Source organism: Scyliorhinus torazame, chromosome 6, assembly GCF_047496885.1.
Source record: "Scyliorhinus torazame isolate Kashiwa2021f chromosome 6, sScyTor2.1, whole genome shotgun sequence".
Lineage (NCBI taxonomy): Eukaryota > Metazoa > Chordata > Chondrichthyes > Carcharhiniformes > Scyliorhinidae > Scyliorhinus > Scyliorhinus torazame.
In genome coordinates this window covers 226,364,324-226,508,502 of record NC_092712.1, presented here as the reverse complement: position 1 = coordinate 226,508,502, position 144,179 = coordinate 226,364,324, and positions in this window count along the sequence as shown.

Below are 144,179 nucleotides of genomic sequence, written 5' to 3'. Positions count from 1 at the left end.
GAGATCGCGTTTCATGATTTTCCTGCCCCACGCTGGCGACGTCAGAAGATTCACGGCCACAGTGGGCAGGAGCCTCATTTAAATGGATTATAATACATTTTTATATTATCAATATGAAACCCCATCACATGGTTCTCCCCTCACTAAAGATTCATACAATCTGTCAGTGCCAACCTGTACCAGGACAGTGCAGGGGGCAGTACCAGGGATGGGTCCTTGTGGGAGGCCCATGGTGGGGGTTGCAGTTTTGTGTAGTGGAGGGGCATAATGGACAGTGAGGGGTGGGGGGGGGGGGGGGGGGGAACCTGCAGGCTCAGAGGTTGAGCTGCCACTGACGAGGGAATGTCTGATTCCTCCATGATGGTAGGGGAGAAACCCGCTGATTATACTGGGGGGATGATTGTCGAGGGAGGGGGGGGTCACTGGTGATTGCCTGGGGTGGGAGGGGAGCTCCCGATGATTGGGGGGGGATTGCAAGAGTAAAAATTCAGTTCAGATCAAGGCATCCTTTAAAGTTGGTGCCCCAATCTCTGAACTCTGCTGGCTCTTTCAGGTCCTGTCACACCCAGGCTTTGCTTTCTTCCAGACCCTTCCATCAGGCAGAAGACACAGAAGTCTGAAGACCCGCACATCCAGACATAGGAACAGCTTCTTCCCCACAGCTACTAGACTCCTCAACGACTCTGCCCCGGACTGATCTGTTCCCTGTAAGAACACTATTCACGATGCCCTATGCTGCTTTTGCTCTTGTATTGCTTGTTTGGCCCCTTGTTCCACACTGTAACCAATCACTACTTGTTGATGTCCCATTTGTCGATGTACTCTGTCAATTATTCTTTTTGTCTACTGTGTACGTTCCCTTGGGCGCAGAAAAATACTTTTCACTGTACTTTGGTACATGTGACAAATCAATCAGAAATTGATGGCATAACGGGCAGCACCTTAGCACAAGTGGATAGCACTGTGGCTTCACAGCTCCAGGGTTCCAGGTTCAATCCCCCGCTGGGTCACTGTCTGTGCGGAGTCTGCACGTTCTCCCTGGGTCTGTGTAGGTTTCCTCTGGGTGCTCCGGTTTCCTCCCATGGTCCAAAGATGTGCAGGTTAGGTGGATTGGCCATGCTAAATTGCACTAAGTGTCCAAAAAGGTTAGGAGGGGTTATTGGGATAGGGTGAAAGTGAGGGTGTAAGTGGGTCGGTGCAGACTCGCTGGGCCAAATGGCCTCCTTCTGCACTGTAAGTTCAATGTTCTATAAACCCCGCCCATATATTTTTTTCTTTAAAGAGGCTCAAGGTCTGGAGTGAAAACTGATCTGAGCAACTAGAGAGAGACACACTAGTTTTCAGTCAGAGCGTGACACTTCGAAAAAATATGTGGCGATTCAGCCCACTATGAGAAATGATTTGCATGACTATGAAAAAAGATGGTGAATTGTAAGACTGCGTTGCTCTTGCAGAGAGCTGGCACAAACGAGACAGGCTGAATGGCCTTTATCTGTGTTGTAAATATTCTGTAGGATTTTAACCAGAAATAAACTATACCTAAATAAGTCGAAATAGTAGTATTTTTCATTCTGTCAAACCGCATAGTCAACGGTTAATGATGTGTGGACAAAACACATTTCATCGAATCACACAGCGCAGAAGGAGGCCATTCAGCCCACCAAGTCTACACTGACCTTTGAAAAAGAACCCTACCTAGATCCATGCCCCACACATCCCCATAACCCCACCTAATGTTCTGTACACTAAGGGGCAATTTAGCATAGCTAATTTAAGTAACCTGCACATCTTTGGACTGTGGGAGGAAACCGGAGCACCCAACCCTCGCAGACATAGGGAGAAAGTGCAATCTCCACACAGACAATCACCCAAGGCCAGAATTGAATCCGGGTCCCTGGCGCTGTGAGACAGCAGTGCTAACCACTGTGCCACCATGGTGCCTATCAGCTGTGATGCTTCATTTTTATTTGGTGGGAAAGTCACTGAAAAAAACCATGGAAGGATTGATTCTTTATTTTTAATATGACAACAAAGCCAGATGGCTATAATTCCAATATATTACTAAGGAACTCATATATTTCCATGATGCATAAAACTGATCAAGTATAAAATATCAGGGCATGTTTCATTTAGCATACTGACTATTCTTGGTTCAGTATCTTCTTTTGCTTTTCAATGATGTTCAAATTTTAGCTCAATTAAATAATGAATGAGTTAAAGGTGCATAGCTGCAAACTTAAAGATTGTCGACATTTTTGTAAATCAAATTAACTTCAGATCCAAACCAAGGCTTTACAAAGACATTAAAAAAGTGTATTAAAAATAAAAGACCAACGAAAAGGTATAAACCACTGTACTCTTGCTTTCTCCTTTCTTATTAACTTTCTCCTTTTGTAACATCGTTGACTTCCTGCCAGGGCATAATTCCAAGGTGATGAGTGGTCCTTACACAATTCAGTCACACCAGTGAGTGTCAGCGGGGCATTTATCGTGCAGGATGAGTGAGCCTCTGGTTTAATGATAATCCTTGGTGAGATTCTCCGTTTGAGAGACTGTGTTGACGCTGGGACTGAATTGTGGGTGTTCTACGGTCACAATGAGGGCACCGGTCCTGGAGCCATTCAGCACATGCTAATAGGCCAGCACCGGTGCCACATGGAATTAGTGCAATTCCAACGCACGCCAGCATGTGATTCGCTGGGGTCGGAATTGGCACTCGGTCTACCAAGCTGCAGCCGCACATGAGGCAGTTCAGAGGAGGTTCATTAGGCTGATTCCAGAGCTGAGGGGTTTGTCTTTTAAAGAAAGATTGAACAGTTTAGGCCTATACTCCCTGGAGTTTAGGAGAATGAGGGAAGATCAAATTGCGATATATGCGATGATAAAAGGTACATATAAAGTAGGCATGGAGCATTTTAGAACGAGAGATCATAGTCTCAGGATAAGGCGTAGCAAATTTAAAGCAGATGCGGGAATCTATTTCTCTCAAAGGGTTGTGAATCTGTGTTATTTGCTACTCCAGATTCTGTCTATTCTGTCTTCACCTTCCAGCTCTTGGTCAGTAACCCTGTAGCTAACAGCACCTCAAGCATAGATCTGGTGTTCTTGATTAATAAGGGGATCAAGGGTTATGGGGAGAAGGCAGGAGAACGGGGATGAGGAACATATTCAACATGATCCAATAATGGAGCAGACTTGATGGACCGAATGGCCTTATTCTGCTCCTGTATCTTATGAACTTATGGTCGTATGTACCACAGCTCTGCACAAAACTACCCCTGTACTTTTGTCATGAGTGGAAAATGCTTTCTGTTCAGAGTGCTGATTTACACTGGCTCTACGAAAGCAGGTTACCCAAACTCGCTGCCCAGGAGGGAAAAAACAGTTTGGACCAATATTTTTATCTCCAAGCTTTTACTGGTGTCCCATTTCAGAGTCACAGAATTGCTAGGGCGCTCAAGGAGGCCATTTGGCCCATCGTGTCTGCAACGGCTCTCCAAACAAGCATCATGGCTCGGTGCCATCCTCCTGCCTTTTTCCTGTACCCCTGAGCATGCTTTCTAATCAAGTAATCATCTAATACCTTCTTGAATGCCTCAGTTGAACCTGCCTGCTCCACGCTTCCAGGTGGTGCATTGCAGACCCGAACCACTCGCTGTGGGACAAAGTTTTTGCTCACATCACATTTGCCTCCTTTGCAAATCACTTTAAAATTGTGCCCTCTCGTTCTTGACCCTTTTGCAAAGGGGAACAGTTTCTCCCCATCTACTCTGTCCAGATCCCTCATGATTTTATGGTATATAAGACCAGTTCGAACCAGTATTCTTATTTCACCCGTTTGCTGCTTTTTCCTTTGGAAACAGGTGGATTTGGATAGTACTCAAACATTACATCGTACCTGATTTTATTTTCCACTGACTTCAGTGCTGAGCATAATCAGGTAGGGTGTAAAACTGCTAGATAAACCCAAACTCACCTTTTCCCATCAGATGGGTGAGGTTAAAACTAACCCCTCATGGCTGATTTACTCCCAGTTTCAAATCAGCCTGAAATCTATTGGTATGAAGCTATAACTTACACGTGCTTGTGGCAGGATGTTCAGAGTGCAAATGCATATGGTAGTTTGGAACATTTGTTGAAATATTTCACTCACTGTACCTCGGATTGCAATCCATTAGCAATTTAATGAACAATCTTAACTCCCTTACTGACATATTTCCAAGCATATTCTCACTTTACCTACTCTTTTATTTAAACCAGAACTGATTGGAATCTGCAGTTTGGGTGTAAACACCATATCATTTTTGGGGGTTTGACTTCATTAAAGTGATCTCCGTGATATCCACTCAGAGACTTCATAGAATCATGGAATCATAGAATGTACAAGTGCAGAAGGAGGCCATTCGGCCCATCGAGTCCTCACCGGCCGTTTGAAAGAGCACCCCACCCAAGCCCACACCTCCACCCTATTCCCATAACCCAGTGACCCCCACCTAACCTTTTTTGGACACGGAAGGGCAAGTTAGCATGGCCAATCCACCTAACCTGCATATCTTTGGACTGTGGGAAGAAACCGGAGCACCCGGAGGAAACCCACGCAGACACGGAGAGAACGTGCAGACTCCGCACAGACAGTGACCCAAGCCGGGAATCGAACCTGGGACCCTGGAGCTGCGAAGCAACAGTGCTAACCACTGTGCTACCGTGCTGCCCCACTTCTTGGATTGGCCTTTGTCTACAAGCCAAATCGCACCACAGCAAAGTGGAAACTGCTTTATTGCTGTGCTAAAGTTGGTGCATAAATATTGTCTTAAATCATCTGACTGCTTATGTCGTGTTGGGTGTCCTGATACACAAATGAGCCAACACGGCTGTAGATGGTACAACTTGATTTCATTATGTTAACTAACAGATGCAACTAACTATAGACTTGGGTACGTTCGTTACCAGCTAACCTATGGATCTAGCCCTATCACTAATGTTGGTGAGGCACTCAGCACATGGTCTATGTCTGAGTGTCACGCTACAAGCTCTGTGTCCCGAGCTGTCTCCTACCAGAATGAGCGGGAACTCTTGTGTTCCCTCTTTTATAGTGCGTGTGCTCTTACTAATGATTGGCTGCGATGCTGTGTGTGTGCTGGTTGGTCCAAATGCCTAACCATCAGTGCGTTTGTGATTGCACCATGACATGCTGATCTGGATATCATGACATCCCCCCTTTTCACAAGAAATATGTGCCTGCATGATAATAAATAAGATTGTGTACTGGGTGCAACTAAATATGTGTGTGTGAGTTTAACTACAAAATGTACAGGAGGCTAACTATATACATAGGAAGATGTCAGGTGCAACATAAGAACAAAAGTGTACCAAGAACGGAATAAATGCAAATTCTCGAACACCGAACGATAATAGAAACATGTCAACAGTACTGTAAACCAGTTCAGTAAGTCCAATGGAACAAAAGAAACCAAAACAGGCTCATAAGTTCAGTCTCTCAGGAGGGCGATGAATTCGGGTTGACCAGATGATAATATCGTCTACGTAGACGCGTACCCCTTTGATGCCCTCCATCATCTGTTCCATGATGCGATGGAACACTTCGGAAGCAGAAATGATGCCGAATAGCATTCTATTATAGCAGAACCTGCCAAATGGAGTGTTGAAAGTGCAGAGCTTCCGGCTGGACGGATCCAGTTGAATCTGCCAAAAGCCCTTTGAGGCATCAAGCTTGGTAAATATTTTTGCCCGAGCCATTTCGCTCGTGACCTCTTCCCACTTAGGTATAGGGTGGTGCTCCCTCATGATGTTGGAATTCAAGTCTTTCGGGTCAATGCAGATCCGGAGCTCGCCGGATGGCTTCTTCACACACACCATGGAGCTGACCCATGGCGTTGGTTCCGTGACCCGGGAAAGCACTCCTTGGTCCTGAAAGTCCTGCAGCTGTTGCTTGAGGTGGTCCTTGAGGGGTGCTGGGACACTACGAGGGGCGTGAATGACTGGGTGGCATCCGGTTTGAGACGTATTTTGTACGTGTAGGGCAGTGTGCCCATGCCCTCGAAAACCTCCTGGTTGTGCGCAAGGAGTGAGTGGAGCTGCGCCCTAAAGTCTACATCTGGAAAGTCAGATGTGCCATCAGGAGACAAAGTGTGGACTCGCCGAACGAGGTGGAGAATCTTGCACGCCTGTGCGCCTAACAGAGAGTCCTTCGAGGATCCTACGATCTCAAATGACAGCTTGGCCGTGCGCGAGTTGTGGGTGACTTCCAGCTGGCAGGACCCCGTGGCCGGGATGGCGTTCCCATTGTAATCCACCAATTGACAGTGGGAAGGTAGAATGGGTGGTTTGACCTTTAATGCCTGGAAAGCTGACCATGCGAGCAGATTGGCGGAGGCACCAGTGTCCAGGCGAAATATGATTTGGGATCGGTTGACTATAAGGGTGGCACACCACTCATCGTCTGGATCAATGGTGTGGACTGGCAGCTGCTGGTGGTGCCTACTTGGGGACAGCCTGTTCTTATGGATGACCGCAACGCGGAAGGGCTCGCTGTCGTCGGTGTCGCCGGTCTGCAAGGTGTCTGGAGGTAAGCCAGTGAATGTAGGCTGAATGGCCCGCACGGTCCTGCGAGACTGGCGGAATTGTTGCGAGTTGGCAGGTTGAGGTGCTCGACAACAGGCACAATGGTGGCCCAACCTGCCACAGCGTAGGCACTGTCGGGTTCTAGCAGGACATTGCCGCTTTAAATGTGCAGATCCACAGTTGCTGCACGTCGTGACGTCATTACGTTTGTAACCTTCATTGCGCCACTGCGCATGCGCGGTGCTGCGTAGTGTGCGCCGCGTTCCACTGCCTCAGCATCCCCTCTTTTGGCGCGTACAAGCGCGGGAGGCCTTGGAAAGCGCGCGAAATGGCTGCCCTCATCCGGGCCGCGGGCAGGGAGGTACTCAATCGACTGGACCCGCTCCGCCTCGGGGGCTCCGTGCCGCGCCGTTTCGGCCGCCTGGATATGGGAGTACCGGCTGGTCGGGTTTTCATGGAGGACACAGGTCTCGATTGCAGTCGCCAGGGTGAGTTGTTTCACTTTAAGGAGCTGCTGGCGTAGGGTATCTGACACAACCCCAAAAACTATCTGATCCCTTATCATGGAGTCGGAGGTGGCCCCATAGCCGCAGGATTGCGCAAGGATGCGGAGGTGTGTTAGGTATGATTGAAAAGGTTCGTCCTTACCCTGCAGGCGCTGCTGAAATAGGTACCGTTCGAAGCTCTCATTTACTTCCACGCTGAAGTGTTCATCGAACTTGAGCAGCACCGTTTTGTATTTTTTTTTGTCCTCGCCTTCCGCAAATGCCAGGGAGTTAAAGATGTGGATGGCGTGTTGCCCTGCCGTGGAGAGGAGAAGGGCTATCTTCCTGGTGTCCGATGCATTCTCCCTGTCTGTGGCCTCGAGGAATAGCTGGAAGCGCTGTTTGAAAAACGTCCAGTTTACACCTAGATTGCCAGCAATTCGGAGCGGCTGCGGCGGGCTGATGCTTTCCATGGATCAGGATGGCGGATTGCTGAGACTTCCGGTTGCGGTGATGCCTTGCTAGCCGCACGTTTCGGCGGCTCCAGCTCCGACGGACCTTCGGGCTCTTTTAAGAGCCCCAACGGGGAATTTTTTGACGACGCAACCCGGTGTGGGGTGTGTGAGAAGGGAGTCCCCCCCCCCCCCCCCCCCCAACGAAGGAGGAAAAAACCGGCGGCGGCGGCTGCAGCGCGAGGAATCGTCGACCAAAGGGTCAGAAAGAGAGAAGCACAAGATGGCGGCGGCGAAAGCGCAGGCGACATGGTGGCCTGAGCAGGATGAAATTTTGAGATGGTGCGTGGAGCTGCTGAAGAGGGAGGTGCTGACCCCGATGCTACAGGCAATTGAGGGGCTCAAGGAGACACTAAAGACCCAGGAGGCAGAGCTCCGCGTGGTGGAGCAGAAGGTGACAGATAATGAGGACGAGATCCTGGGCCTGGCGGTTAAGACACAGACGCACGAGGCACTTCATAAAAAGTGTACTGAAAGGATTGAGGCCCTAGAAAACGGAGCGCGAAGGAAGAACCTTCGGATACTGGGTCTCCCTGAGGGTGTGGAAGGAGTGGACTGTGGAGCTTATGCAAGTACGATGCTGAGCTCACTGATGGGTGCTGAGGCCCCTACGGGCCCCTTGAAGGTGGAGTGGGCACATCGGATCCCGGCGAGAAGACCAAAAGCGGGAGAACCACCCAGGGCGATAATCGTGCGATTTCACCGCCTTAAGGATAGAGAAGAGGTCCTGAGATGGGCTAAAAAGGTGCGGAGTAGCAGATGGGAGAATGCAGTGGTACGGGTGTACCAGGATTGGAGTGCGGAGGTGGCGAGAAGGAGGGCGAGCTTTAACCGAGCCAAAGAGGGGCTGCATAAAAGGAAGGTGAAGTTCGGGATGCTGCAGCTGGCAAGACTATGGGTCACGTATCAGGAGAGACACCATTATTTCGAGACGGCGGAGGAAGCATGGACCTTTATCAAAGAGGAGAAATTGGATCGGAACTGAGGGACTGATGCTGCAGGAAATGTTATTGTTAATGTTATGGTTGAAGTTAATTGAGAAGTAAATTGGGAAGGGGGGAGACATGGGGAAATGTGGGCGCCGGTGAGGGGGGAAAGACGGGACATAGTTGGAGAATGGGGAAGGGGAGGGGGAGGGGAAAGGGAGCTGCGCCATAAGAGGCGGGTCAGGTAAAGGGATGTTCCCGCGCCAGAAATAATAAGGCGGGAAGACAGGCGCAAGGCGGATGGGAATTTCCCACACGGGGGGGTCGAGGAGTGAGCAGGAGTAGCCGGGGTCAGTTGAAGTCAGCTGACTTACGGAAGTAATATGGGGGGAGCAATCACGCTAGAAAGAGATCTAGCGGGGGGGGGGGGGGGGGTGACAACTGGGTTGCTGCTGCGGAAACCCAAAAGGAAATGGCTAAAGAGTGGGTGGACGGGGATGGTGTGCGACGCTGGGAGAGCGAGTGGGAGCGCGGAGGCGGGATATGGGACTGGCCTAGAGAAGGTAATGGCTAGTCGACACGGGAGGGGGGCAGGTAGCCCCCTAGTGAGGCTGATCACGTGGAACGTGAGAGGCCTGAACGGACCGATAAAAAGGGCCTGAGTGCTCGCGCATTTGAAAGGACTAAGGGCAGACGTGGTTATGCTCCAAGAGACGCACCTAAAGGTGGCGGACCAAGTTAGGTCAAGGAAAGGATGGGTGGGACAGGTGTTCCACTCAGGACTAGACGCAAAGAACAGAGGGGTGGCCATTTTGGTGGGGAAACGGGTAGCATTTGAAGCAAAGAACATCGTAGCAGATAGCGGAGGTAGATATGTAATGGTGAGTGGCAGGCTGGAGGGAATGGAGGTCGTGTTGGTTAATGTGTATGCCCCAAACTGGGACGATGCGGGATTTATGAGACGGATGCTGGGGCGTATACCGGACCTGGAGGTAGGAAGCTTGATTTTAGGAGGGGACTTTAATACGGTGCTGGACCCGGGGCTAGTTAGATCCAGCTCAAGGACCGGAAGAAGGCCGGCAGCGGCCAAGGTACTTAAGGGGTTTATGGACCAAATGGGGGGAGTGGATCCATGGCGATTTCTTAGACCTAGGGCTAGGGAGTTCTCCTTCTTCTCCCATGTCCATAAAGTGTACTCCCGGATAGATTTTTTTGTTTTGGGAAGGTCGTTGATCTCTAGGGTGGAAGAAGCTGTGTACTCAGCCATAGCGGTTTCGGACCATGCCCCACATTGGGTGGACCTGGAATTAGGAGAGGAAAGGGAGCAGAGAACACTCTGGCGATTAGATGTGGGATTGATGGCGGATGAGGGAGTGTGTGCAAGAGTGCGGGGGTGTATTGAGAGATACCTGGAGGTCAATGACGACGGCGAGGTCCCTGTGGGAGTGGTATGGGAAGCACTAAAAGCGGTGGTCAGAGGAGAGCTGATCTCCATTGGGGCCCACAAAAGGAAAACAGAGGCCAAGGAAAGGGAAAGATTACTGGGGGAGATTTTAAGGGTGGATAGGGAATTTGCAGAGACCCCGGAGGAGGAACTGTACAGGGAGAGGAGACGACTCCAGACGGAGTTTGACCTTCTGACCACCAGAAAGGCGGAGGTGCTGTGGAGGAAGGCACAGGGGAGGAGGTATGAATATGGGGAAAAGGCTAGTCGCCTGTTGGCTCATCAATTGCGAAAGAGGACAGCAGCGAGGGAGATAGGAGGAATTAGAGACGAAAGGGGAGACACGGTGCAAAGGGCAGGAAAGATAAATGAGGTGTTCAAGACCTTTTATGAGGGACTGTATAGGTCTCAACCCCCAGAGGGAGAGGAGGGGATGCGGCAGTTCCTGGACCAATTGTGGTTCCCGAAAGTGGAGGAGCAGGAGGTGGTAGGCCTGGGGGCACCGATTGGGGTGGACGAGGTTATTAAGGGACTGGGAAGCATGCAAGCAGGGAAGGCCCCGGGACCAGACGGGTTCCCGGTGGAATATTACAGAAAATATGTGGACTTGTTGGCCCCGTTGATGGTGAGGACGTTCAATGAGGCCAGGGAAGGGGGGACTCTACCCCCGACGATGTCGGAGGCGACGATATCGCTAATTTTGAAGAGGGATAAAGATCCGTTGCAGTGCGGGTCCTATAGACCTATTTCATTATTGAACGTGGACGCCAAATTGTTGGCAAAGGTACTGGCATCGAGGATAGAGGACTGTGTCCCGGGGGTGGTGCACGAAGACCAGACAGGGTTCGTAAAAGGGAGACAACTGAATGTTAACGTGCGACGACTATTAGGGGTGATAATGATGCCCCCAGTGGAGGGGGAGGCAGAGATAGTGGCAGCAATGGATGCAGAGAAGGCATTTGATAGGGTGGAGTGGGAGTATTTATGGGAAGTGTTAAGGAGGTTTGGGTTCGGGAACGGGTTTATTAGCTGGGTTAGACTTCTTTATGGGGCTCCAACGGCAAGTGTAGTTACGGGTCGACAAAGATCGGAGTATTTCCGACTATATAGGGGAACAAGACAGGGATGCCCGCTGTCTCCATTGTAGTTCGCGTTGGCAATTGAACCTCTGGCCATGGCGTTGAGAGACTCCAGGAAATGGAGAGGGGTGACTAGAGGGGGAGAAGAACGCCGAGTCTCGTTATACGCAGATGACCTATTGTTATACGTGTCGGACTCAGCGGGGGGGATGATAGAGGTTATGTGAATTTTGAGGGGGTTCGGGGATTTCTCGGGGTATAGGCTAAACACGGGGAAGAGTGAATTATTTGTGATACATCCAGGGGACCAGAGTAGAGAGATAGAAGGCTTGCCTCTAAGGAAAGTGGAAAGAAACTTCCGATACCTGGGGATTCAGATCGCTAGGAGCTGGGGAACCTTGCACAGACTTAATCTGACACGGCTGGTAGAACAAATGGAGGAGGACTTCAAGAGGTGGGACATACAGCCTCTGTCGCTGGCGGGCAGGGTGCAAGCAATTAAGATGATGGTCCTCCCGAGGTTCTTATTTGTATTTCAATGTCTCCCTATACTAATCACTAAGACCTTTTTTAATAAAATAGACAGGAGCATCACGAGCTTCGTGTGGGCAGGGAAAGTTCCGAGAGTAAGGAGGGGGTTCCTTCAGCGTAGTAGGGACAGAGGAGGATTGGCACTACCGAACTTGGGCGATTACTATTGGGCCGCCAATGTGGCAATGATACGTAAATGGATGATGGAGGGTGAGGGAGCGGCGTGGAAAAGACTGGAGAGAAAGTCCTGTAAAGGGACGAGTTTAGAGGCGCTGGTGACGGCGCCGCTACCGTTCTCACCTAAAAAGTTTACCACGAACCCGGTGGTAGCGGCAACATTGAATATCTGGGGACAGTGGAGGCGACAGAGAGGGGTGCGGGGAGCCCTGGTGGGGTCCCCAATCAGGAACAACCATAGGTTCGCCCCAGGAAGAATGGATGGAGGATTTCAGAGCTGGCACCAGTTGGGAATTAGGAGGGTGGGAGATTTATTTATAGATGGGACTTTTGCAAGCTTGGGAGCATTGGAGGAAAAGTATAAGTTGCCCCGGGGAAATTTCTTGAGATATATGCAGGTGAGGGCGTTTACTAGACAACAGGTGAGGGAATTTCCGTTGCTCCCGACACAGGGGATTCAGGACAGAGTGCTTTCAGGGGTGTGGGTAGGAGAGGGCAAGGTGTCAGAGATATACCGAGAGATGAGTGAAGAGGGGGAGGAGTCGGTGGGCGAGCTAAAAGGAAAGTGGGAAGAAGAACCAGGGGAGGAGATAGAGGAGGGTATGTGGGCTGATGCCCTAAGCAGGGTAAATTCCTCTTCCTCATGCGCCAGGCTTAGCCTGATTCAATTTAAGGTGCTACATAGAGCACACACAACGGGAGCAAGATTGAGCAGGTTCTTTGGAGTGGAGGACAGATGTGGAAGGTGTGGCGGGAGCCCGGCAAACCACGCACATGTTTTGGGCGTGCCCGGCACTGGAAGGGTATTGGAAGGGAGTGACGGGAGTGATTTCGAAGGTGGTGAAGGCCCGGGTCAAACCAGGCTGGGGGTTAGCTCTATTTGGAGTTGCGGATGAGCCGGGAGTGCAGGAGGCGAAAGAGGCCGACGTTGTGGCCTTTGCGTCCCTAGTAGCCCGGCGCAGGATCCTACTCATGTGGAAGGAGGCGAAACCCCCCGGACTGGAGGCCTGGGTAAATGATATGGCGGGGTTCATTAAATTGGAGCAGATAAAGTTTGCCCTGAGAGGGTCGGCTCAAGGGTTCACCAGGCGGTGGCAGCCATTTCTCGACTACCTAGGGGAACGTTAGAGGGAAGACAGATGACCAGCAGCAGCAACCCAGGGGGGAGGGGGAAGGGGGGGGGGGTGGGGGGGTTTAGTTTAGTTTATTTCAAAAGATAATGGGGTTTTGTTATTTGTGTATTGTTAAAAATTTCTTTATTGTTACGTTTGCTTTGTAAGAGGGGGAAAATTGTTGTCTGGAAAAAATTTTCAATAAAATATATTTTTTAAAAAAGGATGGCGGATTGCTGAAATGGTGCAGGTAGGTCTCACAGTCGCTGGTCTGCGTTCACTCGTGGTATCATGTCGTGTTGGGTGTCCTGACACACAAATGAGCCAACACGGCTGTAGATGGTACAACTTATTTTATTATGTTAACTAACAGATGCAACTAACTATAGACTTGGGTACATTCGCTACCAGCTAACCTATGGACCTAGCCCTATCACTAATGTTGGTGAGGCACTCAGCACATGGTCTATGTCTGAGTGTCATGCTACAAGCTCTGTGTCCCGAGCTGTCTCCTACCAGAATGAGTGGGAACTCTCATGTTCCCCCTTTTATAGTGCGTGTGCTCTAACTAGTGATTGGCTGCAATGTTGTGTGTGTGCTGGTTGGTCCAAATGCCTGTCCAATCATGGTGTGATTGCACCATGATATGCTGATCTGGATATCATGACAGCTTATGCACACAGTAATTTGCTTCAGAGTATGTACTTGTGAGATTCGTTTTCTTTAATCTTGAGCTGGGGTTTGAAATGAAAAAAAAATTGCAACTGGTAAAAATGTTCAAAACTGAGACACAGGTAATTTATTGAGCCCACGCAGTCCTGTATTGTCATGTCCCTGAGTTTGCACCTCATTTTCTGGTATGCCTGATACTACTCCTAGCAAGCTCTCCTGCATTCTTCATTGAACCAGGTTTGATACCCTGGCTTAATGGCAATGGTAGAGTGAGGGGTATGCGAGTCCATGTGGTTCCAGATTGTGCCTGAAAACAATTCTGCTGCTGCTGAAGGCCCACAGTTTATCACAGATGCCCACCTTTGAGCTGCTAGATCTTCCTCAATCTATTCCATTTTAATGCTGTGGTGCTGCCACACAAAATGATGGATATCAATATAATAAAGGCAAAATACTGTTGGAAATCTGAACTAAAAACAGGTAGTGGTAGAAGTATAGAGGAGGTCCAGCAGCACCTCTGGCAAGAGAAATAGAATAACATTTTGCATTGAATATGACTTCTTCAGGACTGACGGATGGTATCTTCAGTGTGAAGACGGAACTGCTTCTCCACAAGAACGGTGCCATGGTCAATCCTCCCCATGGACAAGAGTATCTGCAACAGATATATTGGTGAGGGAGAGATCAAGTAGGTTTTCCCCTCTTGTTGGTTCCCTGCTGCAGGCCCAGTCCGGAAGATATCTCCTTCAGTAAGGTGCTGCTGAACAACTCTTGGTGATGGACATTGAAGTTCCCCATCCATATTCTGTTCCCTTGCTACCCACAGTATTTCTTCCGATTGTTGTTCAACGTGGAGGAGTATTGATTCATCAGGCTTCTTTATCCATGTTTGATCTGATGCCATGAGACTTCATGGGGTCCAGAGTCAATGTTGAGAACTGACAGAGCATTTTCCTCCTGACTGTATACTGGTGGGTCTGTTCTGCTGGGCAGGCCATATCCAGGAAGTACATAGGTTGTGAAGTATGACAGTTGCTTGCCCAATCCACGAATTTCAGAGGGTAGTTAAGAGTTAACCCGGTGTCACACATAAATCAGAACAGAAAGAGACAGCAGATTTTCTTCCCTAAAGAGGCATTAGTGAACCGTTTTTATGGAAATCCAATTGTATTTTGTTCACCATTACTAGCTTTTAATCCCTGATTTATTAATTAATTGAATTTAAATTCCACCAGCTGCCGTGGTGGGATTTGAACCCATGTGCCTACTACAGCTTGGGCCTCAAGATCACTAGTCCGGTAACATTACCACTACACCAGCGTACCCTGAGGCTAAGTAAGCATGGAAGGAGAAAGGAATAAAAGGGTATGCTGATAGGCTTAGATGAAAAAGGATGTGCCAAGCGTAAATGCAGGCATAGAGCGGCTGGACTGAATGGTCTGTGTTGAGCAATTGCATCTGTGTAACTTGAGATAATTTGTTCATATTGATTCAACATAAAAAGAAAATAAAATGAACATTGTTTAAACTGTCTTCCAGAATAAGTCTGACATGTAAAAACAAAAATGTGACTATCTTAGTGAGAATAAAAAGTGTTTATATTTCTTGACAGTTTTACAATGTTGAATACTCCACGTACATCTAATTTTCCTTTTTTTAAATTGAAATTGTTTGGAAACAAATGCTGCTCAAGTTATTGTTGGCTCTGTGCTTTCTGTTAGGATGGTTTGAATGTCCTTGTTGAAACCATGAATAGTGGAACACCTCCACAAACTACAGCTGCTCAATCCTTGTTGTGACTCTCTTGAAAATGTGACCAGCGGCCTTCAACTAACCTCAAGCTGGAGATTGTCTTCAATTTGGCTCAGATCCAGTAATACTGACGCACTTACGTTTTTCTGCCAATAATAAAATCAAACCAGTTTTTAAAAAATATTCCTACTAGGCTAAATTCTGTACACACAGCTGTATTTTCAGATGATACCCAATATAGTATAATTGATGTTTGAAAATGAAAGATATTTTTAATGACTGAATGTTATAAAATTATATGAGAAAAGCAGGTTGGTGTGGTACTGGAGTATTATATTCAGCTGGAGAGTCCTACTTTAAATTCCAGTCTCGAATGCCGTTCTCATCAAGTTTCTAGAAAAGAGATAAGCTTGCTGGTCTTGGTCAAACTGTCTGGGCTAGTAGGAAAAAGGTACACTAACCCGATTGCTCCAGCTTCTAACAGGTTCGACCAAAGCATCGCATCAATATATCTGCAAAAATAACTGCTGTATTATCACAATCCCCCAAACTTGGACATGAATATAGATGAGGACGTTAGATACCAGAGAGGAAATTCCTGAAAATATTTTAATAAAAACTTGAATAACAACAGGAACGTACTATATATAACCCCCAGACCACTGAAGAAATGTTATTTGGTACTATGGTAGGTAGGAGAGTGATAGTGATCCGGCCTACCTCACAGGCAAGCTTCTAAGAAGGTAACCTCCTGTACAAATTAGAAATTGAGCAATAAAATGCAAGCCAACGTCAAATAGATTTGATTGCATGCATCGTCATTTAAATATAAGAAAGAACAGTAACATTAAGCATGATTGTAAAGTTATGCTTTCATTTTTGTTAATTGAAATCACTCAGTTGACAACCCTAGTGATCAATTTGTAAATTTGAGGAGATATTGCATACTAAGGTATATAAAAACAAGATTCCAAAACAAAGTTCAAAGTAAGTTAATAGGTTGATGAACTATCTAAGTTAGCTTTCAAACTAAAATGTATATGGTGCAGAACTTGTTGCTCTGGAGCTACTGAGGGCTGCTGCCACTTTGTTGGGGCATAGTGTACCACTGGGCACTTCCTGCATGGCCCATGTAGCATTCTCTTACTAAAAGAATATATGCAGAACCATCACTTGCGTGTGCTGGAAGACCAAGACTGCATGGTATACTAATGTCACTCAGTCCTACTGACTGTTGAGGCACAAATCAAGCCAATTAATTTGTCAGTCACTCAACAAACAAGCGTTCCTCAAAGGCCAGGAAGTTCCTTCGGCATATTGTCTGGAAGTATCCTTGAGTGTTTTTGGCAGCATTCTGGTGGGCTGCAGTGTAGTTGCATCCTCACAGGGGTGATAGTGAAGCATGTTACCTATCCGCACAAAGGCTGCAACACATAGGGAGTCATCAGTTGTGGTGCCTCTGGGTTTGCAGCATGACATGGAGATGGAGCAGAGGCTGCGATGAGAGCAGGTTCTGCATCAGCCCCTCTGCCAAATTGCAGCCAGACTCCTCCATGCTCCTTGACAGTGATATAAGTGTGCCCAGGTCAGGCAGTCAATGCATACAGCAGCTCAATGCGCATGCCCATCAGTGTTCTTTTGTATGTAGCCCCATTGAAGTCCTCATTTGAGACCTGTGCAACAGAGCTCCTGTATGACCTCACCCTCTGGGAAGCTGGTGGATGAACCACCCTTTACCACTGACCTGGTTGTTGCTCACCCATACTCGGCGCGGCTCCCAACTCTGTATTTGTTTGAAAGGTATGTGTGGTGCCAGTGCCAGAGCTGGTGGATGCAACTGTGAGATCTAATAATCAGTCCTCTTCATTAGTGCTGTTGCTTTTTCTCTTCCTCTGGAGCTGCGATGCCTGGATATGTGGCAATTCTTGGGTGTGAGAAAAAAGAAAATCAGAAAGAAAGGATTGGTGTGAGGTGAGCGACAAAGGAAGCGGGCCATAGAATCACAGAGTCCCTACAGTGCAGAAGGAGGCCATTTGACCCATTGAGTCCACACCGACCCTCCAAAAGAACACCCTAGGCCCACGCCCCACACACCCCTGTGGTGTACTTTATGCTGTTAATTTTAGGATGGTTGGCATAGTGTTCACAAAGACCACAAATAGCTTTTAAATTGAACAAAGCTATACATTTATTAACACTACTTAGTTGGATTCGACACTTACTCCTATTTAATACACAGTTGAAAAAAAACATATAATCTACACTCTACTACTAATCTCTACACTATTACATTAACTTTGAACTGCTCTCATTCACACTATCTTTCCTTCAGTCTGTCCTCTAGCTTTCTCCTCAACCTTTCACCCACAAGGCTTAGCATCAATGCCTTATATAGTTGTATATCTAGCTCCCTCTAGTGGTTGATTTAGACATTACAATAACCCTTACAGTTCCTTACATTTATGATAATGTCACAACCTCAACACCATCTCTGTAATCCAGTAACCCCACCTAACCTTTTGGGCACTAAGGGGCAATTTAGCATGGCCAAACCACTTAATCTGCACATCTTTGGACTGTGGGAGGAAACCGGAGCACCCGGAGGAAACCCAGGCAGAAATGGGGAGAAAGTGCAAACTCCGCATAGACAGTCACCCAAGGCTGGAATTGAACCCGGGTCCCTGGCGCTGTGATGCAGCAATGCTAACCACTGTGCCACCCCAAACCTTACTTAGGTTACACTGGTTTTTACACCTGTTATGAGAAAGTCTTAAGTAAAGCCGTGTAAAAACCAGGGTGCCGTGTAAAAACCAGGGTAAGTAGATCGCAAACAGCTCAGTCTCCATGGTTCAGACCAACTTGACGCCGCTATTTTTGGAACCATGGAGCAATCCGGGCAGGGTAAAACTGACAATCGGAACGTTAAACTTGCTGCGAATGGTCCTCGGATGTGTGTAAGCACCATGGATGTGAGCCCACTATGGTCACGCCATCTGCAGCTTGCTTGTCATGCAACGTGAGGGTCAGGTGAGAGTTGAGAATGGGAATAAGACAGGAACATACTGTCATTCACAATGTTCTCAGCAATGCTAAATCTAATGGTATCTGTCACAACCGTCCCCATGACTCAGAAAGCCGTCTTCCCCAGAGGGCAAGGGAATTCCTGTCCCTTGCCAAATCTGCTCTGTTCCCTTCCATTATGTACCACCGTATCCTGCAGGAATCAGTGATTGGGATACTGTTTGTAGTGAGGTGCCTTGCATAGCCGACTAGCTGGAGTTATGTGGAGACAGCAAGAGGTGAGTGTGAGGCTGGCGGCATTAGTAGATGTGTGAGGGAGACATGGAGTATCTGGATTTCAGATGTGAGTCCTGATGGCCAGGGAATGTTGCTGGGTGAGTCACTGAACAACATGAAAAATTGGTGAAACTTTGTAGATGAGATGTCATGCGAAGATGAATTCATTGACCTTGAGGTCATTAGACGTCTTGTAACATTGTAGTATTGAGGTAGCAGGCGGGCTGCAGAAGGACTTGGACAGGCTAGGAGAGTGGGCAAAAAAGTGGCAGATGAAATACAATGTAGAAAAGTGTGAGGTTATGCACTTTGGAAGGAGAAATGGAGGCATAGACTTTTCTAAATGGGGAGATGCTTAGGAAATCAGAAGCACGGGGACTTCCGGTGGCGCCCTCGAGGAAGCAGGTCACAGGTCGGATCGCTCCCGCCCGCGATGGGCAAACAGACCTTTTCCAAAGGACTTTTTCGGGACCTGGCGACCTGAATCAGTGGAGGGGACAATAGGGAAGAGGCTTTCCCCCTGGGGTATGGACAGCTGGTCCAGAAGTGGTCGAGTGGAGCGGCAGGGCTCGAAGCGGCAGCAACGGGGACCCCAGACCGGGCGGCGAAGCATGGCGGACGGCAGGGACCAGGGAGCGGAGGCCCACGGGCCAAGAGAGCAACAGATGGAGTTCTTCAGGAATTGCTTCGCCGAACTGAGGAGGGACACACTGGACCCGATGAGAGCGGTAATGGACCGAATGGTTGAGGCGCAGGTGGTTCAGGAGAAGGCGCTCAGGGCGCTCAGCCAGGCGGTCACGGTAACGGAGCTGGAGCACGAGGTGGAGGAGCTGAACTCCCGCCAGAGGAGGATGCAGGAGCAGCTTGAAGAGCTGGGGAACAGAGCCAGGAGGCAGAACTTGAGGATCGTTGGCCTCCCCGAGGGCTGTGAGGGATCGGATGCGGGTGCATACGTGATGGGTATGCTCGAGGCGCTGATGGGACCGGAGGCCTTCCCTCGACCCCTGGAGTTGGATGGGGCGCATAGAGCCCCCGCAAGGAAGCCCAGGACGGGCGACCACCTGAGGGCCTTGGTGGTTCGCTTTCACCGGCTGGCTGACCGGAAACGTGTGCTGCGATGGGCCAAGGCGGAGAGGAGCAGCAGATGGGAGAACTGCGAGGTGCGCATCTACCAGGACTTGGGAACGGAGCTGGCCAAGAGGCGTGCAGGATCCATCAAGGTAAAGGCAGCCCTCTACAAAAAGGAGGTGAGGTTTGGAATGCTGTATCCTGCGAAACTTTGGGTTACATTTGAGGAACTTCATCACTACTTCGAGACACCAGAACAGGTTTGGGCTTTCATTAAAGATAAGAAGCTGGGCTTGAACTAACGGGCACTTAGTTTCTTCAGTGCTGTACAGTGGTGGTGGTCTGCTAACCTAACTTGCTCTGACTAGGAGTGGACTTTTATTAAAAGAAGAAGCTGGACTTGAACTAAAGGACTCTGGGCTCTCAGAGCTTTTGTGTGGCGGCGGTTTGTTAAATTATCCTGTACTGTAATGTTTTATCCAAGATTGTTTTCAGCCTGGACAGAGAGCGGGGGCTGGAGGGTGCACTGCTTAGGGTGTTCTGGGGAGATTGCAACGAGGGCCGGGGGGGGGGGGGGGGGGGGGGGGGGGGGGCGCCTGCAAAGGGGGCCCTGCACTTGGTATCTTTCGGCAGGAGATCGGGCCTCTGATAGGGGGATGGGCTAGGGCCTGGTTAAGGGACTTGAAACGGCAAGGGGAGATACAATCAGGTTAATGGGTTCTTGGTGGGTGGGGGGAGGGCTCGAGCACTCGGGCGGGAAACAGTCAGACGCCAAGGGCAGGGGTCAGCGTAGCTAGCGTAGGTCAGGGGGCACCAGGGAGAGTAGGAGGAGGGGTGGGCTAGGGCCAAGTGCAGGGCTGACCTGGCAGGCCTCGGGGGGGGGGGGGGGGGGCAGGGGAGGTCGGGGAGGAGGGGGGGGGCAGCTGAGAAGTAGAGCAGAGGAGACTTAAGTGGGGCAAGGGGGGGTGACCAGGGATCCCCCCGGGGGAGAAAGATGCTTGCAGACTCAGGGAACAGGAAACCGACAGCAGCAGCACCCGGGGATACAAGACCAGGGATGTACTTCTGAGGCTATATAAGGCTCTGGTCAGACCCCATTTGGAGTATTGTGAGCAGTTTTGGACCCCGTATCTAAGGAAGGATGTGCTGGCCTTGGAAAGGGTCCAGAGGAGGTTCACAAGATTGATCCCTGGAATGAAGAACTTGTCGTATGAGGAATGGTTGAAGACTCTGGGTCTGTACTCGTTGGAGTTTAGAAGGTTGAGGAGGAATCTTATTGAAAGGATACTGCGAGGCCTGGATGGAGTGGATGTGGAGAGGATGTTTCCACTTGTAGGAAAAACTAGAAGCAAAGGACACAATCTCAGACTAAAGGGACGATCCTTTAAAACAGAGATGAGGAGGAATTTCTTCAGCCAGAGGGTAATGAATCTGTGGAACTCTTTGCCGCAGAAGGCTGTGGAGGCCAAATCACTGAGTGCCTTTAAGACAGAGATAGATAGGTTTTTGATCAATAAGGGTTCAGGGGTTATGACGAGAAGGCAGGAGAATGGGGAATAGAAAAATATCAGCCATGATTGAATGGCGGAGCAGACTCGATGGGCCGAGTGGCCTAATTCTGCTCCTATGTCTTATGGTGTTATGTTGCCAGGTCCTTGGTTTAGAGGCTGGGAATTGACTTCCTCGACCATCAGCTCACAACTCCCTTTTGAATGTAGTCCTTGAGAGCCAACCAGAGAACTACGGCATTTCTCCCCCAGCCAACGGCCACCACTAATGACTCCAGCACCATTTCTATCATCGTGGAACACTCTCCCTGACCTGATGCGCAATTTTATATCATTTAGTTCCACAAATTGTATTCTCTGCATCTTTCCTTTAAGAGGGACAGCCTGTCTTTAAAAAGAACAGGTGGATCACACCATGTGGTGGGTATCTGCAGTGCGCTGTTTGGCCCCTGCTGAGTGCAGAGGCAGTTGACAACACAGAAAAGATGGAAGGAGCATCCATCCACTCAACTTCATGTTACAATTATCCATATGAGGTTGGTGCACCAAATATATAGGTTGCCCATCTGGATCGGAATCAGTGTTGGCAGGTTACAAATCAACCTGGGACACACCAATTACTAGCCCATAGGGTACAGATAACCTAAGCGCATGCCATAAAAACTGGACACTTGTACAGTCGCTGTGTTTTCCTAATAATTAAATTGCTCAGTCATCATATGAAAATCTATGAGATGGATACTAGACATCTAAAGACATCAACCTTGATAGTCACATCTCCACAACAGGTGGGAGAGGATCACGGGTGAATTATATTTTTTAATGGTGAATGAGTACTCAATTGCTGTGAATGAGCCTGTACCTATTTTTAACCCTGGTGGGTTTCATGCTGTGCAAATGTCCTGCCCTTGAAAAGTGGAACACGTCATTAATGTATATAAATCAGGCTCCCACATGGCAACTGGGAACCTGATTTAAAATTTACCAGTTCCCTTGCAGATTTCCCTGAGCCTGGGAAACCTGACAGTGAATGTGAGAGGGGGGCAACGGGCTCAAGAATGCCTCTTACAGCACTGCTTGTGGGTTAGGAGGAGAACAAGTGCTCTCGCTGAATCCTCAAACAAGCCTTTGACTTCACTCTGCAAGGCATGATCTTTCTCTTTCACCAGCCGCCATCGACCTTTCTATTCCCTCCAAGTCTCAATCTCTCTCATTCCATCCTGCCATTGGCAAACTGCCCGCCCCCCCAGAATCCCTCCCTTCGTTCGCCTTGATTGACGGCGACCATTCCTAAAGGTCACTGTCTGCAGTCTTCTGCCGCTGGTTCCCTTCCAGCAGTCAGTCAGCCTGTCAATTCGTTGGGCTGCAGCATAGGGAACAAAGGAATAGTTATAATGAACTCCTGCTAGTAAATTTAGCAGGCTGTTTGCTCTCTGTACCACCCACCCACCCAACTCCTCTCCCCAGCCCACCACACACCGCATGCGCCCCCCCCTCGGCCCCCCGCCCCCCCCCCCCCCCCCACCCCGCTTTGTCTCAGTAAGTTTTGGAATTATCATGTCCTTATGATTGTCAAAACTACAAATTCACAATGTCTGCCCTTGAAAGTAGGTGATGGAAAATTATTTTAATTATGAACTACAGCATTTACTTGAAGGAGATGGTTAATTATCCCTTTTTTGAACATGATTTTTGTCCTGTGGTTACAGTTTTCTGTTTGATTCTGAAATTATCCTCCCTTAGCAGAATAGACATTTTTAGTGTTATTTTGTTTCTCATAATCCAAATGTTTTAATCCTGATTTTCGAGGGAGCTGCAAATTAAAGCAGAAAAGATTAGTAGCCAGTTATATTATTTGTAACATAATTTGTCAATAAAACCAATGATTTAAAATGTGGGCTATTTTACCAAATATAAACACTTCAATACTGGTTGCAAATCAATGTTTGTGATAGGCTAAAAATAGAATTTAGCATATGTATGTCTGGAGAATTGGAGTTGACGATTAACTAATGGGAGGAGCATGATTGCCGACTCTAGCAAAGATCAACCTCAGCTACACAATCAATATGTTGGTATCTCATAACAAAGCAGAACACCAATAGCTGTGCTGGTGTTGTCATAACTGCCGAGACATAGAAACAAATGTTATTTCAGATATCCATTGCTAATTTGGATCTTTAGTACTCGTCTACATATGAACAAAGATGCACAGCGTCTCCATATAACTAGAGATCTTAAAATCAGTCTTTAATGGTTTTCACTGATAATTTCCCCATCTTCCAGAGGCAGTGAATTAGTATGAACATAAATTTCCAGTTGTTTTCTCATTAAAAATCAGGAACAGAGGAGTGCACGCATCAGATGCACAATGTCAGGATACATATTGAAAATCTTTGATAATGATTACAGCTATGCCATCAACAAAACAGATCAGCTGCAAAGTGTTCACAATATACTGTTCATAGCGCATGTAAAACTATAGCACGATTTAATGGAAAGGTTTCTAAGTGTGGTAGTGAGCGGGAACCTCTGCGAGCTTCATGACACTCGACCCGGCAAGGCCATAACCAGTATCAAACTTTAATTGGTCCACTTAATGAGGCCCTATGGGCTTCATGCTGCAAATGATGATCCCGCCGACTGATTCGGTGGGACCGCGTCTGCCGGCTCCCCGCCAACAAGAGGGAGCAGTACGGAAACCGATCCTGCAGAGCAAACCCCACACAGCTCAAGATATGCCACCGAGGAGACCAGCCCCACGATTCAGGGGTGCTGACCTGGCCAGATTGTTGGACGCAGTCGAATGCAGACAGGATATCCTGTTCCCCTGAGGGGCACAAAGGGTCAGCCGCAGGGCAGCCAGTGTCACCTGGGAAGGGATGGCAGCGGCCATCAACTCAGGAAGCATCACCAGGACGACCGACACATGCTTCCATAAGAAGATCAACGACCTCCACCGGGACGCACAGGTGAGTTGGCACCGGCCCCCTGACACCACCACCTCCCCCCTGATGACCAGTAGCCTGGCACCCACCCCAGCTAGCACCATACCATGCCCTGGCCCACCCATGTCCAGCAGTGCCACCCACACTGTCCCCATCTGCCCCCCCCCCCCTCCCCCATTTCCCTCTTTTAAACTATGTTTTCCCTCAGAGACATCCATCAAGGATTTGCTGACAGGTTTTGCGCCTTCACCCTTCAGGATTTCTTTGTCTTCACAGTTGCTTTAACTATTGATTCCCAGACTGTATTAAACTTTTGATTTACCTTTGAAGTCTGCTTTACCACTTCAAATCTGTTTACTTGAAGTGTCTCTTTAATTCAGAACACTTTGGGTTGAATTCAATGGAAAGGTTTAATTTGTGATGGGTTTTTCAGGGAGTTTCTTCAGCTCTACTGACAAATTCCCCTCTGCTTTCCAATGACACTTTGTCACTTTTGTGGGCCCTGGGGAGTTCCTTACCAGTTTAGGCCACACTTAGAATTATTTCCATCACTGGGGTGCCCCGAACTCTAAGTAAGCTATGGGTCCCCCCTCCCCCCACCCATGGACAATGTCACCCCCCACACTCACCCCCCCCCCCCCCCCAAGTGAGGACACCCCGCTATGGGGTCCCTGGGGCCTCCCGTCTTCAGTCCCCCAAGTCCCCTTACAGCACCCCCCCTCCAGGACCCCCACCCATCACCCCCTAACTTCCCAGAGGCCCCTACTTACCTGCCCTTTACAGGACCACCCTTCAAACACCGCCGCCACCCTCCTTTCATGGGCATGGCCTCCCACAAACCTTGACCCTTGCAGTGCCACCTTGGCACCTGGGCACCCTTGCACTGCCACCGTGGCAGTGCTTCTGCCAGCTTGGTAGTGCCACCCAGGCACCTTGGCAGTGTAAATGTGACAGTGCCAAGGTGACAGCTGGGCAGTGCCAAAGTGCCCAATTTATAGAAGAAGGGCCAGAGGGTCCTCTGCACTATCCCTGACAGCCCAGGGGCCTCCAATGTCTCGGGAGACCCCGTGGGTGCCATTCCGCCTGGTCCATGTTCTTGTGAACTAGTCCTGTTCGGTGCTTGCCTGCAGCCTCCCTGGGGAGGCCAGTACATCCTGTGTAAGTAGGCCTTACATAGGTTGAAGGCTTACTATAGCAAGCGCCGTTTAGTCACGCCCCTTTTGGGTGGAGTTCCGATTCCGATGCCTCGCGAGACTTGGGTATATCCCACAAAGCATGAAGGCATCCGGGAGGCCCGCGGGAGGCTTCACCCGGGATCTACTTGCCGCGTTGTGCTCTCACTAGAGTGCAACCCGGCCTCTGAATCGTGCCCTGTGTCTGCTTTTCTCTTGAACTCCTGCAGAAACAAAAATGGATGAAACTGGATGGACCACCCATCACCGACCCAGGAACCAGAAACGACAACGGCAAACCCAGCCCTGTCGACCCTGCAACGTCCTCTTTTTCAAAAATTCATTTACGAGATGTGGGCATCGCTGGCTGGGCCAGCATTTATTCCCAAGCCCTAGTTGCCCTTCAGAAGGTGGGGATGAGCTGCCTTTGCGAACTGCTGCAGTTCCAGAGGTGTAGATACACCCACAGTGCAATTAGGGAGGAAGTTCCAGGATTTTGTCCCAGTGGCAGTGAAGGAACGGCGATATATTTCCAAGTCAGGATGGTGAGTGACTTGGAGGGGAACCTCCCGATGATGGGGTTCCCAGGTATCTGCTGCTCTTGTCCTTCTAGGAGGTAGTGGTCTGGGTTTGGAAGTTACTCTCCAAGGAACCTTGGTGAGTTACTGCAGTAGATGGTTACGTGTGATTGGTTGATGCACGATGTTGCTCTTATTAGCCTTAGTTATATTAGCTCTAATTCTGTCACCTTTGCTCACGAGTCACCAGGTATCTTTCTGATACCGCCACGTGGTTCAAGCTCTAGTTATGATTAATAAGGCAGCACACCGCGTAGTAAGATTGAAATCAACGGTCATTTATTATGTACAGCAATAAATACTTACACAATAATCCTACTTTCTATATCACTACCTACCGCTACTGGCCAATACTTAACTTTTGGGAATGGCCCACCAGGTCAGGGAAACAAATGGCTTATCGAATTGGGTCTGGCCTACGGGATTCAAAAGGCTGATACAGGTCGATGGCTAGGAATCTCTATCGGGTAGCGATCGCTGAAGTCAAACTTACGGTTGCTGGTCGATGGTTCTTGCGAAGGTTGCGAGCAGGAGAAGCAGGGAGAGAAGAAGGGAAGGGTTGATCTGAACTTGGCCCCTATCTTTATAGGGCCCAGGGTCTTCCCGCTTCTCGGGGCGGATCTTGACCCTGAGTCCCAAGTGATTGGACTTGTTCCCAATCACTGGGTTCGATATGCTCCAATAATGGGGCGATTCTTTGATTGGGAGGTGGTTGTTCACCTGCCTTTGTCTCAGCCACTGTTGGCGCCGAGAGGTCTGGCCCGGGATTCAATTGCTAATATGTTTCAATTGTTCCTGGGGATAGCCGATTAAACTGCAGATGTCTGGGTTGATGTGCTGCTAATGGTCGCAGGTATCGATCTGGGCCGACTTCCCCAGAGCCGAATATGCTATTCTGTCTGCTGCTGTCTGTTTGTGCCCTGTTGGCTGCTTTTCCCATCAGCCTTTTCGGTTAGCCATTTTATATCGGGTTTTGGCCAAATTAATCGGGAATCAGCCATTTTAGGTAGCTACATTCCCTACTTGTGATCCTAACGCGAAGCGTGAAGGATCACCTAAATTTTGTCCTTTCCGTTCCCTGACCGGGGGGGGGGGGGGGGGGGGGGGGCACCTCCTACATGGCCACTACTCCGACCCTAGCTATGCACAAAAATTTACCTAAACAATTCTTAAGGGCGCTATGTCAGGCAGGGGCATGCATCTATAAAATAAAAACTTGGAACCTCTAATTTTACCTAAATACACTCATCAAGTATTGCATCATCCTATCTTTCTAAAATATACAACAACAATCATAACATTCAATATACTCTTTCTTGGCTTGGCAGTCAAGCTCAGGATCATACATTTTTTTGTTAATGGGGTTTTGTCCATTTTTTTATTTACAGAAAAACACAAGTGCATGTTTTTGTATTATTGTTTTATAGGTCGCGGGTGTCGGGGGTCTGGTCATACCCGAATATAGGGGATCTGATCCGATATACCGGCGTTCGAGGGCGGTACGCTCTCCTTCTCCATTTGCGGAGGCGCATAGTCTGCACTACACAGCAGAGTATCGCCAACGCTAACAGTGCTTCAATCACGTAAGACAGGGAGTACCAAGTTATGAACCTGGCACACCAGGAAGATGCAGTGTCGCTGGTGACTGGGCTTTGGGTACTGCGAGGCAGTGAAATATTAACGGCAGGGGGGTTTGGAGTAATGGGGTCCGCGTTCCCGCGCAACCAAATGTCCAAAAGGAAGATTTTGATCGCGATGAAAGAAGTCCTCATGGCTGTCCTCTTTCTTTTTCTTTCTCTGTGTTCTCTGTTTTCTCTGGTCCTGGAGCTTCTGGAGTTCTGTAAAACAAGCATAGTATCTGTGACTACCTTGGTATAATATCCGGTATGTTAGTGTGTCTGTCCTTTTTGGGGCCAATTATACCCTTTTAATTGGTCACTCTGTGTGACTCCCTCATTTTTTTTTTCAAAACAAATTTTAGGACACGGCACACTTCCCAGTGAGGGACCAGTGCTGATTTACCATCCCAATGTTCTAGGATGTAAATAGCATATGGCTGCAACCTAAAGGTCGGGGGGAAAAAAAAAAACTTTTTTGAAATGAAATGTCAAATGAGGTGCGTATGGGCCGCGACGGGTAAGATTTGGATGGAGTCCCCGGGTAGGACGGCTACCAATGCCGTATCTGCCCTACCCGAGCGTGTTTGACCAACGGGGGGGTCCCCAGGCAGGGCGGGTCTCATGCCGTTTCTCCACTGCCTGAGCAACCGACAAGAACGGGCAAAAATGTAGTCATCATGGTGAGGTTGCTGCTGTGATTCTACCCTCAAATCAGAACGGGCGTCTGACGAGAAGCTAGTTCCTCTGAACGAGCGTGTGGTCTGCTGACCAGGTATCTGCAGATAAGCTAGTTCAATTGAACAAGCGTCTGGTCTGTTGACCAGGTATCTGTGGACAAGTTGGTACCGCTGAACAAGCGTCTGGCCGCGGTGGGTGTCTGTGGGAAAGAGCTCAGAGGTTTCAGGTGAATGGGTGTGTGACAGTGAGAAACATTCTCCTGTCGGACGAACAACACTTAAACAAACGTACAAACAACATAAAACATCCTGCAGGTTCCATCAGGAAGGACAACACTTCTCCCAAGTGTCTCCTTTAAATCATCATGTGGACACCTCAGTTCTCTGTTGCAAACAGGGTCGCAAAGGGGTTGGCGGCTTGGGGGTCCGACTCAAGGTCGCCCCCTTCTCCCGGGTGCCAAACTCTGGAGTGAATTGAGGCTGAAAGGGCTGTGTGGTGTGAGTTGGGGTTGCTTTCGTCGTTGCGGACGAGTCTGTAGGAATTGTCGCGGTGCCAATGAGTTTCGTCGAGTTGTGTGGGGACAAAGTCGGGGTCGTCCGTGTGGTTCGGTGGTCAGTGGTGGGATTTGTTTAGAAAAGTGATCATTAAGGGATCACTAGAGTCGAAATCGGAGTCGCTGGGTGTGGGTCCAGTTGTATGGGGATAGTAGGGAGGCGTGCTGTGGCTATCGTCCGAGTCACAGGCGCTGTCTCTGCTACTGCAGTCTGTGGGCGTTCCGGGGCAGAGTGTAGATGTTGGGGGTGGAGTCGGGGCGGGTCCGTGTCTGGGCTGGACGTGGCGGGGGTTGGTCTGGTTACGTTGGCTGTGGGCGGGATGTGGTCTGCTGCGTCAAGCATGACGTGGTGGGCGTGGTTTGACTAGGCTCCATAAGCCTTTAACTGGTTTATATGAAATCACGCAGTCTTACCATTTGGGTATTTGATTTTATATACCGATGGGCTTACTTTATCCGTAATGGAGTACGGACCTGAGTATTTTGGAGACAGAAATGTGCTGGGGTTATACACAGACAACATCACTTGTTGTCCTATACCATACTCCGTTGCATGTACTGCCTTATCAAAACAGGCCTTGCTCTGTTTTCTTTTGGTGCCCAGTTTAACAGCGGCTGCTAACTGAGCCGTTTTTACATTCGCAACTAATTGCTCAACGGCTTTCTCGTGGGTGAGGGCCGTAACCTCAGGGCTGGTCAGGTCTAAACCTAACAAGTACTCTGTCCCTTTCATGGGGCGTCCGGTTATGAGGGTGTGTGGGGTGTAACCTGTGGAGGTGGAAACAGTGTTACGCAAAAACATCAGCGCAAAAGGGAGGACTGAGTCCCAAGTGGTGTTGTTCTGCTGGACCATTTTTCGGAGGGTGGTTTTTAGGGTCCGATTCATGCGCTCCACTATACCACTCGACTGTGGGTGGTAGGCAATGTGGAATTCTTGGGTTATGCCAAAATGGGTTATCGTGAGGACGTTCCGCATGACCCGTCCCGTAAAGTGAGGACCTTGGTCCGATTCAATACTGCGGGGGAGTCCCCATCTTGTAAAGATGTGGTGTGTTAGGATCTTGGCTGTGGTTTTCGCGGTGTTGGTGCGGGCTGGAAATGCTTCCACCCACTTTGTAAAAGTGTCTATGACCACTGGAACATATTTATAGCCATTCCTGCAAGGGGGCAATGGACCTATAAAATCGATCTGGAGGTTAGTCCAGGGGCCGTTAACGGGTCGGGTGTGGCTGAGTTGTGCCTTTTTTACATATCTATCTGGGTTGTTCTGTGCGCAGATGAGGCAATTCTCAATGTAATGGGATACATCTTCCTTGAGACTTGGCCACCAACAAAGCTGTTTGAGGTGGGCTGTGGTGGGATCGATTCCCTGGTGTCCATGACCATCATGGAATAAACAGATTAATTGGTTCCTATCCTGCTTAGGAACGACATAAAGGGTGTCTTTTAACACCACACCGTCATGTGTGGTTATCGTATTTCTGTACCTCTCATATGAGGCTGGAAACTTCCCTTTCACGATGTCAGTGAGAGCGCTATCCTGCTTCTGGGCCTCTACTAGATCTTCGATCCTAGTCTGCGTGACCTGAACTGTACTCACTGGCGCACTCACTGGGGCGCTTTCGGGGGGCTTCCAAAAATACCCATGCCTGGATCCTGCCTTAGCCAGTGCGTTGGCTTTTACATTTCCAGGGGGGGAGGAACGATGGTGGCTGCGGACTTTTATAATGCCAAAAGTCCTGTCCTTGGCTTTTTGCAAAATATGGCGCAGTAATGGGGCTGAGGGGAGGGGTTTCCCATCCACGGAAACAAATCCTCTTGTTTCCCAGAGGGGCAGAAATTCTGTGAGGCTGTTGCAGACGTATAGGCTGTCTGAATATATGTCTGCTGGGCTGGGGAAGGAATCTGGGTGCTCTACAATGTAGGCAATGGCCGCAAGCTCTGCCGCCTGCGGGCCTAAGTGTCCGGGTAATTTTAATGCGATTTCCTCGAGGGCGCGTCCCTGTGCGTCCTCCACATAAATCCCGCAACCTGTTATGCGTTGCCCATCCAGGACTGTGGAAGATCCATCATGTCCGGGTGAGGGGGGCTCTGAGACGGAGTGGCTAGTTTTCTGGGGGGTGTTTTAGCTATAAAGGGGCCTGTATTATGGTGGGGCGAGATGATTTCACACTCATGAGGGGTTCCGGGGTACTGTAAATTGTCCGCTAAGTATGTGTGTGTTTTGGTCCAACAAAGAACAAAGAAATGTACAGCACAGGAACAGGCCCTTCGGCCCTCCAAGCCCGTGCCGACCATACTGCCCGACTAAACGACAATCTTCTACACTTCCTGGGTCCGTATCCTTCTATTCCCATCCTATTCATATATTTGTCAAGATGCCCCTTAAATGTCCCTATTGTCGCTGCTTCCACTACCTCCTCCGGTAGCGAGTTCCAGGCACCCACTACCCTCTGCGTAAAAAACTTGCCTCGTACATCTACTCTAAACCTTGCCCCTCTCACCTTAAACCTATGCCCCCTAGTAATTGACCCCTCTACCCTGGGGAAAAGCCTCTGACTATCCACTCTGTCTATGCCCCTCATAATTTTGTATACCTCTATCAGGTCGCCCCTCAACCTCCTTCGTTCCAGTGAGAACAAACCGAGTTTATTCAATCGCTCCTCATAGCTTATGCCCTCCATACCAGGCAACATTCTGGTAAATCTCTTCTGCACCCTCTCTAAAGCCTCCACATCCTTCTGGTAGTGTGGCGACCAGAATTGAACACTATACTCCAAGTGTGGCCTAACTAAGGTTCTATACAGCTGCAACATGACTTGCCAATTCTTATACTCAATGCCCCGGCCAATGAAGGCAAGCATGCCGTATGCCTTCTTGACTACCTTCTCCACCTGTGTTGCCCCTTTCAATGACCTGTGGACCTGTACTCCTAGATCTCTTTGACTTTCAATACTCTTGAGGGTTCTACCATTCACTGTATATTCCCTACCTGCATTAGCCCTTCCAAAATGCATTACCTCACATTTGTCCGGATTAAACTCCATCTGCCATCTCTCCGCCCAAGTCTCCAGACAATCTAAATCCTGCTGTATCCTCAGACAGTCCTCATCGCTATCCGCAATTCCACCAACCTTTGTGTCGTCTGCAAACTTACTAATCAGACCAGTTACATTTTCCTCCAAATCATTTATATATACTACAAACAGCAAAGGTCCCAACACTGATCCCTGTGGAACACCACTGGTCACAGCCCTCCAATTAGAAAAGCATCCCTCCATTGCTACCCTCTGCCTTCTATGGCCTAGCCAGTTCTGTATCCACCTTGCCAGTTCACCCCTGATCCCGTGTGACTTCACCTTTTGTACTAGTCTACCATGAGGGACCTTGTCAAAGGCCTTACTGAAGTCCATATAGACAACATCTACTGCCCTACCTGCATCAATCATCTTAGTGACCTCCTCGAAAAACTCTATCAAGTTAGTGAGACACGACCTCCCCTTCACAAAACCGTGCTGCCTCTCACTAATACGTCCATTTGCTTCCAAATGGGAGTAGATCCTGTCTCGAAGAATTCTCTCCAGTAATTTCCCTACCACTGAAGTAAGGCTCACCGGCCTGTAGTTCCCGGGATTATCCTTGCTACCCTTCTTAAACAGAGGAACAACATTGGCTATTCTCCAGTCCTCCGGGACATCCCCTGAAGACAGCGAGGATCCAAAGATTTCTGTCAAGGCCTCAGCAATTTCCTCTCCAGCCTCCTTCAGTATTCTGGGGTAGATCCCATCAGGCCCTGGGGACTTATCTACCTTAATATTTTTTAAGACACCCAACACCTCGTCTTTTTGGATCACAATGTGACCCAGGCTATCTACACCCCCTTCTCCAGACTCAACATCTACCAATTCCTTCTCTTTGGTGAATACTGATGCAAAGTATTCATTTAGTACCTCGCCCATTTCCTCTGGCTCCGCACATAGATTCCCTTGCCTATCCTTCAGTGGGCCAACCCTTTCCCTGGCTACCCTCTTGCTTTTTATGTACGTGTAAAAAGCCTTGGGATTTTCCTTAACCCTATTTGCCAATGACTTTTCATGACCCCTTCTAGCCCTCCTGACTCCTTGCTTAAGTTCCTTCCTACTTTCCTTATATGCCACACAGGCTTTGTCTGTTCCCAGCCTTTTAGCCCTGACAAATGCCTCCTTTTTCTTTTTGACGAGGCCTACAATATCACTCGTCATCCAAGGTTCCCGAAAATTGCCGTATTTATCTTTCTTCCTCACAGGAACATGCCTGTCCTGTATTCCTTTCAACTGACACTTGAAAGCCTCCCACATGTCATTTGTTGATTTGCCCTCAAACATCCGCCCCCAATCTATGTTCTTCAGTTCTCGCCTAATATTGTTATAATTAGCCTTCCCCCAATTTAGCACATTCATCCTCGGACCACTCTTATCCTTGTCCACCAGTACTTTAAAACTTACTGAATTGTGGTCACTGTTACCAAAATGCTCCCCTACTGAAACATCTACCACCTGGCCGGGCTCATTCCCCAATACCAGGTCCAGTACCGCCCCTTCCCTAGTTGGACTGTTTACATATTGTTTTAAGAAGCCCTCCTGGATGCTCCTTACAAACTCCGCCCCGTCTAAGCCCCTGGCACTAAGTGAGTCCCAGTCAATATTGGGGAAGTTGAAGTCTCCCATCACCACAACCCTGTTGTTTTTACTCTTTTCCAAAATCTGTCTACCTATCTGCTCCTCTATCTCCCGCTGGCTGTTGGGAGGCCTGTAGTATACCCCCAACATTGTGACTGCACCCTTCTTATTCCTGATCTCTACCCATATAGCCTCACTGCCCTCTGAGGTGTCCTCTCGCAGTATAGCTGTGATATTCTCCCGAACAAGTAGCGCAACTCCGCCTCCCCTTTTACATCCCCCTCTATCCCGCCTGAAACATCTAAATCCTGGAACGTTTAGCTGCCAATCCTGCCCTTCCCTCAACCAGGTCTCTGTAATGGCAACAACATCATAGTTCCAAGTAGTAATCCAAGCTCTAAGTTCATCTGCCTTACCCGTAATGCTCCTTGCATTAAAACATATGCACTTCAGGCCACCAGACCCGCTGTGTTCAGCAACTTCTCCCCGTCTGCTCTGCCTCAGAGCCACACTGTCCCTATTCCCTAGTTCTCCCTCAATGCTCTCACCTTCTGACCTATTGCTCCCGTGCCCACCCCCCTGCCATACTAGTTTAAACCCTCCCGTGTGACACTAGCAAACCTCGCGGCCAGGATATTTATGCCTCTCCGGTTTAGATGCAACCCGTCCATCTTATACAGGTCACACCTGCCCCGGAAGAGCTCCCAGTGGTCCAGATAACGGAAACCCTCCCTCCTACACCAGCTGTTTAGCCACGTGTTTGTCTGCTCTATCTTCCTATTTCTAGCCTCACTGGCACGTGGCACAGGGAGTAATCCCGAGATTACAACCCTCGAGGTCCTGTCTTTTAACTTTCTGCCTAGCTCCCTGAACTCCTGCTGCAGGACCTCATGCCCCTTCCTGCCTATGTCGTTAGTACCAATATGTACAACGACCTCTGCCTGTTTGCCCTTCCCCTTCAGGATTCCCTCTACACAGTCCGTTTGACTGTGATGTCCAGTCCTTGTAAGAGAAGGGTCCACCTAGCAGCGCGTATTTGGCTGATGGTACCGTCTTTAAGTCGTCCATCCAGTAAAAGTTGGGTGGGGGTGTGCTCGATCAAAATGGTGACGGGGTTCAGTCCAGTAATGTATGAAAAGTACTGGACTGCCCAGAAAACTGCGAGCAGGTGCCTCTCACAGGCTGAAAATCCCTGCTCCACAGCATCTAAAATTCGGGAGGCATAAGGTCTTAGCTGGTCGTGCCGTTCCTGTAGGAGCACGGCTGAAAGGGTGCGGTCTGTGGTCGCTACCTCTATTGCGTAAGGGGAAAGCGGGTCTGGAACTTGTAGTGCGGGGGCGGCTATGAGTGCCTGTTTTAATGATTCCACAGCATCCGTATGCTGCGGAAGCCACTCCCAGGGGGCTCCTTTCTTGAGGAGGTCTGAGAGGGGCGCTGCCTTGCTGGCGAAACCGTCGATGTGGTTTCGGCAGTAGCCAACCAGTCCTAAAAACGACCGGAGGGCTGAAACGTTCTGGGGAAGGGGCAATTTAGCGATCGAGTCAATTCTTTTGTGCTCGATCTCGCGTTTGCCGTGTGTGATAATAGTACCCAAATATACCACTTTTTCTTCCAATATCTGGGCCTTTTTGGGGTTTACTTTACAGCCAATGGAATGTAACAATTCCAGGAGTTCGGACAAAAGCTCAATGTGCTCTTCCTTAGTGTCTGTCTGCAGTAGTAGATCATCTACATACTGTACCAGACATTCGGGGCGAGAACATTTCGCTAGTCCATTTGCCTGCTGTCGGTGGAAAATGGAGTTGTGGAATCCTTGTGGCAGGCATGTCCACGTGTACTGCTGCGCTCTGAAAGTGAAGGCAAATTTGTACTGGCACGCCTTTGCCAATGGAATGGACCAGAATCCATTACTGACGTCCAAAACCGTGTAATATCGGGCATGGAGTCCCTGTTTGAGCATGGTCTCGGGACTTGTTGCTACAGTGGGGGCTGCTGCGGGGGTGACTTTATTGAGTTCCCGATAATCAATGGTCAAGCGCCATGATCTGTCGGGTTTCCTTACTGGCCAAATCGGGGCATTATTAGTTGAGGCTACCAATCTTAGGACCCCCTGCTCTAATAAGCTTTCTATAACCTTTAGGATTTCTCTCTCTGCTTCTAGGGGGAATCCGTACTGTTTTGGGGGGTCTAGGGTCCGGTCCTGTTACTTGTACGGAGCCAGTCATCCGTCCACAGTCGTGCTTGTGGGTCGCGAATGCTGCCCTGTTCTTTTGCAGGACTGCCCTAACCTGCCGGTCCGTGCTGAGTGTGGTGGGGTTGAACCAAAACTCGCCTACTGCGCTAATTTTGTTCATACAGTCCCCAGTGTTGAGCGTTGCGGGGGCTCTAGTAGATTTCACCATCTTCCAGACACACTGGTTGACTGGATCGAAAGAGAGGTGGTGGGAATTCATGAAGCCGATTCCCAAAATGTGTTCTACTGTTTGGGGCAGGTCGACTAAGACTACGAGGTGTTTTGTGTTAATGGTTCCGATTTGGATGGGTACAGGGGCTGTGATGTGTCCCTGCTGTGAGTGGCCTGTGAAGCCGCTGAGGGTGATAGTGGCTGTAGTGGGCCACGTGTCCTTACCAAGGGTGGAGGAATTTAAGGTGGTGCGGGACCCTCCTGTGTCCCAAAGAAACTCGATCGGCTGTCCCCTAATTTTCGCTGCGACTACGGGTCGTCCTGACCTATCCCAAAGGTCATTTCTTCTGCGGGCAGGCGAATCATCCCCGCCCGTGCTGCCCGGCCCGCACCGCCACCTGCAAAGGGTGCGGCAAGAAGGGCCACTTTGTGGGGGTCTGCCAGGCCCGTGCCGTGGCCGCGGTCTCCAGCGACTCTGGACCGCCGCGGCAACCCCCCCTTCAGGTTCCGACCGGCCAGCGCTCACCGCCACCCCCCTATCCTAGGGCCACGTGCGACCCACGGGCGTGCCATCTAACCCCCCGGCCACCACGCTGGACGGGTAGGTGCCGCCATTTTGTCCATCCCTGCCGCCATCTTGTCCATCACCGGCCACCATGTGCGACCCATGGGAGACGCCATCTTGGATGGGGCCCCATGCCCCCAGCACGGCCGACTACACGCTGCCCGATCAGAACTCGCAACTGTTTCATCTGGCCTCGGTGACACTGGACCAAAGTCGACCTTGGACACTCGCAACAGCAACAACGATGGTCTTCATCAACGGCCAGGAGACGTCTTGCCTGATAGACTCTGGGAGCACGGAAAGCTTTGTTCACCCCGACACGGTAAGGCGCTGTTCACTTGTACCCACCCTGTAAACCAAAGGATCTCCCTGGCCTCCGGGCCACACTCGGTGGAGATAAAGGGGTTCTGCCTAGCGAACCTCACTGTCCAAGGCAGGAGATTCAACAATTTCCGCCTTTATGTCCTGCCACACCTCTGCGCGGCTACCCTCCTGGGGTTAGACTTCCAATGTAACTTGCAAAGCCTGACCTTTAAATTTGGCGGCCCTATACCCCCCCTTACTGTCTGCGTCCTCGCGACCCTTAAGGTCGACATGCCTTCCCTGTTTGCGAACCTCACCCCGGATTGCTAATCCGTCGCCACCAGGAGCAGGCGGTACAGTGCCCAGGACCGGACCTTCATCGGATCAGAGGTCCAAAAGCTGCTGAGGGAAGGGGTCATCGAAGCGAGCAACAGTCCCTGGAGAGCTCAAGTAGTGGTGGTAAAGACCGGGGAGAAACATAGGATGGTCATTGACGACAGTCAGACCATCAACAGGTTTACGCAGCTGGACACGTACCCTCTCCTCCGTATAGCCGACCTGGTAAACAAGATCGCGCAATACAAGGTCTTCTCCACGGTGGATCTCAAATCCGCCTACCACCAGCTACCCCTCCGTAATAGTGACCGCAAGTACACTGCCTTCGAAGCAGATGGGCGGCTCTATCAATTTTTAAGAGTTCCCTCTGGTGTCTCGGTCTTCCAGCGAGAGATGGACCGAATGGTTGACCGGTATGGCTTACGCGCAACGTTCCCGTATCTGGATAACGTCACCATCTGTGGCCATGACCAGCAGGACCACGACACCAACCTCCGAAAATTTCTCCAGGCCGCGAAAATCCTTAACTTAATGTACAATAAGGATAAGTGCGTATTTAGCACCGACCGTCTAGCCATTCTAGGCTACGTAGTGCGAAATGGAGTTATAGGCCCCGACCCTGATCGCATGCGCCCCCTTATGGAGTTCCCCCTCCCTCACTGCCCCAAGGCCCTGAAGCGCTGCCTCGGGTTTTTCAGTTATTACGCCCAGTGGGTCCCTAACTACGCAGACAAAGCCCGACTCATAATCCAGTCCACAACCTTCCCCCTGTCGACGGAGGCCCGCCAGGCCTTCAGCCGCATCAAAGCAGACATTGCAAAGGCCACAATGCGCGCCATCGACGAGTCCCTCCCCTTCCAGGTCGAGAGCGATGCGTCCGATGTAGCTCTGGCGGCCACTCTCAACCAAACGGGCAGGCCCGTGGCCTTCTTCTCCCGTACCCTCCGTGCTTCCGAAATTCGCCATTCCTCGGTCGAAAAAGAGGCACAAGCCATAGTTGAAGCTGTGAGACATTGGAGGCATTACCTGGCTGGCAGGAGATTCACTCTCCTCACGGACCAACGGTCGGTTGCTTTCATGTTCGATAATGCACAGCGGGGCAAGATTAAAAACGACAAGATCTTGCGGTGGAGGAGAGAACTCTCCACCTTCAAGTACGAGATCTTGTACTGTCCGGGGAAGCTAAATGAGCCTCCTGATGCCCTGTCCCGCGGCACATGTGCCACCGCACAAGTGAACCGCCTCCGAGCCCTCCACGAGGACGTCTGCCACCCGGGGGTCACTCGTTTCTTCCATTTCATCAAGACCCGCAACCTGCCCTACTCCATCGAGGAGGCCAGGACAGTCACCAGGGACTGCCAAATCTGCGCGGAGTGCAAACCGCACTTCTACCGGCCAGAGAGGGCGCACCTGATAAAGGCTTCCCGTCCCTTTGAGCACCTCAGCATGGATTTAAAAGGCCCCCTCCCCTCCACGTATTTCCTGAACGTGATTGACGAGTACTCCCGGTTCCCATTCGCCATCCCCTGCCCAGACATGACCGTAACCACCGTCATCAAGGCCCCCCAGGGTATCTTTACACTGTTCGGTTTCCCTGCGTACATACACAGTGATCGGGGGTCCTCCTTTATAAGCGACGAACTGCGTCAATTCCTGCTGAGCAGGGGCATTGCCTCAAGCAGGACGCCCAGTTACAACCCCAGGGGAAACGGACAGGTGGAGAGAGAGAACGGAACGGTCTGGAAGACTGTTCTACTGGCCCTACGGTCCAGGAATCTCCCAGCCTCCCGCTGGCAAGAAGTTCTCCCGGTGGCCCTCCACACCATCCGGTCGCTGCTCTGTACAACTACCAATCAGACACCTCAGGAACGTCTCCTTGTTTTCCCCAGGAAGTCCTCCTCCGGGACCTCGCTCCCAACCTGGCTAGCGACACCCGGACCCATCCTGCTTCGGAAGCACGTGCGGGCGCACAAGTCGGACCCGTTGGTCGAGAGGGTCCACCTGCTGCACGCTAACCCCTAGTACGCCTACATGGCGTTCCCTGACGGCTGGCAAGATACGGTCTCCCTACGGGACCTGGCGCCCACCGGAACCCCAGGCGCACCCAAACCATTACCCCCCCCCCCCCCCCCCATCCCCCCCCCCCCCCACAGTACCTCACTGGAGGGTCAGTACTCCCTACTCCCGCCGCTCCTGCCTAGGCCCGTCCACCCACCGACGCCCCCTACAGGCGCCCCCGCCCCCACCCCCGTGTGTCAACCCTTTGCCCCAACAGCGCCGCCTAGGGGTGACGAAGCTGCTAGGGAGGCCGAAACCACGCTCCCGGAGTCGCAACCACCTGGACCCCCACCAGAATCACCACCAAAGCCCAGATGATCCAGAAGGACGACCAGGCCACCCGATCGACTGATTGCTTCGCTGTGACTTTAACCGTGAACGAACACTTTGTAAATATTCTCGTCAGCCCTGTAAGGAGGTATCACGGTACCTCCATAGCTGATCATACCATGCGAAAGGCGACTGTTACCACTGGCCACCAGCCCCGCCGGACTCTTTTTTAACAGGGGGTGAATGTGGTATTATCAGGTATTGCGATATCTAAGAGGCTAATGACCATTGGTTAAACCTAGGAGTTTACGATTGGATGTTGATACGTAGCTCCGCCCTGACAGGCGGAGTATAAGAACCGGTGCCGTCCCAGCAGCCTTCACTTTCTGTACCGAAGCTGCTGGGGCACAAGTTCTAGTCGATTAAAGCCTTCAGTTATGAAATCACTTCATCTTGAGTGTAATTGATCGTGCATCACACTGATCCAGGCAAGTGGAGAGTATTCCAATACACTCCTGACTTGTGCCTTATAGATGGTGGACAGGCTTTGGGGGGGGGGGGTCAGTTAGGTGAGTCACTCGCTGTAGGATTCCTAACCTTTGACCTGCCCTGGTGGCCGCAGTATTAATATGGCTAGTCCAGTTCAGTTTCTTATCAATGGTAACCCTCAGGATGTTGATTGTGGGGGATTCAGCGATGGTAATGCCATTGAATGTCAAGGGGCGATGGTTAGATCCTCTCTTGTAGGAGACGGTTATTGCCCGGCACTTGTGTGGCACAAATGTAAATCAAATATAAAACTCAATTAAGGTTTCAGGATTAATTGCCTGGCACTTGTGTGACGCAAATGTAACTTGCCATTTGTCAACAAGTCTGGTTATTTTCCAGATCTTGCTGCATTTGGACATGGACTGCTTCATTATCTGAGGAGTCACGCATGACACTGAACATTCATCTGCAAACATCGCCACTTTTGTCCTTATGATGGAAGGAGGGTCATTGATGAAGCAGCTGAAGATGGTTAGGCCTATGACACCCTGAGGAACTCCTGCAGTGATGTCCTGGAGCTGAGATGATTGACCTCCAACCACCACAACCATCTTCCTTTGTGTCAGTATGACTCCTTGTTAACACCTGGGGGCTAGTGCCAAAGTTGGGAGAGCTGCCTAACTGACTAGTCAAGCAACAGCCTGACACAGAAATGCTCACAGAATCATACCTTACAGATAAGGGGGGGTGATTCTTCCAAAAGGTTTCTAAGTGTGGTAGCGAGTGGGAACTGCCAGGGGCTTCCCACCGCTCAGCCCGGCGAGACCGTCACCACAATACAGCGTTAATTAGTCCACTTAATGAGGCCCCATGGTCTTCACGCCAAAAATGAAGGCTTGCCAGCCGATTCACCGGGGCCATGCTCGCCAGCCCCCCCCGCTAACAAGGTAGATCAGCACATAAACTGCTCTTGCACAGCCAACCCCACTCAGCCCGCCGCCATGGCGCTGTGACAACCGGCCCCATGATTTGGGGATGCAGACCTGGGGAGGCTCCTAGAGGCAGTCAAGGTTAAGAGAGATGTCCTGTTCCCCTGAGAGTCCCAGAAAGTCATCCACAGGTCAGCCAGTGCCGCCTTAGAGGAAGTGGCAGCGGATGTCTGCTCGGACAGCATCACAAGGAGGACTGGCACCCAGTGCTGCAAGAAGGTCAATGACCTACACCAGGCCGTACGGGTGAGTTGGCACCGGACGCCCCTCCCCCCCCACCACGAGACTGCACCTGGCGCTGCCCCCACCCAGCTCCGTGCCATGCCCTGGCACACCCATGCTGCCCACAAAGCCCACTCCCCAAACCCCTCGACGAAACCTTCTTCTCTCCCCCCAAACCAAGCCCCCTGCCAAACCACCCATCCCCCAGAACCTCCCCCATCCCGCCGCACTGAACCACACATGTGGCTATCGATGCCCTCTCTATGTCTCTGCAGAAGAAGTTGGCCCACAACCGTAGAGAGAAGGCCCAGACTGATGGTGAGGTGCTGGACATCAGAATCTTCACCACCTTCGAAGAACGGGTCTGGAGGTTACGGGGGTGGTCGAGGACAGAGCGGAGGTCGGCGCATGGCATAGAGGTGGAGGTCCACCAGGCCCCACCCAGATGGGTTATCACATGTGAGTTGTTATTGCTATACTGAATGACCCATTCCTCCCACTGACCATATCGCCATTCTCCCGCTGGACCTCCAACCAATGACGCCAGCCAATCCGGGGTTGTTCCCCCCCCACCTCCCAGGAAAATACCTCGGAGGAGAGCTCCGAGGATGCCACCATAGATACGTCACAGCTGTCATCCCCACTCTCCACCAATGCAGAGACACGCACATCGATGGGCAACATTAGTGCTCAGGCTTCTGGGGCACAATCTAGTGAGCACCACACCGTTGCAGGTGTACATCAGATGAAGGCAGGAACACCCAGGCAAGACAGCAGTTGGAGGCCTGCTGGATCTCAGGACCCAGCTGGGTCCCAGTCAGATGCTGAACCTCTGGAATACGTTTACCCGGAGCTGTTGCAGACGTGAGGGTGCAGCCGTAACATTCAGAGGGGGATGTCAGCGACACTCCAACAGATCCATAGCCTATTGGAGGAGTTCCAGATGCTACAGGCACAGGAGATGGCACCGACAAAGCATGGCACTGAGGCCAACACTGCTAGGGTGGCGACCACAGTGGAGAGCCTGCTGCACGAAATCAGCAACATAAGTGGAGGTGTTCAAGGCATGGTGTAGTCAGTGACGGCCATGGCCTCGGGCCTCGGTAGGCTGTGTGACTCTCTGGGGGACAGAACCCAGCACCAGGTGGACTTTGATGAGGTGCTGCGGGACATGTCCCAGTCTCAGATGGGAATAGCCAATATGCTGTGGCGCTTCTCACAGTCACAGGTGGGCATTGCCGCAGCACTGCAGAGCATGTCCCAGTCACTGAGGAGCATCACCGAGGGGGTCAACACCGTGGTGCAGACATTGGGGAGCCACCAGGGTCGGCAGAGCCAGATGATCGAGGGGCAGCTGTGTTACATCAATCCAGCACCCTGGAGTGATGTAACACAGACACTGGGAGGGTGGGAAATAGAAGAGGGCTAGCGTTGACAGAGCAGGCCATGTCTTATGTGAAGCGAGCAAGTATGAGGGCCTCCCTGGCCCTCTGGGCTTGCCGGACCCTCGCCACTGCCGCATTCCATGCAGACCCCAGCTGATCCTCCTGTTCTTCTCCAGGATCGTCCTCCAACCGCGGCTTGCCTGGCGCCTCCTCATCGTCCTCCTCCTCGGACATGGCCAATTGTTCCTCATGCACCACCTCCAGCACATCGCCCTGCTGCTGTGCCAGGTTGTGGTGGACACAACAGACCGCCATGAAGCAGGCCACCCTCTGGGAGCTGTACTGCAGGGCACCACCGGAGCGGTCGAGGCATCAGAACCACATTTTGAGCAGTCCGATGCACCTCTCAATGATAGCCTGGGTGGCCACACTGTCTGCTTGTTGAGGTAGCATGCACTGTCCGTCATTTACTTGAAAGACCAGCAACGCTTGTACACCCTGGGCTGTTGGGGACCTCCCCCTGTGGGTCTCACCCTGGTCTGATGGACAGCCTGGTCCTCAGGGTGTGGGGCAAGACCCTTCACTTGGGCCACCACCTCTGTTGACACTGCTGCTGCCGCCATCTCTGACGCCTGTCTACCCGGCCTACCAGTAGCACCACTAGGGCAAGTTCTGCAGGGTCCAAAATATCGGCCATACTGTTATATCTGTAAGGAATGGGGAGAGGGTGTGAGACTTTCAAACAGCGGCAACTTCCACCGTGGGACCCTCCATCCCGCCTCTGTCACAGCTGGAACTCCCTGCCCATGCACACCTGGAGGGAGTGGAATCCCCACTCACCGGACCCCAGACCCTGTACCTCTGATACCCGCACATAACATTCCCTGGGCCGGCGCTGGTCCCCACCCCTTTACACTCACCCACCCTCCAACCATGAACATGTTCCCGCGGCTGGCGTCCATCCACTGGGTTTTCGGGTTTTGGCTGCTGCGTCAGCGCTGTTGCCTCCGTCAGTGTTCAGGCATATTGTCCAGACATCGCGGTCTGATTGGAATACTAGGCAATAACGGCCACATGCTAACTAGCATACCTACCCACGGGAACCCACTTGGGATGTCTGAAGTGCTCACTTAACCACGATTGCCAATTCCCTATTAGCAATAGCCTTGAGCCGCACGGCCAGAGGCCTCTGTGGTCAGTGGAAGTTATGGCAGGTTGACGACGCAGAAAGACAGGGACTAGGGTTGCCCTCAGAAGGGGCCACCTCCCCCGGCTCCGAACCTTCCCCCTACAACCAGCTCCGTCGCTCCCTCCCCCAAGCTCCAGTACCCACCCCATGGTGACCAGCCAAGAGTGGATCCCCTCCTCCGGTTGCTTCCTCAACCCCCTCCGAGCACACGGCAGCAGGCCCAGTGCCCCTGGGCTCTGTGGGTGAAGATGGCCTCTCATCTCCTCGGCTCCCCGCAGCAGCCCTTCTGCTAGGTTCATGTTTTTAAAAAGGAATACTAATGGGCGCCAGCGTGACCACTTGTTGGGGAGGCCACTGGATCACGGGAAGCAATTGGATATGGGGTGGCTCCTGTTAATTGTATGGAAATAGGGCTTAAGTGGTGTTAATTGGTTTCTTGCCACACTACGGCGAGATCCCGATTTTGCCTATGGGAGCGGGGCGTTTGCATCTCAAACGGTTTGCCGCCCAGCGCGGTTCTTGTTTTTGGCCTCTCGCTCGAGCGCAACGTGGCCACTGAATCGTGCCCAATGTCCCAGACACAACAATCACGACCCCTGGGTATGTCCCGCCCCACCGACAGGACAGACCCAGCAGAGGTGGCGGCACAGTGGTATACAGTCCAGAGGGAGTTGCCCTGGGCATCCTCAACATTGACTCCGGACCCCATGAAGTCTCACGGCTTCAGGTCAAACATGGGCAAGGAAACCACCTGCTGATTACCACGTAGCATCCACCATCAGCTGATGAATCAGTGATCTTTCACGTTGAAAACTACTTGGAGGAAACACTGAGAGTGGCAAAGGCTCAGAATACACTCTGGGTGGGGGACCTCAGTGTCCATCACTAGGAGTGACTCGGTAGTACCACAGACCAAGCTGGCTGGGTCTATACTGTGACTGCAGCAGGTGGTGAAAGAACCAACAAGAGGGAAAAACATTCTTGAACCAACAAGAGGCCAAAAACAAGAACCGCGCTGGGCGGCAAACCGTTTGAGATGCAAACGCCCCGCTCCCATAGGCAAAATCGGGATCTCGCCGTAGTGTGGCAAGAAACCAATTAACCTCATCAACCTGCCTGCTCTAGATGCATCTGTCCATGACAGTTACAGTAGAAGTGACCACTGCACTCACAGCGCTGAGGACCCGGGCTCGATCCAGGCCCTGGGTCACTGTGCGTGTGGAGTTTGTACATTCTCCCCGTGTATGCGTGGGTGTCACCCCTACAACCCAAAGATGTGTAGTGTAGGTGGATTGGGCACACCAAATTGCCCCTTAATTGAAAAAAAATAATTGGGAACTCTAAATTTATTTAAAAAAAAGAAGTGTCACCGCACAGACCTTGTGCAGAGAAAGTCCAGTCTTCACATTGAGGCCACGCTCTATCGTGTTGTGTGGCACTACCGCTGTGTTAAATGGGATAGACTTCGAATAGATCAAGCAACTCAAGACTGGGCATCCATGAGTCGCTGTGGGCCAGCAGCAGCAGCAGAATTGTATTCAATCACAATTTGCAACCTCATGGCCCGACATATCCCCCACTCTACCATTACCACCAAGCCAGGCATCAATCCTGGTTCAATGAATAGTGCAGGAGGGCATGCCAGGAGCAACACCAGGCATACTGAAAAATGAGGTGTCAACCTGGTGAAGTTACAACACAGGACTACTTGTGTGCCAAACAGCAGAAGCAGCAAGTAATAGACAGAGCTAAGTGATTCCACAACGAACGGGTCAGATCTAAGTTCTGTAATCCTGCCACATCCAGCCGTGAGTGGTGGTGGACAATTAAACAACTCACTGGAGGAGAAGGCTCCACAAATATCCCCATCCTCAATGATGGAGGAGCCCAGCACGTTTGTGCAAAAGATAAAGCTGAAGCATTCACAACAATCTTCAGCCAAAAGTGCCGAGTGGATGATCCATCTCGATCTCCTCCGGAGGTCCCCAGCATCACAGATGTCAGTCTTCAGCCATTCACTCCAAGTGATATCAAGAAATGGCTGAAGGCACTGGATACTACAAAGGCTATGGGCCCTGACAATATTCCGGGTACAGTACTAAAGACCTGTGCTCCAGGACTTGCCAAACCCCTAATAAGCTGTTCCAATACGATTACAACACTGGCATCTACTTGTTAATGTGGCAAATTTCCCAGGTATGTCCTGTGCACAAGAAACAGGACAAATCCAACAGGCCAATTACCACCCTATCAGTCTAACTCTCCATCATCAGCAAAGATGGAAGGAGTCATCAACAGTGCTATCAAGCGACACTTACTGAACAATAACCTGCTCACGGATGCTCGGTTTGGCTTTCGTCAGGGTCACGCATCAAATGACATTTGCACCACACAAATGCCAGGCAATGACCGTCTCAAACAAGAGAGGATTTAACATTCATCCTGTGACATTCAGTGGCATTACCATGGCTAAATCTCCCACAATCAACATCCTGGGGGTTACCATTGACCAGAAACTGAATTGTGGCTACCAGAGCAGGTCAGAGGCTAGGAATCCTACGGGGAGTAACTCACCTCCTGACCCCGCAAAGCCTGTCCGCCATCTACAAAGCACAATTCAGGGGTGTAATGGAATACTCACTGTAGTGATATGCATCACTGTATATACATAAGGGGTTAATGTAAATACACTACAACTAAGTAACCACTAGAGGGAGCACCAGAGATGTATATAATGGACAGACAGGAAGTCAGGGGGCACTCTTCACAGGAACGGCAGCTGGTGAGCAGGACACAGACAGGCAGCTCAGATGTAACATAGTATAAGCGCTGGAGAGAGAACAAACTCACACAATAAAGCACCTACTTCAACTGTAAGACTACGAGCTTTATTCAGACACACGGAACAATACACTCACCACTTGCCTGGATGAGCGCAGCTTCAACAGCATTCAAGAAGCTCAAAACCATCTAGGACAAAGCAACCCGCTTGATTGCTCTTCCTTCCACAAACATTCAATCCCATCACCACCAATGTACAGTGGCAGCCGTGTGTAATATCTACAAGATGCACTGCAGGAACTCTCCAATGTTCCTCAGGCAGCACTTTCCAAATCCATGACAATTAGAGGGACAAGAGCAGATACCTGGGAACCCCACCACCTGGAGGTTCCCCTCCAAGTCACTCACCATCCTGACTTGGAAATATATCACCATTCCTTCACTGCCACTGGGGCAAAATCCTGGAACTTCCTCCCTAGCAGCACTGTGGGTGTACCTACACCTCAGGGACTGCAGCGGTTCAAGAAATCAGCTCACCCCCACCTTCTGAAGGGCAACTATGGACAGGCAATAAATGCTGGCCACATACCCAAAATAATTTTTTTTAAAATACCTTGTTCTGGTTCTTATTTCTCTCTTAACTTCAGTCTTCCTTAGACATCCTTTGTGTTCCAATTCCCTGGTCATCTGAACTATTTTTTTTTTTTGGTAAGACTGCCTCTTTGTATCTCCTTTGTTCTGTCCAGCTTTCCTTTTCCTGGCAGAGTTGAGAGATGTTCACTCCCCGGTGTCCTATCTGCAACTGCAAACAAATTCAACTGAAACAAAATTCAAAAAGCCTTTCTACATTAAAAAGCCTTTCTACCTTAGCTCCCAGTTGCTAAGCTACGACTACGTTATTGCAAACTTGCTTATTTTTCATGTCATAACCCCATCTAAGCACAATAGAAGCACAGTTTGAACTGAGTCAAACCCCCACACACAAGCAACTTGGTCCAACAGGAATTTATCATATTGGATTTACACTTCTTTACACAGAAACATTAAATTAAACCCTCTTACAACTCTAACTTATTTCTAATATTTACTAATACAAACATAAACCTCTTGAAATTACCATTGTTTTCCTGATATCTGTAAGTCAAACATTGGACTTTCTGTTTCTGCCTATCCCCTTTGAGCCACTGAGATAGCCAGTCATTTCTTTCTACAATAATCAATTGACACCTCAACTCATGATAGAGGGAGGGATTTTCCAGCCTTTCTCGCCAGCGGGGTATTCCGCTGTGGGTTTCCAGACGACGAGGGGGGGAGGTGGATTCAATGGGGAATTCTACACACAGCGGCAGGACCAGAAGTTCCTGCTGCAAGCCAACGGTAGGCCGCCTCAGGTGATGAGGACACGGGGAGTAGGGGGAGGTCTGGGGGAGGGGAGCGGGGGGGGGGGGGGGGGTTCAAAACCCCCCCCAAGAGAATATGAAACTTTTGAAACCAAAAATATTAATATTCAGCAAATTAATTTCCTATTTAAGTCAGATATACTGTTTTATAAGGATGGAAATGATAGATGATGTATTGCATGCATTTTACTGGTAAGGTGGATTTTTAATAGTTCCTTCATGAATGTGCATGTTGCAACCTAGGCCAGCATTTATTGCCCGTCGCTAATTGTCCTTGAGAAGGTGGTGGTGAGCTGCTTTCTTGAACCGCTGCAGGCCCTGTGGTGTAGGTGCGGCCACATAGCTGCTAGCAAGCTAGTTCCAGGAATCTGACCCAGCTACAGTGGAGGAATGCCGCTATATTTCCAAGTTCGGATGGTGAGTGATTTGGAGTGGAGCTTCCAGGTGGTGGTGTACCCATGTGTCTGCTGCCCTTGTCCTTCTTGATGACAATCTTTGTGGGTTTGGAAGGTGCTGCCCAAGGAGCTGTGGGGAGTTGTTGCAGTTCATCTTGTAGATGGCACACATGGCTGCCACTGCTCATTGGTGCTGGAGGGAGTATATGTTTGCTGAAGGGATGCCAATCAAGCAGGCTGCTTTGTCCTGGATGGCGTTGAGCATGTTGAGTGTTGTTGGAACTGCACTCATTCCGGCTACTGGAGAGTGTTCAATCACACTCCTGACCTGTGCCTTGCAGGTGGGAGACAGACTTTGCGGAGTCAGGGGGTGAGTTACTCGACATGGGCTTCTGTGATGAATATAAGAATTTCAGATATAATGGGCGGGATTGAGCAGACAAAAGTTAAAGTCCGCTTTTATGTGCTTTTGGGGGGCTGTTTTGTATTGGCCTTATTGGCGAGATCGTGGCCTGACTTAATGCCAAAAATGAGCCGCCAAGTGAATCTCGCCATTCCAGGCCCCTCTCCGTCTGATTCGTTCTCTCATGTCTCAGCTGCTCACCGCTAACAAAGGGGAGCTGCTTTTAAATGGAGATACCCAGTGAACACACGAGCATGGCAGTGCGCAGATCTGCTTTGCGCTTTGGCGATGCTGACCTGATCAGGCTTTTTGACGGCATCGATAAAGGGCGGGACACCCTGTTCCATTGAGGGGGTCAGAGTTTGGCACTCGCAGGGTGCCCAGGTGCCAGGCGAGTGCGAAGATACTGCCCTGCCCTGTCCCCAACCATCTGGCAGGCTTCAATGGTCTCTGAGACCCCAGAGTGGCCATCACACCCGGTCTCTGCTTGTAGAGACCAGCAGTAGTCGCCGCCTCGTTAAGGGCTCATCGGTATGGCCAGTGACTCGCAGGTGCCGGGAGAATGCTGCCTCAGATAGATCGTAATTATTTAAATTAGCCTAATTGCTGATTTAAATATGATTATCTGGATCATGCTCAGTGAGAGCATGATTCTGATTACACTGGGCACCACGGGTCAGGTGACTCACATCAGTTTTGCGCCCAGCACGAAGCCCAATTTGGGCTTCTTCCGCGATGCATGCGCTGCACCTAGATTGGTGCGGGGCCAACGCAGCAGGAAAATCACACACATTTGGATTCTCCGCCGGTGGGATGCTCCATTTTTCCGGCAGCCTGGAGGTTTCCTGATGGCGTGGGGCTACCCCATAATGGAAAACCCCATTGACCAGCTGGTGTAACGGAGCATCTCGCCGGCATGTTGAAACTGAAATGTGGCGCGGTGGGGCAGAGAATCCAGCCCATTGTATTTGGCCTTAGTAAGATGATGCAGTTAATGGGAGGATTCAGGGGTTGAAGCAGTCAGATGTTGAGTTTCAGAGTTTCAGTTCTGCTTAGATCTGTCTGTGAACAGACTAGCTTTTTCTCTCAAAGCAGTTCAATTTTAAAAAATTTGACTGTGAAGAGAACAGCAGTTCCTGAAAAGGCTGGCAGGTTCAACAATAGTTGACACAGGCAAGAATCTACAAGTTGTTTCCAGGAGGATCTCTTTCTCAAGCTGGTTTATCCAAGACATCTCTTTACAGCAAGTATTCCTGGGTTGGCTAACTGAATTTAAAAGTGAAATTTGACCTGTGATGGGCTTTGCTTGAGTGGGGATAAAAGATAGCCATTAGGATTTAAAGTGTTTCATTGTTATTGTTAAGCGTTGTTTAACTGGTCATTGTGAGCTATGTTGTTTATGATGTTAAAATTAGTGATACCGTGCTAGTAATAAAGTTTGCTTTGATATATCATATCCCTAAGGTGCATGGAATCACTCCTGGAGTGAAGAACCCTTTCCTCACATTCTTAAAAAACTAATTAAAATATTGAGGTTTCTGTCCAGTATTCTAGCAACTGTTGGTGTTTGGTCTGGGATAGTAATAATTCCTCGCCTCTGATCTGCTCTTATAGCCACAGTATTTACACAGCTAGTCCAGTTTCTGGTCGATGGTAGCCCTCAGGATGTTGATAGTAGGGAATTCAGTGTGTTATTGCCATTGAATGTCAATGGGAGATGATTAGATACTCTCTTCTTGGAGATGGCCACTGCCTGGCACTTGTATGGCACTAATGCTACATGCAATTTGTCAATCCAAGCTTGGATATTGTTCAGGTCTTTCTGCATTTGGACATGGACTGCTTAAGTACCTGAGTAACCATGAATGGTGCTGAACATTGTGCAATCATTCGTGGACATCCTCACTTCTGACCTTATGTTGGTAGGAAGTTCATTGATGAAGCAGCAGAAGATGAATGGGCTTATGACGCTACCCTGTGGAATCTCTGTAGAGATATCCGGGAACTGAGACGATTGACCGGTAAAAAATCACAACCATCTTCGTTTGTGCCAGGTATCACTTCAACCAGCAGAGCATTTTCCCCCTGATTCCCATTGACTCCAGTTTTGCTGGGGCTCATTTGACGCTACACTTGGCCAAATGTGGCTTTGGTGTCAAGGACAGTTACTCTCACCTCTGTCTGTCCTTTTATAACCATAATATTTAATTACTAAGTAAATAAAACATCAAGCCAGAATTCAAGTTTAATTACTGCTTTATTATAAAAGTTTGAGATTTGGATGTGCTTGTCAGTTCGATGCGTGAGCTAGAAATTCTGCAGTATATTAAGACTTCCTTGTCTGTAACAAAAACTGATGTCTGCAGTGTTACATTCAGTTAATGCATTGATATGTACACTATTATTATCAGAAATTCTCCCAGGGCATTGATGTCACTTTTAAGCTCAGAGTATAAGGGCACATAATAATGCTTTAGAATGTATATGATTAAGGGGAAGTACACTGTTGTCATGTTCTATGTGATTAATGTAGAAATTGTTATATATTATGTTTTATATTTGCAGCAGTAATGTTATTAAACTCCCTAGTTTAAAATACACACAGGCAGTGTATCTACCAAAGCTGTAATTAAAGAGTCGTAAAAGGAAAGGTAATGATTAATTCCAACCACTTACTTGATTAAAGATAAAAGGCTAATGAAATAGTGCTTTGATTGCTGGAGATTCCCTGGTGTATAGAGAATTTATGAGGGAGTACTGTTTAGTCCTAGCTATGCAGGTCATGGAACTTAGTGGGATACAGATGATGTAATTCATTTTTAAAAAATAAACATTTTATTGAGGTATTTTTGGTATTATAACAACAACAAAATAAACATTGTACATGAAACTATAAACATAGTGCAAAAGCCGTCTCCCTCCCTTACAGGTCCCACCTTTAATAACCCCCTACTCTAAGCTAAACTAATTCCCCCCCTTCTGCTGACGATTAATTTTCCGCGAAGAAGTTGACGAATGGTTGTCATCTCCGGGCGAACCCTAACAGTGACCCTCTCAAGGCGAACTTGATTTTCTCCAAACAGAGAAAGCTAGCCATGTCCAATAGCCAGGTCTCCCACTTCGGGGGCTTTGAGAACCTCCAAGCCAATAGTATCCGTCTCCGGGCTACTAGGGAAGCAAAGGCCAGAACGTCTGCCTCTTTCTCCTCCTGGATTCCCGGGTCTTCCGACACCCCGGAAATCGCCACCTCTGGACTCAGTGCCATCCTTGTTTTTAACACCGTCGACATGACATCTGCAAACCCCTGCCCAAATCCCTGAAGCTTGGGACATGCACAGAACATGTGGACATGATTTGCTGGTCCTACCGCACATTTTGCACACCTGTCTTCCACCCCAAAGAATCTGCTCATCTGGGCCGCTGTCATATGAGCCCGGTGAACGACCTTGAATTGTACCAGGTTGAGCCTGCCGCACGTTGCGGATGCGTTGACTCTACTCAACGCGTCCGCCCGTAGACCATCCTCTATCTCTCCTCCCACCTCCTCCTCTCACTTGCACTTCAGCTCCTTGGTCTGCGTCTCCTCTGACCCCATAAGTTCCTTGTAAATGTCAGAGACACTCCCTTCTCCTACCATCCTCTGGAAACATGTCCTGAATGCTCCCCTCTATAATGACATCTCCGAAAATCGTCCTTCATTTGGTCTACTAGTCGGGCCAGATTTAATTTATGCCGCTGGTCCCATTCCCACGCCACTTGAATGCCTAGGTATCTAAAGCTTCCCCCTAATAATCTAAACGGCAGCTCCCCCAATCGCCTCTCCTGTCCCCTCGCCGGGACCGCAAACATCTCACTTTTCCCCATATTTAGCTTATACCCCGAAAACCGGCCAAATTCCCCTAGAATCCTCATGATTTCTTCCATCCCCTCTATTGGGTCCGATACATACAGAAGCAGGTCGTCTGCATAGAGCGAGACTTGGGGCCCCCAGCCCTTCTACCAGCACCCCGTCCACCTTTGGGAAATTAAGCCCCCGAAGAAGTGCCTCATCCCCTCCGGCCCTGTAGGGGGTTCCGACCCATACTGCCTACTGTAGAAATCCCTAAACGCCTTATTCACCCCTGCTGAACCTCCAACCAGGTTCCCATCTCCGTCATTTACTTTCCCTGTCTCCCTGGCTGCCTCTCTCTTTCTAAGCTGCTGTGCAAGCATTCTGCTGGCCATCTCTCCATACTCATAGATCGCCCTCCTCGACTTTTCAGCTGCTCCACCGCCCTCCCTGTGGTTAACAAGCCAAACTCCGCATGTAGCCTCCACCGTTCCCTTAAAAGCCCTGCCTCTGGGGACTCCGCATACCTCCTATCGATCTGTTGTATCTCCTTTACCAGTCGGTCTGTCTCTGCCCTGTCCACCTTCTCCCTATGGGCCCGGATCGAGATCAGCTCCCCTCTGACCACCGCCTTCAGTGCTTCCCAGACCACCGCTGCTGAAATTTCCCCCGTGTCGTTGACCTGCGGATAGTTCTGAATACATTTCCTCAGCCGCTCGCACACACCCCCGTCAGCCAAAAGTCCCACATCCAACCTCCAGTGCGGGCGCTGGTTACTGTCTTTACTAACCTGCAGGTCAACCCAGTGCGGAGCATGGTCTGAGATTGTGATCGCCGAGTACCCCGTGTCCACCACCCCAGCCAGCAAGGCCCTGCTCAAAATAAAGAAATCAATCCGGGAGGACACTTTATGCACATGTGAGTAGAAGGAGAACTCCTTCACCCTCGGCTGCCCAAATCTCCATGGATCCACCCCACATCAGCTCCATGAACCACTTTAGTTCTTTTGCCATTGCTGGCACCCTGTCCGTTTTCAAGCTTGACTGGTCCAAGCCAGGGTCCATAACTGTGTTGAAGTCCCCTCCCATGACCAACGTCTGCGAGTCCAGGTCCGGTATCTTCCCCAGCATCCTCTTTTTAAACTCCACATCATCCCAATGTGGTGCATACACATTTACTAATACCACCTGCACCCCCTCCAGTTTCCCACTGACCATAATGAACCGACCTCCCACATCCGAGACTATTCCACCCGCCTCAAACACCACCCGCTTATTGATCAGGATCGTGACCCCTCTAATCTTTGAGTCTAGTCCCGAGTGACAGACCTGACTGACCAGCCTTTCCTCAGTCTAACCTGGTCCGTTACTCTAAGGTGCGTCTCCTGCAACATTACCACGTCCGCCTTCAGTCCTCTCAGATGCACAAACCCGCGTGCCCTCTTGACCGGCCCATTTAACCCTTGAACATTCCAGGTGATCAGCCTAGTTGGGGGACTCATTGCACCTGTGCTCTGTGAGCGCTGTCCACCTCCAAGAGTCGGGAGAATTCCCCATCCCCCAGCAGCTTCACAAACATGTCTGCGATGTATGCTCCAGCGTCCGCTTCTTCGGACCCCTCCGGGAGCCCAACGATTCTCAAGTTCTGCCGGCGGGACCTCTTCTCTAGGTCCTCCACCTTCTCCAGGAGCCTTTGCTGCTGGTCTCTCAGCATCCCCACCTCGAATTCCACCGCAGTTTGATGTTCCTCCTGCTCAGCCAGCGCCTTCTCTACCTTCTGGATCGCCTGATCTTGGGCATCCAATCTAAGCATCCAATTGACTCTTTTATCGGGTCCAAGCAGTCCCGTTTCTGCTTAGCAAAGCCTTCCTGAATAACTTGCATCAGCTTCTCCGTTGACCGCTGGGTCGAAAAACCAGAGGTCCGGTCCACCGCCATGCTGTCTCCCGCTGCAGCTTAAGCCCGAGCCTTCTCTGTCTTTCTGTTTCTGCCTTTATGAGCACTTCTAGTCCTTTTCTCCATGCACCGATGTGGGAATTCAGTACATAATTGCCTCTGTCATCAGTTTTACAATTCAAGTCCGGTAGAAAATCGGGGGAATAGGTCCAAAAGTCCGACCCGAGCGGGAGCCACCAAATGTGCGACTTAATCCTTCATAGCCGCCACCGGAAGTCCAGATGATGTAATTCATGGGAGGAGCCAGGGCTGTCTGTTGTTTTGCAGTCTGTTGTAGGATTTTATGTTGAACCGCAGTTTGCCAAGAGCTGTTAGGTTGAGGAGAAATTTCCTGGATCTGATCTTGAAAAGAACTCTCTCCAAAAGTCTCTAAAAGGCTGAGCAAGTAAATCCGCTATTGTTGACTTTGTTTCGAAGTGGCATTTGAACTTTATTGGCTTGCTTAATTTGAGTTAGGAGCAGGTATAGATAGTAAGTTCATGCTTTTCCTATTATTTGAGAACTGTTTAACTGATCATTATGAAACTATTTATTTGATGTTAATGTGGTTAATTCTGTCTTTAAATTAAAGTTTGTTTGAACACAAAAGATACCTATTTGTCAGGGTCATCACTGGGGTGAAGTGTCCTTTCCTCACAGTTTTACAAATTTAAAAATAATGCTTGGGGCTCTCGTCTGGTATCCTGACAAAGTTTGGGGTCTGGTCCTGGACCCGGTCCCGGTCCCGATCTGGTCCCGGGATCCTAATACCCACTTTAAGAATGTTGTAACTGTACCCTCTGAAATCAGAATATATTGAACCAGCAGCCAGGGAGGGAGTGGGCAAAACAATGTGATGTACCTGGAGTATAGAAGTGATGAAATAAAAGAGTTGGTGGAAGCGGCAAGGTTGCTGGCAGCATGACTAGAAGTATCCAATGCTTTTGCTTGTCGGCAAGGCGATTGGGCACGCATGATCACACAACAGCTAACCAATTAGTTATTCATAGTCATGGAACAGGGTGAGTCATGCAGTTGGGATGGGTGGGAGGTCATGCCCCTACCATTACCTCCCGGGTGCCACATTGCAACAGCACATAAACATCACTGACCCACCACTGTAGGAAGAAGATGGGCCTCCTGAAGAAAAAATATGGATCTCCAGCAACACACTGAGGCTGGAAGATGGGCTTCTCAAAGACATTGTAGCTGGAAGATCCACCTGATAGATGCTCCCCCCACCCATTGCTGTAGTTCAGGGTCCAAGGTCACTGGCGGCCTCCACCGTGAACTCTAAAGGCAGCCACAAGCCTTCTTAGGTAAGTTCCAGCTTTTGCTCACCATGTTGGCCTCGAAGTGTACTGGACAGGTGTGTTTTCCTACAGGCGTAACTGAGAATCTGACAATGGGGGAAGATTCCGGTTGGGCCTTCATTTGCAACCCATTATCAGGATGCAAATAGGGTTATTCGAGCTCACACTGGCCTCCAGCATGTTTCCCGTTTCACCGTGGCAGGCACCATTGGAAGACTTTGCTGTAAATTCACGCCGGGTCTCCCACCGAATTCTCCCTCCATCCCACCATTGATCTCACCAGTGAGACCATGGGAGAATTCTGCCCAGTGTGTGTGTGGAATCTTTACAAGGGAAGGCATCCATGTATGTTCATAAGGTGATTATGCTCAATCCTCTGCTTATTGCAGGAAAAATAATCTCATAGACACAGGGTGCATTAAGATATGTGAAGGTGTCTCTGGAATTCTCATATTTTCCCCCGCTGAAGGGGAGGCACCGGAACAGGCTGGGGAGGATCAGGCGTGGTTGTGTATATGCACTCCAAATCAACGAGGAAGGTTACGTCGCCTGCTGTATGTTTAAGCAGCCAGGAATTTGAAGCCAGCTGTTTCTTGTTCACTGATTACTTACTGAAATAATGACACATAATTCTGATGACGTTGCCTATTAATGAGCATGAGTGACATGCATATTTATTCAAAAGCGGTTCCTGATGCTTGCCATTGGGGAGTTCAATCCGCTGTCAATCCGCCACCATCTTAATTATACAGTTTTATCTTGCACCGGGCAACAGACCTTTGACCTCCTGCACAATTAAGATCTAGCCCACTTTGTTTCCTGTTAATGGGGGAATTCATGATATTCTGCCCAACATTCTAAAAAGAGTGCCTCATAAGCACTTTGAGATGTCCTGGAGTCCTGAAAGGAAGTGAGAGTGGGAAGAAATTAAGCTGGAGCGTCAGTGATTCCATAACATCAGCAAGGTTAATATCATTAATGAATAAGTGAGGTTTAAAGGAGGCATGAATTGGAGAAGAAAGGCCATGAGTCCATAAGGAATCTAGGAGAGAAACACGTGAGAAGAGAAGAGAGGAGTGGAGTGGCTGTAGGACTTTAAATAGGGAAAGAAAACATTTTTTCAATTCACCCTTAAAACCTACTTCTTGATCAAGCTTTTGGTCATCTGGCCTAATATCTCCCTGTGTAACTCGATGTCATACGCTCTTTTATACTGCTCCTATGAAGCACCGTGGGGCATTTCTTTACGTTAAAGATACTATTTAAATATAAGTTTTTGTTGTTGCTCAGTTGGTTGTTGTGGAATTGCTTAGCTCTGTCTATAGCATGCTGCTTCTACTGTTCAGCATTGTATGGAGTCCTGTGTTGTAACTTTGCTAGGCTGACACTCCATTGTCAACATGTCTGGCACTGCTCCTGCCATGTTCTTCCACACTGCACTGAACCAGGGTTGGTTTCTTGGTTTGATCATTTAGTAACTTGAGGAAGCAGGTGAAGATTGAACATTGATTTATTTAAACTATTGTTACGACACCCTGGACGGGTATGCGATCAATTACAGCCCCACAGGACCTGGAGTCCCGACATAAGTGAATTAACTGATAATTCGTGTATAGTTTCTGAGATCTTTGACCTGCTCCAATGACTTACATGCACCAGATCTGCATGTAAAATGCAAAAACACTGTTTATTTATGACAGCAATAGACTTAAGGCATGCAAATATTATAATAGAATATTGGCCAGCTAAACTATTAATCCCCTACCTTTTTACCGTCCCACCCTCAACCCAAACACACACAAGACAGACATACATAGGGGAAAGAGAAAGGGGTAAAATGATAGGGATTAAAATGGAAGAAAGAGAGACGAGTGTCCTTGATGTTGATATTGAAACTGTTGTAGTGGCTATCTTCCCAGGATGCAGAGAGCTGAAAACACGAGCTGGATTGCTAATGAGATTCTTCTGGCTGGAACACTCAGGCAGGACTCTCAGACTGTGGGATCCCCTCTGGGGGAGTCACTTTAACTTGTATTACCCTGGGCCTTCATACGGAAGATCCATCTCAGGTCTAATTATCTTGCTCCCACCTCCACCAGATTAACTATCAGCCTTCCTGAGGTAAGATTAGACTTCTCCGCATGAAAGTTTAAAAAGGATTTTCAAGCAACCCACCCTGCCTGCAGCTGGTAGTGGACTGAACTTCCTTGCAGTCCAACCTGACTGGAGAGAGAAAAGTCTTTATCCTGGACCTTCAGAAAGAATCCTTCAGGTGAGAGTAATAAGAGGTCTGCCCCCACCTTGCTTCTGTCTTAAGGCTTTAAGCACTCACAGGCTGGATAAAGAGAAAGGTCTTTTCTTCAGGTTTTTAGTCAGAGGCCAGCAGGTAAGAGAGAGAAATCGGAGCTGTGGCCTTCTAGCTTCATGATCATTACAAAAACTGAAAGCAAACACGCAGACTGACGAAGTAGGGAACAGTCAGGAACAATCACCACTAATCAGCATTGAGAATATGTTAAGGCCCAGGAAAATAAAACAGCATATTGGCTGCCAGCCAAGTCCATCAAGATAAGTCATCATTAATGCCAGCATATCTTGCTGGATTCTGTTTTATTTTTTAATTCAAGGTGAAGTCCATCTTAAAGGTACAGGTCCCAGTAATTGTCCAGACACAAACATTATAAAAGCCAAAATAACAAAAAAAGGGAATCCACAGGGAAAACAAGATTTAAACAGAAAGATTGTTACACTATATACAAAGGTCTGCGTGAAGCAACAACTCACTCCCAGTACAATCCTTGCTGGGCAGACTAATCTGTCCAGGTCCTGTTTTGGGCCAGCTTTTATCTCAATACATAACGAGCCTTACGCAGGTGGCCTCCGCCCCATATCTGGGGAGCTCATACTTCACCAGTCCCACGGGAAGATCAATAATGGTCCCCCCGTGGTTCTTGTGGGGATATGACACCTCTTCCATCTCCCTCCCCACCAAAGTTCAAAAATCCCCCAACCGCCGCCATTAACGGGGGCCTTCTGCACCGCTTTGGCCGGGGCTGTGCCTCTGTCTGAGGCGGCTCTGGGTCGGGTGGAGTGTAGCGGTTCATTGATCGTCATTTCCTGGCCGACCATTGAAGAGGGACTGTTGGGGCCTCGGTCTGCAACACACTGTCGTCAGCTGGAATGGATTATTCTGCCTCCATGTTAGATTCAGAGTCACCCTCCTCCTGTTGGATCGGGAGATGCGATCTGGATGGCTGGGACTCCAGGCTGAGGGGTGGCTCCTGATGTGGTGGAGACGCCAATGCTGCCGGTCGGACGTTGAGACGTATGAGTTTCTACTTCACCAAATGCTTGCGGTGGACCTTCCCCTGAACGGGAGTTTATAGGACACCAAACCCGTTCCTTCTAGTATGAGACCTGGGAGCTACAACACTCCATCCTAAAAATTGCAGCATAGACACCGTACTGAGTGAAATCTTTGCCCTGGTGTCCTAAGGTTGTGGTGCCGTTTCTGGGTTTCTAGCTGTGCTTCTATTTTGCTGCCGGGTCTCGGAATGTGAGATTCAGGGATCCCATGGGTGCTATAAATTCCCCGGAGCTTCTGTACCGTGGCTCAGGACATCGTGGGGGCCATTTTACACACCTCCAGCCACTTCAGGTGGGTATCCACAAGCACAGGGAACATGGAATTTGCGTGGCAGTGCACCCTTGGGATCCCAACCATTCCCATGGATGCAGTGAGGCTGCTGGCGGGAGTTTCTGCCATTTCTGGCACGCCGGGTAGCTCTCGATGTCCCCATCGCTGCCGAGCCACAAGACATAACAATGTTCCAACATTTTCATTGTAGTGACATCTGGATGACCACTGTGAATGTCCTGTAGTAGGGCTTCCTTCCCCTGTAGGGGAATGACCACCCAAGCTTTCCACAATATGATGCCGTCTTCCATACTGATCTCAACAAATCTCTGGGTGAAAGGCTGGAGGGTCATCGGAAGGGTCTCCTTCTTCCCGCCACTCAACAGCATGAGGAGAAGCTTCACCAATCCCGGGTCCGGCTGCGTCTACATGTGTACCTGAGCAGCCATACTGGCAAGGTGTCCAGAAAATTCAGTGTTGTAATCACCTCATCCTCCAAGGGTGGGGACGGGGTGCTCACGGTCAACGGCAGATGGCTGAGGGCATCGGCATGGGAAACTTGCATTCCCGGGCAGTGCTGGAAGGCATATTCATATGCCACGAGCAGGAGTGCCCAACGCTGGATACAAGCTAATGCAATTGGTGGAATTCCCATATCCTCCCTGAAAAGGCCAAGCAGAGGTTTGTGGTCAGTTATAATGACAAAATGTCGCCCCTAAATGTACTGATTGAATTTCTTTATTCCAAAAATAACTGCTAAATCTTCCTTCTCTAGCAGAGTGTAACATTGCCCTGCATTCACCAGGATCCTCAAAGGGAATGCAATAGGTCTTTCTGTGCAGTCATCCCATACATGGGCCAGCACCGCCCCTATACTGTAGGGGGAAGTATTGCAGGTCAATATTAGAGGTCTAGCCGGATCATAATGCGTAAGAAGCTGTGTGGAAGACAAGCGTTACTTCACAGCATCAAGGGCTTTGTCTTGTGAAGCTCCGGGGCACCATTCCAGGTCCTTCCTCAAGAGCACGTGGAGCGGAGTCAACAAAGTGGCCAGACTAGCATGGAACTTTCCATAGTAACTCACCTGGCCCAAAAATGATCGGAGCTCCGTAGCGATCTTCTGAGTCAGGGCCCCTTTTATTGGGGGAACCTTATCCTCCGCTTGGTGTAGACCATCACGAGAACCCAAGAGGTCACCATTTTATCGCGGAACACACACTCGCTCCTCTTCAGCCAGGTGCCGACATGGGAAAACCACCAGAGCACTTCCTGCAGGATATCCATATGTTCCCTTTCTGTAGATCCCATAACGAGTACGTTGTCCCAATGAGTTGCTGCTGCTAACTTTAGCCTTAGTTTAATTACTCTGTTCTATCACCTTTGCCCTTGAGTCGCCAGGTATCTTTCTGATACCGCCACGTGGTTCAAGTCCAATACACCGCTTAGTAAGAGTTAAATCAACGCACATTTATTATATACAGTAATCAATACTCATGCATAAATTCTACTTCTAAGCTACTTCCTACAACTAACAGGCCAATACTTAACTTGGAAATGGCCCACCAGGTCAGGGAAACGAATGGCCTTTCGTATGGGTTCTGAGCCATACAATCTGTAGCCTTATGACCCAACATATCCTTCATTCTACCATTATCATCTGTCATAACCCCCAAAAGGACCACGGGTAAACCATTATTGATCTTCCCGTGGAACTTGTGGAGTACAAGCTCCCCAGATAGGGGACGGAGGGCACCCGCCTGAGGCCTGTTATGCATTGTAGTAAATTCGAAGCTGGTACAGATCGATAGCTAGGAGCGCCTATCTCGTAGCGAGCATTGAAGTAAGACTTACGATTTGAGCGGGGGTTGCAGAAGGGTGGGAGAGAGGAGAAGGCTCAATTTGAACTTGGACTCTATATTTATAGTCCCCAGGGGCTTCCCGCTTTTCGGGGCGGACCCTGTACCTGGTTTCAAGTGATTGGACTTTGTCCTGTTGGCGCCGAAAAGTCTGGGTTGGCTTTGTGTCTAAAATGTTGCACATTGTTCCCGGGGATTGCTCATTAATATTCAGATGGCTGGTGTGTTGTTATGCTGATGGCTGCAGGTATCGATTCTGTCTGGCCTCCCCAGAGGCGAATACACAGTTTTACCTGTAGCTGCCTGTTTGAGTCCTGTTGGCTGATTTTCCCATCAGCCTCTTCCGTTTGCCATTTTAAATTGGGGTTTGGCCATTCTAATCGGGAGTTAGCCATTTTAACTGGCTGCAGAGTAGACAGCCACCTTCTGGAGGCCCTGCAAAATGTTCTCCATCACCAAGATCGCTGGGGCCAATGAAACCCCAAACGGGAGGAAGATGTACTCAAACAACCCCCCATGAGTATTAATGGTGGCAAACCTCCTGGACTCCTGGCCTAGCTCCAACTGCAGTTACATCCTCCAGCCAATCTGGCGTATAAACCCTCTACTTGGGATATTAGGCACTGGTCCAAACCCAAGGGCCTGTTTACAGTGAGTTTGAAATCTTCGTAAAGGCGAACAGTCTTGTTTGGCTTCATTACTGATACCAAAGGTACGGCCCACTCTGCAAACTGCGCCGGCATATAACTCTCAGATTTTACAAGCACTGAAGTTCTGAATCGACCTTCGACAGCAAAGCATAAGGTACAGGTCTCACCCTGAAATATCGGGGCTGAGCCTCAGGATCCACATGGATATGGGATTTGGCCCCCTTTATTCTACCCAAACCCTCCTGGAATACTTAGGGATATTTATCCAGAAGTCATAGTGGCTGCCGGTGCCCATCCAAAAGACCTGCTGCCAGTCAAAACGAAGAGCTCGTAACCAGTCGCGCCCCAACAAATGTGGTCCTGGTCCCTGCACCACAGTCAATGGGAATCGAACCGACTGCTGCCCATGCGTTACCAGAGTCACAGTGGTCCCCACAATTTTCAAAGGCTCCTCAGTGAAGCAACGTCTTACTCCCAATATAATCCTTGCTGGAAGGAATAATTTATCCAGGCCCTGCTTTCGGCCAGTTTTTACTACAATGCATAACAGGCCTCAGGCGGGTGCCCTCCGTCCCCTATCTGGGGAGCTTGTACTCCACAAGTTCCACGGGAAGATCAATAATGGTTTACCCGTGGTCCTTTTGGGGGTTATGACAGATGATAATGGTAGAATGAAGGATATGTTGGGTCATAAGGCTACAGATTGTAGTTGATTAGAATTCTGTTGCTGCTGCTGGTCCATTGCACTCCATTGATGCCCTGTTTCGAGTTGCTAGGTCTGCTGTGAGTCTATCCCAATCAACATGATGGTAGTGCCACACAACAGTTGTTCTCTTTATATATTAACGATCTAGATGACGGGACTGGGGGCATTCTGGCTAAGTTTGCCGATGATACAAAGATAGGTGGAGGGGCAGGTAGTATTGAGGAGGTGGGGAGGCTGCAGAAAGATTTAGACAGTTTAGGAGAGTGGTCCAAGAAATGGCTGATGAAATTCAACGTGGGCAAGTGCGAGGTCTTGCACTTTGGAAAAAAGAATAGAGGCATGGACTATTTTCTAAACGGTGACAAAATTCATAATGCTGAAGTGCAAAGGGACTTGGGAGTCCTAGTCCAGGATTCTCTAAAGGTAAACTTGCAGGTTGAGTCCGTAATTAAGAAAGCAAATGCAATGTTGTCATTTATCTCAAGAGGCTAGGAATATAAAAGCAGGGATATACTTCTGAAGCTTTATAAAGCACTAGTTAGGCCCCATTTAGAATACTGTGAGCAATTTTGGGCCCCACACCTCAGGAAGGACATACTGGCACTGGAGCGGGTCCAGCAGAGATTCACAAGGATGATCCCAGGAATGGTAGGCCTAACATACGATGAACGTCTGAGGATCCTGGGATTATATTGGGGCAGCACGGTAGCCTTGTGGATAGCACAATTGCTTCACAGCTCCAGGGTCCCAGGTTCGATTCCGGCTTGGGTCACTGTCTGTGCGGAGTCTGCACATCCTCCCCGTGTGTGCGTGGGTTTCCTCCGGGTGCTCCGGTTTCCTCCCACAGTCCAAAGATGTGCAGGTTAGGTGGATTGGCCATGATAAATTGCCCTTAGTGTCCAAAATTGCCCTTAGTGTTGGGTGGGGTTATGGGGATAGGGTGGCGGTGTTGACCTTGGGTAGGGTGCTCTTTCCAAGAGCCGGTGCAGACTCAATGGGCCGAATGGCCTCCTTCTGCACTGTAAATTCTATGATAATCTATGATATTCATTGGAGTTTAGGAGGTTGAGGAGACATCTAATAGAAACTTACAAGATAATGAATGGCTTAGATAGGGTGGACGTAGGGAAGTTGTTTCCATTAGCAGGGGAGACTAGGACCCGGGGGCACAGCCTTAGAATAAAACGGAGTCACTTTAGAACAGAGATGAGGAGAAATTTCTTCAGCCAGAGAGTGGTGGGTCTGTGGAATTCATTGCCACAGAAGGCGGTGGAAGCCGGGACGTTGAGTGTCTTTTAGACAGAAGTTGATAAATTCTTGATTTCTCAAGGAATTGAGGGCTATGGAGAGAGAGCAGGTAAATGGTGTTGAAATCAGCCATGGTGGAGTGGACTCGATGGGCCGAATGGCCTTACTTCCGCTCCTATGTCTTATGGTCTTATGATGGCAGGTGTCCTCAGTGTAAAGGCAGCATTTTGTCTCCACAAGGGCTATGCGGTGGTCACCTCCAGCAATACTGTTAAGGGCAGATGCATCTGTAACTGATAGATTAATGGGATGAGGTCAAGTACATTTTTTCCACTTATTGGTTCTCTCACCACTTGCCACAGTCCCAGCCTGGCAGGTATGCCTTTCTGGACTCAGCCAGCCAGATCACTGGTGGTGCTACCAAGCCATCTTTGATGGTGGACACTGAAATCCCCACCCAGAGTACATTCTGTGCCTTCGCTACCCTCAGAGCTTCTTCCAGATGGTGTTCAATATGGAAAAGCACTGATTCATCAGCAGGAGGAATTATAATCAGGAGGTTTTGTTTGGCGGGTTAATTCTGAGGCTAGGACATATATAATCCTCAGCCAAGACAGTAAACAAACCCGTAATAGATAACAGATTGTACAGTGTAATTCTTTCAGGTAAGCAGTGAGTCATTTTATTTTTGAACTTGAAGCTTTTATAACTTACAGTTCGGAGTTCTTTGGTCAGAGTCATTTATAAAAGATCAGATTGGTTTGGGAGTTGTGCCTTAGAGGGTCAGGCAATGGACTGAGTCAAATTGGGAAAATAAAAAAAATGATACCCGCAATCAAATCGGCGCAGTCTACCGATATATTGCATATTCTTAACATTGCTGGCCAATTTATTCTGATACTCATACCTTACTGACTATAGATACCATTTCAACAGTTGCTTCTCTCAGCAACACAATTGAGTCTGACTGTGCAAAATGAGGGGATTGCGTCAGCTCGACCCATATCACCTGCTGTGATTTCTGATTGGCACAAAACCTAAACTCAGCATATGTATCGCCCTGGTAATTTAATACTGCCTAGCGCTTGAATTGAATCTGTGGGCAGGTGAGTATAAACCTCAGGGGATCACCGGCGGTTTGAGCTTGTTCTGATTTAAACCAAACATAATGGTCTTCAGAGCTGCAGCTTGAACTAGGTTTGCCATCATTTTATTGCTTCGCTGTGGCAGGTTGTTTGGTAAATTCTACAATATTTACATTGCAGCCCAGGTGTCTCAAGGTCTCTCCTTTTGTGTGTTTATTTTAATTGTATTGATTAAGGAGAATAATAAAATGCACAACCATGATGACTTTGTTCAAAACTATTGGAGTTTTGTGGAGATTATCTGGTTGAAGAGCTTGGCCCAGATCTTGCGAGAAGTGGCAAAAGAATGGCTCTCACTGTTCACCTTAAAGGAAGCCACACACCAAGTGAGTTCTGTAGCATCGATTTCCCCTGTTACGATGCTTATTTTCAGTTTCACTCTGGGGCAAGATGCAAAGTCATCGAACAGGCTGAGCAGCAAAACAGATTGAAGAAATCTCATTGACCCAGTCCAGGAAGCAAATCATTTTACAGCAAACTAAATAAGGATTGGGAGGTACACATGGCATTAAGGCAGAAGCTGAAATATCATAAACAAACTTTTAAAAATAGGGGTTACTTTTTATTATTTTTTAAAATTTGAATTTTTAGCAGATGGATGAGTGAAACTCAAGTCCCAGGGATGTTCTTCAGCAGTAATTGTGACATGGTCTGCTATCAGAAACTCAGTTACTCCTCACTCAACAAGGTTTCAATTGTTCATAGAACATAGAATTTACAGTGCAGAAGGAGGCCATTTGGCCCATCGAGTCTGCACCGGCCCTTGGAAAGACCACCCCACTTAAGCCCACACTTCCACCCTATCCCTGTAACACCTCCTAACCTTTTTGGATACTAAGGGCAATTTAGCATGACCTATCCACCTAACCTGCACATCTTTGGACTATGGGAGGAAACCCGGACGAAACCCATGCAGACTCCACGCAGACAGTGACCCAAGCCGGGAATCGAACATGGAACCCTGGAGCTGTGAAGCCACAGTGCTAAGCACTATGCTACTGTGCCGTTTTATAGCAAGAATAATACGTACAGAGTAGAAGTCCATGTCAAATCACTGTTGTCTGCGTATCTGTGAAGACTGAAACAATGCAGCCAGTGGAGGAACAGAATAAGCTTGGCAGCAACTTTCAGATTTCCATGTTTAACTGTGCAATGTGCAGATGACAGAGGTTGCGGTAAATTGCTCAGAATAATGGCAGCCAATGCTGACAATTATCTGCAAAGTCTGGCTGTAACATTGCAATCAGCGCCCTTTTACAAATCATATTGTTACACATAATTATCCCTTTCAACATTCCTCTACTTCTTTCTGTCCTTTTGACCTTTGTATGTGGAAATATCACTGTTGGGTGAAAACATACACTTCTCACCAGCCACTTTGTTATGCTTCTCCTTGCTGACTACAGTTCAACACATAATTTCAGAGCAGGGCACACTCTTTCCGAAATTGCAGGTACAAACTGTGATCTTTCCTCCCTACATGACGTTTAAGAGCACATTCAGCGAGCTACCTTCAGTCCTTCTTTTCCCAAAGTCAGAAAACATGAGCTGGATTTCCTAGTGAGTGGCAAAACAATGGGGAAAGCTGCCGACCTCGAGGAAAGACACCCACCTGATCTGGCACACTCACCAGCATGGATTTTCTCTTTCCTGATGTCAGTTTGAATCTGGCGCCAGGTTCAGGGGATCTCTACATGCCCAGGAAAACATCACCAAGCAGAGTGACTAGACAATCATTTTAAAAAAATATATATATTTATTCAAATTTTTCAACAAACCCCCCCAACAAAAAGAAAGAAACAAGAACACAACAATCAGAAATTATACATTGGATTTCCCCCATGTACAATAACCCCCCATATAACATTAAAAAACACAAATAAGGAAACCCCCTCCCCACCTTCACCCAAATGCCACCCCAAGAGAACCCCCCCCTCTCTCTCTCTCTCTCTCTCTCCCCCCCCCCCCCCCACTCCCTTGGGCTGCTGCTGCTGACCTCCTCCTAATGCTCCGCGAGATAGTCTAGGAACGGTTACCACCGCCTGAGGAACCCTTGCACAGACCATCGCAAGACAAACTTTATCCCCTCCAGCTTGATGAATCCTGCCATGTCATTGATCCAAGCTTCCACACCAGGGGGCTTTGTATCTTTCCATAGTAGCGAAATCCTCCGCCCGGCTACCAGGGACGCAAAGGCCAGAATACCGGCCTCTTTCGTCTCCTGCACTCCCGGCTCGTCTGATACCCAAGTAATGCCAATCCCCAGCTCGGCTTCACCCGGGTGTTCACCACCTTGGACATAGTCCTCGCAAAACCCCTCCAAAACCCATCCAGCGCCGGGCACGCCCAGAACATATGGATGTGATTTGCCGGGCTCCCCGAGCACCTCCCATATCTGTCCTCCACCCCAAAGAACCTACTCAACCTCGCCCCTGTCATGTGCGCTCTGTGAGTAACTTTAAACTGTATTAGGCTGATGTGGTGGTATGTATTAGAGGTAATACGGTACACCAGGAATGCCAAGCAGCTATTGGAGGACAGATGCTGGATCCCGATTGGATCCTCCACCTACTGGGCTCCACCCAGATAGGAGGGGTATAAGAACCTGGGTTTAATCCCCGCAGCTGCATTCTGTGAGTGAGCTGCTGGGGAACAAGTCTGCTCAATAAAGCCTCGATTGAAGTTCTCTACGTCTCGCCTCATGTGTGATCGATGGTGCTACAATTTATTGAGCAGACTTAAAAAGGAATATGGAGCTCCGATCACCCCGGAGTGCCTGCGAATCAGCCCCCACGCAGCAAACGCAACATCCGCGTTTAAACACTGGCTGGTGTGCTTTGAGGGATACCTCCGAACAGCCCCCGGCAGACCAACAGAAGACCAGAAGATGCGGGTCCTGCATTCCAGGGTGAGTCCCGAAATCTACTCACTCATCGAGGGCGCGGAAGAATTCCCAGAGGCGATCAACTTGCTGAAGGAGATCTACATTAAGCCCGTCAATCAGGTCTACGCACGCTACCAGCTCTCGATGAGACGACAAATCCCCGGGGAATCGCTAGACGATTTCTTCAACGCTCTAACGATCCTGGGACGAAACTGCAACTGCCCAGCGGTTACGGCGAACGAACATACAGACCTCCTGATCAGAGATGCTTACGTAGCAGGTTTGGCATCGTCGCAAATTCGCCAGAGACTTTTAGAGAAAGACTCTTGGACTCACAGAGGTACGGGCCCTCGCAGCCTCCCTCGACGTGGCCTCCCAAACGCCCGCGCCTATGCCCCCGACCGCGCTGCAGCCCCTTGGGCTCCGTGGACCCCCGCCGCGACCGACCCCCCGGCAACCCCAACCTCTCCGCAAGCGTGCGCAACCAGAATCCCAGACCACCCAGGGGGCCCCCGCTGCTACTTTTGCGGGCAGTCAAAACACCCCCGCCAGCGCTGCCCGGCCCGCTCGGCCACCTGCAAAAGCTGCGGTAAAAAGGGGCACTACGCAGCGGTGTGCCAGTCCCGTGGGGTCGCCGCTATCTCCGGGGAACAAATGGGACCACGGGCTCAACTCTCCCAGCGACCCACGGGCGGCCAACGGGCGCCGCCATTTTGGACCCCGGACACCATGAGGGGGGGACGGGAGCCGCCATCTTCCTACCCACAGGCCGCGTGCGATCCATGGGAGCGGCCATTTTGTCCACCCCCGGCTGTGTGCGACTCATGGGAGCGGCCATTTTGTCCACCCCCGGCCGCGTGCGACTCATGGGAGCGGCCATTTTGTCCACCCCCAACCGCGTGCGATCCATGGACGCCGCCATCTTGGCTGACAGGCAAGGACCCCGGTGTGGCCGGCTCCACACTGCCTGAAGACAACGGTCTGATACACCAACCACGTTTGGCATCGGTGACCCTCGACCAGTCGCGGCCCCGGACGCTCCAGACGACAACGACAAAGGTGCTGGTGAACGGCCACGAAACGCCGTGTTTGATCGACTCGGGGAGCACGGAGAGTTTTATTCACCCGGACACGGTAAGACGCTGTTCCCTTGTAATTCGGCCAAGCACCCAAAAAATCTTCCTGGCGGCGGGGTCCCACTCCGTTGAAATCAAAGGGTTCTGCATCGCAAACCTAACGGTGCAGGGGAGAGAGTTCAAAAATTACCGGCTGTACGTCCTTCCCCACCTCTGCGCTCCCACCCTCCTGGGGTTGGACTTCCAATGCAACCTCCAGAGCTTAGTATTCAAATTTGGCGGCCCTATACCCCCACTGACTATCTGCGGCCTCGCGACACTCAAGGTCGAACCGCCCTCCCTGTTTGCGAACCTCACCCCGGATTGCAAACCCGTCGCCACTAGGAGCAGACGGTACAGCACCCAGGACCGGATGTTTATCAGGTCCGAAGTACAGCGGCTGCTGAAGGAAGGCATAATCCAGGCCAGCAATAGTCCCTGGAGAGCCCAGGTGGTAATAGTGAAGACAGGGGAGAAGCAAAGGATGGTCGTAGACTACAGTCAGACCATCAACAGGTACACGCAGCTAGATGCGTACCCTCTTCCCCGCATATCCGACATGGTCAATCGGATTGCACAGTACAAGGTCTTCTCCACCGTGGACCTTAAGTCCGCCTACCACCAGCTTCCCATTCGCCCGGGTGACCGCAAGTACACTGCCTTCGAAGCAGACGGGCGGCTATACCACTTCTTAAGGGTTCCATTTGGCATCACGAACGGAGTCTCGGTCTTCCAACGAGAGATGGACCGAATGGTCGACCAGCACGGTTTACGGGCCACGTTCCCGTACCTCGACAACGTCACCATCTGCGGCCACGACCAGCAGGACCACGACGCCAACCTCCGCAAATTCCTCCAGACTGCTAACGCCCTCAACCTCACCTACAACGAGGAAAAATGCGTCTTTAGCACCGACCGTCTAGCCATCCTGGGCTACGTAGTGCGTAATGGAGTGATAGGCCCCGACCCCGAACGCATGCGCCCCCTCATGGAGTTCCCTCTCCCCCACTGTACCAATGCCCTGAAACGCTGCCTGGGCTTCTTTTCTTTTTACGCCCAGTGGGTCCCCCAGTATGCAGACAAGGCCCGCCCACTAATCCTGTCCACTACTTTTCCCCTGTCGTCAGAGGCCCGCCAGGCCTTCAGCCGCATCAAAACGGATATCGCAAAGGCCACGATGCGCGCCATCGACGAGTCCCTCCCCTTCCAAGTCGAGAGCGACGCGTCCAACGTCGCTCTGGCGGCCACGCTCAACCAAGCGGGCAGACCCGTGGCCTTTTTCTCCCGGACCCTACACACTTCAGAAATTCGCCACTCCTCAGTAGAAAAGGAGGCCCAAGCCATAGTGCAACATTGGAGGCATTACCTGGCCGGCAGGAGATTCACTCTCCTCACTGACCAACATGTGATCGATGGTGCTACAATTTATTGAGCAGACTTGTTCAGACTTGTTCCCCAGCAGCTCACTCACAGAATCGACTTGAGATGTATATAATTCAGCGGCCCAGCAAAGCGGCATTGTTGTAAATAGTTAACGCTGCAAATCGGGTAAAATGTGAATAATTTGGTGGCCCAGTAAAAGCGGCATGATTGTATATAGTGCAATGGTTAAGGTACCGACCCTGTAAACCCCTACCACCATACCACCCACCACCCAGCAGGGTTCTTTTTTAACAAGAGGAGAATGTGGTGGTATGTATTAGGGGTAATAAGGTACACCAGGAATGCCGAGCAGCTATTGGAGGACAGATGCTGGATCCCGATTGGATCCCCCACCTACTGGGCTCCACCCAGATAGGAGGGATATAAGAGCCTGGGTTTAATCCCCGCAGCTGCATTCTGTGAGTGAGCTGCTGGGGAACAAGTCTGAACAAGTCTGCTCAATAAAGCCTCGATTGAAGTTCTTTACGTCTCGCCTCATGTGTGATCGATGGTGCTACAGCTGAGCCTGGCGCAAGAGGAGGAATCAGCTCACAGGCCCTCATCTATCTCCTCCCCAAGCTCCTCCTCCCACTTGCCCTTTAACTCCTCCACCGAGGCCTCCTCCTCTTCCTTCAGCTCCTGGTAAATCGCTGAAACCTTGCCTTCTCTGACCCATACACCCAAAATCACCCTGTCCTGAATCCCACGCGCCAGAAGCAGCAGGAATTCCCTCACCTGCCGCCTCACAAACGCCCTCACTTGCATGTACCTGAAAGTGTTTCCCAGGGGTAGCCCAAACTTCTCCTCCAGCACCTCTAGGCTCGCAAACGTCCCATTGATTAACAGGTCCCATATTCTTCTAATCCCTGCCCGGTGCCAGCTCCGAAACCCCCCATCCATCCATCCCGGGACAAACCGATGATTCTCCCAAATCGGGGACCAAACCGAGGCTCCCACCTCGCCCCTGTGTCACCTCCACTGCCCCCAGATCTTCAGCGTCGCCGCCACCACCGGACTCGTGGCGTACCTTGTCGGCGAGAGCGGGAGCGGTGCCGTCATCAGCGCCCTCAGGCTCGTGCCCACACAGGACACCATCTCTAGCCTCTTTCTCGCCGCCCCCTCTCCCTCCATCACCCACTTACGGATCATCGCCGCACTGGCTGCCCAATAAGAGCCACACAAAAAATCGGCAGCGCCAGCCCCCCCCCTGTCCCAGCTACGCTCCAGAAACACTCTCTTCATCCGCGGGGTCTTATTCGCCCACACAAATCCCATGATGCTCCTGCTTACCCGTTTGAAAATGGCCTTGGGGATCATAATGGGAAGGCACTGGAACACAAAGAGAAACCTCGGGAGGACCATCATTTTGACCGACTGCACCCTACCCGCTAGTGATAGTGGCAGCATATCCCATCTTTTAAAATTCTCCTCCATCTGCTCCACCAACCGCGTCAAATTGAGCTTGTGCAGGGCCCCCCAACTCCTAGCTACTTGGATCCCTAGGTACCGAAAGCTCCTTTCCGCCCTCTTCAGTGGTAACTTGTCTATCCCCCTTCCCTGGTCCCCTGAGTGCACCACCAAGAGCTCACTCTTCCCTACGTTGAGTTTATACCCCGAAAAGTCCCCAAACTCCCGAAGGATCCGCATGACCTCCGCCATCCCCTCCACTGGATCCGCCACATACAACAACAGGTCGTCGAGATACAACAACACCCTGTGTTCCTCTCCCCCACCCCCCGGACCAGTCCCCTCCATTTCCTGGACTCCCTCAGTGCCATGGCCAACGGCTCAATTGCCAGTGCAAACAACAAGTGGGATAAGGGGCACCCCTGCCTCGTCCCCCCGGTACAGCCGAAAGTACTCCGACCTCTGCCAGTTCATAGCCAGACTCACCACTGGGGCTCTATATAGCAGCCTGACCCAACTGATGAATCCCTCCCCGAACCCAAACTTCCGCAACACTTCCCAAAGATAGGGAGAGAGAGCAATTAAACACGTGGCTACAGGGATGGTGCAGGCGGGAGGGGTTCAGATTTCTGGATAACTGGGGCTCTTTCTGGGGAAGGTGGGACCTCTACAGACAGGATGGTCTACATCTGAACCTGAGGGGCACAAATATCCTGGGGGGGAGATTTGTTAGTGCTCTTTGGGGGAGTTTAAACTAATGCAGCAGGGGCATGGGAACCTGGATTGTAGTTTTAGGGTACGGGAGAATGAGAGTATAGAGGTCAGGAGCACAGATTTGACTTCGCAGGAGATGGCCAGTGTTCAGGTAGGTGGTTTGAAGTGTGTCTACTTCAATGCCAGGAGTATACGAAATAAGGTAGGGGAACTGGCAGCATGGGTTGGTATCTGGGACTTCGATGTTGTGGCCATTTCGGAGACATGGATAGAGCAGGGACAGGAATGGATGTTGCAGGTTCCGGGGTTTAGGTATTTTAGTAAGCTCAGAGAAGGAGGCAAAAATGGGGGAGGTGTGGTGCTGCTAGTCAAGAGCAGTATTACGGTGGCGGAGAGGATGCTAGATGGGGACTCTTCTTCCGAGGTAGTATGGGCTGAAGTTAGAAACAGGAAAGGAGAGATCACCCTGTTGGGAGTTTTCTATAGGCCTCCAAATAGTTCTAGGGATGTAGAGGAAAGGATGGCGAAGATGATTCTGGATAAGAGCGAAAGTAACAGGGTAGTTATTATGGGAGACTTTAACTTTCCAAATATTGACTGGAAAAGATATAGTTCGAGTACATTAGATGGGTCGTTTTTTTGTACAATGTGTGCAGGAGGGTTTCCTGACACAATATGTTGACAGGCCAACAAGAGGCGAGGCCACTTTGGATTTGGTTTTGGGTAATGAACCAGGCCAGGTGTTGGATTTGGAGGTAGTTTGGGGCCAGTGACCACAATTCGGTGACGTTTACGTTAGTGATGGAAAGGGATAAGTATACACCGCAGGGCAAGAGTTATAGCTGGGGGAAGGGCAATTATGATGCCATTAGACATGACTTGGGGAGGATAGGTTGGAGAAGTAGGCTGCAAGTGTTGGGCACACTGGATAAGTGGAGCTTGTTCAAGGAACAGCTACTGCGTGTTCTTGATAAGTACGTACCGGTCAGGCAGGGAGGAAGGCGTCGAGCGAGGGAACCGTGGTTTACCAAAGAAGTGGAATCTCTTGTTAAGAGGAAGAAGGAGGCCTATGTGAAGATGAGGTGTGAAGTTTCAGTTGGGGCGATTGATAGTTACAAGGTAGCGAGGAAGGATCTAAAGAGAGAGCTAAGACGAGCAAGGAGGGGACATGAGAAGTATTTGGCAGGTAGGATCAAGGAAAACCCAAAAGCTTTCTATAGGTATGTCAGGAATAAAAGAATGACTAGGGTAAGAGTAGGGCCAGTCAAGGACAGGGATGGGAAGTTGTGTGTGGAGTCTGAAGAGATAGGCGAGATACTAAATGAATATTTTTCGTCAGTATTCACTCAGGAAAAAGATAATGTTGTGGAGGAGAATGCTGAGACCCAGGCTATTAGAATAGATGGCATTGAGGTACGTAGGGAAGAGGTGTTGGCAATTCTGGACAGGCTGAAAATAGATAAGTCCCCGGGGCCTGATGGGATTTATCCTAGGATTCTCTGGGAAGCCAGGGAAGAGATTGCTGGGCCTTTGGCTTTGATTTTTATGTCATCATTGGCTACAGGAATAGTGCCAGAGGACTGGAGGATAGCAAATGTGGTCCCTTTGTTCAAAAAGGGGAGTAGCGACAACCCCGGCAACTACAGACCGGTGAGCCTCACGTCTGTTGTGGGTAAAGTCTTGGAGGGGATTATAAGAGACAAGATTTATAATCATCTAGATAGGAATAATATGATCAGGGATAGTCAGCATGGCTTTGTGAAGGGTAGGTCATGCCTCACAAACCTTATCGAGTTCTTTGAGAAGGTGACTGAACAGGTAGACGAGGGTAGAGCAGTTGATGTGGTGTATATGGATTTCAGTAAAGCGTTTGATAAGGTTCCCCACGGTAGGCTATTACAGAAAATACGGAGGCTGGGGATTGAGGGTGATTTAGAGATGTGGATCAGAAATTGGCTAGCTGAAAGAAGACAGAGGGTGATGGTTGATGGGAAATGTTCAGAATGGAGTTCAGTTACAAGTGGCGTACCACAAGGATCTGTTCTGGGGCCGTTGCTGTTTGACATTTTTATCAATGACCTAGAGGAGGGCGCAGAAGGGTGGGTGAGTAAATTTGCAGACGACACTAAAGTCGGTGGTGTTGTCGACAGTGCGGAAGGATGTAGCAGGTTACAGAGGGACATAGATAAGCTGCTGAGCTGGGCTGAGAGGTGGCAAATGGAGTTTAATGTAGAGAAGTGTGAGGTGATTCACTTTGGAAGGAATAACAGGAATGCGGAATATTTGGCTAATGGTAAAGTTCTTGGAAGTGTGGATGAGCAGAGGGATCTAGGTGTCCATGTACATAGATCCCTGAAAGTTGCCACCCAGGTTGATAGGGTTGTGAAGAAGGCCTATGGAATGTTGGCCTTTATTGGTAGAGGGATTGAGTTCCGGAGTCATGAGGTCATGTTGCAGCTGTACAAAACTCTGGTACAGCCGCATTTGGAATATTGCGTACAGTTCTGGTCACCGCATTATAGGAAGGACGTGGAAGCTTTGGAGCGGGTGCAGAGGAGATTTTCCAGGATGTTGCCTGGTATGGAGGGAAAATCTTATGAGGAAAGGCTGATGGACTTGAGGTTGTTTTCGTTAGAGAGAAGAGGGTTAAGAGGAGACTTAATAGAGGCATACAAAATGATCAGGGGGTTAGATAGGGTGGACAGTGAGAGCCTTCTCCCGCGGATGGAAATGGCTAGCATGAGGGGACATAGCTTTAAACTGAGGGGTAATAGATATAGGACAGAGGTCAGAGGTAGGTTCTTTACGCAAAGAGTGGTGAGGCCGTGGAATGCCCTACCTGCAACAGTAGTGAACTCGCCAACATTGAGGGCATTTAAAAGTTTATTGGATAAACATATGGATGATAATGGCATAGTGTAGGTTAGATGGCTTTTGTTTTGGTGCAAATCGTGGGCCGAAGGGCCTGTACTGTGCTGTATCGTTCTAGGTTCTATGTTCTATACTCCCACTCCACCCGATCAAACGCCTTCTCCGCGTCCATAGCTGCCACTACCTCCGCTTCCCCCTCCACCGAGGGCATCATAATCACATTGAGGAGCCTCCGCACATTTGTGTTTAGCTGCCTACCCTTCACAAATCCCGTCTGGTCCTCATGAATCACCCCCGGGACACAGTCCTCAATTCTCGTAGCCAGCACCTTCGCCAGCAACTTAGCGTCAACATTGAGGAGCGAGATCGGTCTATACGACCCACATTTCAATGGATCCTTGTCCCGCTTCAAAATCAAAGAAATCAGCCCCCTGGACATTGTCGGGGGCAAGGTCCCCCCCTCCCTCGCCTTATTAAAAGTCCTCACTAGCAATGGGCCCAGCAGGTGCACGTATTTCCTGTAGAATTCAACCGGGAACCCATCCGGCCCCGGGGCCTTCCCTGCCTGCATGCTCCCCAATCCTTTAACCAGCTCCTCCTGCCCAATCGGTGCCCCCTAACCAGCCCTCTCCTCCTCCTCCACCCTCGGGAACCTCAGCTGATCTAGGAATCGTCGCATCCCCTCCTCCCCCGCTGGGGGCTCAGACTTGTACAGATCCCCATAGAAGTCCCTAAATACCTCATTTATTCTCACTGCACTCCGCACCGTATTCCCCCCTCTAGCCTTAACTCCACCGATCTCCCTCGCTACCTCCATCTTACGAAGCTGAAGTGCCAGCATCCAACTTGCCTTCTCCCCATACTCAGACGTCGCCCCCCCCGCGCTTTCCTCCACTGTGCCTCTGCTTTCCCCGTGGTCAACAGGTCGAATCCCGTCTGGAGGTTCCATCGCTCCCTAAGTAGCCCTCCTCGGGGGCCTCTGCATACCTCCTGTCTACCCTGAGAATCTCCCCCACCAACCTCTCCCTCTCCCTCCCCTCTCTTCTCCCTGTGGGCCCTAATGGAGATTAACATTACCCTGACCACCGCCTTAAACGCCTCCCAGACTACCCCCACCTGCACCTCCCCATTGTCGTTGGCCTCCAAATATCTTTCAATACACCCCCGCACCCGCCCGCACACTGCACACCCCCTCATCCGCCAACAGTCCCACATTGAGGCGCCACAGTGGGCGCTGGTCCCTCTCCTCCCCCAACTGCAGCTCCACCCAATGCGGGGCGTGGTCCAAGATTGCTATGGCCGAATATTCCGTTCCCTCCACTTTCAGGATTAGCGCCCTACTCAAAATGAAAAAATCTATCCGGGAGTAGGCTCTATGGACGTGGGAAAAGAAGGAAAATTCCTTTGCCAGCAGCCTGGCAAACCTCCATGGATCCACTCCCCCCATCTGGTCCATAAACCCCCTGAGCACCTTGGTCGCAGCCGGCCTCTTACCTGTCCTGGACCTAGAACGGTCCAGTGCTGGGTCTAGCACCGTGTTGACGCCCCCCCCCCCCCCCCGCATTATCAAGCTTCCTACCTCCAGATCCGGAATCCGACCCAACATGTGTTTCATAAATCCGGCATCATCCCAATTCGGGGCATATATGTTCACCAGTACCACCCGCACCCCCTGCAACCTACCATTTACCATCACATATCGACTTCCATTATCCACTACAATATTCAGTGCCTCGAACGACACCCACTTCCCCACCAGTATTGCAACCCCTCTGTTCTTCACATCCAGCCCTGAATGAAAGACCTGCCCTACCCATCCCTTTCTCAGCCTAACCTGATCTGCCACCTTCAGATGTGTCTCCTGGAGCATAACCACGTCTGCCTTCAGTCCCTTTAAGTGCGTGAACACCCGGGCCCTCTTGACCGGCCCGTTGAGGCCCCTCACATTCCAAGTTATCAGCCGGATCGGGGGGCTACTTGCCCCCCCCCCCCCGCCGACTAGCCATCTCCTTTTCAGGGCCAGCCACGTGCCCGTGCCTCCCGTACCCTCCAGCCGCCCAGCGGCGGACCCCCGCCCCGACTACCTCTCCTACTTCCAGCTCCCTTTTGGCCAATGCAGCAGCAATCCAGTTCCCCCCCCTCTCCCCCCGCTAGATCCTCATCTAGCCATTATGCTCCCCTCCTGCTGACCCCGACATCTCCCGCCATTCCATCGACCCCCCCAGTGTGAGAATCCCCCCACCCCTTGGCAGTCAGTGTGCACTCCTCTCCAGCACCGCCTACCCCCCCCCCGGCCCCGCCCCCATCCTTCCCTAACGCAGGAAAAAGCCCACGCTTTCCTGAGCCGGCCCCGCCCCCTCTGGCGCAGCTCCTTTTTGCGGCCTTACCCCAACTCCCCATCCCCGGTCCTCCAATCCCCCTCTTCCTCCGTGGGGCCCTGCCCCTCCAACACCGACGCCCACACTCTCCCACAGCCCCCACATCAAATCCATTCACCCATCCTCACCCAGCACTCAAACAAAAAGAGCATTCCCCAAACGCGGTAAACACAGTAAACATCCCCCCACGACAAACCCTCAATTTGAGTCCAACTTTTCAGTCTGTATAAAGTTCCGTGCCTCATTGGGCGTTTCAAAATAGTGGTGCCGATTTTGGAACGTGACCCATAATCGCGCTGGCTGCAACATTCCGAACTTCACCCCCTTCCGATGGAGCACCGCCTTAGCCCGGTTGAAACCAGCCCTCTTCTTAGCCACCTCCGCACTCCAGTCCTGATAAATTCGGATTTCCGTGTTCTCCCACCTGCTGCTCCGCTCTTTTTTGGCCCATCTCAGGACACACTCTCTGTCCATAAGGTGGTGGAACCTCACCACTACAGCTCTTGGCGGCTCGTTGGCTTTGGGTCTCCTTGCCAGGACCCGATGAGCCCCATCCAGCTCCAGGGGCCTCGGGAAAGCTCCCGCGCCCATCAGCGAATTGAGCATCATGCTCATATATGCCCCGGCATCGGGCCCCTCCACTCCTTCAGGGAGACCCAGAATCCGAAGATTCTTCCTCCTCGACCTATTCTCCAGGTCCTCAAATTTTTCCGCCCACCTCTTATGCAGCACCTCGTGCGCCTCCACCTTCACCGACAGGCCCAAGATCTCGTCCTCGTTCTCCGAAGCTTTTTGCCACACCTCCCGGATCGCCGCCCCTTGGGCCTTCTGGGTCTCCACAAGCTTCTCAATCGCCGCCTTCATTGGCGCCAGCATTTCTGTCTTCAGCTCCTCAAAGCAGCGTTTAAGAAATTCCTGCTGCTCCTGCGCCCACTGCGCCCACGCTGCTTGGTCTCCACCCGCCGCCATCTTGCTTTTCCTCCCTCGCACTTTTCGCTGCACCAGGATCTCTTTTTTAGCTGTTCCACTCCTGGTCCAATCCATATAATGTCGGGGGGACCTTGCCGTCACCTTCCCACACTGGAAGCCATCGAACAACTGCCGTTGGGGCCCCTCTGAAGAGCCCAAAAGTCCGTTCCCGGCGGGAGCTGCCGAACGTGCGACCTACCTAGGCATAGCCGCAACCGGAAGTCGTGACTAGACAATCATACTGAAGCATTTTCATAGGCAGCATAATAGAAAGTAAAGCCCACTGGTTATCCTTCACTATTATTTAGATTTTACAGAGAGTGAAGTAAATGAGGGTGTATACATACAAATTAAGGTAAAAGCTGAAATATCGTATACAAACCATTTTGCACAATTATGTTTAAAAATGTACTTTTATCAAAATGGTGAAATATTCCACAAATATAAAATTAGTTTTCCAAGGTCAAAGACATTTTTCAACGATAATTATAAATTTAGTATACTGTTTAAAACCCAGTTACACCTCATTCAACAAAGTGTAACTTTTGCAAGAGTTTTACCTGAAAGACTAATAGTGTAAAAATGCAAGTTCTAATTGATTACATTTTGGGGAGACTTCACAAACACCTCTTCTGGAGTCTGCAACTTTTGGATTTCTGCATTTAACTGCACATATGTGGACAATAGGATCTGAATTTTGACTCCCAAGCCAGCTGTGCACTGTCAGGAAATGTCCTGGCTCCACAAGCCTGACGCGGGAGAAATTATCCCAAAAGGCTAGATTTTTCTCGGCTTAGCATAGGGGTGGGTGCGTATTGAAGTCCGACCCGTTGCTTCTGGAAACAGTGCAGAGGCAAACAGAGGGGCAGCCAAGTGCTGAGATGGCAGTTTAAAGGGTGCTCTGTGTTATACGTTTTAGTTGCTGTGAAATGAAGAGTCTAAAGTTCTTGTTCCTTTTCACCAAACACCATTTATTTCACTTCCACAGCCTCTGCACAAAACTCTTAACAACACACCACCTGACTGAGGCCACCTGAAGCCCCGTTACATATCAGTGTCAATTAATGGATACTTAACATAAATGAGGCAACTAATTGCAATGTCTCTTAACCCATTACTTAACAGTCTCCCCTTCCTTGGAGAAAAAAAAAATTAGGTGAAAACAAAATTTCAAGAAACTCAAAAACACACACATGATGCCCCCCCAGCCCTTTTCTTTTTTTTTGTTTGAACGAGAAAGAAAAAAAAAACAGTCACAGAAACAAACGCCCTTCATTCACAACATCCAAAAGTTTCTGTGAACTTGCCCCTCTTTTCGTAAAACAGTCTGACAGTTGATAGCTCCTGTCGACCCATTTATTTTTGTTATTTCCCCTCTGTCCAACATCTGCTTCAAACTTGCGATGTCTATCCGTAACCTCTTTTCATTAACACTTTTTGTAGAGTGCACATTTTCCCACAGGGATTTATTGTCAATGTGACAGTCAATAGGTATATTACCCAAATCCCCTAATCCCAAAATTTCTGTCAATATCATACTTATATAAAAAGCCATATCCACCACCTCTACAAGGCTTAATGTCTCAGCAGCCAAAGTGCTTTTTACCACTCTCCTTATTTTCTTTGTTTCCCACACAAATGGGCAACATTTACCATTGTTCCCCAAAAGGAAAATTATAAAACCTCCTGCGCTTGAAACCCCATCATATAAATTTGCGTAAGATGCATTTGAAAGCAGACCAAGGCAGGCCAGCAGCACGGTTCAATTCCCGTAACAGCCTCCGCGAACAGGCGCCGGAATGTGGCGACTAGGGGCTTTTCACAGTAACTTCATTTGAAGCCTGCTTGTGACAATAAGCGATTTTCATTTCATTTCACTATAAACTATGAGTTTCAAGTGCTTAAGGTCACCTAAAACCAGGAACTTCAAAACACACTCCTGCATTTTTAGTTTGGCCGACGCTTTATTTGCTCTTATTATGTCTTCCACTTTGGGATCATTCATTTTTGTACTCAACTCTAAGACATCAAAACTCACGTCCAGTATAGTCTGTCTACCTAACCAGTTCAGTTGCCCAATTAAACTTTGTAGTTGCTCTTTTTCTATCTTTGAAACCATTGCATCTTTTTGTGAAACTCGGCCACGACTAATTGCTATTCGGGTGATGCTTTCCAAATAAGATTGCTGACGTAAAGTTGCCCCTAATTTAGTCTGTCTAATTTTCAGTCCAATATATTTAAATGCACCGGAAGCCTGACTTCCAACCCTGAATTCTTTCCTCAAACCAGAGATTACAATAGCTTCAAAATCACTAGTCCCACCCCACAAAAAATCATCGACATGCATCATAAAAATGCCAGAAAGATTTCCTTTATAGTGCCAGTAAAACATTGCAGGATCTGCTTTCAACTGGCAACAGCTTAACTTTAACAAAACTGACCTTACCGAAAAATACCAGACTCTAGATGCATCATTTAATCCATATACACATTTGTTCAACTTCCAGAGTACCCCTTCTGTGTTAGCTGCTTCTTTAGGAGGATGGAGAAAAATGTCTCTCTGGAGCTGATGCCCCTGCAAAAAGGCAGCTTTTATATCTATAGATTTGCATTCCCATGCCTTTGTGGCTAATAGAGCCAAGAAGATCTTTAAAATAACCTTTCCTGTTGTAGGTGAATCTACCCTTACATCCTGATCTTCTAGGTTTTCTTCAAATCCCCTTGCCACGAGCATGGCCTTTGCCTTATAAGTTCCATCCGGAAGAACCTTTTCCGTGCAAATCCATCTGTGGGATAGAGCTCTTTGTCCCCTATCCGGTACTTCCATGTATACCCCAAATTCACTCCAACTATGCAATTCTTGCTGTTTAGCTTCTTTAATAACTTTTTCATCTAATTTATTTGAAGCCACCAAAATCTCACGTGCATGTGGGCTTCTACTCCTATTAGTATTCGTAGTCTTACACATGTTCCGAGATCTTGACAAACTACGTCCCCTCTCCTGCCTGGTATCTCGTTCTGTACTGCTACTGCTTGATCTTTCCCTTCTGCTGTGGGATGTCCTTTCAATAGTTCTCGACCTTTTCCTGCGGACCTGTTCACTATCCGATGTACGATCTGAACTGGCACTGCGTTTCTGTGCCCTCCATTTTTGAACTTTGTTTTCCCAATCCATTGTCTTGACTCCTTCCCCTGAATGCTGTACATTCAACCAATGTTTATACTTTCCAGTGGCCTTCCCTGCTCTACTAATAACAGTTGCATCCTTCCATTGACTAGACCCTTCAGGCAAGTCTGTCACTTTTGTACCAACTTTTGGCAGTTGCCCTTTTGGAAAAATGGCCTGCTTTAATTCACCAGAAGTGTTGTGTTCCTCCACAGAAACCCTGTCTATATCAGTTAATTGGTCCTCATAGTTCTGTAACACATGCGTACCAGATGACTCTGGTTCCTCGTCATGTCTGTCTGCTCTGTCTAAATTTGAAAATTTGTAATCTGTACCCATTATCTTTGATGAATGAACCCTAACAGTTTGATTACCATGTTGCAAAATAATTGTTTTGCCATCTATGCCTATGATCTTCCCTGGGCCTTTCCATTCATTAGAATTGTCTCTCTTACAGTATACCATGTCTCCTTGCTGAAAAACGGCATCTGATGGCCGTACATTATGTCTTAAAGCTCTGCGAATTCTTTCAGAGACTTCTGCTTCCAAAAAAGCTTTTCTACTGCTATGTAATGCATTTAAATGTTCTGCAAAACCAGAGCTAATTGTAGTCCCCTCCCAAGCTGGAGGCTGGTCATCCAAAATGGACGGAATTTTAGGATTTCTACCAAACACTAATTGATAAGGACTATAGCCCCCAACCATCTGCAATGAATTCTTTGCATGTACTGCCCATGCTAAAGCTGAATTTAGCCTGCAATTTGGTCGATCTGCCAAAATTTTCCGAAGCATGTCACCGATGACAGCATGATTTCTTTCACAGACACCATTACTAAATGGGCTTTCTGCAGCCGTATTCATAACTCTGATATTCATGTTTTCACACATATCCCTAAACTCATCATTAGCAAATTTTCCCCCATTGTCCATAAGGAATTTTGCCGGTGGACCCATTCCTGTCCCTATCCATTTTTCCACAATTTGATCCAGAATTACTCTCTTTTCTTTACTTCGTACAATCGTTGATTGACTAAGTCTGGTTGCTAAATCTACAAAATGCAAAATAAATATATTATTTGCTTAATCCCAGATCTTAAGGTCTATGGCCACAATGACGTTAAAATCCTTGGCCAAAGGTAGGGTTACTATCGGTCGTGCTGGTGTCCTTCTGTACTTCCTACAAACTTCAGAGCAATCACTAACCTGTTCTATCAGTTTAGTATAGTCATCATCCCTTACCCCTGCATCCTTTAATAAATTTTTCAGCCTCCGAGGAGACAAATGTGCAAATTGCCTATGCAGTTTTAATACCACAAGCTTTTTATCAGCTAAAGTCCCATTTTCAACTGCTATTAACACATCCTTAACCACTCTACTTGAACAATTATTTGTCAGTAATGGAATGCAATAGTGTCCTGACTGTGTAAATTGTAAGTCCACAGTCTTTCCAAAAACTGTTGCCTTATCCTGTTCCATATCCAGTTTCATGTGTGCTTTCTTCATCGATGGTCTGCTCAGATGCAAAGGTATCTCACTTGATACAACATCCATGCTAATGAAATGATTCACTCCGGCAATATTGCAAGGGATCACCACTCTTTTCAGCGACTTCAGAGTATTATCATCCCCAAACCTGAAACTTGTGGAACTTTCAAATTCCTTAACCTTGTTACGATTTTCAGCATTCAAAGAGTCCAGGTAACATTTTAACCAGTCAATTCCACACACAGTAGATGTGCAGCCACTGTCCAATACAGCACAGTTGAAGGATTCTGCAACCAACACCCTCATTACCGGCGTAAAACTGCTTGTCAATAGGACAATGCCTTCTTTCTGGTCACTATCTTTTTCCTCTTCTGACTCTTCCGTGTCATGTGTTGCTTCAAACACTCTATCATAACGAGTTGGACAGTTGAAAGCATGATGGTATTGAGAGTCACATCGAAAACATCGATTTATCATGCCCCGTGCATTTCTGGGTTCATCTTCCTATTGTATGTTCTAACTGGGTTTCTGTTTTCATAACTTCCTTGTCTCGGTCTCCATCTATAGTCTTGAGCCCTGTTCGTAGCCATACAATTTTGCCATCCTGTTACTAGTGTATCTTCCATATTCTGCCTTATTGCAGGCTGACCTATTTGGGTCATCAGAGCCATCGGAATCGAATGTTTCCCCAGAAACGTTTGTAAAGCTTTTGTCATCTGTTCGAATAAGGTATCCTTATCAGTAAACTGAACTCCTGTCAAAACCAGTCAAGTAATTTAAAGGCCAACACAGACTGTGGAAATTCCAGATTGTGTTTCTGCAGCCTTTTATATAGTATGCCAAATTCCATTATATAGTCTTCCATGGAGATATCCTCCATTTTCCGGAACTTATCAAAATCCGACCATGCTTCATACGCACTTAACAAGTCATCTTTCTTATAAATCTTATCCATATAATGTAATAAAGTCTCCAGACCTTCTTCTGAGTCTAACTCTTCCAATTCCAGCTCAGAAAGCACTTTGTTTCGGATTTTACTGCCATATGGTGGAGAAAGAGCCAATGCCATACCTTGTTTTCTCTTTCCCAAAGCAGTTACCTTAGTCCACATAACTACTGCACTTCTCCATTGGTCGTACGATTCCCTTTCAGAAAATAAGGGAGGATATTCATATCCAGCCATCTTTATCCTGGGCTCAGCCAGGTATCTTTTTTTTTTTCCTTCTCACTCACTCCTTGGTTTGATCAGGAAAAGTTGTATCTTTCAAACCTTCACATTTGCACAGCAACCATCCTCTGCTTCTGGAAACAGTGCAGAGGCAAACAGAGGGGCAGCCAAGTGCTGAGATGGCAGTTTAAAGGGTGCTCTGTGTTATACGTTTTAGTTGCTGTGAAATGAAGAGTCTAAAGTTCTTGTTCCTTTTCACCAAACACCATTTATTTCACTTCCACAGCCTCTGCACAAAACTCTTAACAACACACCACCTGACTGAGGCCACCTGAAGCCCCTTTACATATCAGTGTCACTTAATGGATACTTAACATAAATGAGACAACTAATTGCAATGTCTCTTAACCCATGACTTAACACTATGGGCCTTCGTCCCAGATGTAATAAAACCATAAGATCCTCTAACCCTCACCAGTCATACCCTGTCACCCCCCACACTCTCCTCGTGCCATATCTATACCAACTCCTGCCACCTTATACTCCTGGAAGGGCCCTTCCTGTGATTCCCTTTTTTCCCCCTTTCTTTATTTTTGCTGTTATCATTTTGATCTATGGATGCTTAATAGATGCTTTCAGTTGAGCAGGGGAAGGGAGGAATTCAAAAGTCACAAAGGAAAACATTGTGCTATCCTTTGACAGCAGAATTCAGACTTTTCAGCACCTGAGAGATTGGCGGTTTGATTGGTTGGCTGGTGACCAATAAATTGGCCAAAAGGCCATATTCTACCCCGTAACAGGCAGTGATTGGATCCTACGTGAGTGGGATGATTTGTTTCAGAGAATCAAGGAAAGACAGTTGAGTCCCTGGATGCTCCGAGGAAAGATGCTGGTCTCTCTCTTTTTATCATGTTTTCTCCAGCAAAGCTGCAAATCTGCTGTATTACTGAAACTGCAGGGAACTGAATGAATCTGCAGTGAAAACCATTACAAAACCTCGAACTGAAGAAATGTACGCTAGAAAACAACCATCTGAAACAAAGTCCCTTATCCTTTTTACTTTGCATCCCTCTTTCCCACTCTGTGTTAGTCTGTCATGTGTGTTTGTAGAGAGTCGGGTGAGTTTAAGTGGGGCGGGTTAGGAATTAGATAATAGTTAACCTGTTATACTTGCTGCATATTTAATCATAGTTATTGTTATTAATAAAATTAATTACATTTACGTTTACAAACCTCTTGACTGTAGTTATTGGGCAGCCAAGGGCCAAGGACTTTGGGTGTTTTTCTCAGAGTTATTTATTAATTTCAATCATGTTGCAACTCCGGTCAAGTGGAGCTGGAATTTACAGCACACTAGCCCAAGAGTTGTAACATTCCCATCAAACTCCTTGGCGCCTCATATCCTACATTCAAACCTGTATCCCACTACCCACCCTTGTTTGACTCCTTTTGCCCCAGTAGTATCTTAGAGCCACCTCAAGCCAAATAATAATTCCCACCTCCATCACCCTTTGCCCTTATACCCTGCATGTCAATTCACCCAGTATTCACCATGGGCAGGCAACAGGAGTCACACTGAGATTAAATAAAACAAAGTTCCAAGTGTCTGTACAGATATCATATTATTAAAAATGCACCCTCATCAATATAAGCCTAAATACAATTAAATCCCTTCAAGTGCTTAATCACTTATAAAACAAACATTGGTGTTCATAGCCCCACATCAAAAACAATTCATCTCTTTATAACCCCTTGGAGCTATCAATTAAATTATGAAGTTACAGGACCGCATTGTGATAATGTTGGGCTGTAGAAGCAGTCAAGCAATACTAATAGTTCGATGTTACCCCTTAGGCTTATGTCAACAAATAGCATTTGAAATTACAGGTATATTTTGTTTTAAACTGAGAGACAAAGCAGGCTGTTTTTTTTAAATAAAAGAGCATGGGATTTAAATGACTTGTCACCTTGATGGTTCCATCGAGATTATCCACCTTTTATGTATTTTCATGTCTATTCTTAAAAAAATCAAAAGGATGCCTGACATCTCCAAAGAACTCCAGTAGGCTTAGAGTTGGTCCTCAAATTTGTAAGTTGTGTTTCATAAACCCCAGTGATAAAAATTGCTTCTGAGTGAAGGTAGCTACACCTTTACATGTGTTATGTCCTCCATGAATTGCCTCTGTCAACAATGGTTGTGGTGCCATTTTCGCTAAGGAGCAGAGTCCGTCCATCATAGCGGAAATTTTGGAAGAGTTCTGACAGTGAGTTCTGAAGTTTTTCCACCACTACTACTGCAAAATCTATGAACAAAGAAAGAACCAGTCAGGTGATCACAGGCTTTCCAAATTCCCTCAGCTCTTCTTTACACCTCTGATGTTTTCCTTCTGCGAAGCTGAATTTCCACAGGATGCTATTGCTCATCAGCCATAGGCTTGGTGAAAGGACAGCAGATAAACTGTATAAATGGTCACAGTGAATGATTGGGAGAACCCCTGTGGAATTTTACCCCATTGATTGTTCTGATGCAGAGAAGCGGAGCATATTTTCAGGATTAGCAGACATCAGGCAGTGGGGGGAACAATTACCTGATGTCCCCTGACAAGCGACAGAAACCATTTATATAGAAGCACAGTAGCATGGAATTGGCGAACAGTAGTCACTGAACCAATGTTCACAGACAGTTCACCAGTCAGGGATAGCAAATCAGGCTACTACTACAGAGAGCTGAGCCAGAAATTAGAGATTAAAGGTGAGAGGCATTTGTATAAAGGGACTCCCGGGGGACTGGCAGTAAGTGAAAGGATTTTTGTGGGATGCGAGGGTGCATTCATGTACCTTTTGGACCCACAAGAACCTTAAAAAAAATGTATTTTAGCCATCCTTTGGAACAATCACAGCAATCTGTTCAAGGTTCAGATGTTAAGCAAATGCTTTTCCGGTTAACACTTCAAAATTGAAGGGTCATATGTATACCAGAGGTTCCTGTGTTGAATATTATAATAAGGTACCTGCCTGAAATAGTGTTTGGCTGATCTGTCCTTGTGAAAGGCCTGAACAGATTGGTGGTGATGGATCAGCTACTTGGTGGAAGCAATTAAAAATAGCATTTTGATCCCTGACCTTTGCCAAAATTTTTCTACTGCCATCTAATGATGCAGAAATGACAACTTGAGTTGACACCCTATAATTGTTTTTCATCCTTCCAAAAGATAAGAACATGGGTACAGATCAATACTTCCATTAAAGGAATTGTGGATGCAAATTTCCATTCTGCCAGTTCTTGTGTTAAGAAACTCGCAAATGTTAAATGCAAGGGTATCCCAAATGCAGAAGGTAACTTGGAACACGGGTTCTTCGTGGTGTATATTTTCAATTAGGTGTACTGTGAGAAAAGATATGCAAACCAGGGAGGCATAGTACAGTCATTTTTTGATCAATTAATAAAGGAATGGGTTAAAGTGTGTCTGTTTCAATGCAAGGAGTGTCAGGAATAAGGGAGATGAACTTAGAGCATGGATCAGTACTTGGAACTACGATGTTGTGGCCATTACGGAGACATGGATTTCACAGGGGCAGGAATGGTTGTTAGATGTTCGGGGATTTAGATGTTTTAAGAAGAATAGGAAGGGAGGTAAAAGAGGAGGGGGAGCGGCACTGTTAATTAGGAAGTGCATCACAGTTGCAGAAAAGCAGGTAGTCGAGGAGAGTTTGTCTACTGAGTCAGTATGGGTGGAACTCAGAAACAAGAAAGGAGCATTCACTTTATTGGGAGTTTTCTATAGAGCCCCCAATAGCAGCAGAGATATGGAGGAACAGATTGGGCGACAGATCATGGAAAGGTGCAGAAGTAACAGAGTTGTTGTCATGGATGACTTCAACTTCCCTAATATTGACGGGAACCTCCTTACTTTAAATAGTTTGGATGGGGCAGATTTTGTCAGGTGTGTACAGGAAGGATTCCTGACTCAATATGTAGATAGGCCGACTAGGGGGGAGGCCATATTGGATTTGGTGCTTGCAATGAACCAGGTCAGATGTCAGATGTCTTGCTGGGAGAGCATTTTGGTGACAGTGACCCCAACTCCTTGACCTTTACCATAGTTATGGAGAGGGATAGGAACAGACAGTATGGGAAGGTATTTAATTGGGGGAGGGGAAATTATACTGCAATTAGACAGGAGCTGAGGAGCATAAAGTGGGAACAGTAATGTGGGGGTTGTTTAAGGAGCACTTGCTGCGAGTGCTGGATAGTTTTGTCCCACTGAGACGAGGAAGGAATGGAAAGGTGAAGGAGCATTGGATGACAAGAGAAGTGGAGCTTCTCATCAAGAGGAAGAAGGAAGCATACGTAAGGTTGAGAAAGCAAGGATCTGGCACGGCTCTAGAGAGTTGCAAGGTAGCCAGGAAGGAACTCAAAAATGGACTTCGGAGAGCTAGAAGGGGGCATGAAAAAGCCCTGGTGGGAAGGATTAGGGGAAACCCAAGGCGTTCTATATTTATGTGAGAAATAAGAGGATGATAAGAGTGAGAGTAGGGCCGATCAGGGATGGTGGAGGGAACTTGTGCCCAGAGTCTGAGGTGATAGGGGAGGCCCTAAATGAATATTTTGCTTCAGTATTTACTAGAGAGAGGGACCTTGTTGCTCATGAGAACAGCGCAAACCAGGTTAATAGACTCAAACAGGTTGATATTAAGAAAGACGATGTGCTGGAAATTTTGAAAAGCATCAGGATAGATAAGTCCCCTGGGCCTGACAAGATATACCCAAGGTTACTACGGGAAGTGAGGGAGGAGATTGCTGCACCGTTGGTGATGATCTTTGCGTCCTCACTCTCCACTGGAGTAGTACCGGATGATTGGAGGGAGACGAATGTTGTTCTCCTGTTCAAGAAGGGGAATAGGGAAATCCCTGGGAATTACAGACCAGTCAGTCTTCTGTCTGTGGTGAACAAAATATTGGAAAGGATTCTGAGAGATAGGATTTATGATTATTTAGAAAAACATAGTTTGATTAAGGATAGTCAGCATGGCTTTGTGAGGGGCAGGTCATGCCTCACAAGCCTCATTGAAATCTTTGAGGATTTGACGAGACACATTGATGAAGGTCGGGCAGTGGATGTGGTGTATATGGATTTCATTAAGGCATTTGATAAGGTTCCCCATGGTAGGCTCATTCAGAAAGTTAGGGGGCATGGGATACAGGGAAATTTGGCTGCCTGGATACAGAATTGGCTGGCCGGAAGAAGACAGCGAGTGGTAGTGGATGGAAAGTATTCCGCCTGGAGGTCGGTGACCAGTGGTGTCCCACAGGGATCTGTTCTGGGACCTCTGCTCTTTGTGGTTTTTATAAATGACTTGGATGAGGAAGTGGAAGGGTGGGTTTGTAAGTTTGCTGATGACACGAAGGTTGGTGGAGTTGTAGATAGTGTTGAGGGCTGTTGCAGGTTATAACAGGACATTGACAGGATGCAGAGCTGGGCTGAGAAGTGGCAGATGGAGATCAACCTAGATAAATGTGAAGTGATTCATTTTGGAAGGTCGAATTTGAATGATGAATACAGGGTTAAAGGCAGAATTCTTGGACGTGTGGAGGAACAGAGGGATCTTGAGGTCCACGTACATAGATCCCTCAAAGTTGCCACCGAGGGTGATCGGGTTGTTAAGAAGGCGTATGGTGTGTTGGCTTTCATTAACAGGGGGATTGAGTTTAAGAGCCGCGAGGTTTTGCTGCAGCTTTATAAAACCCTGGTTAGACCACACTTGGAATATTCTGTCCAGTTCTGGTCGCCTCATTATAGGAAGGATGTGGATGCTTTGGAGAGGGTGCAAAGGAGATCTAACAGGATGCTGCCTGGACTGGAGGGCATGTCTTATGAAGAAAGGTTGAGGGAGCTAGGGCTTTTCACACTGGAGCGAAGAAGGAAGAGAGGTGACTTGATAGAGATATACAAGGTGATGAGAGGCTTGGATAGAGTGGATAGCCAGAGACTTTTCCCCAGGACGAAAATGGGTAACACGAGGGGACATAATTTTAAGATGATTGGAGGAAGGTATAGGGGAGATGCCAGAGGTAGGTTCTTTACACAGAGAGTGGTGGGTGCATGGAATGCACTGCCAGCAGAGGCAGTGGAGTCAGAGTCATTAGAGACATTTAAGCAACTCTTGGACAGGCACATAGACAGCAGTAAATTGGAGGGGTGTAGGTTAGGTTGATCTTAGATTAGGATAAATGGTCGGCACAACATTGTGGGCCGATGGGCCTGTACTGTGCTGTACTGTTCAACGTTCTATGTTCTATTAACTTAAAAGAAAAACACATGACAATAAGGCCTGTACAACACTACACTTAACTACATTGATGGCTGTATACACACAATATTACATGAAGGTACCCCTTTGTTCCCAATTATCTACGTTTCCTGAACTCTGAGACAACCTTTGTTCCCAAACCACGTCCAATATTATTTAACACTATGAGCTAAATCCAGCAGATGGTTACCACACACAGATGATTTGTCCGCATTTGGGAAAACCATCTTCAGTTTCAGTGAAGGTGTAAATGAGTTTTACACTTCAAGTTTTGAATTTTAACCAGCTGCCCTTTTAGAAATAACATGTTTTCAGGGGAGACTGTTTTCTGCAGCTGGGTGTTGTTTTGCTACCTGTGTGGTAGGTAACATGTGCTACTCAAACCTTGGTTAGTGATGAGGTCTTCTGAATCTCGATGATGAAGACTCAAATTCGTCCAATAGTAACAAAAGGTTTATTGAGTAACTATAACAATAATTGCATGAGTTCTCTACTTTAATTTTGGTACTAGTGATAAGGTTAACAAGATCTAACTATGGTAACTATACGTAACTCCACTAGCCATCTGAACTAGTCTGCTAATGCACTGGTCACAGTGCACCCAAGAGAGACCCAGTGACCCAATGTGGTTGCCTTTTATACCCCTGTTGGTCCGGCCCTCTAGTGATCATGTGGTGCTACTGATTACACATTAACCCCTTGTGTACATGCACATATGGAGATCACTACAGGTGTGGCTGTGATGGTAGCTCTTATGGTGTGTCCCTTTCTCTAGCTCTTATGCTTTGGATATATCATTCTATCGCTTTGATGCAACCCACCCTATGGACCTGTGTTTTTGCATATGCTAATTCCCTTATCTATCCACTTTGAAGTTACTTCTTCTAAAACCCATTGGTTATCCCTTGGTCACATAGGTAAACATTTGCTTTTGTCACTGGTATGGATGACATATCAAACACCCTTCAGACAAGTGCCCTGATCAATTCCCCTTTTTATTTTATTTCATCCCAATTTCATTTTTTTATCTTAATTTTCCCCAGTTTGTTACACTATCGAGTTGGAGCCTCAATGACCTACAATTTTGCTCAAGTCATTCATCTCATAACAAATAAAATGAAAGAGAAAACTGCTTATAGTTGGATCACAAAGCCACCTGCCTCAGAGAAATATTTTCAAAGCTCATCTAATTTGCAGGTGCAAAAAAAACCAAAGTCAAATTAAGATTGATAAATTGCATCATCTAAGCCAATTTGACAGCTTAATTAAATACCACCAGGTGCACTTACTTCAGAGGATTCACAATTCCTATGAAACATGGTAAATCTGTCTTCCTAGTACTTACACATGACCCATCAGCAGCTTCAACCTAAACATCGGGGCTAACGTTTGATGTGTGCCAGTTTTTGAGTGCAGAGATTGGAACAAGTAGCCTGTCCTCACAATTTTGGTGCTGTCTCATTTACCTCATTGCAGTATAGGGCTGAAAGTCTGCCACACTGCCTATGGCTTCAGTAGAGAAATGGGCGGCATTCAACCATCTCACATGCTGCTGACAATATTCTGTTCCCAAAGACACTCTGCCCCACTTAAAGGGAGGGTGCACTGAATCGCAGGAGGCTGCTGCTGAATACAACTTCTGCAATTCTAACAGCCGGACAGAAGAAAGTGCTCCAGTGTCATGAATGTGACGTTGGAGATCTTAGTGGCAGTGTTGGACAGGAGGAAAAGGACTATTTGTTCTGTGGTTTCTGCTTCTGCTTTAGTTGTGTTTGCACCACGGACCAATATACATATTCCACCATCATTTCTGTGGGTAGGACTAACTAAACCAGCTGAAATGGTGATCCTTATAATGAACATTTATAACTGGAAATAATCTAAAGGTATTGAAGAATACAGATAATGGGGCTGTGACTATTTCCTTGGGCAGTCTGTTCCACTGTGAAATTTTCCTTGGTAAGAAAGATACTAGAAAGAAATGGTCTTTGTAGTTTATGTGGGTGGCTGCCTTGTGTTTTGTCATCGCTGGAGAGCTCCAGGTACTTGTTCTGCCTATTCCCACAAATCTATTCAATATTTTATAGGACATGGTCTGTCCACTTTTCTGCCTCCTTCACGGTGGAAGACGTCGGTGGGATGCCAGAGCTCTGGGAGAATCAGGGGGCAGAGGTGAGTGCTGTGGCCATCACTAAGGAGAAGGTTCTGGGGAAACTGAAAGGTCAGTTTTGAAACTGAAGGGGCAGCACGGTAGCACAAGTGGCTAGCACTGTGGCTTTACAGCACCAGGGTCCCAGGTTGGATTCCCCGCTGGATCATTGTCTGTGGGAAGTCTGCAGGATCTTTCCGTTTCTGCATGGGTTTCCTCCGGGTGCTCCGGTTTCCTCCCACAGTCCAAAGATGTGCAGGTTAGGTGGATTGGCCATGATAAATTGCCCTTAGTCCAAAAATGTTAGGAAAGGTTTTTGGGTTATGGGGACAGGGTGGAAGTGAGGGCTTAAGTGGGTCGGTGCAGACTCGATGGGCCGAATGGCCTCCTTCTGCACTGTATGCTCTATGTTCTATGAATGTCTGAAGATGGATAAATAACCTGGACCGGACGGATTACACCACAGGGTTCTAAAAGAGATAGCTGAGCAGATTGTGGAGGCATTGGTGATGATCTTTCAGGAATCACTGGAAGCAGGAAGGGTCCCAGAGAACTGGGAAGTGGCTAATGTAACACCGCTGTTTAAGAATGGAGGCAGAAGATGGAAAATTATAGGCCTGTTAGCCTGACTTCAGTCATTGGTAAGATTTTAGAGTCCATTATTAAAGATGAAATCGCGGAATACTTGGTGGTGTATGATAAAATAGGACTGAGTCAGCACAGCTTCGTCAAGAGGAGGTCATGTCTGAAAATCTGTTAGAGTTCTTTGAAGAAGTAACAAGGAAGTTAGCCAAAGGAGAACCAGGTGACGTGATTTATTTAGATATCCACCTTTGACAAGGTGCCGCATAGGAGACTGTTAAATAAGTTAAGAGCCCATGGTGTTAAGAGTCCAACCCCTGGCATGGATAGAGGATTGGCTGACTGGCAGAAGACAGAGAGTGCGGATAAAGGAAACTTTTTAGGGATGGCAGCCGGTGACTAGTGGTGTGCCTCAGAGGTCGGTGCTGGGGCCACACCTTTTCACAATATACATTAATGATCTGGAAGAAGGAATTGAAGGCACTGTTGCTAGGTTTTCAGATGATACAAAGATCTGTAGAGGGACAGGTAGTATTGAGGAAGCAGGTAGGCTGCAGAAGGACTTGGACAGGCTAGGAGAGTGGGCAAAGAAGTGGCAGATGGAATACAATGTGGAAAAGTGTGAGGTTATGCACTTTGGAAGGAGGAATGGAGGCATAGACTACTTTCAAAATGGGGAATTGCTTAGGAAATCAGAAGCACAAAGGGACTTGGGAGTCATTGTTCACAATTCTCTTAAGGTGAACGTGCAGGTTCAGTCGGCAGTTAGGAATTCAAATGCAATGTTAGCATTCACATCGAGAGGGCTAGAATACTATACCAGGGATGTACTTCTGAGGCTGCATAAGGCTCTGGTCAGATGCCATTTGGAGTATTGTGATCAGTTTTGGGCCCTGTATCTAAGGAAGGATGTGCTAGCCTTGGAAAGGGTCCCGAGGAGGTTCACAAGAACCATCCCTGGGATGAAGAGCTTGTCGTATGAGGAATGGTTGAGGACTCTGGGTCTGTACTCGTTGGAGTTTAGAAGGATGAGGGGGGATCTTATTGAACTTTCAGGATACTGCAAGGCCTGGATAGAGTGGCTGGGGAGAGGATGTTTCCACTTGTAGGAAAAACTAGAAGCAGAGGACACCATCTCAGACTAAAGGGACGATCCTTTAAAACAGAGATGAAGAGGAATTTCTTCAACAAGAGGGTGGTGAATCTGTGGAACTCTTTGCCACAGAAGTCTGTTATGGGCCAGGGTTTAGAGAACCCCAAAGTGTACCATGGAGTTCACCTGACCCACAACTTTTAATAGATTGTGGTATGGGGAGCACACGGCCCACTCGACAGGTGCGGTACAGCAGAAATGGAAACGTATTTTTTAAAGCAAAACAATATTTATTCTATGAACTCAAGTTAACCTTTTAAAAACATACAGTGAACATATTAGCAACCACCAATTCAAATACAACCCCAAAGAATACAACACTAAGTAATCCTTAATAAATTCCGAAACAACATTCAGAAGACAAAAGATTCTTTTTACACAGAGATCAGGTTTATATTCTCTAATGAGAGCAGTTATCCCTTTGAAATCATGCAAATGAACACTCTTTAGCTTGTAGAGAGATCCATGCACATCTGCTGGCTTTCACTGCAGCTCTTCTCTCTGAAAACAAAACTAAAAACTCACTTGATAGTAGCCTGCTCAAAAACAAAAGTAAAGCAGACAGACAGCCCAGCTCCACCCATTCTCTGACATCACTGCAGTAATAAACACCCATTTCTTAAAGGTACACCCACTACAGTTATTCTATAAAAAACACCATTTTCTTAAAGGTACTCTCACATGACACCTCCCCCTAAGAAAAAAAACCCTTCAACTTTAAGATGGTTTCATTTTTCAACTTTTCACTATCCTTTAAGAAATGCACACAGTAAATATACATTTTTGTTTAAAAAAACCAACACACGCAAACTGTTATAACAATATAGTCCATTTTTTTTTCTTCTTCCTCCAACTGAAATCGTTCTTGATTGACAGTCTCTTTGGGCAAGAAGGTCTTTGCACGATCCATCCATTTCTCTACGCCTCGGCATTTCTCTTTAAAGTCAGATACTTTAGTTCAATCTGATCACAGAGTCCCTTGTAATTCTCCAACACAGGAGCATTGGTTATCAGAGCTCTCAGGCCGTCAAATGCCTGTTGAAAGTCCGCTGTCCACTGAAATTTTTGACGTTTCTTCAGCAAGTCCATCAGTGGAGCAATCACCCTACAAACGTTTTCCATAAATGTTCGATCAAATCCACTCATGCCAAGAAATCGCATTATTTCCCTTCGTCTTGAGGGGATTGGAAACTCCTCAATAACTGTTGTCTTCACATCCCGTGTGACCATTTGACCCTGTCTGTTTGTATGGCCAAGGAAAGTGACTTGGGCTTTTCCAAATTGACTTTTGGCGGTTTATCACCAAACCCACCTCCTGAAGTCGATCGAATAACTTCATCAGATGTTTCAAATGTTCTTTCCATGTCTGGCTGAAAATTACCAGATCGTCGATGTATACCACACAATTGGGTAATCCTGAAACGACTTTATTAGTTAACCGTTGAAATGTGGCTGGGGTGTTTTTCATGCCAAATGGCATAACTTTGAATTGGTATACACCATCTGGAGTCACAAAAGCTGAAATCTCCTTCGCCCTTTCGTATAAAAGTACCTGCCAGTAACCTTTAAGTAAATCCAGTTTGGACATAAAAGCTGATTGTCCCACTTTCTCAATGCAATCCTCCAAACATGGAACAGCATAAGAGTCCATTCTTGTAACTGCATTAACCTTTCTATAGTCCACATATAACCGTTGGCTACCGTCTGGTTTAGGTACCATCACTATGGGTGAGCTCCATTGGCTGCAACCACTTCAATTGTGCCATTCATAAACATACTCTCAATCTCTTTGTTAACCTGTGCCAATTTTAAAGGGTTAAATCTGTATGGATGTTGTTTGTTTGGAACAGCATTTTCCACATCTACATCATGTATAGCCATTTTAGTACTTCCCAATTTATCTCTACAAACTTGCCCACGTGATATCAATAACTATCTCGGGTCAGTCTGTTTCTCCTCAACAATTTATCCCAATTTTTAAGAACATCCTCATTTTCCAATTTAATTTGAGGCATGTCAAATTCACAGGCACCTGGATTTGGTTTGTCACTTCGAATTAGAATCATTAAAACCTCCTCCTTTTTCTTTCCTTCCCTTTCAAAGTACCTTTTAAGCATATTCACATGACACACTCGGTGAGTCGTCCTTCTATCTGGTGTTTTTACCACATAATTCACCTCACTTAATTTCCTTTCAATCTGATAAGGTCCACAAAACCTTGTTTTTAAAGGTTCACCTACTACTGGTAACAACACTAAAACGTTATTTCCGCTGGCAAAACTACGAACTTTGGATGTATTGTCCGCTACCCGCTTCATCACATTTTGTGCAACTTTTAAATGTTGTCCAGCCAATTATTAACCTGCTCTATTTAATCGTTCCCTAAAATTTGACACGTAATCCAATAATGTAATTTCCGATTTCACACTCACCAATTTTTCCTTAATCAATTTAAGTGGTCCTCTTACCTCATGACCAAAAATTAGTTCAAAAGGACTGAATTTGACTCATTAGGTGTATCCCTAATTGCAAACAGTACAAATGGAATTCCTTTATCCCAATCCTCTGGATAATCGTGACAATAAGCCCTCAACATCGTCTTTAATGTCTGATGCCACCTTTCTAACTCTCCCTGCGATTCTGGATGGTACGCAGTTGATTTAAATTGTTTCATTCCTAAGCTTTCCATAACGTCTTTGAATAACCTTGAGGTAAAATTTGATCCTTGATCCGACTGAATTTCTGTGGGTAGTCCATATCTCGTAAAGAATTTAAGTAACTCCTCCACAATCTTTTTAGCTGTAATATTACATACTGGAATGGCCTCTGGAAACCTAGTAGACACATCCATTATCATCAAAAGATATTGATTCCTACTCTTCGTTTTAGGAAGTGGTCCTACGCAATCAATTAGGACCCTTGTAAAAGGTTCCTCAAATGCTGGAATGGGTATTCACGTCGCTGGTTTTATCACTTCTTGAGGTTTCCCTATCACTTGACATGTGTGACATGATTGACAAAATTTAACTACATCTTTATGTAGTCCAGGCCAATAAAAATGTTTCTGGATTTTAGCTTGAGTTTTCCTTCCTCCCAAATGACCTCCCACTGGTACCTCATGTGCAACTCGCAACACCTCTTTTCTATACCCTACCGGTAATACTACTTGATGAACTTCTGCCCACTTTTCATCCGCCTGCATATGTAAAGGTCTCCATTTTCTCATCAAGACATCACTTTTAGGGTAATAACAATCTGGTATACACTCAGATTCCTCGTCTGTGTATGCTTTCTGATACATCCGTTTTATTTCTATATCTTTCTGTTGTAACTCCGCCAATTTTCCTGAACTAAAAATATCCGCCTCATCCTCCATCTGTTCTTGTTCTTTTTCAACTATCTGATCAAAAATCGTTTCTGATAATTGCACTTCAACTTCATCTTCACTCTTTGATTTCCCCCTCTTGTCTTAACCTGTGACTTTGTGACCTTGTTACTACACAATCCGGAAAAATCCCAGGATACTCGTCCTTCATCACTTCAGTTGTCTGATTTTCAACTGGCTTATCAACCACAGTAGGCATCACTCCCATCTGCGATCCAGCTATATCATTACCCAAGATAAACTGTATTCCTGGACAAGATAGTTTCTCTATTACCCCTACTACCACTTCACCACTCTTCACTGGACTTTCCAACCTTACCTTATTTAATGGAACACTACTCCTCTCACCCTGAATTCCACATATTACCACCTTTTCTGGCAATATTCTTCCCAAACTACATAACTCCTCATCTCTTACCATTAAGGATTGACTAGCTCCCGTATCTCTTACAATTGTGACTTCTTTAACTGCTCCTCCTGATACACATGAGTAAACTTTACCCACACAGGTAAATACTTTAAAGAGATTTGGTACCTTCTCATCAATCACCTCTTGATCAGGCTATACAATCTATTGCACCTCCTTTGCTTCACTTGGGCTTTCCTTCACCACCTTAACAAACCCCACTGTCTTATCCTGTTTACCACATCAGCCTTCCCAGTGTTTTTCTTCAACCACCAACACTGTGATTTTACATGGCCTAGTTTATTACACTGAAATAATTTGAAACTTTTCATTTCTTTTCCACCCTCCTGGATTTCCTTTTTAATCTGAGGTACACTCTCCTTATTATCTCCCATCAGATCACCTTTGCCTTTACCACTTGAGTATTTCTCATGTCCCCAGTTTCTATCCCTCACAGGCTGAAACTGATGTCGGAAACCAAGCTTTGATTTATGAACTATTTCATAATCATCTGCCATTTCTGCTGCTAATCTCGCAGTTTTAACCCTCTTTTCTTCCACATAAGTTCTCACTACATCAGGAATTGAATTTTTAAACTCCTCCAAAAGCATAATTTCTGTGAGAGCTTCATACGTTTGGTCTATTTTCAAAGCCCTTATCCACTTATCAAAATTACTCTGTTTGAGCCTTTCAAATTCCATGTATTTTTGACCAAATTCTTTCCTTAATTTTCTAAACCTTTGCCTGTAGGCTTCAGGCACTAGTTCATAGGCACCTAAGATGGATTTTTTTCACCTCCTCATACATCCCAGGTACCTCCTCCGGTAGTGATGCAAACACTTCACTAGCCCTACCTATCAGCTTTGTTTGAATCAGTAACACCCACATGTCCTGTGGCCATTTCATTTGTTTAGCTACCTTCTCAAATGAAATGAAAAAGGCTTCTACCTCCTTCTCATCAAACCTTGGCAATGCTTGGACATATTTAAATAGATCCCCACCAAGCCATCGACTATGACGCTCTTTCTCACTATCCTCCAACTGTACGTTTCCCTTTACGTCTGCCAATTTTAACTGACTGTAATGTTTCATGGCCATTTTCTGAAGTTCAAACTCACTCTCTTTATCTTTTTCCCTGATCTGTATCTCCCTTTCTCTTTCTTTTTTTCTGCTAGGGCTGTTCTTTCTTTTCTCTTTTCTTCTCTCTCCTTTTCTTTGTCTTCTCTATCTCTCTCTCTTTCTTTTTCCTCTCTCTCTCTTTATTTTTCCCCTCTCTCTCTGTCGTATTCAAACTGCTTTAATTCTTTCTCATGTTCCATTTGTTTAATTTGTAACTGAATTTTTGCCATTTCCAATGAGTCAAACTGTATCTCAGGCAACTTTAAATGCTTAGTCTCTGCCATAATTACCTCATCTTTTTGCATTTTGTCAGGTAATGTTAACTGCAATGTTTTTTGCCAAATCCAACAGTCTGCTTTTAGTCTCTGTCCATAAGGTACTGCATGTGACTGTCTCCACCCCCAAAAACTTCAGAGCCACTGAAAGAGCCAATGTCCTCAACACTCTCCCCACTTAAACTGGAATACCACACTTGCAAAGCGACCATAATATGCTCACCCCTCACTGTCTTTAAATTCACTAAGCTAATCCAATAGATAGACTTTTATACCGGACGTGTCCCCAATTTGTTGTGGGCCAGGGTTTAGAGAACCCCAAAGTGTATCATGGAGTTCACCTGACCCACAACTTTTAGTAGATTGTGGTATGGGGAGCACACGGCCCATTCGACAGGTGTGGTACAGCAGAAATGGAAATGTATTTTTTAAAGCAAAACAATGTTTATTCTATGAACTCAAGTTAACCTTTTTAAAACATACAGTGAACATCTTAGCAACCATCAATTCAAATGCAACCCCCAAAGAATACAACACTCTGTAATCCTTAATAAATTCCGAAACAACATTCAGAAGACAAAAGATCCTTTTTACACAGAGATCAGGTTTAAATTCTCTAATGAGAGCAATCAGCACTTTGGAATCACCCAAATGAACACTCTTTAGCTTGTAGAGACATCCATGCACATCTTCTGGCTTTCACTGCAGCTCTTCTCTCTGAAAACGAAACTAAAACCTCATTCCATAGCAGCCTGCTCAAAAACAAAAGTAAAGCAGACAGACAGCCCAGCTCCACCCACTCTCTGACATCACTGCAGTAATAGACACCCATTTCTTAAAAGTACGCCCACTACAGTTATTCTATAAAAAACACCCATTTCTTAAAGGTACTCTCACATGACAAGGCTGTAGAGGCCAAATCACTGAGTGTCTGAAAGACATAGCTAGTTAGGGTCTTGATTAATAAGGGGATCAGGGGTTATGGGGAGAAGGCAGGAGAATGGGGATGAGAAAAATATCAGCCATGATTGAATGGCAGAGCAGACTCGATGAGCCGAGTGGCCTAATTCTGCTCCTATGTCTTATGGTCTTATGGTCTTCTGGTCTTTAGAGATTCCCATTCCAAATTTTTGATCAATATTGTGACACTGTGTATTTCCCATACTGATTCATGCAGAATCATCTTTTGATGAAATAAAACAAAAAAGAGTGGCTAAGGTAAATATTGGTCCTTTAGAGGATGAGAATGAGATTTAATAATGGGGGATGAGGAAATGGCTGAGGAACTGAACAGGTTTTTTGGGTCGGTCTTCACAGTGGAAGACACAAATAACATGCCAGTGACTGATGGAAATGAGGCTATGACAGGCGAGGACCTTGAGAGGATTGTTATCACTAAGGAGGTAGTGATGGGCAAGCTAATGGGGCTAAAGGTAGACAAGTCTCCTGGCCCTGATGGAATGCATCCCAGAGTGCTAAAAGAGACGACTAGGGAAATTGCAAATGCACTAGTGATAATTTACCAAAATTCACTAGACTCTGGGGTGGTCCCGGCGGATTGGAAATTAGCAAACGTGACACCACTGTTTAAAAAAGGAGGTAGGCTGAAAGTGGGTAATTATAGGCCAGTGAGCTTAACTTCGGTAGTAGGGAACATGCTGGAATCTATCATCAAGGAAGAAATAGCGAGGCATCTAGATGAAAATTGTCCCATTGGGCAGACGCAGCATGGGTTCATAAAGGGCAGGTCGTGCCTAACTAATTTAGTGGAATTTTTTGAGGACATTACCAGTGCGGTAGATAACGGGGAGCCAATGGATGTGGTATATCTGGATTTCCAGAAAGCCTTTGACAAGGTGCCACACAAAAGGTTGCTGCATAAGATAAAGATGCATGGCATTAAGGGGAAAGTAGTAGTATGGCTAGAGGATTGGTTAATTAATAGAAAGCAAAAAGTGGGGATTAATGGGTGTTTCTCTGGTTGGCAATCAGTAGCTAGTGGTGTCCCTCAGGGTTCAGTGTTGGGCCCACTATTGTTCACAATTTACATAGATGATTTGGATTTGGGGACCAAGGGCAATGTGTCCAAGTTTGCAGACGACACTAAGATGAGTGGTAAAGCAAAAAGTGCAGAGGATACTGGAAGTCTGCAGAGGGATTTGGATAGGCTAAGTGAATGGGCTAGGGTCTGGCAGATGGAATACAATGTTGACAAATGTGAGGTTATCCATTTTGGTAGGAATAACAGCAAAAGGGATTATTATTTAAATGATAAAATATTAAAACATGCTGCTGTGCAGAGAGACCTGGGTGTGCTAGTGCATGAGTCACAAAAAGTTGGTTTTCAGGTGCAACAGGTGATTAAGAAGGCAAATGGAATGTTGTCCTTCATTGCTAGAGGGATGGAGTTTAAGACTAGGGAGGTTATGCTGCAATTGTATAAGGTGTTAGTGAGGCCACACGTGGAGTATTGTGTTCAGTTTTGGTCTCTTTACTTGAGAAAGGACGTACTGGCACTGGATGGTGTGCAGAGGAGATTCACTAGGTTAATCATAGAATCATAGAATTTACAGTGCAGAAGGAGGCCATTCGGCCCATCGAGTCTGCACCGGCTCTTGGAAAGAGCACCCTACCCAAGGTCAACACCGCCACCCTATCCCCATAACCCAGTCACCCCACCCAACACTAAGGGCAATTTTGGACACTAAGGGCAATTTATCATGGCCAATCCACCTAACCCGCACATCTTTGGACTGTGGGAGGAAACCGGAGCACCTGGAGGAAACCTATGCACACACGGGGAGGATGTGCAGACTCCGCACAGACAGTGACCCAAGCTGGAATCAAACCTGGGACCCTAGAGCTGTGAAGCAATTGTGCTATCCACAAGGCGACCGTGCTGAACCCCAGAGCTGAAGGGGTTGGATTACGAAGAGAGGTTGTGCAGACTGGGAATGTACTTGCTGGAATTTAGAAGGATGAGGGGGGATCTTATAGAAACATATAAGATTATGATGGGAATAGATAGGATAGATGCGGGCACTGGCGGGTGAAAGCAGAGCCTCAAAATTGGGGGAAGTAGATTTAGGACTGAGTTTAGGAGGAACTTCTTCACCCAAAGGGTTGTGAATCTATGGAATTTCTTGCCCAGTGAAGCAGTTGAGGCTCCTTCATTAAATGTTTTAAAGATAAAGATAGATAGTTTTTTGAAGAATAAAGGGATTAAGAGTTATGGTGTTCGGGCCGGAAAGTGGAGCTGAGTCCACAAAAGATCAGCCATGATCTCATTGAATGGTGGAACAGGCTCGAGGGGCCAGATGGCCTACTCCTGCTCCTAGTTCTTATGTTCTTTTGATTGCTTCAATCTTATTTACATATTTTGCCATATGATGATCACACACACAACTTGTATACTCCAGGATGGGACAAACAAAAGTGAACCACACTCAGAAGAGTTCAGAAGCAGGGGTTGTGGATGTCAATTCCCATGTCCCAAGTCAGGTCAAGGTCAGTGAATGTAACTTGACATGACATCTCCTACCCGCCTCTCCACCAGCCTCTCACATCGCTCAATGCCCCACATCCTCATCACTGACGAATGCCTGGCACCCAGAATTTACATCTAGCATCCAGGTATTCCACTTCCCCCTGAGATATTTATTAATGCTGCCCACCCTACACACCAACCTTTACCTCTGCTATCTTTACATACCACCAGCCATTCAGCTGTGGCAGGCAAACACCGTGATGAACAATCTGAAACAATGAAACATACTCTTTCCCTCTTGCAGGGAAAGGTGACCCACAATAGAGTGACAAGGACGCCAGCATCTCCTGAACCCAAGGAGAAAATGAGCCTCCATATCATGGGGTCAGCTGCAACAGAATCCACAACATCCAGTGTCACTGACAATATTGATGACAATATGGTCCTGCCTTAAGCCCCTCCCAGGATATCCCCCCACCCCAGCCCCCTCCCTCCACTCTTGGTGAGCATGGTGAGCCAGCTGCAGGTGGTGTTTTCATGGACCTATTGCTTTCTCCCCAGCCCCCCTTCCCACACACCAGAAACCGCCCCTTCTGATTTTCTGCTTTTCGATACCCAGGAGCTATCACCTCCCCAGCCACAGGAGTTCCAGGAACAGCTGAGAGAGCAACAGCAACTGATGGAAAGGCCCCATCATTTGATATGACACTTGCAGACTAGTAGAGTGTTGGGCTCTACACATGTCACCTGGCACAGTGTTTGCAGCCAGGCTAGGGGTAATGGCCTGGCTGCTAGCTCATTGAAGGGGGACGTCACAGATGAATTCTACTGCAGTGTAATCAGTTCATTTCCTCGATGGGGTGACATACATGCAGAAGAATGCTAATGACACATCTACCATGATACTGGGCTAACCTGCAAGACAGCCACCTGTCACTGCCAAGGAGCATCAGGAAGTCTGGTCCCAGGTTGGCAAAGAACCTCATGCAGAGCTTTCCCTCTCTGCAGTCTCCCCCTCATCTCCACTGGCCATTCCTTTGCAAAATAGTAGTACCATTTTTGATACTGTTGAGGGGATTTGCCTCTCAGGGGAAAGCAGCAACAGCCAAATTCATCACACCATGTATGTCTCTGCTGCACAGGAGAGGAGTAAAATGTGTGGGACTGCAATAGTTATAGGGGATTCAATTGTAAGGGGAATACTAGGTGTTTCTGTGGCCACATTTGAGGCTCCAGGATGGTATGTTGCCTCCCTGGTGCAAGGAAACATTATGGGTGGGATTCTCCTGACACCAATATCGAAATCGGCGATCGGGCGGAGAATGGGCTGGCGGCTATATGATGCCGATCAGCCATGCTCCGCCCCCATGGAAGTGGCAGAATCACGTCGCCGTCGGCACGTCATCGGAAGGCCCTCCCGTGATGCTCCGCCCCCAATGGGCCGAGTTCCTGACTGCGCGGTTGACGTGTGGTCTCAGCGGTTGGGAACCCGGCGTGGCGTCTGCGGACTGTGTCAGCGCCGCCACACTCGGCCGGGATCCGTGCCACTGGCTGAGGGAGCTTCCACGAGGGCTGGGGGGCCGGGTGGAGGGTGGCCAGAGGGTGTCCAGCAGGTAGCCTGTAGGGTCGCGGATGTTGGGTCTGGTCTGCCCGCGGCCGGTGCCGTGGGTACAGCGTGCCCACTGTAGGTCACCGGCATGCACATGGGACCCAGCCATTTTCCAGCCGTTTTCGACACGGGAGCTGGGAGTTTCACCCGACGCCGCTGCTAGCCCCTCACCGGTGCCGGAATCGGTGAGGGTAGGCGGCGATTTTGGCATCATAAAATGCCCGCAAATTCTCCATTTGAGCCGGCACTTAGCCGCTGGAAATTCTGGAAGGGGAGGGTGAACAGCCAGTGATTGTGTACAGATTGGTGCAAACGAAACAGTTAAAAAAAGGGATTATGTTCTAAAAGCAGAATATAGGAAGTTAGTAAGTCGAAAAGCAGGACCTCAAAGGTAGTGATCTCGAATTACTACCAGTGCCATGTGCTAGTCAGAGTAGAAATAGCAGGATATATCGGACTAATACGTAACTGAAGAAATGGTGTGAGGGGGAGAGTTTCAGATTTTTGGAACATTCGGTCCGGTTCTGGGGAAAGTGGGACTAGTACAAATTGGAAAGGAATGTGATAGGCAGAGAAACTAAGGGCCAGATTCAAACAAGGCCACAGTAAAAAATAGTGGGAATGGGACAAGTGTGCCTTAATGAGCAGAGCATTTGCATGCAATAAAATGGATGAATTAATCGTGCAAACAGATGTAAACAGGTATGATATAGTGGGAATTACAGAGACATGTCTGCAGGGTGACCAGGGATGGGAATTGAACATCTAGGGGTATTCAGTACTGAGGAAGGACAGACAAAAAGGAAAAGGCAGTGGGAGTGAATTGCTGGTTAAAGAGGAAATTAATGCAATCGTGAGGAAAGATATTGAACGGGAATTTCCCTTTGGGAGACTGCGGAATTCTCCATCCAAGGATGCCTGCATCGCATTCCCTGTTGGGAGGGAGGATCAGGCATCGGGTAAAATCAGGACCTTTGCCGGGCGCTGACCCAATCACAATGCTCTGACTCCCCGCTGTTGGTGGGAATGAGGTCCACGCCCCACACCAGCGGGAGCATGTATATAAATGCAGGGGCTGGTTTAGCTCACTGGGCTAAATTGCTGGCTTTTAAAGCAGACCAAGGCAGGCCAGCAGCATGGTTCAATTCCCGTACCAGCCTCCCCGAACAGGTGCCGGAATGTGGCGACTAGGGGCTTTTCACAGTAACTTCATTGAAGCCTACTTATGACAATAAGCGATTTTCATTTCATTTTCATTTCAAATGCAAATTGGCCTCAATGACCCATTTGCATCCATTTAGTGGGCCTAGCACCCTATGCTCCAGCCTGCCGTGATTCTACTGTTCCGTGGTCAGGAATCACATGGGTACAGATCCCTTGTGGCCTCTACCAGCATGGCCCTGGCATGGTGGACCTTGCTGGTAGAGACCATTCGAGTCCATCTGAGCCTATCCGAGGGCCACCGCCCCCCAACAATGCACTGCCTGCCCATGCCTCCTCTACCAGACTCTCCTGCATGCCCTCCCACAGGGACCCCTGTAATAGGGGGACCCTCCACAGACTCCAGAGAATGGCAGCCAAAGGGGACAGAGGTCGCAGGGCGCGATACACAGCAGGTCGCCTCCACTTCTGATGTACAGCCTGATGCCCAACCTAGAAGGAGCGCTAGGACACCAGTTAAGTTGGTATGGTTGAAGAACATAGGTTAGCGATAGGGGCTAGGGCACAATAGTGTATATATTACAATAAACACATTTCACTGATGTTCCGAGCAGCCTCGGTCCTCTGCCTGAAGGGTATGAGGGATGGGCTGCGGTGGGAGCAGAGGGTGTGCTGGGTTGGGGGGGGGTGTTGGGCATGTTGGAGGTGGACATGGGCCAAGGCCTCCAGAGCAGTCGGAGGTTACCCCCAATGTCGCCCTTGGAGGCGGTAGTGGATGAGGCCAGATATGTGGGGGCGACATGTGTTTTTTTTTCAAATTAAGGGACAATTTAGCGTGGTCAATCCACCTAGCCTGCACATCTTTGGGATATGGGGTGAAACCCATGCAAACACGGGGAGAATGGGCAAACTCCACACCGACAGTGACCTGGGGCCAGGATCAAACCCGGGTCCTCAGCGCCGTAGGCAGCAGTGCTAACCACTGTGCCACCATGCAGATTTGGCGACATGTGTTAGGGCCTGCTAGGTGTGGGACCCACCACTGTACACCGCCCCAATAACCAACACCACATCCCACACAATACCGGACCCCGTCCCCAACCCGCTACCCCAGGGGTTCGATGGGACTGTGAGATGGAATGGCCAGCACGCATGCAGGGATCACCTGGGTGGACGGTGGAATGTGCTACCGAGATCAGGAGACAGACTTCATCAAACGATGCAGAGCACCAGAGCTCACCGAGGAGCATATCATCATCATTCTCCATCCCATGGATCAGACCCGCTAATACTTCCAATCCAGGGCCAGCACCCTGTTGTGAAGCAGTTTGGAAGCAGTTGGGTGAGACAGGGGTAGTGGGTGTGTATGGGGGTGGGATTGGACATTTGGCCTGGCAGGGGCCATGATCATAATGAATGGTGTAGTGACTCCTGGTGGCGATATGTTGATGGAAGTTGCACATTGGGTGACCCCTGCTCGAGGCTCGTTTTTTGGGGAATTTAATGCAGGTCCCAGGGGCAGTTTTTGGATGAGCAGGTGCAGGAAGACATGAGGAAGGAGGGGAATGTTGAAGAACCGAAACAAGCCGTCGGGAAGAAGTGGGTGAACGAAGGTTCACCATTGAGCGAACGGGTCAGCCCGGCTGCAAAAAAGATGGCGGGAAGTTGGATCGCTGGGTGGGATCACAGTCGAAAAGATGACCGAGGTGATGGCCGGGGAGTTTGAGAAGCAGTTCGCAAAATACATGGAGGTGATGAGGAAAGAGATGATGGCCGCAATGAAGGAGCTGCTGGAGGAGGCGATAGCCCCGGTGAAGGCGGCGGTGTTGAAGACATCGGCCAAGGTACGGGAGCAAGGAGAGAAGCTGAAGGGGGTGGAGGAAGCTCTGATGCAGCACAGTGATCAGTTCACCTCGATGGGTAAGGAGCTGCAGAGGTTGGTGGAGGCCAACAAAGGACTGAGAGTGAAGATGGAGGACCTGGAGAACAGGTCGAGGTGGCAGAAATTAAGAATTGTGGGTTTGCCTGAGGGGATGGAGGGCCCGAGGCTGACAGAGTCCTTCACGAGGATGCTGGAATAGTTGCTGGGGAAGGGGAGGAACCCTCCTGATATGAACTGGACAGGGCTCATCGGTCACTCAGGCCCAAGCCACAAACGAGCCACCAAGGCGGTCATAATTTGTTTTCATAAATACCACGTTATGGAGAAGGCCCTGAGTTGGGTGAAACAAAGGTGTGAGGTGCAATGGGAAAGAGCTGGTATTCATATATACCAGTACTTAACCGTAGAGCTGGTGAGAAGGCGGGCGGCCTTCAGTCAGGTGAAGGCAGCACTCTGCAGTAAGGTGTGAGGTTTGGCGTGGTCTACCCGGCGAAACTGAGTGTGACCTACAACTTGAAGGACCTCTACTTTGAGACAGTGGAGGCGGCTGAGGTGTTTATGTAGGCTGAAGGACTGGGGTTAAAATGAGAGATGGGACTGGGGTTTGGACTGAGGGAAGGGGGGTGAAATGCTATATATAGTTTCAGTTCTTGTTTGTCGTTTAAGGATGTTCCTGCACCCCAGGGAGCGGGAATACTCGTCTTTCTCCCCGGTACATAAAGTGTATTCGAGAATAGACTTTTTTGTGGTGGGGAAAGCGTCATTGGCCGGAGGCAAGGTGTCGGAATATTCTGCGAAAGCGATCTCGGACCATGCGCCGCATTGGGTGGATGTGGTCTTGGAGAAGGGGATGGCCCAGAGACCGGGGTGGAAAATGGATGTGTGGTTGTTGAGGGACCAGAGCTTTGGGGAAAAGATTGGGAAGACGATTGAGAGATATGTGGGATTAAACTGTACAGGGGAAGTTCAGCAGGCCGTTTGGAGGCTCTGAAGGCGGCAGTGAGGTGATATCGTTTAAGGTTAAGGTGGACAAGGAGGAAAGGGGGAAGCGCTAAACGTTGTTCGAGGAGATGTTGGAGGTGCATAGGAGGTATGCGGGAGACTAGGACCCGGCCCTACTGGACTGGAGGAAGGAGCTTCAGGCAAAGTTGTCCTCAGGGAAGGTGGTTCACCAATTGAGACGGGCAAGCGGGGCAGTCTACAAATATGGGGATAAGGCCATGTTGGCCGGCCAGCTCCGAAGAGAGGCGATGGCGAGGGAGATAGTCCATGTACGGGATAGGATGGGGAAGTCAGTGGTGACCCCGGAGTAGATTAATTAAGATTTTGGGGCATTTAATGAGAAGCTGTATAGGTTGGAGCCGCCAGGAGAGGAACGAGAGATGAGGGAGTTTCCGGACAGGCTGGAGTACCCGAGGTTGAGGGAGGAAAATTGGGCAGTGATAGAGGGGCTGGTGGGGGAGCACTGCACTGTAAATTCTATGATTCTATGAGGTAAAAGAAGCAATCGGGAGGATGCAGTCAGGGAAGGTGGCAGGGTCGGCTGTGTTCCCAGAGTAGTATTATAAGAAGTTTAAGGACAAGCTGGCGTCACTGATGGTGAGAATGTTTGACGAAGCGATAGGTAGGGGGGTTTTGCCGCAGTCATTAGGACAGGCTTCGATTTCCCTGCTGTTCAAAAAGGACAGGACCTGGTGGAGTGTATATTGGCCCATATCCCTATTAAATGTGGATACAAGATACTGGCAAAGGTGCTGGCAGCAAGGTTGGAGGGGTGCCTCCCCAAGGTGATAGGAGAGGATCAGACAGGGTTCATGAAGGGAAGGCAGCTGTTCTCGAATGGTAGAAGGTTGTTAAATGTGATCGTGTCACTGACGGATGGGAAGGAGATGGATACGGTGATGGCACTGGTAGAGAAGGATTATTTGATGGCGGTATTGGAAAGATTTGGACTCAGGCCGAGATTTGCGGCATGGGTACGGCTACTATATAGGGAGCCGATGGCGAGTGACCGCATGAATAATATGAGTTTGGGGTATTTTGCTCTGCACCGGGGTACTAGGCAGAGGTGTCCGATGTCTCCCTGCTGTATGCATTGGCTATGGAGCTGCTGGCCATCGCTCTAAGGAGCTCAGGGTTGTAGAGGGGGATAGTGAGAGGGGGATGGAACATAGGGTATGCTTGTACATTGATGATTTGCTACAGTACATCTCAGAGCCGATTACGTCGGTTGGGAATATAATGGGACTGCTCCAAAGAATCAGGTCGTTCTTGGGTATAAATTGAATCTAGGTAAGTGTGAGAATTTTATGGTGTCTCAACCGGGAGTGGGAACTGGGGTGGTGGGGGCTGACATTTCGTGGGGCAACAACCCACGTCAGGTACTTGGGGGTGCAGATGGTGCGTGATTGGGAGGGGGGGGCTCCGAAGGTATAATTTTACGAGTTTGGTGGGGAGGGTAAAGGCCGATTTGGCTAGGTGGGACAACCTCCCTCTGCCGTTGCTGGGCCGGGTACAAGCAGTTAACAATAGGGGTTGGTTTAGCACAGGGCTAAATCGCTGGCTTTTAAAGCAGATCAAGGCAGGCCAGCAGCACAGTTCAATTCCCGTACCAGCCTCCCCGAACAGGCGCCGGAATGTGGCGAACAGGGGCTTTTCACAGTAACTTCATTTGAAGCCCACTTGTGACAATAAGCAATTTTCATTTCATTTTCATTTCAAATGAATGTGCTACCATGATTTCAGTGGCTGCCTATCTTTCTACCCAAATCTTTTTTCTTTTTAAAAAATAAATTTAGAGTACCCAATTCAGTTTTTCCAATTAAGGGGCAATTCAGCGTGACCAATCTACCTACGCTGCACATCTTTGGGTTGTGGGGGCGAAACCCACGCAAGCACGGGAAGAATGTGCAAACTCCACATGGGCAGTGACCCAGAGCCAGGATTGAACCTGGGACCTCGGCGCCGTGAAGCATCAGGGCTAACCCACTGCGCCACCGTGCTGCCCCATCAAATCTTTTTTCAAGGAGGTGGACAAGTTGGTCACTTCATTTATTTGGGGGGGGGGGGGGAAAGAGGTGGGTGGGGGGGGGCTGAGAAGGTCTGCTGGGGCTGGATCATGGGGGGAATTCCGGTGGGTTAAGATGTAAGAGAGCTCATGTAGGGGGTCAGGGTTGAGGGCACTGGCAACGGCGCCGCTCCCCATGGCCGTGGGCAAGTATTCGGTAGACCCGGTGGCGGTAGCAACTTTGAGGATCTGGAGGCAGTTTAGACTGCACTTTAAGCTGGGGCCAAGTCGGAGGGGTACTGATTTGGGGGAATTGTAGGTTCGAGCTGGGGAGGCTGGATGTGAGGTTTCGGAGGTGGGAGGAGAGCGGGATTAGGGCAGTGAAGGATAGCGTGTCCATGGAGGGGGTTAAGGCTAATTGGGACAAGGGTCTGTCGTGTGAGGTGCTGCGAAGGGTGAACCTCCGGTGTGAGATTGGGGTTGATACAGTTGAAGGTCGTGTATCGGGCACACCTCACAAGGGCGAGAGTGAGGTGGCTCTTCGAGGGGGTGGAGGATGTGTGTGAGTGGTGTTGGAAGGGCCCCACAAACTAAGTTCACATGTTTTGGTCCTGCCCGAAGCTGTAACGGTATTGGAGGGAGGTTTTTAACATCACCTAGGGAGTGCTGCGTATGGACTTGGAGCCAGGTCCCCTAGAAGCCATTTTTGAGGTATCGGACTGGCCCGAGTTGCAGGCGGGTGCGGGGTAGACATTTTAGCTTTCGCCTCGCTGATTGCTCGTAGGCGGGTCCTGTTGGTGTGGAGGTCAGCTTCTCCGCCCTGTGCCTCGGCATGGCCGGGGGGGTGGGGGAACCTGCTGGAATTTTTGACCCTGATGAAGTTTGAGTTAAGGGGGAGGCGGCGAAGTAGGGCGTCTACAATTCATGGGGCTTGTTTATCATGCGCTTTTGGGAGTTGATTGCTGTTGAATATTAAGGGGGGAGGGAGGGGGGGGGGCGTTGTTTCTTGTTTGCTTTTTGTTTTTACCTTGCGATTCAATGTTTCAGGTTGCATATTGGTGGGGTCATTTTGTTGTTTCTCTGTTTTTATTTTCTTCTGTTTGTATGGTGAAAATGATGAAAAAATGGCGAATAAAAAGATTTTTAAAAAATGAACGGTGGAGCAGGCTGGAAGGTCGAATGGCTCCTATTTTCTATCTCTCCATCAAAGAGTGGTAAGTGCATTCCAATCACTAAGTGCATTCCAATCACTCACCCATGAAGGAAGGGGAATGAATCAAGGCTGAGGCTGTTTTGTGCAAGCTGAATTATAGACCAGTCAGTCTGGCGTTGGTAATGGAGTAAATTCTAGAACCCATTCCTAAATATTTTATAGCAGAGCACTTGGAAAACAATGGTAGAATCGGACACTCAGTATGGGTTTACTAAAGGGAAATTATGCTTGACAAATCTACTGGAATTCTTCAAATGTGTAACTAATAGAATTGATGAGGGGAAGCAAGTGATGTGGTTTATCTGGACTTTCAGAAGGCTTTTGATAAAGTCTCACATAAGGGATAGCATGTAAAATTAAAGCGCATGAGATTGGGTGTAGTGTATTGATTTGGATAGAAAACAGGTTGGCAGACAGGAAACAAAGAGTGGGAATCAAAGGGTCTTTTTCCCAATGGCAAGCAGTGGCTAGTGGGGTACCGCAAGGCTCAGTGCTAGGACACCAGGAGCGCGATTCTCCGACCCCCCACCGGGTCGGAGAATCGGCGGGGCCTGGCGTGAATCCCGTCCCCGCTGTGTCCCGAATTCTCCGCCACCAGAGATTTGGTGGGGGCGGGAATCGCGCTGCGCCGGTCGGCAGAAATCGCGCCGGTCGGCGGGCCCACCCCCGGAGATTCTCCGGTCCTCAACGGGCCGAAGTCCTGCCGCTGTCAACCCACGCCAGCCAGCGTGGATTGAACCACCTTTCGAACGGCGGGACAAGGTGGCGCGGGCGGGCTCCGGGGACCTGTGGGGGGCACGGGGCGATCTGGCCCCGGGGGGTGCCCCCACGGTGGCCTGGCTCACGATTGGGGCCCACCGATCCGTGGGCGGGCCTGCGCCGTGGGGGCACTCTTTTCCTTCCGCCTTCGCCATGGTCTTCACTATGGCGGAGGCGGAAGAGACCCCCTCCACTGCGCATGCGCGGGGATGCCGTGAGTGGCCGCTGACGCTCCCGCGCATGCATTGTACGGCAAAGTCATTTCCGCGCCAGCTGGCGGGGCGCCAAAGGCCTTTCCCGCCAGCCGGTGGGGCAAAAATCACTCCGGCGCGGGCCTAGCCCCTCAAGGTGAGGGCTCGGCCCCTCAAGATGTAGAGAATTCCGCGCCTTTGGGGCGGCGCGATGCCGGACTGATTCGCGCCATTTTTGGCGCCGGACGGCGGACATTGCGTCGATTGCGGAGAATCCCGCCCCAGATTTCACAATATATATTGATGATTTAAGTGAAGGAACTAAATATGCCACACAAGTGCCAGGCCCTGATCATCTCCAATAAGAAAGAATCTAACCATTTTCCTTAACGTTCGATGGCATTACCATTGCTCAATACCCCACTATCAACATCCTGTGGATTATCATGAACCAGATACTGAACTGAACTAGGCATATATACCAATCTGTGGCAAGTAACGCACCTCCTAACTCCCGAAAGCCTGTCCACTATCTACAAGGCACAAGTCAGGAGAATGAGGATTAATCTCCACTTGACTGGATGAGTACAGCTTCAACAACACTTAAGATGGCTGACACCATCCAGGATAAAGAACCTGCTTGATCAGTACCATATTCACCACCTTAAACATTCACTCCCTACAACACTGATACACAGAGGCTGTAGTGTGTACCATATAAAGATTGCACTGCAGCAACTCACCAAGGATCCTTAAACAGCACCTTCCAAAACTATGACCTCTACCACCTAGAAGGACAAGGGCAGTAGGTTTATGGAAACACCGCCACCTGCAACTTCCCATCCAAGTCATACACCATCTGGACTGGGAACTACAAGTGTCATTTTATCACTGTTGCTGGGTCAAAATCCTGGAACTCCCTCTCTAACAGCACTGTGGGTATACCTACACCACATGGACTGCAGTAGTTCAAGAAGGTAGCTCACCACAACTTTCTCAAGGGCAATCACTTACGGGCAACAAATACTGGCCAAGTCATTGAAGCCCATGTCCTGTCAATGAATAAAAATGCCAGCAAGTGGTGCGCCTAATCCTTCAAACAATACCTATTGTGACCCCTTGGAGCTCAATGTCTGATCTTTGGTGAGAGATGCACCAATGCATTGAGTAGACCTACATGGTCTAAACTTGGAAAATGGTCATCACATCAGTCTGTAGGACTCTCTAACATAATTATATCACCAGTTCAGTATTCTCTGGAGCTTGCAAATTCTCCCACACAAGTGCCTTTCTCAATATGCTGTGCTACACGGGCTTGTCAAAAGTGGATGATGGTAATGCACACACCTCCAGGCAAACAGTTGCATTCCATAGCGCTATCTGTGATGACACTGCAAATCCAAATTCTGTGCTCAAGGCGTCCATATTTGTACCTGCCTGCTTCCAAAGAAGAAACTTCTGAATCAAACGCAGCTTCTATTGCTTGTTGCCTCTCTGCCCCATCATCAGAATGGTATGGTGGCACCAGGGACCCGGGTTTGATTCCCACCTTAGGTGACTGTGTGGAGTTTGCACATTCTCCCCGTGTCTGCGTGGGTTTCCTCTGGGTGCTCCGGTTTCTCCCCACAGTCCAAATATAATAATAACAATAATAATCGCTTATTTTCACAAGTAGCTTTCAATGAAGTTACTGTGAAAAGCCCTTAGCCGCCACATTCCGGCGCCTGTTCGGGGAGGCCGGTACGGGAAATATGTGCAGATTAGGTGGATTGGCCATGCTAAATTTCCCCTTAGTGTCTAAAGGTTAGGTGGGGTTAAGGGCTGGGGAGGTAGGCCTGGGTAGTGTGGTCTTTCAGAGGGTAGATGCAGACACAATGGGCCAAATGCCCTCCTGCACTGTAGGGATTTTATGAATCTAATTCTGTGATTGACACTTTAATAGCATTATGAACTTTGATCTGCACTCCGTTTTGGAGACAAATATGGTGCAATGATTTGAAACCCAAGCTGTATATACCCTGGGTGATCGCTTTGTAGAACACCTTCAGTCCATCCATAAGCAGGCCAGACTTTCCTGTAGCTTGACATTTCAACTCGTCGTCCTGTCTCCTGTCCACATGTCCGTCCTTGGCCTGCTGCAATGTTCTAGTGAAGCCCAATGCAAACTGTAGGAACAGCAGCTCATCTTCCAATTAGACAAGTTACAGCCTTCCAGACTTAACATTGAGTTCAACAACTTCCTACTGGGAACTCTCTCCTCCACCTTCACCCCATTTTTATTTCTATCAGTTTATTCTCATTTCTTCCACCCATTTCCCCTCACCATTGTCCCCCTTCCTCCCACCCCACCCCACTTGAGTCTTGTCACAATATGTGAATATTGTAGGGTACATAAAGGGTTAATGTAATGTGACTAATCTAGTCTCTAGATGGTGCTGTAGAGCAACCATATAAATATCACATGCCTCCACTTCTGGGAGAGAGAGTGGAAGAGAGCAAGAGAAGTAGAGACAGAGTAGGTGTGAGATAGTTTAACTGGCAGCATAGTTTAATATTGTAGCTGTATAGTGTAATCTTTACCCAACTAATTCCTTAGTAATATGTTCAAATCTAATTCAGTGTAGTGTAGTGTAGTAAAATAACTTTGTTTGTTAAATACTGCTTGCTGTTCTTTGTTAACACTGCAACCATCACCATCCTGAAAGAACAAAATCAAACAACACAAGTCGAATGAATTCTCAATGACCTAAAATGTTTAAAAGCATAACATCAGAAGAATGACCAGACACTCTTGTTTCTCACTTATTGCCCTGTTGAAATTTTGGAATTGTTGACAAAATGCGAATAGGAAGCATGAATTATGTGTAAAATAATGAAATTCAGCTGATGCTGTCCACAAAATGTCTACTCCCAGGCAACCCCTGACAAGCAGTTCTAAAGCAGGGTAGCAAGCGATGACAGTTACTGACAACTATATAATTATCATGTCTGTCACTTCAGGATTGCCCAACAACTCAGGAGAACAAAAGTCACCTTTAAGAAATGTATGAATTTCCTGAATATTGATCCATGTGCCTTTTCTCGAATCTAACTAATTTTGCATTTAAGCTACAGCCCTCTATTGAAAATGTATATGAATGTCCAAACAACAAAATTCTACTACCCACCTCAGAATCCCACCCCAGACTCACCCTCTCACCCACACCCCAAACAAGCTCCTCCAGACAGGGATGAATGTGAATTGGAATCCAATAGTGCATCAGACTTACCTTAAGGGTGTAATCCAGACATGTGTTATCAAGTATTAAATTTATGAAACCAATTTCACCTTGTCAAACAGAGAAATCAAAACTTTGTCATTCCCTGCCCTGCCATTTATAGATCTAAGGCATTTGCTCTGCAAAGCACACTTCTGTTTTATATCAGTCACAAGTCAGTGCAATTCATATACCTGGAGACATTTTACCTCATGTGCCCAGAGAATAGAGTGGACTAGGGGTGGCACAGTGGTTAGCACTATTGCCTCACAGCGCCAGGGACCCGAGTTCAATTCTGGCCTCGGGTGATTGTCTGTGTGGTGTTTGCTCTTTCTCCCTATGTCTACGTGGGGTTCCTCCGGGTGCTCTGGTTTCCTCCCACAATCCAAAGATCTGCAGATTAAATGGATTGGCCATGCTAAATTGCCCCTTAGTGTCCAAAGATGTGTGTAGGTTAGGTTAAGGGGTTATTGGGACAGGGTGGGGGAGTGTACTTGGTGGATTGCTGTTTCAGAGGGTCGGAGCAGACCCTATAGGCCGAATGGCCTCCTTCTGCACTGTAGGGATTTTATGATAACATTTTCAATCCCGTACTGTTTTCTACCTTCTAATTTGTTTGTGTAAAATTTAGCCTGATATATGCAGTCTAATTCTTTAAATAATCATTAAGTATTGTGGCGAGATTATAGAAATTCATATTGAGCTAAATTCAGACCACAAATCAGATTTTGTTGTCACTTTTTATAAAATCAATAATAAATGGGGATAGTTTTAGCCATGGGAGAGAGGAAATCGGCAATGTTGAATCAGCTGTCTATTATCCATCTCCCCTGATTTTCATTTTCCATCTTAGCCGCAGTTGTCACTGGAGGATTCCGCCCAAAGTAAAATTCATGAAGAAATAGGCTCATTGAGGGAAAAAGTCATTCTCGCAGTTCGAAGCAGACTGACATCAATTCCCTGAAGCTAGGCAGAGCCATGGGCCACTAACTACATTGTCTTCAGTACCACCCAGGTAACACTGAACATGTGAGTGTGGTCTACACCTAGAGCATCATCGTATATCTGTGTGAAAACAACAATACCGGAACAAATACTCCTCCCATGGAATGTATGCACATAACATTAATAATAAAGCAAATTGTGTCACAATATGTTATAATTAAATAAAACTGGTTAATTTTGACAAACACATTAATATAGAGTAACAGCTGATTGTACTTTCTGTAAGTTTGATATCCAGTGTCTGTTATTCCGCAGCACTTATCTGCTATCAGCATCAGATTCTAATTAAACACCAAGCTAATAAATATTTCAATTACAGAATTCTCTCAGTAGGAATGATACAAGATGCAGCATTCCTCAAAGTAATTAAATTGTCTGGTATATATTTCAACTTCTTAACTTAACGTGAAGGTAAAAGTAGGAAATAAATGTATCATGTTTCTAAAAAAATATTTTTATTGGCATTTTCCAGTTTTGCAGAACAACAACTTGACATATAGTGCACCAATGTTGTGACGTTTCTTATTTACACATTTTACAGACATTCTCTCCGTACGCCCTCTCCCTCCCTTCCACTTGGTAGTTTTGCTCTTCCCTGGCACCAACGTTTGCCCTGGGTGTCACACACTGTGCCCCTCTCCTCTCTTCTCCAGTCTTTTTTGTTGTCCTTGTGGGTTTGGGGAGGGGCACCCTGCCCCCTCCCCTCCTCCCTTTCTGCCCCCATTTTTCTCTCTGCAACTCCCGTGGGTTCCTGGCATGCGATTATGGAAACAAAAGTAAGGGCATCATGCCCTCTTCCCCATACGTAGTTCTGGCTGGTCCGATACCACAAAGACTACCACTATTGGGCACATCTCCACCCTCACTCCCACAACCTTGAACATCGCCTTGAAGAAGGCTGTCCAGCACCCGACAAATCTATGGTAGGCCCAGAACATGTGAGTGTGGTTGGCCGGGCCTCCCTGGCACCGTTGACATTTATCTGCAGAGGGATTTGGATAGATTAAGTGAATTGGCTAGGGTCGGGCAGATGGAATACAATGTATTCCAGAGCTGAAGGGGTTGGATTACGAGGAGAGGTTGAGTTGACTGGGACTGTACTCGTTGGAATTTAGAAGGATGCGGGGGGGATCTTATAGAAACATATAAAATTATGAAGGGAATAGATAGGATAGATGTGGGCAGGTTGTTTCCACTGGTCGGGGAAAGCAGAACTAGGGGGCATAGCCTCAAAATAAGGGGAAGTAGATTTAGGACTTAGCTTAGGAGGAACTTCTTCACCCAAAGAGTTGTGAATCTATGGAATTTCTTGCCCAGTGAAGCTGTTGAGGCTCCTTCATTAAATGTTTTTAAGATAAAGATAGATAGTTTTTTGAAGAATAAGGGATTAAGGGTGATGGTGTTCGGGCTGGAAAGTGGAGCTGAGTCCACAAAAGATCAGCCATGATCTCATTGAATGGCGGAACAGGCTCGAAGGGCCATATGGCCTACTCCTGCTCCTAGTTCTTATGTTCTTATGTTCTCATGTTCCCCCTCGCCTTACTGTCCGTGTTTATTAGCTCTTCCAGTAAAGTGTCTCTCAGCCCTAGGGTACCCGCCGTCTCTTTGCGGAGAAAGTGTTTGATTTGAAGGTGCCAGGGTTTCTGTCCTGTCGGCAGCTCCAGATCTTACATCAGTTTGTCCAGGGTCGCAAGTCTGCCCCCTATGTGAAATTCCTTGGCTGCTAGCATCCCCCGCCCTGTCTCAATTTTGTGAAGGTGGCGTCGAGCATGGCTGGTGGGAATTTGTGATTGCCGCAGATGGGGGCCATGGAGGACATCTTGGCTAAGCTGAAATGCGGCCTCTTTTGGTTCCATGTCCTCAATGTGGCTACCACCACTGGGCAGGCTGAATATTTTGCTGGGGGGGGGGGGGGGGGGGGGGGGCGGGGAAGGGGATTGGAGCCCTGCCGTGGAAAGCGCCTGGAGGGTCATTCCCTTGCAGGAAGACTCCTCCAACCTCACCCATTCCATGTTGGGTTCAGGTATCCATCCCCTCACCCTCTCCACCGTAGCTGCCCAGTGGTACTATTGTAGGTTCGGTAGAGCCAGGCCGCCCATATTTTTCCACCTTTGTAGTGTCGGCTTGGAGATCCTTGCACCCCCCCCCCCCCCCACACACACACACACAAACACATGATGACATTTTTGTCCATCCCTTGCAAAAAGGCCTTGGGGATGAAGATCAGTATAGATCTGAATAGGAAGTGGAACCTCGGCAGTACTTTCACCTTGATCGTCTGCACTCTCCCCACCAGGGAAAGAGGGAGCCCATCTAATCTCTGTAGGTCCTTTTTAAATTCCTCCGCCAGACTGGTCAGATTCCACTTGTGGATCCGTGCCCAGTCATGGGCTATCTGGATCCCCAGGTAGCGGAATTTGTGTTGGGCTCGTTTGAATGGAAGTCCCTCCAGCTCTGTCCCTCCCCGTTTGGGTTCACCAGGAATGCCTCACTCTTGCCCAGGTTGAGTTTGTAGCCCGAGAAGATCCCAACCTCTTCCAGGAGCTTCATGATTACTTTCAGGCCGATCTTTTGGTCTGAGAAGGAGAGGAGCAGGTCATCTGCATAGAGTGAAACTCTGTGCTCTCTACCTTCTCTTCGGATACCTCTTGTGTCTCGCAAAGCAATCGCCAGGGGTTCAATTGCCATGGCAAACAAGAGCGGGGACAGGGGCATCCCTGCCTTATGCCTCTGTGCAGCTGGAAGTATTCAGAGCTGGTGGTTGTGGTCTGAAAGTTCATCTTGGGAGCGTTGTACAGGAGCTTCACCCATGAGGTGAACCCCGTTCCGAACCCAAACCGCTCCAGTACCTGAAAGAGAGATTTTTTAACCGAGTTACGGTACAGATGATGGAAAACATAAATGGTATTAGAGTCTATGTGGACGACATCATTATATGGTCAACTACTGAGGAAGAGCATAAAAGCAAACTACTGAGGAATTTTACTGAGGACTGAGGAAGAGCATATTGCACTAAGGAAAGTATTTCACTTAGCACTGCTGCCTCACGGCGCCGAGGTCCCAGGTTCGATCCCGGCTCTGGGTCACTGTGCGTGTGGAGTTTGCACATCATGGTACCAGTGAGTGATGCTGAAAATTGACAGACCTACCTTGTGTGAATCAGCGTTGACCAGCAAACAGCCATCCGGTGACATGGAAAACGTCCGCCCTCCTCCGCAGCTCCGTATCACCGGCAACCTCGGTGCAAATTGGAAGATCTTCAAACAAAAGTTCCAACTCTATCTAGAAGCCACCGACCTCGAGGCCGCATCGGACGCCAGGAAGATCGCACTATTCCTCTCCACAGCCGGGGACCACGCCATCCACATCTACAACTCCCTTACATTCGCTGAAGGCGAAGACAAGACAAAATTTAAAACAGTCCTACTGAAGGTCGACAGCCACTGCGGCATTGAGGTGAATGAGAGCTTTGGACGGTGCAGTTTCCAGCAGAGGCTTCAGGATGGAGATGAACCTTTTCAATCCTTTCTGACCCATCTCCGCATCCTAACGCAGTCATGTAACTATGACTCAACCACTGATTCCATGATCCGGGATCGGATCGTTTTCGGGGTCCACTCCAATTCCCTTCGCCAGCAGCTCCTGAAAGTCAAGCAGGTCACTCTCACCATCGCCATCAAAACGTGCGTTCTCCACGAACATGCTCACAATTGGTACTCCCACATCAGGGCGGCAGAAATGGCAAAGCTAACCTCCCACAAGGCGGAACGGGTGCAGGCCATCGCACAAATGCAGGGCCTAAGTATCGACGAGAGTGGCCATCTTCCCGGGCCCCTGTGCATGCGTGCCACGACTGAGGAGACGGCGAGACCAATGACCAGACTGCCCAGATGCGTACGTCGTTCGATCGCACTGTGCATGCGCGATGGTGCACGGAACGCGCTGCCGTTGGCGTCATGATGTGTCCGAATTGTGGCTCCGCCCATTTAAAGCAGCAATGTCTGGCAAAATCACGACTGTGTCTACAGTGTGGCAAGCTTGGCCACTACGCAGCCCTTTGCAGATCTGCTCCACTGCCCAGCATCCAGCTATCCCATCCGCGGCGCAGAAGCGTCCGTTCAATGCAGCAGGCCACGCCAGACTCCGACACCCCAACAGATCCTGTTGCTGCGTGCCTCAAAACTCCATACCGGGTGGGCATCATTACGAAGCATGCGCTGCCTTTCTCCAAGACAGCGAAGCACCTCCCGATCCTCAGCATGGATCCCGACGATGAGTGGTGTGCTATCCTCACAGTCAACAAGGCTCGCATCCGGTTCAAACTGGACACCGCCGCATCGGCGAACCTCATCTCCAAATCCGATCTCGACACCATCCGCGTCAGACCAAGCATTCTTCCACCGGCCTGCCAGCTCCTTGACGACAATGGCAATGCCATAGCTGCCAGTGGCTCATGCCAACTCGGAGTTTCCAATAAGTCATTTAAAACGACACTGCGATTTGAGATTGTGGGACCTGACAGAGCTGCTCGGACCTGCAAACTCCTGAACTTGGTTCAGCGAGTCCACACCATGTCATCCTCACAGGTGACAGCCTCACCTGATGAGAACTTCCAGGCTGAAATTGGTGACATCATCATGCAGTACCACAGCGTTTTCGCCGGATTGGGCACACTCCCATACCGATACAAAATCCTGCTCAAACCAAATTCCACCCCTGTGATCCACGCACCACGTCAGGTGCCGGAACCCCTCAAGGACCGCCTCAAGCAGCAGTTACAGGACCTCGAGGACCAGGGCATCATATCAAAGGTTACAGAACCCACGGACTGGGTCAGCTCCATGGTCTGCGTCAAGAAGCCGTCAGGGGAGCTTCGAATCTGCATCGACCCCAAGGATTTAAACCGCAACACCATGAGGGAACATTACCCAATACCAAAACGTGAGGAGTTGACCAGCGAGATGGCTCATGCCAAACTCTTTACGAAGATGGACGCCCCCAAGGGGTTCTGGCACATACAGCTGGATGCATCCAGTCGCAAGTTGTGCACATTCAATAGCCCGTTCGGTCGCTATTGCTACAACCGGATGCCTTTGGCATAATCTCTGCCTCAGAGGTATTTCACCGCATCATGGAACAGATGATGGAGGGTATCGAGGGGGTGCGCGTGTATGTTGACGATGTCATAATCTGGTCCACAACTCCTCAAGAACACATTGATCGCCTCAAGCAGGTATTCCACAGAATCCATGAGCATGGCCTCCGACTCAACAGAGCCAAGTGCTCGTTCGGTCAATCAGAAATCAAATTCCTTGGTGACCACATCTCGCAGCAAGGCGTGCAGCCAGATGCTGACAAGGTCTCGGCAATCAACGCCATGAAGACCCCAGAGGACAAGAAGGCGGTCCTCCGCTTTCTAGGGATGGTCAACTTCCTCAGGAAGTTCATTCCCAACATGGCGGCACACACCACAGCCCTCTGCCATCTCATCAAAAAGTCGACGGAATTCCAGTGGTTGCCCGCTCATGAGAACGAATGGCGTGAGCTGAAGGCAAAACTCACCACAGCCCCAGTTCTGGCGTTCTTCGACCCTACCAAAGAGACCGAAATATCCACTGACGTGAGTCAGGACGGTATTGGGGCGGTGCTCCTCCAACGGGATGACTCCACCTCATGGGGCCCAGTTGCGTATGCCTCCAGAGCCATGACGCCCACTGAGCAACGGTACGCTCAGATCGAGAATGAATGCTTGGGCCTCCTAACGGGAATCGACAAATTTCACGACTATGTGTATGGCCTCCCAAAATTCACGGTTGAGACAGACCACAGGCCACTAGTCCACATAATCCAGAAGGATTTGAATGACATTGGCGCCTCGGTTACAACAAATCCTTCTCAAGCTACGCCGCTATGACTTTGAACTTGTCTACACGCCAGGCAAAGAACTCATTGTTGCAGATGCCCTTTCCAGGTCTATCACCACACCGTGTGAACAAACTGACTTTGTCTGCCAAATCGATGCGCAGGTGCAATTGTGTGCCTCCAACCTTCCGGCCACTGATGAGAGGGTCATCCAAATTCGTGAGGAAACGGCCAAGGATCCTCTGCTACAGCGTGTGATGCAGCACCTCACGAATGGCTGGCAGAAGGGACGGTGTCCCCAGTTTTACAACGTCAAGGACGACCTGACGGTGGTGGACGGCATCCTCATGAAGCTCGATATGATTGTGATTCCGCAGAGCATGTGAGCTATGGTGCTCGGCCAACTGCATGAGGGTCACCTGGGGGTCGAGAAATGTCGACGCAGAGCTCGAGAGGCAGTCTATTGGCCGGGCGTCAGCCTGACGTTGCCAACATGGTCCTCAACATGTCAGAAATTTCAGCTAGCTCAACCCAAAGAAACTCTGCAGCAACATAAGAAAGTGACCTCCCCAAGGTCCAAAGTCGGTGTCAACATTTTCCACGCCAAGGGGCGTGACTATGTCCTCCTGGTCGACTACTTCTCCAATTACCCTGAAGTGATGAAACTGTCCGACCTCACGTCGACGGCGGTGATTAAAGCATGCAAAGAAACGTTTGCCAGGCATGGGATACCGCTCACGGTGATCAGTGACAACGGTCCCTGTTTTTACAGTCAGGAATGATTTTGCCCGCCTGTACAACTTTTGTCACGTAACCTCCAGCCCCCACAACCCGCAGTCAAACGGGAAGGCCGAAAAAGGGGTCCATATCGTCAAGAGATTACTATGCAAGGTTGCAGACTCAGGCTCCGACTTCAACCTGGCGCTGCTGGCATACAGAGCATCCCCGCTGTCCACTGGGTTGTCTCCCGCGCAGATGCTCATGAATCGCACTCTGCGAACCACGGTTCCAGCCATCCATGTTCCAGACCTTGACCACCTCACAGTCATACAAAAGATGCAGCAGGGTCGGGCCCAACAGAAATCAGCATACGACGCTCATGCCACGGATCTCCCCTAGCTGGTCCCAACTCATTGTGTTCATGTGCAGTTGCCTGACGGCGGCTGGTCCGCCACAGCTGTGGTGATCAAGCAAGTGGCCCTGAGATCGTTCCTCGTCCGCATGGCTGATGGCTCCTTCCTACGACGCAACAGACAGGCACTGCACAGGGTTCCACGCCTGCCACCTAACCATGATGTCCCGCCTCACACAATGCTTCCTCCCCACGTGCCCTACCACGAGACCACCGATCTACCAGCAATCCTGCCGACCTCTGCGACCACCGCATTGGCGGCGGTCCCGCCTATCCAAGTGCAGGCGGCCCCTGATCCACCCTTGAGGCGGTCAACTAGAATTTGTCGCCTGCCACAGAGACTAAACTTTTGCACAACTGTGTTACCTTATCGTTTTGACCTCTGTAAATATCGTTGTTACCATTTCATCTGCCCAATATCTGCACTAGCGACACCTTCCTGTGTACATAAGGTCATTTTAGCACATTCTGTATATAGTCACGCACATATACACATTCATACGCACATGCACCTTAATATTTATTATCTCAACACACACAATACAGAACAAAACAAAAAGGGGGGGAGATGTCATAATATACATCTATGTATACAATGGAGTGCAGACAGGCAGTGATTGACACACAGGATGACCAGTAAGCACACAGAACAGAGCAGCCAATCACCAGACAGGACACGACCACTATAAAGCCAGAGGGCACCAGTTTTCCCTCTCTCTCGGGACCCAGCCTCTGTGACAGTCAGAGTTAGTGAGCTGGCCAGTGCAAACACCATGTGGTAGCTAGTAAGTCTGATTAGGCTAGTATCAGGTCTCCAGTCAAGTCAGCATAGTGTCAACCCACAGTTGAACATGTATAATAGTTTAGATGTTAAATAAAATCGTGTTGTATCTTATCAAGTGTTGGAGGTCTGTCTCTCGCTACACTGCATCAACTGCAGTCCACATCGACCCAGCCGACCCAACACATCAGTTCCATTTCAGCTCAAGGTGTCACACCGGATGAAGAAAAGATATCAGCCATAAGGAAAATGCAACAACCAAAAGACAAGAAAGCTGTACTTAGATTTCTTGGATTCGTAAATTCCCTCGGGAAATTCATCTCCAACTTATCTTCAAGAACTATTGCTCTACGAAACTTGATCAGAAAGAATACTGAGTTTGAGTGGACTCCATGCCACCATGCAGAATGGTTGGACATCAAACAGCAATTAATCAAAACTCCGAGTTTAAATTTCTTTGATCCAAACAAACCCACAAAAATCTCGACAAGTGCAAGTCAAGATGGAATTGGTGCAGTCTTGCTTCAGCAAGACAACCAGACACATTGGATTCCTGTAGAATATGCTTCGAAAGCGGTGACCACCACAGAGTGCAGGTATGTGCAAATATAAAAAGAAAGTCTAGGACTAAAAACAGGCATCATTAAGTTTCATGACTATGTGTATGGTCTACCTAAGTTCATAGTTGAGACTGATCATCGGCCTCTAATAAATATCATAGAGAAAAGTCTCAATGATATGACACCAAGTTTACAGAGAATGATGATGAAGTTGAGGAGGTATGATTTTACATTAATCTATACTCCTGGCGAAGATCTTGTAAATGCAGATATGCTTTCAAGATCTATAAATACTGAGAATCTACCATTTGAATTCATCAATGATGTAGAAGCTCAGCTGCAGTTATACAGAGAAACACTTCCTACCTCAGATGAAATGTTGAAGCAGATACCTGATGAAACACAAAAAGATGTAACCTTGCTTAGAGTTATCAATCATCTACAGCATGGGTGGCCAAAAGGACACTGTTCTCAGTATCAAAGTATTCAAGCAGAACTTACTGTGGTAGATGGCATACTATTAAGAAATGACAGGATTGTCATTCTATCAAATCTCAGGTCAGAAATGCTCAGCAAAATTCATGAAGGACATCTTGGCATCGAGAAATGCAAAAGAAGAGCTAGACAAGCTGTGTATTGGCCGGGAATAAACAAAGATATTGCAGAGAAATTATAATGTTGTGTTCGACATGTCAACGGCATCAACCAGCAAAATGCAAAGAAGCACTACAACAACATGACATTACTGTGTCACTATGGGTGAAAGTAGGCATTGACTTGTTCCATGCAAGTGGAAAAGACTATGTTCTTATCATTGATTATTTTTCCAACTTTCTGGAAGTGACGAGACTACCTGATCTCACCTCTGGAGCAGTGATCAAAGCGTGTAAGGAGATTTTTGAGAGACATGGCATTCCGCAAACTATTATGTCGGATAATTGTCCGTGCTTTGCAAGCTGAGAGTGGACGGAATTTTAAAGAACATATAATTTCAATCACAATACTTCAAGACACATTTTCCTCAATCAAACGGAAAAGTGGAGAAAGGTGTACACATTGTGAAGCAATTGTTGAGCAAAGCAAGAGATTGTCAGTCGGATTTTTACTTGGCTTTACGGCGGACAGAGCCTCTCCGTTAAATTCAGGGTTATCTCCAGCTCAGATGTTGTACAATCGTGGAATAAGAACAACTCTACCGAAAATTCATGTTGGTGATCCAGATCAACTGGGTGCACTGAAAAGAATTCAACGGCAACGTGAAAACAACAAAGTTATTCTGACATGCACGCAAAACCACTGATACCTCTAACAGCAGATCACATTGTTAGAATCAGACATCCTGATGGAGAATGGTCTGATACTGCTACGGTTATTAAGCAAATATCACCACGCTCCTACATAATCAAAACTGCAGAAGGTGGATTGATTAGAAGGAACCTTTTGAAAGTGCAAATTCGTCAACCTGTCTTTCCAACTTTGAATTCAAATCAATTTCAAGTCAACTTGTGAACAACCTGTTGAAAGTGAACAGAAGAACATTAAAGTGTCCAAACTCCAAACAAATTAAGAAGACCAACCAGACGAAGAAGAAAACCGAATTGTTTGAACTTATGAACATTTGACTGATTGATTCATAACTATGCATGACATTCTTACATATTGTGCAATTTGTGCAATTTTCTTTATCGTGTATATCGTAAAATGTAACACAAAAAAGGGGGATGTAGTTAACAGAAACTACATAAGGAGTTTCCACTCTTTCATAGTATTAGTGTGTGTGTATTGCAGCTGGAGGATAGAAGTGACCAGTTCAGAGTGTAGTGTTTTTATTGTTCATTTAATCTAATCTTAGTTAATTCCACTAATAGTCAAAGTATTAAAGTAAAAGAACTCACAAGTATATTATTTTGTTACCCAATAAATAATTTGTCATCAACTGGAAGACTTTGACCGTTTATCATCAAGTTAAATACAACTCGGCAAGACAAATGAGTAATATATATTACATCTCTGTAATATAACAATGTTATCTCCCCAGTTGGGGTCATTATTACATTCAGCAGCTGCCTGATGTTCTCAGTTAGCTGTCTACCCTTGTCCTCTGCGACCATCTTAGCCAGGGCTTTCGCGAGTAACTTCGCGTCTACATTGAGCAGCGAAATGGGTCTATATGATCTGCATTCCATGAAGTCTTTATCTTTTCTTAGGTATCAGCGATATTGTGGCCTAAGTTAGCATTGGAAGCAGGGTGCCCCTCACTAGCGAGCCTGAGAACATGTCCCTTAGGTGTGGGGCCCATGCTGGTGCAAATGTTTTGTAGAAGTCCGCCAGGAGCCCATTGGGTCCTGGCGTCTTCCTCTCATGCATGGAGCTGATGCTCTCCATGATCTCTCCCAGGCCTAATGGTGCTTCCACCTCCCCCCCGCCTCCTCCGCCTATCGTCCCCCCAAGACTGGCATGTCCAGTCCATCGAGGAACAGTTTAATCTCTGAGTCCCCATCAGGGGACTCGGAAGTGTATAGTCCTCGGTAGAAGCTTTTGAATGCTTGCTTGACCTTTTTTGGTCTGGCTACCAGTTTGCCTCTGCTATCCTTTACCTGTGCTATCTCTTGCAGGCAGATTATGTCGGTTTTCAAACTTCTCAAGTGGGCGAAGACTCTGGATCTTTTCACCTAGCCTTTAAGTTCCATGACATTCCAGGTGATAATCCGGGTGGGGTTTTTTGTCCCCCCCTTCCTCGGGATCAACCATACTTAAAAAAAAATGTAGAGTACCCAATTATTTTTTTCCAATTAAAGGACAATTTAGCGTGGCCAATCCAGCTACCTGCACATCTTTGGGTTGTGGGGGTGAAAACCACGCAGACACGGGGAGAATGTGCAAACTTCACATGGACAGAGACCCGGGGCTGGGATTGAACCCGGGTCCTTGGCGTCATAGGCAGTAGTGCTAACCACTGTGCCACCGTGCCGCTATTGGGATCAATCACACTTACCTGGTGGACACGTCCCTGCACTCCAGGACTTCCCTTTGTTAGTAGGCCGTCCAAAATGGCCACGGTCGCAGTTTTCCCCATGAGGCCCAGCCCTTGCGTTCCGTGGTTTCCCTTTGTCTAGGGGGCACCCAACATGGCCGCCAACTGTGAGTACATCTTGTGGGTGCACCCCTGCACTCCGGGGTCTCCCTTTGTATAGGGACCCTCCAAAGTGGCTGCTTGCGCGCCATCTTGTTCATTCAGCCTGCACCTTACCTGCCAAAGCCAATCCAAAAACCAATCCTTTCTTCCAATCGTGTTTTTTCTCCCGCCCGCCCGCCCTCCCCACTATCCCCCCTCCCTGCGTCATCCCCTCCCAGACCCGCTATGCATTCTCCCCCCTATCCAGGTGCTCCCTCCCTGCTGAGAGGTGCGCCGCGGCCCCCCTTGCTGTCTGTCTTCCTGTCTTAGCAATCCCTGCTAGTGTCGTGGCCCAACTCCCGGGGCTGATCTTACCTCTGACCTATGCCTGCTGACTATCCGCTCCCTCCGCCTGTACCTCACCCTCGCCTGCATTTCCCTGTCCTCGCCCTTCCCTGTGACCCGATCCTTTTGATCAAAGTGAGGCAGCGTAAACACAGCAAGTGCCCAAGAAATCTCTATCTCTTTCGCTTTCCTTCTCTGTTCCACCTTCACCGCTGCCTCACCTGCCCCTTGTGCACGCCGTTTGTCCGCACAAATTCATTCTCCTCCGCAGGGGTGTTAAAGTAATGTTCCTTGTTGTGGAACGTGACCCAGGGCTTGACTGAGAACTGCATTCTGAATCTTAGCCCGTTCGTGTACAGGGCTGATTTTCCTGATTAAATCCGTCCCTGCGTTTTGCCAAATCTGTCCCAATGTCCTGATATACCCGGATATTGTGTGCTTCCCAGCCACTTCCCTTGGTCTGTCTCACCCAGGTCAGGATCCTCTCACGATCCTGTTATCGGTGTAGCTTCACGACAACCACCCTCAGTTGTTCCCCTGCCTTGGGTTTAGGCCTGAGCGACCTGTGCGCTCTGTCCATCTCCGGGGGGATGGGGAAGCTGACTCTCCCGACTAGGTTGCCCAGCATTTGGGCGATGTAACCCGTCGGGTCCCTGTCCTCAGTACCTACTGGCAGGCCCACGATCCAAATGTTCTGGTGTCGAGACCTGTTTTCTTGGTCCTCGACTTTCCCTTTTAGGTTCCCTTGGGCCGTCATCAACCTTTTACCTTCTGCCTCCAGGCCGATGATCCTGTCGCTCTGGTCTGTCGAGGATTTCCCTAATTCGTGGATTGTTTTTTTCCTGTGCTTCCACCTTCTTCCCCAATCCATCTATAATGTTTTGCATGGCGGCTATTGCCTCTGTCACTGCCACCTTGATCGCCACCTTGACCACCAGCTGGATTTCGACCTTTATTGCCTCTTGCATGGCGGGCAGTTCCTCCATAAGGAATGTCTTCCAACCGTCTCCAGGTGGCGGGGGGAGGGGGGGGGGGTGGGAGTGCTGATGCCCGGGTCGTCGGCCTCCCTCTCTCCTGGGTGGCCAGGGCCCCTCGCCTCCTGGGTCCGCCAGCTCGTCCTCCTGCTCTTCGTAGCCTTTCCCAGCACATTTGCTGTCCCTTCGGCCCCTCGAGCTCCCGTTCGCTGGCATTCTGGTTCTATTCTTTTCATTTCTCAGTTGAGGTTAAGTTGCTTTCAAATTTTCAGGCAAAATTCGCCTAGAAGTGCCGATTTAGTTCTGGTCTGGAGGAGAGCCACCTGATGTGCGTGCATTCAGCACATCACCGTCACCAGGAGTGTCATTAATGTATACTGTTTATTCAATGTTAAATGAGAATGACGATGTGAGAACTGTGAATTTTACTTTCCTGTTATCCCTAGTGTTGCTCACAGCAGTACTCAGTATTCTATTCCTGGAGACTCCAGTTCAACCTAGTTGTGATGAGTTTTATGCACATAGGAAAAGGAGTTGACCATTAATCCCCTTGAACCTGTCACATTATTCAATTACTGTGGGGCGGCTCGGTGGCAGGGTGGTTAACACTGCTGCCTCACACCTCCAAGGTCCCAGGTTCAATTCCGGCCTCGGGTGTGGAGTTTGCACTTTCTCCCTGTGTCTGCGTTGGGTTTCCTCCGGGTGCTCCGGTTTCCTCCCAAGTCCAAAGATGTGCAGGTTAGATGGATTGGCCATGCTAACTTGCCCCTTAATGTCCAACGGTGTGGTGGGGTTACTGGGTTACGGGGATAGAGTGGAACGTAAGCTTAAGTAGGGTGCTCTTTCCAAGGGCCGGTGCAGACTCGATGGGCCGAATGGCTTCCTTCTGCACTGTAAATTCTATGATCCCCTGATCATTGTGCCTCTGTGTCTGAACTCAATCTACCTCCTTGGTTGTGTAACTTTTAATTCAATTGCTCACAAAACTGGCCATGGCCCCCTCGATGCATTAATCACTGGGGTGAATTTCCATCAAATATGTTCATTTGAAGGCCTTCCAGGAGCCGCCAAAAATTAAGCGAGATCTCCTGGGTGCAAGGAAACGAAAATATGCATTTTGTTAGTTTTGAATGAATCTTTTAAAATTTACGAAGGAACAGCCAACTGTACTCAATCTCATTTTAAAAATAATTTTGGATATTTTTTTTAAAGCCATTTTAAATCACGTTACCTACACATATATGAAGTGAGACTGTGATTTAAAATGCATACATTTTTCCTGATCAACCAATTTTCAGCTGTATTAATCAAGCCACACCAGGTTATCGTTTTTTAAATATTTTAGGAATATTTTGCAAAGCCAAACTAATTTTTTTAAATTACATTTTAAAACATTGTCTGATTATACTGCTTCATGGCATGTTTTGCATTTGTGCATTGGTGACAGTGAGCAAAAGCTCTGGGTAAAAATGCTTTTCAGAATGAGGACAATTTTGGATGCAGTTTGTACTGGTAATGCTGATTGCACTCAAAGCAGAAACTCGACTCGGGTATATTTAAGTAAGTACATGTTGAGCATACATTGAGTGTTTAATCAGCTAGCAGTGCATGTCATTTCCACTCTGAAGCATGCTGGAAGTTAAAACACCTGCTGTGATGCAGAAAGATAATAGCGTAAAACTATAAATAGACCCTGGATAATTCAAAATGAGTGGAATCATATTGATTTCCACTTTAATGTTTTTTCAATTCATTGCTGTAATTAGTATAATAAAGTGCAGCTTTCTGAAACAGTGCCAAAAGCTATAATGCTATCAGATACTGACATTGGTGAACTGTCACAGGTCAAGTTTTAAAGCTGGAGTCAGAATCCTGGGGTGGGATTCTCCATTTCAGAGACTTTGGGCTGGATTCTCTGATTTTGAGGCTCTATTTGGAGCATGTGTCTAGTCTTACGACCAAAACGTCGGCGCAGCTCCCGCACTGATCCTCCGCCCGGTGGGGGGCTAGCAGCTGCGCCACGTAAAGCCCACTGCAGATGCGGACGGAGAATTGCTGGGTTGATGGCCACACATGCGCACGGCGGCGACCTGCAGCGGTCGCGCCATACAACATGGCGCCGTCCGCGCACGGACCCAGCCTGCCAGATAGTGCCCCCCTGTAACCCCCTCACCACCTCCGCACCAACCCCCCACCAGTCCCCCAGCCCCCGCTGAAGTCCCCCCAGACAGCGGAACAGCTCCCGCCCTCCCCCAACTATCCACAACAGCCATGCGAGGTCCCGGAAAACTGTGAGCACACGGGCCCCACACTGTCAGGAAGTCGGCCCATTGGGGACGGAGCATCGGAGGAGGGCCTCAGGTGATGCCCTGAGGCCGTCCCAATGACGTGCAGTGTACTCAGCGATGACGCCGCTTTTGAGGGGGCGGAGCATCCGAAAAACAGCACCACCCCCGATTTCGGTGTAAAAACGGATTCTCCAGTCAATTGCCGAACGCGATTTCGGCATCGGCAATCGAACAATCCAGCCCTAAGTGCTGACGCTGGGACAGAATTGGTGGACTTCTGCAACAGCAAAATTGGCACCGCTGCATCAACCGTTAATGGGCGAGCACTGGTGCCATGTGAACATGATCTACTCCAATGGAAAACGATGCCCGATTCGCTGGGGTCGGGATTGACACTCGAGAGGCTGACAAGCTGCACCAGCACGTTAGCACCCCACTCCCCCCCACACACACTCATCCCAGCCAACAAGAGCGGCACCCGGTTCGCGGACGGCGAGCTCGAGACCCTGCGAGAAGCCGTGAAGGAGAGGCGAGCTACCCTGTACCCCGGGGTGGGAAGGAGGTTGCCAACCGGAGAGGCATAAATATCCTGGCCGCGAGGTTTGCTAGTGTCACACGGGAGGGTTTAAACTAGTATGGCGGGGGGTGGGCACGGGAGCAATAGGTCAGAAGGTGAGAGCATTGAGGGAGAAGTAGGGAATAGGGACAGTGTGGCTCTGAGGCTGAGCAGACAGGAAGAAGTTGCTGAACACAGCGGGTCTGGTGGCCTGAAGTGCATATGTTTTAATGTAAGAAGTATTACGGGTAAGGCAGATGAACTTAGAGCTTGGATTAGTACTTGGAACTATGATGTTGTTGCCATTACAGAGACCTGGTTGAGGGAAGGGCAGGATTGGCAGCTAAACGTTCCAGGATTTAGATGTTTCAGGCGGGATAGTGGGGGATGTAAAAGGGGAGGCGGAGTTGCGCTACTGGTTCGGGAGAATATCACAGCTGTACTGCGGGAGGACACCTCAGAGGGCAGTGAGGCTATATGGGTAGAGATCAGGAATAAGAAGGGTGCAGTCACAATGTTGGCGGTTTACTACAGGCCTCCCAACAGCGAGCGGGAGATAGAGGAGCAGATAGGTAGACAGATTTTGGAAAAGAGTAAAAACAACAGGGTTGTGGTGATGGGCGACTTCAACTTCCCCAATATTGACTGGGACTCACTCAGTGCCAGGGGCTTAGACGGGGCGGAGTTTGTAAGGAGCATCCAGGAGGGCTTCTTAAGACAATATGTAGACAGTCCAACTAGGGAAGGGGCGGTACTGGACCTGGTATTGGGGAATGAGCCCGGCCAGGTGTAGATGTTTCAGTAGGGGAGCATTTTGGTAACAGTGACCACAATTCAGTAAGTTTTAAAGTACTGGTGGACAAGGATAAGAGTGGTCCTAGGATGAATGTGCTAAATTGGGGGAAGGCTAATTATAACAATATTAGGCGGGAACTGAAGAACATAGATTGGGGGCGGATGTTTGAGGGCAAATCAACATCTGACATGTGGGAGGCTTTCAAGTGGCAGTTGAAAGGAATTCAGGACCGGCATGTTCCTGTGAGGAAGAAGGAGAAATACAGCAATTTTCGGGAACCTTGGATGACGAGAGATATTGTAGGCCTCATCAAAAAGAAAAAGGAGGCATTTGTCAGGGCTAAAAGGCTGGGAACAGACGAAGCCTGCGTGGAATATAAGGAAAGTAGGAAGGAACTTAAGCAAGGAGTCAGGAGGGCTAGAAGGGGTCACGAAAAGTCATTGGCAAATAGGGTTAAGGAAAATCCCAAGGCTTTTTACACGTACATAAAAAGCAAGAGGGTAGCCAGGGAAAGGGTTGGCCCACTGAAGGATAGGCAAGGGAATCAATGTGTGGAGCCAGAGGAAATGGGCGAGGTACTAAATGAATACTTTGCATCAGTATTCACCAAAGAGAAGAAATTGGTAGATGTTGAGTCTGGAGAAGGGTGTGTAGATAACCTGGGTCACATTGAGATCCAAAAAGACGAGGTGTTGGGTGTCTTAAAAAATATTAAGGTAGATAAGTCCCCAGAGCCTGATGGGATCTACCCCAGAATACTGAAGGAGGCTGGAGAGGAAATTGCTGAGGCCTTGACAGAAATCTTTGGATCCTCGCTGTCTTCAGGGGATGTCCCGGAGGACTGGAGAATAGCCAATGTTGTTCCTCTGTTTAAGAAGGGTAGCAAGGATAATCCCGGGAACTACAGGCCGGTGAGCCTTACTTCAGTGGTAGGGAAATTACTGGAGAGAATTCTTTGAGACAGGATCTACTCCCATTTGGAAGCAAATGGACGTATTAGTGAGAGGCAGCACGGTTTTGTGAAGGGAAGGTCGTGTCTCACTAACTTGATAGAGTTTTTCGAGGAGGTCACTAAGATGATTGATGCAGGTAGGGCAGTGGATGTTGTCTATATGGACTTCAGTAAGGCCTTTGACAAGGTCCCTCATGGTAGACTAGTACAAAAGGTGAAGTCACACGGGATCAGGGGTGAGCTGGCAAGGTGGATACAGAACTGGCTAGGCCATAGAAGGCAGAGAGTAGCAATGGAAGGATGCTTTTCTAATTGGAGGGCTGTGACCAGTGGTGTTCCACAGGGATCAATGCTGGGACCTTTGCTCTTTGTAGTATATATAAATGATTTGGAGGAAAATGTAACTGGTCTGATTAGTAAGTTTGCAGACGACACAAAGGTTGGTGGAATTGCGGATAGCGATGAGGACTGTCGGAGGATACAGCAGGATTTAGATGGCAGATGGAGTTTAATCCGGACAAATGTGAGGTAATGCATTTTGGAAGATCTAATGCAGGTAGGGAATATACAGTGAATGGTAGAACCCTCAAGAGTATTGAAAGTCAAAGAGATCTAGGAGTACAGGTCCACAGGTCATTGAAAGGGGCAGCACAGGTGGAGAAGGTAGTCAAGAAGGCATACGGCATGCTTGCCTTCATTGGCCGGGGCATTGAGTATAAGAATTGGCAAGTCATGTTGCAGCTGTATAGAACCTTAGTTAGGCCACACTTGGAGTATAGTGTTCAATTCTGGTCGCCACACTACCAGAAGGATGTGGAGGCTTTAGAGAGGGTGCAGAAGAGATTTACCAGAATGTTGCCTGGTATGGAGGGCATTAGCTATGAGGAGCGGTTGAATAAACTCGGTTTGTTCTCACTGGAACGAAGGAGGTTGAGGGGAGACCTGATAGAGGTATACAAAATTATGAGGGGCATAGACAGAGTGGATAGTCAGAGGCTTTTCCCCAGGGTAGAGGGGTCACTTACTAGGGGGCATAGGTTTAAGGTGAGAGGGGCAAGGTTTAGAGTAGATGTACGAGGCAAGTTTTTTACGCAGAGGGTAGTGGGTGCCTGGAACTCGCTACCGGAGGAGGTGGTGGAAGCAGGGACGATAGTGACATTTAAGGGGCATCTTGACAAATACATGAATAGGATGGGAATAGAGGGATACGGACCCAGGAAGTGTAGAAGATTGTAGTTTAGTCGGGCAGCATGGTCGGCACGGGCTTGGAGGGCCGAAGGGCCTGTTCCTGTGCTGTACATTTCTTTGTTGTTTGTTCTTTGTTCAACCGCTGCCGTACACCGGGCCTGGGCGCAGGTAGCAGAGGTCATGAGCGCAGTGAGCCCCAGTGCTGCTAAAAAGTGCACGACATCCGCAGGGCGGCCTGGGTGAGTAGGCAGGACTGTGCCCATGGCACTAACCCCCATCCACACAGCCACAACCCCCCCCCCAAGGAGGAGCGTTAATAATCCCCCACCTTGCACCACGTGCCAGTACCCATACCGGCCTCCATGGCCGGGTGCCCTGGCTACAAAGGCCACCAGCTACCCAACCCCTAGGCTGCATGCGTCCGACTGTCTAACGCTGAGCATTGTCTGTCACCCCCGCCCTCCCGACCCCCAACCCCCAAGGGAAGGTGGGCCACAGCCAGCGGAAGAGGGAAAAGATTGGAGGGGGCCGCCGGACCTGCGGCCCCTCACTGCAGGAAAGCAGAGGACACTGGACCTAGTTGAGGACCCTGGAAAGAGGGCAGTCACTGGGCTGGAGGTCGACATTGGGTGACTAAGTGAGACCCCCTGAGTTGCGGTTCCCCATGGCACATGCGTCACCACCCCATCTACCACCCCACACCCCTCCTCCACCACACCCACTGCATGAGGGGGTGTCAGAAACCATCCAGCATCTGCAGGTGCAGTTGGAGGAGTCCAATCGCCTGTAGGGGCAGGACGTGGTGCTGACCATGCATGCTACCCAGGCCAATGTACCAGGGCCACCTGGACATTGCAGTGGCACTCCAGAGCGTGGCCCAGTCACAGAGGGTCATGGCTGAGGGAGTCAGCATTATTACCATGGCACTGCCTGATGTGGCACAGACCCAGTGGGAGGTAGTCCACTCCCTGTGCTTCATGGCCATGAGCACTGAGACCCCGGTCGAAAGTGCAATTCAAATCTGTCACGCTAATGAGCTTGCTGCGAAGCATCAGGATGGAGCTGGCAAGAAGGTGCACGGCCTTTAACAAGGTGAAAGAAGCGCTCTGTAAGAGTGGTGTACGGTTCGGGGTGGTCTACCTGGCGAGGCGGAGGGTCATGTACAACTCCAAGGACCATTTGTTTGATATGGCAGAGGAGGTGAAGGCAGTCGTGAAGGTCTAGGACTGAACTGTCTTTGGATTAAGTTGTCTGAAGTTAGGGTTGGGTTGGGTTGGTTTGGGGGTGTTGGGATACTGTGTTGTGCCCCCTCGGTGTGTTTTTCTTTTTATTGCTCTTAACAGGTTTGGCTGTTTTTGCTCTGTATTTTGCTCTGTATTTGATTTGTGTATCACTGTGTGAAAAGGTAGTTGGGTGGGGTAGGGTTTTGGTGCTCAAGGTAGAGGGATTGGGTGAGGGGGGGGGTTGTGTCTGAGGGTTCTTTGTGTTTGTTGAATCGAGCGGAAAGGCTTTGGCGGGGGCCACCTCGCTAGCAAGCAAGGGCTGGCTAGCGAACGGGAGAAAGTGGGGGGGGGGGAGGGGCTGGGTGGCCAGCCAAACCTGTTCGGGCAGGTTTTGGCTGCCTCGGAAGTCTGAATGTTGGGGGAGGGGGAGAAGGAGGAGGAGAGCCGTTTCAAGAGGAAGTGGCTGGGGGAGTTTTGTGATAGGTGGGGGTGGGTCGCTGACGAAAGCTGGGGGCAGGGCTAGGACTTGAGTGGGTGGCGGACCTAAGATGTTGGTGGGGGTGGCAGGTATGACCTGTGGGTGGTTATGGCTAATAGAGGAGGGAGAGGGGTGGAGGGGGGTGGGGGTAAAGGACCCCCCCCAGATCGAATGGAATGGTGACGTGGAATGTACGGGGATGGGGTGGTCTGGTGAAGAGGGCAAGAGTCTTTTTGCATTCAGAACCGATGTGGTGCTGCTGCAGGAGACCCATCTGAGGGTGAAGGATCATTCAGGTACGGCTTGGGAAGAGTTAGGTGAGACAGGTTTTCCACTTAGTCTTTGATAGCAGGGCCCAGGGGAGTGGCAATACTGGTGAGTAAGAGAGTTAGGTTCCAGATGGAGCTGGTAGTGCCCGATCAGGGGGGCAGACACATTGTTGTTAAGAGAACTTTGGAGGGGAGGTCGGCAGTGTCGGTTAACAGATATGCCCCAAACTGGGATGATGCGTGGTTTATGAAGAGAATGTTGACAGCCATTCTGGGCTTGGACACGCATCAGTTGGCTTTGGGTGGGGACCTAAATACAGTGTTGAACCCGAGATTGGATTAGTCGAAGCCATGCCCATTGACTCATTTGGGGGGGGGTGCAAAGGTATTGGCGGCGATCATGAAGGAGATGGGTGGAGCGGACCCATGGCAGTTTCTAAACCTGGGGGGTAGGGTGTATTCTTTTTTTTCTCCAGTGTATAATGTAAATTCGAGGATTGATTTCTTTGTCGTGGGGTGGCCGTTGCTGCCAGGAGTGAGGAAAGCTGAATATTCGGCTATTGTTATTTCAGCTCATGCACCGCATTTGGTGGATGTGGTCTTGGAGAGGGGGCCGGCACAGAGGCCCGTGTGACGGATGGACATGGGGTTACAGGCGGAGTTGGATTTTTGTGGGAGGATGCCAGGGGTCATAGATGAATATGTTAGAATCAATAACAACGAGCAGGTCTCGCCGTCGGTGGTATGCGAGGCATTGAAAGTGGTGGTGCACGGTGAGATTATCTCGTATAAGGCACAGGTTGACAAGGGCAGGGAGGAACACCAACGGTTGGTGGGCAAGCTTTTGGAAGTAGACGCGGAGGACCCGACACCTGAGTTTTGGTTAGCAGGAAGGAGCTGCAGACAAAGTTTGATCTTTTATCCAGGGGAAAGTGGTATACAAATGAGGTGGGCAAAGGGGGTGGTGTATGAGTATGGGGAGCAGGCCAGTCATTTGTTTACTGGTCAGCTCAGACAGCAGGCGGCCTCCTGGGAGATTGTTTAGGAGGGTGGTTGGTGTCGGCGCCAGAGCAGGTGAATAGGGTATTTGCGTACGCGGAAAAGGTGTTTGACAGGGTCGAGTGGAGCTATTTGTTTGCGGTGCTGGAGCGGTGCTGGTTAGGGCCTATGTTTGTGGCATGGGTCAAGTTGTTATACACGGATCCAAAGGCGGGCATCGAATGAGGTGAGCTCAGGGTACTTCCGGCTACAGAGGGAATGAGGTAGTTTTCGTTGGCGATAGAGCCCTTGGCCATTGTGCTGAGGGGCTCAGATAAGTGGAGGGGTATAATGAGGGGAGGTGTGGTGGAGCATAGAGTGTCACTGTATGCTGATGAACATGTTTTGTACATACCGGATCCTATTCCTACGGTATGGGACATGATGTGGCTGCTAAAACAGATTGGGACTTTTTCGGTACACTAAATTTGGAGAAGAGTGAGTGCTTTTCGATTTCCCCCTCCGGGAAAGGGGACTAACTTGGGATCACCCATTTCAGGTATCTGGGAGTGCAGGTGGCTCGGGATTGGGCCCGGCTCTGTAAATTAAATTTCACGTGCCTGGTGGGTCGGGTCAAGGCAGAGCTCCAGAGGTGGGGTAGACTCCCCCTGTCGCTTGCGGGTAGAATGCGATCAGTGAAAATGAATATTGTGCCGCTGTTTCTATTTTTATTCCAGTGTCTCCCGGTCTTCCTGCCAAAGGGATTTTTCGTGGGAGTGGAGCTGAGGATCTCACCATTTATTTGGGCTGGGAAAGTGGGCAGGACTTGGAAATCGGTGCTTCAGAGACAGTTGGGGGGCTTGGCCGTCCCAAATCTCATGTATTACTATTGGCCGGCAAATGCTGAGAAGGTGCGGGGTTGGGGTAGGGAGCCAGAAACAGTGTGGGTGAGGATGGAGGCAGGCTCATGTAGGGATCGGGGCTGTGGGTGTTGGCTACAGCGGCGCTCTTGTTCACGCCTGGGAAGTACTCGAGCAACTCGGTGGTGGTGGCGACGCTGAAGATATGGAGGCACAATTGGCCGCATTTTAAATTAGAGGTGGCGTTGAAATTGATGCCAATCGGAGCAAATCACTTGTTTGAACTGGCTAGATTGGATGCAAGGTTTCGGGAATGGGGGGAGAAGGGTGTGGATGCTGAGGGGAGGGGCGGCTACATAAAAGGCTTTATTCCATAAGAGATGGCGCCCGTTTATTTCTCACTTAAAGGAATTGGTCTCCGTCAGCTGCTGGAGGCGGTGGGGGGAGGGGGGGGGGGGGGGGGGTTAGTTTCTGGTTTCTGGGTATTGGTTGGTGGGGGGGGGGGGGGGGAGGGGAGTTGCTTATTGTATTTTTTTTTTACCTTATATTTAGCATAAAATGTTGAAAATGTAATTAAAATATTTTCAAAAAAATTCCCTTATCATGAACTCGTGATCTTTTATCTGGTCCAAAACATTTGTAATATGTTGCAGTGACAATCACTACAACCAGTTTACTTGCTTCTTAATGTTAGAATTGTAACTAATATGTTAAAAAAGGCATTGAAATTTTTACAAAGAATGATTAAAGACATGCGTTCATTTTTTTCTCCTCTAGTTCAACTAGAGGTTAAAACTTTTTTAAAAAATAGTTCAACCAGGGGCTATGACATTTATTTTCTTGTAATGGGCATGTTCCATTTTCTGCGATTGATAACCTTTAGGTTAATTGATAATATTTCACAATACATTGTTTCGATCTAGTACCAACTTTGAATGAGTTTTTTTTCAAACTTAAAACATTGAGGTCACCCGGTTACAGACAAAACTGATATTAATGTCTATTAATTTAACATTCGTTTTGCTACAAGCTGTATCATTAGCTTTATGAAATATGGAGAACTTGTTTTTCTCATAATAGTGTGCACCTTTTAAAGAAATTTCAATAGATTTTCGGATTATTTGGTCATGAACTTTTGTTTTAAGTCAGGTATTGGAGATGTCGCTACTTGTGCAAAGTTGTCTGGGTGAAAACCTTTTTAAAATAAATTTGGAGTACCCAATTCTTTTTTTTCCAATTAAGGGCCAATTTAGCGTGGCCAATCCACCTAACCTGCACATCTTTTGGGTTGTGGGGGTGAAACCCACGCAGGCACGGGGAGAATGTGCAAACTCCACACGGACAGTGACCCGGGGCTGGAATTCGAACCCCAGTTCTCAGCGCCGTAGTCCCAGTGCTAACCACTGCGCCACCGTGCTGCCCTGTATGGATGAAAACTTTACCTTTCTCTGTTTAAATTATTTTGTTCTAAGGGAATTCCCTAAAATGTACTGCCCCAATTATAACTGAATTCTACCTAATTATCTAATTCCACACAATTATGTTTATGTTCCTTCACACCATTATAAGGTCAGAAATGGCGATGTTCGCTGATGATTGCACAACGTTCAGCTCCATTTGCAGCTCCTCAGATACTGAAACAGACCGTGCCTATATGCTGCAAGACCTGGACAACATTCAGGCTTGATAAGTGGCAAATAGCAGTCATGCCGCACACTTGCCAGGCAATGGCCATAGAACATAGAACATAGAAAATACAGCACAGAACAGGCCCTTCGGCCCACGATGTTGTGCCGAACCTTTGTCCTAGATTAATCATAGATTATCATTGAATTTACAGTGCAGAAGGAGGCCATTCGGCCCCCTGAGTCTGCACCGGCTCTTGGAAAGAGCACCCCACCCAAACTCAACACCTCCACCCAACACCAAGGGCAATTTTGGACACTAAGGGCAATTTATCATGGCCAATCCACCTACCCTGCACATCTTTGGACTGTGGGAGGAAACCGGAGCACCCGGAGGAAACCCACGCAGACACGGGAAGGACGTGCAGACTCCGCACAGACAGTGACCCAAGCCGGAATCGAACCTGGGACTCTGGAGCTGTGAAGCAATTGTGCTATCCACAATGCTACCGTGCTGCCCTTAAAAACAAATAAATCTACACTATATCATTTTACCGTAATCCATGTACCTATCCAATAGCTGCTTGAAGGTCCCTAATGTTTCCGACTCAACTACTTCCACAGGCAGTGCATTCCATGCCCCCACTACTCTCTGGGTAAAGAACCTACCTCTGATATCCCTCCTATATCTTCCACCTTTCACCTTAAATTTATGTCCCCTTGTAATGGTTTGTTCCACCCGGGGAAAAAGTCTCTGACTGTCTACTCTATCTATTCCCCTGATCATCTTATAAACCTCTATCAAGTCGCCCCTCGTCCTTCTCCGTTCTAATGAGAAAAGGCCTAGCACCCTCAACCTTTCCTCGTAAGACCTACTCTCCATTCCAGGTAACATCCTGGTAAATCTTCTTTGCACCTTTTCCAAAGCTTCCACATCCTTCCTAAAATGAGGTGACCAGAACTGTACACAGTACTCCAAATGTGGCCTTACCAAAGTTTTGTACAGCTGCATCATCACCTCACGGATCTTAAATTCAATCCCTCTGTTAATGAACGCGAGCACACCATAGGCCTTCTTCACAGCTCTATCCACTTGAGTGGCAACATTCAAAGATGTATGAACATAGACCCCAAGATCTCTCTGCTCCTCCACACTGCCAAGAACTCTACCGTTAACCCTGTATTCCGCATTCATATTTGTCCTTCCAAAATGGACAACCTCACACTTTTCAGGGTTAAACTCCATCTGCCACTTCTCAGCCCAGCTCTGCATCCCATCCATGTCTCTTTGCAGCCGACAACAGCCCTCCTTACTATCCACAACTCCACCAATCTTCGTATCGTCTGCAAATTTACTGACCCACCCTTCAACTCCCTCATCCAAGTCATTAATGAAAATCACAAACAGCAGAGGACCCAGAACTGATCCCTGTGGTATGCCACTGGTAACTGGGATCCAGGCTGAATATTTGCCATCCACCACCACTCTCTGACTTCTATCGGTTAGCCAGTTCGTTATCCAACTGGCCAAATTTCCCACTATCCCATGCCTCCTTACTTTCTGCAGAAGCCTACCATGGGGAACCTTATCAAATGCCTTACTAAAATCCATGTACACTACATCCACTGCTTTACCTTTATCCACATGCTTGGTCACCTCCTCAAAGAATTCAATAAGATTTGTAAGGCAAGACCTACCCCTCACAAATCCGTGCTGACTATCCCTAATCAAGCAGTGTCTTTCCAGATGCTCAGAAATCCTATCCTTCAGTACCCTTTCCATTACTTTGCCTACCACCGAAGTAAGACTAACTGGCCTGTAATTCCCAGGGTTATCCCTAGTCCCTTTTTTGAACAGGGGCACAACATTCGCCACTCTCCAATCCCCTGGTACCACCCCTGTTGACAGTGAGGACGAAAAGATCATTGCCAACGGCTCTGCAGTTTCATCTCTTGCTTCCCATAGAATCCTTGGATATATCCCGTCAGGCCCGGGGGACTTGTCTATCCTCAAGTTTTTCAAAATGCCCAACACATCTTCCTTCCTAACAAGTATTTCCTCGAGTTTACCAGTCTGTTTCACACTGTCCTCTCCAACAATATCGCCCCTCTCATTTGTAAATACAGAAGAAAAGTACTCGTTCAAGACCTCTCCTATCTCTTCAGACTCAATACACAATCTCCCGCTACTGTCCTTGATCGGACCTACCCTCGCTCTAGTCATTCTCATATTTCTCACATATGTGTAAAAGGCCTTGGGGTTTTCCTTGATCCTACCCGCCAAAGATTGTTCATGCCCTCTCTTAGCTCTCCTAATCCCTTTCTTCAGTTCCCTCCTGGCTATCTTGTATCCCTCCAATGCCCTGTCTGAACCTTGTTTCCTCAGCCTTACATAAGTCTCCTTTTTCCTCTTAACAAGACATTCAACCTCTCTTGTCAACCATGGTTCCCTCACTCGACCATCTCTTCCCTGCCTGACAGGGACATACATATCAAGGACACGTAGTACCTGTTCCTTGAACAAGTTCCAAATTTCACTTGTGTCCTTCCCTGACAGCCTATGTTCCCAACTTATGCACTTCAATTCTTGTCTGACAACATCGTATTTACCCTTCCCCCAATTGTAAACCTTGCCCTGTTACACGCACCTATCCCTCTCCATTGCTAAAGTGAAAGTCACAGAATTGTGGTCACTGTCTCCAAAATGCTGCCCCACTAACAAATCTATCACTTGCCCTGGTTCATTACCAAGTACTAAATCCAATATTGCCCCTCCTCTGGTCGGACAATCTACATACTGTGTTAGAA